The 144,179-nt window shown below is 44.6% G+C and overlaps 1 protein-coding gene across 5 annotated transcripts; it reads left to right on the top strand.

The window, feature by feature from the left end:
• Positions 1 to 68,709: 68,709 nt before the first annotated feature.
• On the top strand, positions 68,710 to 120,872 carry BTBD3 (BTB domain containing 3). 5 transcript variants are annotated; one of them, XM_025177958.3, is made up of 5 exons: positions 68,710 to 68,948; positions 110,574 to 110,850; positions 111,383 to 111,473; positions 111,960 to 112,078; positions 116,590 to 120,872. In XM_025177958.3, the coding sequence occupies exons 2-5, from the start codon at positions 110,708 to 110,710 to the stop codon at positions 117,620 to 117,622; spliced, it is 1,386 nt and encodes a 461-aa protein (XP_025033743.1). In that variant the 5' UTR covers positions 68,710 to 68,948; positions 110,574 to 110,707; the 3' UTR covers positions 117,623 to 120,872. The 5 variants fall into 5 exon arrangements, with proteins under 5 accessions (XP_025033743.1, XP_075781771.1, XP_075781772.2 ...); XM_075925656.2 differs by lacking the exon at positions 68,710 to 68,948 and adding an exon at positions 98,448 to 98,605; XM_075925657.2 differs by lacking the exon at positions 68,710 to 68,948 and adding an exon at positions 98,692 to 99,063.
• The last annotated feature ends 23,307 nt before the right edge of the window (positions 120,873 to 144,179 follow it).

Genomic DNA, 144,179 nt, shown 5'->3' with positions numbered 1-144,179 from the left:
ACTTTCGGCTGATGGGGGAGCCAGCTGGCACTTTCAGGCTGTAGCTGATGCTGACTCACGGGCTCAGCTCCCTTCTGAGCACACACAGCAGCTAATGGAGGGCACTGGCCCTTTGATTTTGTTTTCACTGCTGAAGAAGAATGAGCCAGGGGCCAGTTACTGTGAGGTGACAAATGCACCAGAGTTACTGCAAAGTAGCTAAGGGAGGGTAGCGTTGTAACCCCCCACAGACCTGCCCTCATCCTAGTTGACTTTGTGATAAATACCACAGTGCCTGGCCACCACTAAAGCTGCACAGCCAGACAGGTCACACCCAATCATGCCACAATAGCTGTCCCCCTATCTGCATGGTCAAGGCTGAGGTCTAATACTGATTTTTGTTATTGCACAACCTTACCAGAGTATCACCTTCCTGCACTGTGTGGTACAGCAGCCGTTCGGCATCAGTTTCACACTTGGCCTTCGGCTACTCCATACAACCTGGGTTACACAGACATAGCCCTTCAGCTTACATTTACAATTCTACACCTTCCAGAACCCTCACAGGCCAAAACAAGCATGAAACAACACAAACTCCTCCGTTATCTGCAGGAAATCTGCTGACCAGCCTGCTATCAGACAGTGAAGGGCCCATTTTCACTTTCTGTGCTTGCCCCTGCTGCCTGAGCTGGTCTCTTCCTCTAAAGCCCCTCTCTGAAAGCCTGGGTCCTGCCCCAGATGTCCCTGTTTAGGCTGATTGGGCCTTCATTAACTCCTTCCTGCCTTCCATGAAAAGGCTTATGTGCCCCCCACATTGAACTCTGAAGTTCAGGGACTATAGTCTCAGAGTATTTTCTAGCATCTCCTATGCCCCCACACACCACTCAGGATTCAGGGATCCCAACGCACTGAAACTAGCTCATAGCCCCTTGGGAGCAGTTGAGAACCAATCGCATTAGGTTGGAGTTAAGGGAGGAAAACATTTACCAGCACGTCACTCCAGACAGCTGCAGCTGAATTTAAACCCTGCTGAAGTTACACACGATCCTTCAGGAAGAGGAAAAATGAAGAGATAGGAGGGCAATAGTCTATAGGGTTGCCAGGTGTCCGGTTTTGAACTAGACAGTCCAGTATTTGAACTTTCTGTTCAGGAAACAAACTGAGAAAACATAAATGGGAAAATATTAATGTCTGGTATTTTCTAAATAAGATGTAATGTAGATTGTAATGTAATGTCAAGTGTGTCCAGTATCTTTGTTGAAACCTTCTGGCAACTTTAATTGTCTAAGGATATGTCTACACTAGCCCCCTACTTCGAACTAGGGTGGCTAATGTAGGCATTCGAAGTAGCAAATGAAGCCTGGGATTTAAATATCCCGGGCTTCATTTGCATCTTCCCGGGTGCCGCCATTTTTAAATGTCCCTTAGTCCGAACTCCGTGCCCGTGGCTACATGTGGCACGGAGTAGGTAGTTCGAATTAGGATCTCTAATTCGAACTACCGGTACTCCTCGTGGAACGCAGTGTACCAGTAGTTCGAATTAGAGATCCTAATGTAGCCGTGAGCACGGAATTCAGACTAAGGGACATTTAAAAATGGCGGTGCCTGGGAAGATGCAAATGAAGCCCAGGATATTTAAATCCCGGGCTTCATTTGCAACGTCAAATGTCTACATTAGCCTCCCTAGTTTGAACTAAGGGGCTAGTGTAGACATACCCTCACTGATTATGTTCAACCATGGACACGTTAACATTGTTCAAAACAGGTTTCTTGGATAATACACATGGTTGTAAGTGACTTAGCTACACAGCACATCCAATAGAATCAAAGGGGATCCCTCCACCAAAGTTATAAGTAATATTTAACAAAAACCTGTTCTTATATATTAAACATTTCTACTACTTAACCCTCTGGTTTCCTGCCGTTTAGCTCTTCTCAGTTTTTGTCCTTCAGTGCTCGAGAGGCTCTCTCAGCTCTGCAGCCATTCCTTTTGTGCTGGCAGCAGCTCTAATTATGCCCCTATTAACCTTAATTAAACCAGTTTTTGTATAAAGACACACACGGACAATTCACTGAACAAACAGCTTGACAAATATTGTCATTTAAAAGACTTAAAAACAAGTCAAATCCGTAATTGGAAAAGCCAGATTCTAAATCGCTGCCTATTACTAGCTCTTTGTCCTTACAATGATGGACAGTGCTTAGTGCCCAATCATCACCGAAGCTCCCCATACCTTAGCAGGAATTAATTAGTTCCAGCTGATCAGTCTGAAACTGATAATTCCCATAGGTAAGCAGGGTAATCAAATATACTTCATTATTGTAAGTGACAGGTTAGTGAGGCAGGCGCTGGAGTAATTGTCTTGACACTGGACTGAGACGGAAGACCTTGATTTTATGCTCTGCTCTGTGACCTCGGGCAAATCACTTCATTTGTCTATTTTCCCTCCCCTGATTCTCCTGGCCTGTGTATTTAGCCTGTAAGCTCTTTGAGCCTGGGCTGTCCCTTGCCTCACCCCCTGGGGCCCTGATCTTTTGGGGGTCTGAAAACACAACAGCAATGCAGTCATGGCAGGAGTCACCAGTGGGCGAAGTTGCCAATCGCCCCAGAGCAGGCAAACTCAGTCCAGTGTTGGAAGAAATGCGCTGGTGGTGTTCGTTCTGGGGTGCAGGATTCTTCTCAGGGAGCTGTTGTGAGCAGCAGGCGAGTTTGCGCTCTGCCTTGTCTACACTTCAGAGTTTTGTCGATGCAAGTTACGCCGGCGTGTAGCTGCCCCACTGTTGCACGTCCACACAGGGCTGCTGGTGGAGAGTGAGGAGGCAGAGGGGGCCCGGTAATTTAAAAGGGCCAGGGCTCCCTGCCACCTTCACCGCTATCTCAGAAGTGGCCAGAGCCGCAGGCCCTTTAAATTTCCACTGTGCAGTGCGTGTACAGCAGCCCCAATAAGCTGAAAGCTGAGGGAGGCAAGCCTCCACCCCGCCCCTTCTGCCTGAAGTCCCACCTCTTCTGAGCCAACTCCCCCCAGTCTCCCATCAGCCCTGTGTCCAAACTATGTTCCTTGTGTCAGCAGAGTGAATCTAGCAGCTCTGGCACCAACCTAGATAGCAGAGCAGCCAGCCTCAGGGTGCTTTGGGAAAAGTTTCCATTTGGTAATATGACCAAACTGACATTGCTGAACATTAACACACAACGCATACAGAAGTGTGGGGCAGGAAAGCGTGTGTGTGTGTTGAGTGTGTAGGGAGCATGAGTGTGAGGGAGATAAAGTGTGTGTTGGGGAGGTGTGTCGGGGGACTGAGTGTGTCGACATGCTGTCTCTTTAAGTTCAGACAGAGGGCGGAAACAATGGATCCCGAGGCAGAACCCGGTGCCCAGAGAGCTGATGACCCTCTGTCCCTCCCACCCTAGCTCAGTGGAGACAACGTCAGAGCTTGGGGAGAGATCTCTCCCTGTTGCAACCCTGAGTGGGGCTTAATGGGAAACCACACAGCTGCAGAGGTTAGGGAGCACTTAGGCCAGGCCTATACTACACCCAGAAGGTTGGCTTAGGGTATGCAACTCCAGCTATGTACATAACGCAGCTGGAGTTTACATAGCTGCAGTTGACATATCTTAAGTCAAGCTTGGTGCTGTTTCCACAGCAGGAAGTTGATGGGAACAGACCCTCCCATCATCTTCCTTTATTCTTTGAGAGGAGTAGGAGAACTTGTGCTGACTGGGGGTCCCCTCAGCATTTGATGTAGTGGGTCTTTACTAGACCCGCTAAATCCAATGCCAGAAGATCGATCTCCAGCACAACAAGTGGCCGTAGGTGATAATTCCCAATAAATGTATTCACTACATTTCCCTTTTTCTGATTATCTTAATTACTTATCACAATAATATCTTATCATCACTTTAACATATTAATCCTTGCATCACTGCTGTGAGAACGGAAAATGCTGTTATCCCCATTTTATAGATGCAAAACTGATATCCAGGGAGCTTAAGTGATTTGCCCAAGGTCACACAGGATATCTGGGGCACAGCTGGGAATTAAACTCAGATCTCTGGTTAGCACCCACTGAACCATCCTTCTTTCTGTGAATAGCATGGGGAATTCTAGAGTGTATTTGCTCTTCAGAATTATTCTTCAGCTAGTGATTTTGGGACTGCAGATCATTTGAATAAAAAACACCATGAAATATACTGTTCACAATAAAGAATGGAGGTTTTTAAGAACAGGTTGGACAAATATATGGCAGGGGTGGTCTAGATTTACTTGGGTTTACCTCAGCCAGATGTCTCTCAAGGTGCATCCTAGCCCTACATTTCTGTGATAAGGTTTTCAGTCACGCTGGCAGTGGCTTAACTCTGTTTTACCCATGACTTCAGTGGGAGCTCCTCGAAAGCTGTAACTTTTGCAATTAACAAGCTCAGCAGGAGTTACAAATGGTAGCGCTGACAGCAATCCTAGCAAAGCTGAGTTTGTGCTGTGGAAGGAACCGGAAAAAAAAAAAAAGCTAAATGACTTGTCTCACACCCTGATCCTGCAATTGAATTGAGTTCATTCAAACTCTATGTTGATATGGGGATTCACTCAGGCAGCTCTCAGAGCAGAACCAAATCTAAGCCATCAGTGCAGGGTGAATGGTAAAGCATACAACTGAGTCTACGACTCCCAAGGGGCCTCAATGGGAATTCTGTTTGTGGGATATGTGCAGGAGAGAGAGCAGAAATTTAGGAAGTGGGAAGATTGATTGGCCCTTACATCCCCTCCCCACTAGCCTCAGCACCAAATGGCCATGGCCGCAGGGAAAAGAGGACCCTCCTCGTCATCCCCAGCAGGGTGCAGGCCTGGTAAGCCCAAGCCCCAACCTCCTTCCCCACCTTGAGCCCTCCAACCCTCCTGCACCCCAAACCCCTCACCTCTGGCCCCACTCCAAAGTCCACACCCCCAGCCTGTTCCCTCCTGCACCCTAACCCCCAGCCTTGAGCCCTTCCCCAAACCTGGAACCCCCCTCTTGCATCCCAGACCCCTCATCCTCAGCCTCACCCAGGACTTTCACCCTGAGACAGAGCCCTTGCATCCCAGCCCTCTGCCCCAGGCCTGAGCCCCTCTACTCCTTCCCACCCTAGAGCCCACACCCACAGCCATTCCTGCACCCCAACCCTCTGCCCCAGCCCTGAGCAGAGGAGCCGACAGCTTTGCTTGAGCCCTGGACAGTGGTGGGGAAGGGTTGTGGCTTTGCACTCCCTGAAGAGGTGGGGTCTCAGTTGGAAGACCAGGGCTGGGGACAGCCGTCTCTCAGCACCAGACTGGCGCACATACAAAAATTCATTCTGCTCTCGGGTGGAGAATATTAGAGGGAACAGTGATTATCACCTCTCGTTTTTAATCTCCATCATCGTCTCTAATCAACCACTTGTCAGCTCTTCATTTGCATTCTCACAAGAGTTTGGTCCCTTTTCAGTCCCCATCTCGTTCGATTTTCTTGGCCAGCATATGGCACGAATTACGGTGCTCATTCTCTCTCCTCTGAGGACTTGTCTACCCAGCACCGCACAGGGGTGTGAGTTGCTAAGCACACTAATGTGCTGCACTCTCACGACCCATGTAGGTACTGCAGGTGCACTCTAAAAAGCTACCTACTTCATGTTAAAAAAGTAGACCATGTTAACCTGAACTTAGCTTCCTTTCAAAGCACCCCAGTAGGATCTACACAAGCCACTTAAACCTGGTCTACACTGTACCAGGCAGGTTGGCTTAAGGTACCCAACTAGCTACGAAAAATGCATAGCTGGATTTGGCTTACCTTAAGCTGAGCCGCGCTGCGTCTACACTGCGGGAGGCCAACGGGAGCACGTGCTCCTGTCAGCTTCCCTGACTCCTCACAGAATGAGGAGAACAGGACTCCGGTGGGGGTTGCCCCTAACGTTTGATTTGGGGTCTACACTAGATCCACTAAATCAAACATTAGAATATTGACCTCTGGAGAGTCAATCTTCTCCGTAGTGTAGACATGCCCTTCAAGTGTGGTGCTTTTCACACCACATCCCTCTAGTGCACTTTGCCAGCACTGTGTAGACAAGCCCTAAGCCTCTCAAAGGAGAATTCCTTGCACTGTCTCTCTGGGGAGAATAAGGGTTTCATTTGGAGCCTGAGGAGACTCCCTGAGCGATTTCTCTTTTCTTTTTCCAGCCTGGTGACACACATTTAACAGAGCTTTTCCAGAGCTGTGAAACATCTCACAGTGTTTCACTGAGGACAGAAGCAGGGAGAAAATGTCCTTCTTTGTGGTTCTGGGAACAGCAGAAATGACATCCAGGGCCTTCCACTGCACACTGCTTTCCATGGGATAGCCAAACATAGTCGGCTTTTCACACCACTAGGAATTCAATAGGGTTGTGATACATTAGCATGTTATGGGGTGTGTGTGTGTGTGTGTGTGTGTGTGTGTGTTTTCTTCTGCCGCGCTGCCATCTTTGCAGAAGGAGACTTTTACATTTTTGTTTAGTGTGTTGTACTTCCATTTGAAGCAAACATGCCAGTGTTTCCCCCCCACTCTGACCCTGCCCTGGGAGACTTGGCATTTTGTGTGGTGGACGTGCTGTTAGTTTGGGTTTTTTTTAAGTACAGCCTTCCTGATAATTTTACCAGTAGGATTCTTTATAACTGCATTAGCAAACAACCCCCGACTCACATGGAGATAAATGTGCAAAATGCATATAATCTCCAATTTATTTCACTATTAGACCAGCAGTTGTGCTAAGCTATAAATAAACAATATTATCCACATGCAACTCGTAGCATAGTACACAATAGTATGCTGGTGCTGTATCGCCCTTCATTAACACGCTAGGCAGGGCAGCTCTACAGTCACACATTTCCCGATACTTCTCATTTGAAATGTTATTCTACTAATTAATATACTGTAGATCAGAAATGACACATGCCAGATAAAAAAATTAGCTGTCCTATATTAATAGGGTAAGACCATGAATTAAAATCTACTGCGCTGAAAATGATTGCTTTACAAACTTACTGAGAAGCTGTCACGGTTGGTAAATCCCAGATTTGACATCCTTGGTTTTCCTGTCTCTCCTGCCAAGTCCCTGTAATTTGGTGTGACTTTGTCATCACAAAAGCTTAATTGTGCTTTAAAAACAAATCAGCAACCTGGTATTTAAGAACAACCTTATGCTATCACATCTCGGTGTGATTATGGAATGGAGGTAACCGAAAAGGTCTTTTTCCTTTTTTTAAGAGGGGAGGAGCAGGAAGTGGTTGCTAGACTATTAATTACAATTGCTTTTCCATGATTGTGCATGGTACTGCACAGAATGTGGAAAAGGGGTACTTCCTGCTTCACACTATTTACAGTCTAAATGACAGTACAGGCAGTCCCCGGGTTACGTACAAGATAGGGACTGTAGGTTTGTTCTTAAGTTGAATTTGTATGTAAGTCGGAACTGGTACATATTGTAGGGGAAACTCTAGCCACACATTTCTCCAGAGCTCAGTTTTATTCTCCCACACCTCACTTCCCTCAGTCCTTTAATCTCAAGCTGAGGTGTCTGCTGAGAAAAGCCGCTCCGCGTCTCCCTGGTCTGCTGGGGGGGGGGGGGGGGGCGCTAGCTTCACGTCTCCCTGGTCTGCTGGGGGGAAGCAGCTAGTGCAGGGTTGCCTCACCCCGTTTGTAAGTAGGGATCCGATGTAAGTCGGATCCATGTAACCTGGGGACTGCCTGTAATGGATTACAACTCCAATGTTGCATTTGCCTTAGTACGGTAGCAATCAAACACCTTCAGACTCCTGAGAAACCCCACACTTGGGACTATGGGGTGAAACAGCTAGTGCGTGGCTGCTGAAAAGACCTAAGAAATTCCCTGACTCCTCCATTAAGGTTCCTCCGCCCCTATCCATGATGGCAATAGGGTTGTGTTACCTCCTGCCATTTTGGGTTCTGATCGGGTCACCTCCTGAGGCATAGCCTCAAAAGCACACAGCTGCTGATCTAGCCCTTGCCGCCACCCCACAGCTGGGAGATGGAGACTGATTTCCTGCTGAGGACTCCAGGAGCAGCCTGTTCCAGGAGCAAGCTAGGGTGTTCAAGTTACTCCTCCCCCGGCCCAGTTCCTGAGACTGCCAAGAAGAGGCTGGACTGGGAAGAGGGTGGCGTCTGCAGTGAGGGGTTCTAGATGAAGAATGTCTGCATTATAGACAGTGCAAAGGGCTGTAGTAAAGGGTCGTTTTTTTTCCTCCAGGAGCTAGTGACTGAGTCACCGTTCTTCCTGGAGCTCCTCCAAGAGCAGTGCAGCTGCACGCAGTCTCCTCCAGAGGGCCTGGCGCAAGGGCTCAGTCTGGCCCTCCATGCTGGATGTGACAAGAGAAGAGAGACGTAGACTGTAGCAACGTGGGAGGTGCCACCTTTCCATGGCCATTCAGCGGGGACACATGCCCCTCAGCCCGTTGGGTTGGTAGGAGATGTTCCGTTGCACAATGGGATATGCCTGGTGTGGAACTGCTGCCTGCCATGTTCCTGGTGCTGGGCCCATTCTTGTAACGTCTCACCAAAGCTACGTCCCCACTGGCACTTGGCTGCGCTGCAACTGTCTGGCTCAGGGTTGTGGAAAAACAGCTCTTCCTCAAAGCACAGCAAGTTGCGGTGCTGTAAAGCACCAGCGTAAGCTAGGCTATAGCGCTAGGAGCTGGGCTCCTCGTGCTGTTAGCTACTCCCCTCATGGAGGTGGTTTACATAGGGCACTGGGAAACCTCTCTCCAGTGCTCCTGCTATGGTCACACTGCCACATTCAAGTGCTGCCATGACTGCACCGGTGTAGACAAAGCCTAACGACCGCCTCAAAACCCCCTTAGTGAAGTTCACCAAAACCTCCTAACACCAAAAATTCACTGACTGATCCTCACAGCCAACGTTGCCCCTCCCCCTTAAACCTGAGGTATTTCAAGGCCGCTGCAGTAGGCTGAATAGTGCTCATGGCAGCAGTCAAGAGGGATTGGGTCCCAAAGACAGTCACAGACCTCAAAGCCAATGGGCGTGCACCCTCCACAGGAGAAAACAACTGTAATCAATGAGACCAGGGCATGAGGCCATATTGCCAGGCCATGGCTGGTCCCTGGTCACAACTGCAGGGTGTAGGAAGGTCTAGCAGGCTATGTGTACATTGATTTGCATTTTCAAAGTTATCTATGCAAGGAGAAGTGCCAGATTCATACTTGTGGAACGGCTACACTACACAGCTTTTAGCAACACAGCTGTGTCGATACAGTCTTATCTCTAAGGGCTTGCATTCACCCTATGTGTGTGACCGTGACTGGAAGTGCTCAAGAAAGACAAGACTGATGCAGGTTTCTGTGAGTTTATTTTGTGTGTCACAATCCAGACTCATCTCTCTGGCCCCCGTGCAAGCCTGGTTTCATGGGAATGCCTTGTTCAGGATGAGCAGTGGGACGAGGCAGGGAAGCCACCTTAAAACACAGAAATGTCAATGCCCATCTCTGTCAAAATAGTTCATCAGATCCTCCCTGATATTGATGTTCACCCTAAGGGCTCCTCTGATAGCACAAGTGTCTGGCTGTTCAAACTGTGTGCCCACTGCTGTGCCTCAGTGCTCCACTCACGGTGAAGCACTTCACCCTTACTCTCACACAAATGATGTAAACAACAGCGTGCGGCCACTGTCATAAGGATATGGTCCTCCATGGGGTCCAGCCTGCCAGAGAGATACCTCCATCTCCCTTTCAACCTGCCAAAGGCTCATTCAACAACCACATGGCATAGACTTAGCCTGTTGTTGAACCGTTCCTGACCAGGTGCTCCGTGTAAGGTTTCATGTGCCAGGGCAGTAAGGGGTAAATGGGGTCACCTAGGATCACTATGGACATTTCCACATCCCCCACTGGAATTTTCTGGTTTGCAAAGAACATCCTAGTCTGCAGTTTTCTGTACAAGCCACTGTTCCTGAAGATGCATGTGTCATGCACCTTTCCAGACCAGCCTGCATTTATGTCTGTGAAACACCCACGGTGATCCACAGGCACCATGGAGAAGTACCCTGTCCGGCTGATGTACTCTAAGGGACGGTGTGAGGGGGACTAGAATGGGAATGTGTGTGCCATCAATTGCCCCACCACAGTTTGGAGAGCCCATTTCAGCAAAGCCGGCCAGGAGGCACCCACATTTCCCAGAGTCACAGTCCCACACAGCAAAATGCAATTTACCACCCTGCACACTAGCAGAAGTGCAAGTGTGCACCTCCAGGACTCATGTAGCAGGACTCCAGCCCATCTGCTAATAGCCCCTCCAGTCTTACCCCCCCTGGTGGGGAGGAGGCTTTGCTCCCAAAAGTTCCAAAATAAAAGCTAACCGAACTCGATACTGGACCATCCCCCCGGATATGTCTACACTACAGAATATTTTTGGAAAAATGTTAGTTTTTCCGAAAAAACCTCACTTACGTACACACTGTAATTATGTTCTTTCAAAAGAAAATCAAAAGAACAGAGGGGTTTTTCTGACATTGGTAATCCTCATTCTCAGGGCTTGCCGAACTGTGGCGAGCCCCGCTCGCTAGCCGTGTTGTCCGGCATTCTGTGCATGTGCAGATTGTCCAAACCCGGCTCTTCCGGGATGTAATCTACTCGCCGGCGAGTAGATTACATAGATTGTCGAGCCTTGCTCATTCTACAAGGAAGAAGACTAAAACAGCCCTTTCGGAAAAAGCGTGTGCGGATGGGGAAGAGGGAGTTCTTTTGAAAGAAGAGGAAAGAAGAAAAAGCACAGGTGTCCTGGTGGCCACTCCATCCCTAGTAATCACAGCTTACATGAGAGATAGTGTCCATTCAATTTTTCAATGCACTTTTGCCGTGTGGACACGCTCTTTCGGAAGAAGATTTTTGGGAAGAATTCTTCCGGAAAAGCTTCTTCCAAAAGAAGTCTGCAGTCTAGACACAGCACCTGGCTTTCAGGGAGGCATCCCATCCTTCTCCTGCATCGCTTGCTCCCGCATCTGGCTGCTCCTCCGCAGTAGCTGCTCCAGCTAGCTGCACAGAGGCAGAGCCCCAACCTCCTTCCTGGTCTGTCAGCCCCAACCAAGCCAGGCTGTCTCCTTTTATTCCCCCTCCAGGCTTGGTGCGTAGTGGAGGTGGGGCTAGATGGGGCAATAGGCTCTCCTGAATCCCTTCTCTTCTGATAAGAACATAAGAACGGCCATTCTGGGTCAGACCAAAGGTCCATCCAGCCCTGTATTCTGTCTGCCAACAGTGACCAATGGCAGGTGCCCCAGAGGGAGTGAACCAAACAGGTACTGATCAAGCGATCTCTCTCCTGCCATCCATCTCCACCCTCAGAGAAACAGAGGCCAGGGACACCATTCCTTACCCATCCTTGCTAATAGCCATGAATGGACTTAACCTCCATGAATTTATCTAGCTCTCTTTTAAACCCTGTTATAGTCCTAGCCTCCACAACCTCCTCAGGCAAGGAGTTCCACAGGTTGACTGTGCGCTGTGTGAAGAAGAACTTCCTTTTATTTGTTTTAAAGCTGATGCCCATTAATTTTATTTGGTGATGTGGGGACTCTGTGACCATAACAAGGAAGCGAGTGGGGAGAAATAAAATTGATGGGCCTAGTGAACATGTAATACCTTGTGACATGCAACGCTGGCCTTCCACAGCCTAATAATCCTCTTCTGTTGCAATTATAGGTCACAGGGGGAAACGTTCTGTCTGAAAGATAGTGGGAGATGAGTTCCCAACCTCTGGAGGCCCCAGCTGGTGAGAGCTGATTGCAATGCAGGCCTGCCACTGAACAGTAACAGAGACCATTTTCACGGTCTCTTAACAATTTATTCTCTGTTTACTCTCTTGCCTTCCTGTCTCTCTTTGGGCACACACAAGTGACACGGACAAGCCGCAGCAGCCGTTTCATGACAAATTGTCCCTGTTTTCCAGCTGAATGGGGAAGCACTGTTGATTTTTCTGCACCACAGAATTCTATTTTGCCCTGAGATGATGGCTAGCTCTGAAAGAGCAGGTTTCTGACATGACTTCTGTATCTCCTCTTTGCTACCTGTCTAGTTTGTCTCCCCACTAACCTTCATTAGCACACAATGACAGAGAAATGGTCATGCCCTGTATAGAGGCAGAGCCTTACACAGCTAATGAGTTTAGAGGCACCTTTGATAAATTTACATAATATTAACAGCCCACGCTAAGACCCAAGGGAGTCTTTTGGTCCCTGTGAAAGTCAAGCCCTAGCTGCATCCACCAGACTTTTTTGGCATTTTAAAACAGTCAACGCTGTGAGAGTCAACCTGTGGAACTCCTTGCCAGAGGATGTTGTGGAAGACCAGGACGTTAACAGGGTTCAAAAAAGAACTAGATAAATTCATGGAAGACAAGGCCAGCAATACTTATTAATCAGGATGGGTAGGAATGGTGTTCCTAGCCTCTGTTTGCCAGAGACTGGATATGGATGACAGGAGACGGATCACGTGATGATTACCTGTTCTGTTCACTCCCTCTGGGGCACCTGGCCTTGGCTACTGTCAGCAGACAGGATACTGGGCTAGATGGACCTTTGGTCTGACCCAATATGGCCGATCTTAGGTTCTTAATGAGTCCAGATGAGCCAATATGCCATAAATATCGACATGTGTGTAGGTATCTGGAACAGACATCTCCATCGCAGTTCGGAATAGGTTCAAACTGCTTTTACAAATTCCTTCTAGTGCATCTCTGAACCTCAATTAACTCTCAGATGAATCCCCATGCAGCAAAGGGAACATTTGGAACAAGAGAGAGACAGCCCCATTGGTAGGGTGTTGGTCATCAACGGAGCAAAACACACTACCCTGGCTAGTGCGGTGAGGAGTCCTGTGGCACCTTATAGACTAACTGAAGTGTAGGAGCATAAGCTTTCGTGGGCAAAGAGCCACTTCATCAGATGCATGTAGTGGAAATATCCAGAGGCAGGTATAAATATGCAGGCCAGAAGCAAGCTAGAGATGACGAGGTGGATCCAATCAAGGAGGATGAGGCCCACTTCTAGTAGCTGATCTGGAGGTGTGAATTCCAAGAGAGGAAAAGCTGCTTTTGTAGTTAGCAAGCCATTCACAGTCTTTGTTTAATCCAGAGTTGATTGTGTCAAACTTGAAGATGAACTGTAGCTCAGCAGTTTCTCTTTGAGGTCTGGTCCTGAAGTTTTTTTGCTGCAGGATGGCTACCTTTAGATCTGCAATTGTGTGTCCAGGAAGATTGAAGTGATCCCCTACAGGATTTTGTATGTTGCCATTCCTAATATCTGATTTGTGTCCATTGATTCTTTTACGTAGGGACTGTCCAGTTTGGCCGATGTATATTAACAGCCCACGCTAAGGCCCAAGGGAGTCTTTTGGTCCCTGTGAAAGTCAAGCCCTAGCTGCATCCACCAGCCTTTTTTGGCATTTTAAAACAGTCAGCGCTAGAATGCTACCCTGGCTAGAATGTTGTTGCCAGAGGACTGGCGTGACAGGATGACAAGGCCAAGGGACTCACCACAAACATTCTAGGAGCACCTGTTCTTCATTTGCTCCTGCGTCACCGCTTTCCTCTGGGCGTGCTGACGCTCCATATTTTGTTAGGATTTGGTATTCCTCCCTCACCGGGCTGCCAGCTGCTGCCGAGGCCTGTTTATTCACACAGGCAGGAGAAATTGGATGAGTCCTGTATCAGTCGTGTCTCTCTGGGCCAGACGTCTGCCAGTGTAAATCGGGAGTGACTTCTCTGAAGGGTATGGAGTGACGCAGGCAGAAAAGTGGTGTGAGTGAGAAGAGAATCAGCCCCCCCCCCCTGCCATCTGTCCTGGGGCGAATGGCAACAATCCTCGTTATCAACATCTCCAGCAGACTGTCAGCCATATGCACTTTGGGATGGACCACTGTAGCAGCCCCGTCTCCCATTTAATTCCCCTGCCAATTGCCGGCTGAGCCTCAGTACTATCTAAGAAGGGCAACAGAGTTGTTCTAGCTGCAGCAAAAACCCCACAACAGCCACCACCAATAATTTCAGAGACAGGTCACCTGCCTTCTGAGGGGCTGCCCTTTCCCAGCTGTAGTGTTCGCTTCAAGTGGAAGGGGAGAAAATACACTTGCAGGTCTCCTCTGCACTTCTGACAAACTGGATTTTAATGTACCAATGCATTAACTCAGCAGTGCAGGCTAATGTTAAAAAGGCATCCTGTCTGGATCCTTGTCACTATAAAGAAAGGAGTGAAACTGAAGAGCCTTTGTTCTTTGGATGATGAAGAAAATAGCATATGGGCTTTGGGAATCTGTTCAGAGGCATGGATTCAGGGTGCCCTTCATTTAATACAATTTATACTGACTAGTTTGCTGTTCCATGTGTCTTTGCTAATGGTTTGTTTCCTGTGGGGCCCCACCAGGACCAGTTCTTGGCCCTACACCATTTAACATTTTCATCCACGACCCGAAAGAAAACAAAATCATCCCTGATAAAGTTTGCAAATGAGACAAGAATGGGGGGGAGGAGTAAATCCAGGGCCAGACCGAGCCATTCTGGTGCCCTAGGCAGACAATTTAATTGCGCCCCAGGTTGGGGGAGGGTGTATGCGCGGCCCCGCCCCCGCCCGGCACGTGGGGGAGGGTGCGCGGAGCTGGCGCCGGCAGGACGCATGTGCCCGGCCCAGCCCAGCCCGGCTACTGCTGCTGGCGCACAACCCGGGGCTGGCCGAGCCTGGCCGTGCAGGGCCCCGTGGCAGAAGGGGGAAGGGCACTGCTGGCCGGTGCTGCGGGGGTTAACGCAGTCCCCACCCCGGGCAGCTGCTGCAGGGTGGCCACTAGGAGCTGCTGCAGCCCATGATCCGGGAGCCGGGCGCGCGGTGCCTGATGGCACCTATAAAGGGCACTGTGCGCTGCTTTCAGCTGCCATCAGGTGCCCCCCATAGGTTGGCACCCCGGGCAGCTGCCCAGCTAGCCCATGCCTTAATCCGGCCCTGAGTAAATCATGAAGAAGACAGGTCTCTGATTCTGAGCAATCTGGATCACTTGGTAAATCAGAGGCAAGCAAACTGCTCAATGGATAAAACTAGGCCTGAGGCCTGGAGGCCCATGGCAGCCACCCCAACTGTCCTATGGATGGGACTGGCCCCCATATCGATGGGAGCCCATGGGGTTACCTGAGGCATTACCTGAGGGCAGGCTGGCGCAAGGCGACAGCAGGGCTCGGCCTTCACACTCACGGCAATGGCAGGAGCTCAGGAAGCAGAGTGACACCTGCAGCGGCCTGCACCACTTCGCCACCATCTGCCATCCACGGCACTCCATTAGCCACTGCCCGGCCTCCCTAGGGACGGCCCTACTCCATGGCCTCTATTTTGTATAACAAAGGGTACGTCTACACTACAGCGCTAATTCGAACTAACTTAGTTCGAATTAGTTAATTCGAACTAAGCTAATTCGAACTAACACGTCTAGAACTAAAAACTAGTTCGAATTAGCGTTTTGCTAATTCGAACTAGCATGTCCACATTAAGTGGACCCTGAACTGGGCTTAAGGATGGCTGGAAGCAGTGCCGGCAGGGCATCAGAGGAGGACTTAGAGCGTGGAGATGCTGTCTCAGGCTAGCCGAGGGCTGCGCTTAAAGGGACCCGACCCCCACCCCGGACAGACAGTTCTCAGGGGTACCCTGCTTGCAAACCAGTTCTGGCTTGGAGTGCCCGGAGTGCCCACACTGGGCACATCACAGCACTCGGCCATCAGACCGGCTATACTTGCCACAGGCTGCCATCTGGGGAGACCGGGCAATTGGGGGGCTGCAGGAGAGCTTCCACCCCCAAAAGCCCGCAGAGCCAGCCCAGTCCTCCCCATCGGGGGCTTGTACCCCATTCCTCCCTCACCTCCTTCCACTTACCCTTCCCTAGCCCCTTTTCTTGATGTACAAAATAAAGGACAATTGTGTTCAAAAATGGAATCTGTCTTTATTGAACAAAACTGGGGGAGACTGGGAAAAGGAGGTGGGAGAGGGGAAGAGAGAGGCTGGGAGAGGGGAGGGCAACTACAATGATCAGGGGTTGGGAACAGGTCCCATCTGAAGAGAGGCTAAAGAGACTGGGACTGTTCAGCTTAGAAAAGAGGAGACGGAGGGGGGACAGGATAGAGGTCTATAAAAGCAGGAGTTGGGTGGAGAGGGTGCATACAGAAAAGTTCTTCATTAGTTCCCATAAAGAAGGACTAGAGGACACCAAAGGAAAGGAATGGGTAGCAGGCTTCAAACTAGTAACAGAAAGTTGTTCTTCACAAAGCAAAGAGTCAACCTGTGGAACTCCTTGCTGCAGGAGGCTGTGAAGGCTAGAACTAGAACAGAGTTTAAAGGGAAGTGAGATCAAGTCATGGTGGTTAGGTCCATGGAGTGGTATTAGCCACGGGGTAGGAGTGGTGTCCCTGCCCAAGGTTTGTGGAATGCTGGAGAGGGATGGCACGAGACAAATGGCTTGGTCACTGTCTTCGGTCCATCCCCTCCAGGGTCCCTAGGGTTGGCCGCTGTCGGCAGACAGGCTACTGGGCTAGATGGACCTTTGGTCTGACCCAGGACGGCCATTGTAAGCTCAGGCCTCAGAGTCGGAGGTCTCAGTGGACCCCCTTGATTTTCATGCACACCTGCTCCTGGGTGGCCAGGCTGGCAGCTCTCCTGTCCTAGACGGCCACTTTCCTGTGCCTAGTGCGGAGATCGTGGACGAGGTCCACGATGTCCGCACTAGCCCAGGCGGGTGCCCGCCTCTTGCGGTCCCGGGCAAGCTCCCGGGAGCCGCCAGCCTGGTCCCGGGAAGAGGGGGAGGGCTGGGGGGCATCGGGTGGCTGGCTCGAGCCATGCCAGGTGCAGGGTCTGCTGGCTGGGTGCTGGCAGGCTTGCACCTGGCACGGGCACTGTAGCCAGCCCGTGCCCATTTAAGGGGTCCGGGGCCGGGAGGGGGGCAATAGAGTTTCCCTGGTGTTGGCCAGAGTGGCCACCAGGGAAACCTGGGGAGGGCTAGCCTCCCACTAGTTCGAATTAAGGGGCTACATACCCCTTAATTCAAACTAGCTAGTTCGAACTAGGCTTAATCCTCGTAAAATGAGATTTTCCTAGTTCGAACTAAGCGCTCCGGTAGTTCGATTCAAATTCGAACTAGCGGAGCGCTAGTGTAGCGCCTATGAAAGTTAGTTCGAACTAATGTTCGTTAGTTCGAACTAACTCTGTAGTGTAGACATACCCAAAGAGAAGTTCATGCGGTGACTTGATCAAGGTCTACAAATATCTAATTAGAGAACAAATATTGCATAATGGGTCCTCAGTCTAGCAGAGAAAGGCACAATATGACCCAATGGCTGGAAGTTAAAGCTAGATACATTCAGACTGGAAGTGGTACATTTTGAACAGTGACCACTGGATCAATTAACCAAAGGCGGTGGTGGATTCTCCATCCATCACTGACCATTTCTAAATCCAGAGTGGATGTTTTCCTAAAAGACCTGCTCAAGGAATTAATTTGGGAAAGTTCAATAGCCCATCCCCCCAGGTGAAGTCTTTCAGTGCCTATGAAAGTCAGGCCCTGCTGGCAGTATTCACAAGCCTATTTTGGCATTTTAAAGTCACCCCAGTGTGACAAATGAAGATTCCAACCTGCGTAGAGATTCCTTGCCCTGCCCAGAACTCATTATTGCTTGCTGCAAGTTTGTGAAGGCCAAAATACATTGTAAAGGCCATTTTCCCTTACTTTTTCAGACCCAGAATGATATTAAAGATGACTGTGCATTTTGGAAACTTCCACTCCAGCAGCTATAATAGGAAAGCATCGGAGCAGATGCAGAAGAAGAGAGTGAGTGAAGTAGAAAACCTATTGACATAAGATTATTAGAACGTTTTAAAAATGTTTCTGAGTGGAGCAAATTGTATAATGGACACTTTTTTTTTTCACCTCACAGGTTTACTGTATCTTCAAAAATAGTTAAAATAAGAGGACTAGATATTTCAGCTGATATAAATCAGCACAACTCTTTCAAATATGTCAAGTTATGAATGCTTTTTTCCATTCTGCAATTTGTTCCTTTTTTTAGTTTTTATCTGGTCAAATTTATTTATTTATTCTTCCTTTTTCTCACAGAAGAGGGAAAAAAATGAGTATTCATTTTAAGATTTCATCAAAATTGGGCAATGGGAATTACTCATTTTTTCATGAAAATATTTACTTTTGAATAGAGGCTTTCTTGTTTTTAAGTTTTTAATTCTGGAAGTTTCAGCTCCCTCTAAATAATACTGTTTAATGTTGGGTAATGGCCAAGCCATGCTATGCATGGTTGTAACATGGGCTGTTTCCTTCCCTAGACATAGGGTATGTCTGCACTGCACGGCTATTTTAAAATAAGCTATTCCGGAATAGTTATTATGAAATAGTTTATTTCGAAATAGCATGTCTACATTTCAGGGAAGCCTCAAAATTAGTCCGAGGCAGGCTTCCCTAATGTAGACGTGCTATCTCAATTTAGAGCCCCGGGAGGTACTGGGGAGGAATAACTTAGAATGACCATGGTGAGGGGCTATTTCAAAATAGCAGCAGTGGAGCATCTACTCATGCCTTATTTCAAAATAGCTAATTTGGAATAGGCGTTATTCCTCGCAGAATGAGAATTACAGATTTTGGAAAAAGTCGTCTGTTATTTTGAAATTACTTTGAAATAACAGACTGGCTGCGTAGATGCTCACATTGTTAATTTGAAATAATGCTAATTACTTTGAAATAATGGTGCCGCGTAGACGCACCCATATTAAGGTTTTGGTGGACTTCCTCCGCCCCCTCCACTCCCCGTTTCTGAAGCATTGCATTGCAAGCAGTGCCAGTGCACAAAAGCCACAGGAGTTTTACCTATTGGCTGCGTCTAGACTAGCAAGTTTTTCCACAAAAGCGGCCACTTTTGCGCAAAAACTTTCCAGCTGTCTACACTGGCCACTTGATTTTGTGCAAAAGCACTGACGTTCTACTGTCTGAAATCAGTGCTTCTTGCACAAATGCTTTGACGTTCCCGTTCGGGCAAAAGCTCCTTTCCGGAAATGTTTTTGCGCAAGAGGGCCAGTGTAGACAGCTAAAAACTGTTTTGCGCAAAAAAGCCCCAATGGCGAAAATAGCGATTGGGGCTTTCTTGCGCAAAACCGCATCTAGATTGGCACGGACGCTTTTCCGCAAAAAGTGCTATTGCACAAAAGCGTCCGTGCCAATCTAAATGCTCTTTTCCGCAAATGCTTTTAACGGAAAAACTTTTCTGTTAAAAGCATTTGCAGAAAATCATGCCAGTCTAGACGTAGCCATTGTGTACTGTTTAGACCTGCTCTGAGCACAGTCATTGACAAAGTGGCAACTCTAGAGAAGCTGAGCTATGCGGCTGTATCCCTGCTGCCAGCCTCAATATCCGTACGATAGTCTTAGAACCCTTAGCTTAATCTTTCTACGTGATTTACTGCAGAAAGCAACTGTCTCGGATGAGCCACAAGGGCTGATTTCTGGGCCAGTCTGATTTCGCTTCTATTCTGCTTAGCCGCATACTGTGAACCCACGCTGGGAGACAGGAGCTCTCTGTGCTCGTCAAGGAGAAACAGTATTCAAGCTTCGGCAGCTAGCACTTTTTGACTGCACATGGGAGAGGCAGCATCTCCTGCCCTCAGACCAGCCCCTTAGGCAGGGAAGCTATTCGGAAGTCTGCCTGAATGTATTTGCAGACAGGAGGTTAGGAGGCCAAGAAAGCTGATGTCTCTCACCATAAATCTCGATCTCTTACCAGATACGCTGGCAGTGAGGAGAAATTCTTGCCCTCCGACGTTCTGCAACATGCAGCTGTGGGTCTTGCTTTCCCAATGCTTAATTTGTCATCGAACAAACACTGATAAAACTACACCTGAGGGATTTAACCCAGGGGATTATTTTAGCCCACTTAAAACATTTTCTTTTATGTGAATCGTGAACAGAGCACGAAGGGAAAAAGCAGAACAGGTTTGTACAAAGCAAACTTCAGAAAAGCTGGATTGAGGCAAAGCTGCTGTCTAAAGGAGCTGTCTCCACTGATACTTTAACAGGGGGGGGGAGTGATAACTCAGTGGTTTGAGCATTATCTTGCTAAACCCAGGGCTGTGAATTCAACCCTTGAGGAGGTCATTCAGGGATCTGGGGTAAATCTCAGGAATGGTACTTGGTCCTGCTGTGAAGGCAGAGGGTTGGATTCAATGACCTCTCCAGGTCCCTTCCAGCTCTATGAGATTGGGATAGCTCCATATATTATTTTTTATTATTAACCTTTGATTAATATGCCAGATGCTTTCGCCATAGCTTCCTCAACACCACAGAGCCATGCACCTGCCCCAAGATCTGCAACCACAGTAGCAACTGGAAATGCAGGGAGGAAGTTGGGATCTACCTGAGGACAGGGAGTGGCAGTGTCCTTCTGAGGATGTGTCTAGACTACAGGGTTTTGTCGACAAAAGAGGACTTTTGTCGACAAAACTATATCTGCGTTCACACTGCCTTTGAGTTATGTCGACATAACGTCGACAAAACTCAGCAGTTTTGTCGACATATGTAAACCTCATTCTATGAGGAATAACGCCTTTTATCGACAGAGTTCTGTCGACAGAAGGCATTATTGCATCTACACTGTCCTTTGCGTCCACACTGTTATGTCGACAAAGTGGCTTGCTTTGTCGACAGAACTGGACGTAGTCTAGATGCTCTTTGTCGACAGAAGCTTTGTCGACAGTATCTGTCGACAAAACTTCTGTCGACAAAACCCTGTAGTCTAGACATACCCTTACTGTGCTTAGCTTGGTCAGTTTCCTGAATTCTTCCATGGGAGCATCTGGGTGCCTCGCAGGAAAAGCAGAGGTTCAGCTGCCACGGACACTCAATCCTCCAGGGTCAGACAGCAATCAGCCTGCCTGGGGTCAGGACTTGGTTCTACAGTTCTGATGAGCAAATGTAGAAGTGTTGGGTCCCCTCCCAGTCACGCAACCGAGAGTCAATGCACAGGGTGAGGTCAGGAAAGGAGCCCAGGTGGGTGGATATTTGACACAGGCTAGTTTGGCTTTTCCCTCATCATGGAATCACTGCCAATATTCTGGGCAACCTCACTGCAGCCATGCATCTTCCTGCATCTGAAGCGAGCTGCATCTCACGAAAGCTCATGCCCAATAAGTCCCTTTGTCTTTAAGGTGCCACCGGACTCCTTGTTGTTTTTGCTAAAAGAGACGAACACAGCGACCCTTCTGAAACTTATCACAGAGACGTCATTGCTACCTTTCTCCCTACGGCCTCTTTTGTAACTGAGGCACAGGCTCACCTACTGGGGACGGCTCATTCCACAGCCGCCTTAGGGTGACTAGATAACAAGTGTGTAACATTGAAGATGAGGCGTAATAGGTGACAAGCCCCAAATATCAGGACATCAGGTCACCCTAACCCACCTGCCCTTGGGTTTCATCCCTTGGGTGTGTACTATCCCTGTTCAGGCCCACCAACGGGGGATAGGGGACAGTTGCCTCAGGTGCCTGGTGATTCAAAGAGACCTGCGACTCTGGGCTGCCACCACTAGTACAGAGGCAAAGGCAGTAGCTGAAGCCCTGAACCCTTTAAATCGCTGCTGGAGTGCCACATTGAGGGCTGGGGGGTGGGGGGTATGCTGCACTCCGGATGGCACAGAGAGCTAGAAGCCCCAGACCCACCCCTTCTGCTTCAGACCCACAACTTCTGGGAGCCCAGAGACGTCCCTCCACCCCTTGCCAAGGAGGCTGCACAGGCTGTTGGCTCTCCTGGCCCTGTCTTAACTTTCAAGCACTTAAGTCTTTACAGGTCAGTGAAGCCCCAAACCAAGAGGGGTCACCCACAAGCCCACAAGTAAACCAGTGATACTGGGTACCACTACTTGCTTATCTACAATCCTTTGTCAGACGTCATGCCTGAGGGATGCCAACAGGTTCCATTTCTTAAACCTTTGGGCTACGTCTAGACTGGCATGATTTTCCGGAAATGCTTTTAACGGAAAAGTTTTCTGTTAAAAGCATTTTCGGAAAAGAGCAGCTAGATTGGCACGCCGTTTTCGCGATCCGGGCTTTTTTGCGCAAAACAAATCTGAGCTGTGTACACTGGCCCCTTTGCGCAAAAGTTTTGCGCAAAAGGACTTTTTTGCCTGAACATGAGCAGCATAGCATTTCCGCAAGAACACTGACAATCTTACATGAGATCATCAGTGCTTTTGCGGAAATTCAAGCGGCCAGTGTAGACAGCTGGCAAGTTTTTCCGGAAAAGTGGCTGCTTTTGCAGAAAAACTGGCCAGTCTAGACACAGCCTTGGATTCTTATGACAGACTCATACCTGTCAGGCTGCTCTTGGTCTGACACACGTAACCCTATTTTTAAAAATATCTTCTTCCTTGTTAACAAGCAAATGATGCAGTAACAAGATGGAATTTTAACGAGAGAAGGCTGGGCAGCAAAGCTGACAGAACAGTGACCTTTCCTCTGCAGCGCTCACGACCAAGCTTATCCAGAGATGCTGAGCTTAATGACTTTGCGGGTTTCAGATAAAAGCTAATGGGCATTATTCATATTATAGGACTAATACATGGTGATGCACATTTCCTGTGACTGACCTCCTTGCTTCAGAGAAGCCCTGAACTGAGCTAGCATAAAGAATCATTGAATTATCGGCTCTTCCTCGCAAGCACACTCCTGAGGTCAGAGCTGGAGCAATTCATCTCACATAATTTGCCAAATAACTCATCTAAGATGACTACAGTTACTTGGCCCATTTGTGTGTATCCTTGGCATTGATGAATAACATACTTTGAATCAGTTATACTCCTCTGCTAATAGACAATAACCATTATACGTTTTCCCCAGGCACCCACACCCCTAGGCAGAGCTGGGAACACCACATATATTTAAGGTTCCTCAGCACCTCGTATTTTTCATTGCTTATATCGTTTGACACATTTTTACCATTTTGGCTGAAGTTTCCAATCGTGGGAGGCTGGCTCAGGCTGAATTCTCTAGGAAGGTTTTGGTGTTGATTAGGGAAAAAATATAATGCTACCCACATTTTATTCCAGTGGCCACCGCTGCACCCAGCATTTTTGGGTAGCCACAAATTGCTGTTCCTCCCTCTTCAAGAGGCACCAGAACTCCATCTCACTCTCCCTTTTTTATCAGGGGCTGAGCCAGGTGCCTGCATTCTCCACCACGTGACTCATCCAGTCTTCTCCAACAGCTTAACAAGCATTCACTGCCACATCCAGTCTCCTTGAAGTAGCTTTCCTTGCCCAAACATAAGCACAGAACAGGTAAAACAGTCCATTGGCCAACCAAGTGCCTATGGTTTCATGGCACTTTCATCCGAGGGGCCTCTGGTAATCCTGCTCCGTGCAGCTTCCAAGTCCTTGCACACTCTCTCCTCATAGCCAGCTCTGTTCTCCTTCTTGAACGCTGATTGCTGGGCTCCCTCCTCGAGCACCTGACTCTTATTCCCAGCATCCACCGGAGACATGCTCTCCAAGAAAACAGGCTGCCCTATTCACTTCTGCTCTCCCTGCCCTGTGACAGGGCTTTTTTTAGCCCCAAATGTCACCCTGCCCTCTTTAATTGGCTCAGTTGGGTCACCTGCTCTCACACGGGGGAGGTCTGCCTACAGGACCTGGGGTTCCCAGGTGGTCTCCTATCCAAGTGTCACCCAGAGGCACTGAGACCACTGAGAAGGGAGAGTGAAGTCTGCTTTACAGCCTTAGCTGAGGGCCACCTGGCTTTTAGCTCATGTGGTAGAGGCACATGGCTTTAGCCCCTAAGGTCACAGGTTCAATCTCAACAAACAGGGTCCGTTGGCTCTACACAAGTACTAGCCAGTTTCACTTCTGAGCTCAGACGGGATTGGGTGGCCAGGCAGGTTGGAAGAGGAGGGACCAGTCTGACTGAAATACAGAGGAACGAGGAACTGGGCCACAGAGGGTGACATAGGGGTTGACTAAACTAAGAAGAGAGGCCAAAACATGGAGGCAGGGATGAGGACAATGCTGGGGTGGGGAAAATATTGAGACTGGAATATTAAACTGACTTGGGTTGGAGGGGAATGACTAGGAGTGAAAAGTGGAGCGAAGAGAAAGTATGTGGGGGGACTGGGACTAGGACAAAGAAACACTGGAGAGGTCAGGGGTCTGTAACCACTAGAAAACACTCACCTCAAGACCTAGACTAGAACTCAGGAATGTTAAGGTTGTAAAGTCAAGTACTCCAAAGTTAGAAAAATGTCAGAAACATGGTTGCCTGCGCAACCTTAATTTAATTCAGGTCCATTGTGTGTACGCATTATGATATCGTCTTTAACGACAAGATCATACTTTTTTTTCCACAGGAACTCTGCCTCATTCGGTGCACGGGACAGCCAGTGCTCACTGAATGAGCAGCAGTTCAATATGTAGTTTTATCATCCTCATTGATTGTGTGGTTCCCATGCCTTCATACAGTGTTCTCAATACACTGCTCTCCCTCCTGGGTTTTTCTTGGCCTTATTCTCAGTTTAAAAAGCAAATGTTAATTAAATTATGAATACACCTAGGAAAAAAAGTTGTTTGACCTCAAACCTTCGATTATATATCTGATGCATGGGAAGTATAGTCCTGTCCTTGCATATGTATTTTGTACCCAGGCAAATTGTTTCACTATTTCTTAAAGGCACCAAAGTGTGTCTTGTAAACTGCTTGATGTTCTCAATAGCTAATTAACCACAAACATGATGGTTATGGGGAGAGCTATTGGAGGGACTTGACTGAGCCTGTGTGTTGTGAGGTTGTTTTTTAAACTTTTATACATTCAAAGCATCATTTAGGTGCATCAGGTCATTCCTAGAAACTGCAGTTGCCATGGCAGGAGTTTGATTCTGCATTTCGCAGAGACTAATTTGCTTCTTTGAAAAGGTAATCCTTCCATCCAAACTGCCATCAGAATCCCAGCCACCTTTCTACTACACTCTATTACCTAACTAGATACATAAATCTCGTCAGGAAAAGCCAGGTTCCAGCAGCTAAAAATGATTCATTTTTCATGCTAGCTGAGTCCACGGTTTCACTTAATAGGCCTGACATTCGACTTCAACAAGGTAACAAATTAAAGGGCACAGCTTTAGTCGATAGGACACCAGACACAAGGATTCTTAAAGTTACAGTCTATAATCTGCTTCCCCTCCACCGAGTATTTTTCAGGGCCTCAAGCTATTGTGATTGGCTGCATTAGAATCCAGATACTCACAATACTATAATTCAAGTCTCGCTGTGCTTTGGTGGAACACTTCTGTCTCAAGTACTTATAATTTAACAGAAAGGGTAACACCAAGCTGAACCTGACATAATGGACTTCAGTACTCAATTGGAATAAATTGACATGGCTGCATTGATCCTGATTTACATCCACTGAGAATATGGCCCAAGATATGAAAAACAAAATCCTTTCATCCTACAATCTAGAATGGAACAGCATAGTATATCACTCCCATGTACCTGTGGGTTCTTTTATTGTTGACACAGAACTTTCTAAAACATACGGTAGGTCCTTCTACAAAGAACATAAGTCTTCATATGATCAAGACCTAAATGTGCACTTAATTTTACTCGCTGAGTAATCCCTTGAAGCCCCTATGGTGATTCATGTGGCTAAACTAAACATTCTTTTCTCAAAGGCAAGCCGTGAGCATAGTTTATTTTAAAAAATCATAAATAATTGTGCTATTCTTAAGACATCAGCATGATTTAATGATTTGAAGCTTGCTGCTGTAATTCCTTAGGCGGTATTATAGCTCAAAGGCCTTTGTTATAGACGACTGTGAAATTGGCAAACAAAGAGTTCTCACTTGAATGTATTGGCTACTTTTAAAAATCAAATGATGGGACAATTTAATAATCAGTTTTACATGGGCTATAAAAGTTGACAACATATTTCACAAGGCTTTCTGAATTACAGTATTGATGTGACAATTAGATTCACATGGTAGCATTTTTTTTTTAATTCACTGAAATGGCAATTACAAAAATCTACTTCAAATTCTGCTTTCAAGCACATTGAAATAACTCAGGCTTTGTATATATTTGAAAATACTCTAGCTTTGCACTAGTATAGTTGAGATCATAATTTGGCTATACTTGTATAATTTGATTATGATTTTGTTAGAGTTGTCTAGACCAGTGGTTTTTAAAGTTTTTTCTTATGACCCAGTTGAAGAACATTGGTGATGCCCATGACCCAACATAATTTGACTAGAGTGGGCACCAAAGTGGGGCTGAGGATGAGAGCTTTGGAGTGTAGGAGGGGGCTCCGGCTTTGGGAGTTGTCAGGACTGGAGCAGGAGGGGCTTACCGTAAGCGGCTCCTGGTTAGCGGTGCAGCTGGGGTGCTAAGACGTCTTCCTGCTCTCCTGGCATTGCAGACCCTGCTGCGCCCCAGAAATAGCTAGCAGCAGGTTCCCAGCCAGTGGAAGTACAGAGCAATACACAGAGCCCTGTGTGTTCTCCCCCTTCCCTCCCACCTAGGAGCCAGACCTGCTGCTGTAGCTTTTGGGGTGCAGCACAGTCTGCAGTGCTAAGACAGCACCCCTGCTACATCGCTGGCTGGGAACTGCTCAAGTCAGCACATATAATATGAGCCCCCATTTAGCACAAAACTGAGATGTTGAGAACATTAATCAAGGAACCGAAAGACATGAAGAAAGGGAATTCTTGAATTGACTATGCCCAGCCCCCTAGAACTGGTGTAACAAACAAGAGGAGTTAAGAATTGCTCATTTCTGAGCATAAATTCCACCTGGTGGGATGAATCACATGACAGGAATATTAAAACTCAATGGTTACCACCTATTTAGGCAGGACCATGGGAGTGAGAGGGGGAGTCTATGCTAAAAATGGCAATACCTGCTTTCTAGTCACTGATCACTTCCAAGAAAATGACCATAAGGCACCGACTCCATGGGTGCTCCAGGGCTGGAGCACCCATGGGAAAAAATAGTAGGTGTTCAGCACCTACTGGCAGCCCCACCGATCAGTGACTCTTCCTCCCCCCTCCCAGCACCTCCTGCCTACCACGATTGGCTGTTCAGTGGTGGGCAGGCAGGCAGGGCCTGGGACAAAGCAGTGGAACACCCATAGGGAATGAGAAAGTCAGCTCCTGTGCCTATAACTCAGAGAGAGTGATTGGATGCAGCAAAATTCCCTACTGCTTACTCCTTCCATGGAGCAGTGGGGGTGGGGAATGAACACATCCGAGCCTCCATTCACTGCCACTGCCAACCGCCGTGAAGCACTCCCCCGACTGCCATCTCAACACACTCTCAGCCACAAGATCTCTAGAGGGGCAACACATTTCACTCCCCAGCCTTTGCACAATGTCACAGACTCGTCGTATCTACCTTCAAGCACCCTGGGCACAGATAACATTGCTCTCTTGTGGCTGGCCTAAGAGAAAAATAGAAGCCCCGCTAGAACAGCTGTGGAGAGACTCTATTGCTTACAATTAAACTACTTGCCTATGCCAGGACTTTTCAGGATGACAAGGAGGGGCAGAATCAGACCCAGTTAATTAAAACAACAGCAAAACAACATTAAAAAAACCCCCAGGTCCTCCTCAAACACCTCACTAGAAAGAGAGGGGAGCCTTCCACTCAGGAACACTCCCCCGGGGCACAAATTGAGCAGAATCCCAAGTTCCTGGCACAAACCGAGTCCCTGACAACTGTTCTCTTCTGTTCTCTTTGGCTGTGTCTACATTGGCACCCTTTTCTGGAAAAGGGATGCTAATGAGACCAGTCGGAATTGCAAATGCCCCGGGGATTTAAATTTTCCCCACAGCATTTGCATGAACATGGCTGCCGCTTTTTTCCGGCTCAGGGCTTTGCCAGAAGAAAGCGCCAGCCTAGACAGGGATCTTGCGGAAAATAAACCCTTTTCCGCAAGATCCCTTATTCCTGATTTTAAGTAGGAATAAGGGATCTTGCGGAAAAGGGTTTATTTTCCGCAAGATCCCTGTCTATGCTGGCGCTTTTTTCTGGCAAAGCCCCGAGCTGGAAAAAAGCGGCAGCCATGTTCATGCAAATGCCGCGGGGAAAATTTAAATCCCCGCAGCATTTGCAATTCCAAAGTGTCTCATTAGCATCCCTTTTCCGGAAAAGGGTGCCAGTGTAGACACAGCCTTTGAGTGTTTCTCAGACTTTGTGTACACTGCACCTATTTTGCTGGCATGGCTATCCCAGCAGAGGCAGCATATGCCAGCACCTTCTCTCCCAGTGACTCTGCTGACAGAAGCTCCATGTCGGCATAGCTACAATTACACTGGGGCTGCGTCTAGACTGGCATGATTTTGCAGAAATACTTTTAACGGAAAAGTTTTTCCATTAAAAGTAATTCCGCAAAAGAGCGTCTAAATTGGCACGGATGCTTTTGCGCAAAAGCATCTGTGACCAGTATAGATGCGCTTTTGTGCAAGAAAGCTCCAATGGCCATTTTAGCCATCGGGCTTTCTTGAGCAAAAAATTAAGGTGCCTGTCTACACTGGCCCTCTTGCGCAAGTATTCTTGCGCAAGAGGGCTTGTCCCTGAGCGGGAGCATCAAAGTATTTGCCCAAGAAACACTGAATTCTTACATTAGAACGTCAGTGCTCTTGCGCAAATTCAAGCAGCCAGTGTAGACAGATGGCACATTTTTGCGCAAAAGCAACTGCTTTTGCACAAAATCTTGCCAGTCTAGACGCACCCCATGTGTTTTGTCAGCATTGCTCCATGGGCAGCAGGTAATGGTGGCAAGGAAGGGCATTGCCTTTCCAAAATTGCCCATGCTCTGGCTGGCTGGGAGAGCTGAGGCCATGGCATAACTGCCTGGCCCTTCGGCTGCCCAGGAAGGATCAAGCGGGGGCACAGCTGCCCCAGTCTCTGGCCACCTGGTGTTCCAGCTGGCCAGGAAGGGTGGGGCCACGCCGCCTGTTGGGATAGGAGGAGCCTGGGAATGTTTAGTAGCATGAGGCGGGGACCAGCCATTGCGATGGGGGTTGGGCTTAGCTCCACACTAGGGGGTGTGGTTAGAGAAGGGGCGTGGCCTTGTATGGAAGGGGTAGGGCTAGGATTTGCCTTCCCCCGCTGGGTGTTCACCCACAGCCCAAGCACTGCTCTGTCGGCTGAGTGGTACGGGTTTCCCACACCCCTGGAATGGTTTCTCCACCACCATCACCACCCCGCCCATGCTGGCAAAACTTTGTTGTGTAGACCTGACTTTGAGGTTCAGCCCTACAAAAACGGATTCCTCCCAGCACTCTGGCCAACATGAATTATTTCATACATTTCACATCGGATTTACTTGTAGTTTCCTTTTATGTTCTGTGCCTCTTGGCAAAGCTGACAAACCGGTACATAAAAATGTTTATTAAGACATTTTAAAGACAGCATCATTCACACATTGCTATGGATTCCTATCAGGAGCTGCTGGAAGCCATAACAAAAAAAGGCTTTGGCTTCCCTTAGGCACATAGGCCGAGAGAGCTTTTCCATTTCACACGAAGGCTATAAAGGGAAATAAGGGACAGTGGGTCCGCAGGATTTCACAGCTTTGATTTTTATGGTTGATTATCTTATTCCTTTGTAGAGAAAGGGCATCGTACAGTTAGAGAAATCTTTTTGATGGCGTGAGACAGAAGAAAACACCCCATGGTAAGAACATCCGTGAATAGCAACGAGGCTCCCTGGAGTTTTATCAGCGTGACTTTTGGTTTTGAACATTTACTGATGCAGACGGTGGATGTTCCATGAGGGCCGGGATTCATTGGGAAGAGGGCGGAGAGCTTTGTCACGGTGGATCAGAACACTGGTGAAGCTAGTCCCGTGTCCTGCTTCGGGCATGGTCTTTTCTAGCCTGACATTTCTGTGATGATCAGTTTCCTCTCCAGTGCATGTTATTCAATGGCCTTTGTGTTAGCTTAAGCCTTAAGCAGGATCTCGGATAGGTGAAAATCACTTTACGCTCTGGCTTTGGGCAGCTGAAATTCAGAGTGTCCACAGGCTGCATTCTGCCCACAGATAGGTAGCTGAACATCATGGATAAGCTCCAAGCTCTACCTCTGCCACCCGAGACCCCACCCATGCTGCCAGTGGCCTTGTGAGAGCCAACCCCCACACTGTATGAGGCAGTCCCTGCCCCCACAGCACAGGTGGTCTGTGACCTGCCCCCAGAATATGATTAGCTAGCGGCCCATGACCCCACTCAGAGCACAGCTGGCCCACAGCCCCGCCCTCCAGCATAGCTGGCCCATCTCCCTGGCCCCAAAGCACAGAGAGGGCTGACAGTGCAGCCCCAGGAGACTGGGGGAGCCAGGCTGAATGGGGAGGGGCTTGGAGGTGGAATGGGGGTGGTGCCAGGTGGGCAGTTTGGGAAGGCATTGCCTGTCCTTGCCTCTTACACCCACAGTCGTGAGGCACAATAGCTGATTTTACAAGGTGTGTAATGAGGAGAGTTGTGTCTCCAAAGAGAAGCCTTAAGCCAACACCTGATATGCCTTCCCCCAGAGTCCATACGTACAATCAGAGGAGGCTGGCAAAGCAAACCCTCATGGTACTAGCCCTAAGTTTATAGTCTAGACTTGCATCAGGTTGCATTGTCCATGGGGTCTGATCCTTAGCTTCTCAGAAGTCCCATGACCTATAGATCAGACACAGAGACCAGCTGTTTTTTTCTTCTGTTTGAGTCCTAAAATTACAGTGCATATTCAAGATAACTACCTAAGAACTCCCTGTGTTCAGACAGAGAAACATATCCAGCTGACTACAGTTTCTCTGCTTTACTGATGTGCATCTGCACTATCCTGAATCAATAAAAAGCTCTATGTAGGAAGCTGAAAGCATAGGAAAAGACAGCAGGTGCGTAGCAAAAGGCAGAAAGATTTAAGCAGAGCAATTATGGAATTTAGAGTATTCCAGCTCTGGTTTTGTGCCTCTGATGTTAAAAGGTTCTGTGTCGGTGTTTACATTAGCCACCATTACACTAGCCACTGTTATACCGTACCTTAGTGTTTGTGTGTAGCGAGACTTGATATGCACATGGATGCTTCAGATGACTAATCTGGGGCAAATTTTCCGTATAGGAGTTGGGGGGATAAATATCCAGAAATATTGGGTTTTACCTCTTCCTGGTTAAATCCATTTGAAGAAAGACAAACCCCGCCCCACTCCTCCACTGTGCACCAAGGTACATTTTCAATCCAGTGTATGACAAGAAGCCCTATCACCCCCTTTGTAATCTGGAGCAAGGGTTGCAGGTGAGGGGGCAGATGAACGTTCACCGGACATCTTTCTTCTATTTATTTTGAGCTTTTCTTTCTTTTAGGGTTAACCAGCAACCTGGTCTGAGCTATTTACCGAAGTGAGACACAACCATATCTCCTCAAGGAGGAGCTTAGCCAAGGGTTGCAGAGAAGTTTATACACCAGAGAAGCATTTCTTTATTGAGAAGCTCTTTTTGGATCTTAGCCTGGTATTTCTATGAGCAGCAGACAAACCTTGAGCTGACTCCACAGTGGAGATGTCAGAAGGTAGTTCTTGCCCAGCGATTCTTTATCTCACTCGATGATACTTCATCCATCACCTTGTCCTGAAAGCTACAGAAAGCATCGGCCTTTCTCGTCGCCCTTTGAAGCATTCTTCAGCTCCTCCATTGGGAGTACTCAAGAGCATTCACAATTCTCCAGGTCTTTCTCTGCCTCTGCTGCTGTGAGCAAGGCAAGGTCACGCCACAGCCTGCGACAGATCCGTTAACAGCTGCAGCACAGAAAAGGTAAAGGTCACCTCAGAACTCTGGGCTGCTGAGATCAATAGTCAGACACTTCTTCCTCTATCCCTCTTCACATTGAAGTTGTAAAAATGCCCTTGGTTTATTTGTAGTTGGATAAAATAAAGCAAAAGTGTGTTCTTTGGTCTAGGTAATGTGCAATATCTGCAGTAAAACCTACTAAGGCCACGTCCACACGAGGAAATTATTTCAGAATTACTAAATTCCACATAATAACTCCCGATCTAACAAAATCAAACTACTGTGGCCACACTGTGGGGAAGCCTCAAAAGTAGTCCAAGGCAGGCTCCATTAATGTGGATGCACGACTTCCGACTTAGAGCCCCAGGAAGCACTGAGGAGTAATTAGTCTGAATTACTCTAGGGAGTAGTTATTTCAAAATAGCAGTACTGGAGCATCCACACTACATTTCAAAATAACTATTTTGGAATTAGAGTTACCCCTGATGAAAAGCAGGAGTACAGATTTCAAATTAAGCAGCTTGTTATTTCAAAATAACGGGTGCGGTAGTATGGACGCTCCGCTTATAAATGAAACAAAAAACAGGACTATGTAACACTTTAAAGACTAACAAGATGGTTATTAGGTGATGAGCTTTTGTGGGCCAGACACACTTCCTCAGATCAAATAGTGGAAGAAAATTGGCACAACCATATATACCAAAGGATACAATTAAAAAAATGAACATATATGAAAAGGACAAACCAAACTTCAGAACAGAAGGAGAATGGGGGGAAGAAAAGGTAAATGTCTGTGAGCTAATGATATTAGAGGTGATAATTGGAGAAGCTATCTTTGTAATGGGTAAGATAATTGATTTGTCCTTTTCATATGTGTTCATTTTTTTAATTGAATCCTTTGGTATATATGGCTGTGACAATTTTCTTCCACTATTTGATCTGAGGAAGTGGGTCTGGCCCACGAAAGCTCATCACCTAATAAACCATCTTGTTAGTCTTTAAAGTGCTACATAGTCCTGTTTTTTGTTTCAGCTACACCAGACTAACACGGCTACATTTCTATCCCGCTTATAAATGTCACTTAAGGGGGGTTATTTTGAAATAAAGCTCTTGTGTAGACCAGGGCTAAGGGTCTGTCCACACAACAATCAGGAAGTGTGAGTGCTAGGTATTAAGACATACCAAGCTATCTTTGATCAAACTAGCTCACTATAAAAGGCAACATGGCTCCCCAGGCTAGCTTCCTGAGTAGCCTCCTGCCTAGGCTCCTGGGTATGTATTTGATGACTAGACTGCTGGTTTGAGCACACTAGCTTGATAACTTGTGTCTGTGAAACAGGCCAGAAAGGGTTAGACAACTAGGAGGCTAGTTGACCCAGATTCAACCTTTAGAGACATATCAGTAGATAATGATTGTGTTTGGATGCATTTACATATATATTGTTAGAGGTTGACAATGTAACCAAGCAATTCTGTCTTTCTCTGTATGCTGTTCATTCAGAGATCAAAAGGAGAAATTAACATTTACATGAACGGTGAATGTAGTAATATCACCATTCTTATTTCTCATTGAAGTTCGTAGGAAACTACCTGTAACTGGCTGAAGATGGGTAATTACATTATGCTAATCAACATAGCTAATTACCAGCAATGCTTAGGAAATAGGAGGTTACTTCAAAGCCTATTGTTCAGCCAAGAACTGCACTCTGTCAAGAGGCTGCTAAAAAACTATGACAAATTCCTGGGCCCAGATCTGTTATCTCAGATCTGCTCCAGCTTCATCAGAGAAAATCTCAGTGGCAAGACTGATATCCCCATTTCTATTCTGGATCACCCTAATATTGAACATTGGACTAAACCTAATGAACTGATTCTGGAAAGGACTCTTTGCAACTCTAAAGGTCACCATTTCTACTATGAACCAACATGAAAACTCTATTCGGGTGCATCTAAACTGGCAAGATTTTGCGCAAAAGCGGCCGCTTTCTTGCGCAAAATTGCATCTAGACTGGCCACAGATGCTTTTGCGCAAAAGCACTTTTTGTGCAAAAGCATCCGTGCCAATCTAGACGCTCTTTTGCGGAAATACTTTTAACGGAAAAACTAGATGCAGCCTTCATGTTTGTATTTATAAAGGTCTTTTAACCTATACTCACTCTCTTTTCTTTTTTAATACATTTTAGCTGAATTAATGAGAATTGGCTATAAGCATGCATTTGGGTAAGATCTGAGATATTAATTAATCTGGTGGGTAATGTGTCCAATCCTTTGGGGTTGGTAAAACTTTATATATGATGAACAAGCATTTCAATAATCATCATACATGAGTTGACTGTCTGGACGGGAGCTCAAGGTTGGGTTGCTTGAAGAGAATTGTATTTCTGGCTTCTGAGTATTGTGGAAGCTGTTTTGTTGCTGGCTTGCTGAATCTAAGTGCAGTAAAACCTGCACTATCCGGAACTGAAGCATCCAGAAAACTGCAAATTTTTGATGCTGGGTAAAGCAAAAAAAAAAAAAGGAAACTCGCCTTTCAAGTGCCAGGCCGCTCCTCAGCTGTGCATGCAGCACATACCTGGGAGAGGAGCAAACAGCAGCTGAAAGAAAGCAGCAAGCATCTTGGCTCCCTCCGTGGCTTCTGGCACCCCTGACGGGCCAGCCCACCTGTGGTTCCCACCACACCCCCCGGCAGGCCACCCCCGCCATCTCCGCCTCCCGGCTCTGGCTTCCACCCCCCCTCACCAGGCTGCATCATGCTTCCCCCCCCCCCATGGCTTGTGGCCCCCTTAGCAGGCCACATCCCGGCCCCCGCACAGCTCCCATGCCCGCTTCCCCCCCCCCCCCGTAGGCCCCACATGGCTCCCCCTACCTCAAATAACCAGCACGCCCTAATCCCTGTGCATACCGGATAACACAAGTTTTACTGTATTAGAATACTTACCAATTTGAGGATATTGCTTGATCCTTTGCAGTTTGGCCCCACTAAGCGATCTCACTGTGGCCCCTTGGGACCTCAGTCATACTGTCCAAAAGAACAGGACCAAAGTTTCTATGATTTGGTTTTGTTGCAACTCAGACCTCTTGGACAACCATCCAATAACACAGAATAATTTAACTCGCGGGCATGCACCAAGGAGCGGAAATTATGTTAGGAAAGCAACAGATTTTAATATCAAGTTGACTTTGGGGGATTATAATAAACAAGGAACATCTTTTTTGAATTATTAAATACTTTTAAAATGATAGACTTTGAGGGGAGTTATGTTACATAAAATTAAAGATGGGACTGCAGTGAAAGAAGGATGGCTGAAAAGAAGAAAAATACCAATTTTCTGTCATCTTGTCCATGGTTTGAACCTCTCACTCTGCCACGCTTACTCGTGTTTATGTGGAAAGACTTCTTTGCAGAAGTGGTGTTCTGCATTGTCCTCAAACAAAAAAGGAGCTTGCGTCCCTATAGTTGGCGTTATGCGAGGCAGCTGATGTTGACACTTTTGTACCATGTGAAAAAAATGTTTCCAAGGGAGTGAAGATGGACTTTTTATACTGACCCATTGAATCTTCTCCAATAGCAGAAAGCCAAGTGTATGCTTTTTGCATCAGGATAAGCAGGTGCATCAGGGCATGCATCTTTCTTCTTGTTTCTGGAGTTGTGCAAAATATTTACTGCATAATTTGAAAGAGTCTCAGTTACCCCCATTTCTGTTTCAGAGCTTCTAGGAAAATAATTTGTGAGACAATTCTGTACAATGAAAGAAAAATTTCATCTAAGTAGAGTTCTCCCTCTCCCTCACTCACCCCCCCGACTATGTGGATGACCTACACAAATTCACCTGTAGGATATTCTGTGTTAGGTCCTGATCCTTTGCTATGGAAGACAAATGGAGTTTTCCTAAACCATAAAGTGAGAGAGTTGCGATTTTCAAACTTACTTTCTGAAACATAGCCTTAATATCACCAAAAATGTTATTATTGACATTGTGACACTATGCCCCCATATTGTTATAGAAATATGGTTTGAATATGAATAATAACTTGAATATGTTTTGTGCAAAAAGTGACATGTAACATCTCATTGAAAAGCTTGTAATCTGCTAAATGTGTATATTCTATTTGTGTGCATGTATCATTCTTATATGTGAGGTTAGAAATATTGAGTGTAAATCTGGTTATTAATCTAAATCTTCTAGTGAAATCCATTAGTGGTTCTTAAGGAACTGAATAGCCCAGTGCTCAAGACAAGGATTTGTAAATACTCTTTGTTTTTTCTAGAAGCCTACACTGTGGTTGGTCCTACAAAGACATGTGACCATTCCACCTGGTACTGGAATCCACCTTGAATTTGGTATTCTTCCAGGAGTGGGGGCAGGTATGGAACAAAGGATTCCCACACTGGAGAAACTCTACTAAAAGGAGGAGTAAACGATGATGATCTTCAGCTGCCTTCACAAATTGCTCTCCACCATAAGAGAACATGTGTGGATGCTTTTAATCTCAGGTGGATTAAGCTAACTGGGAATAAGGGACTCTTATTCTTGGCCAACCTATTGTGAAAGGACTACTAACTGAGTGAATGCAAGTATTTAACTGACAATGCGCCTTGAGTAGTACCAATCTACATCTGAGGAACTTTTCTATGAATGTTCATACCAGCATGAGAGTACTAGCATCCAAAGAGCTGAGTCACTGACACTGCAAAGAGCTGAGTCATGCATGAACAGGTGACAGATGACCCAGCCTAATAGTGGATGTATTCTAGAGACTTGATTTAAGCAAGCAGACTATTCCACCTGTGCTACCAGCCTTCACCAAGAACTTTGCAGCTGGTGTCTGTAATTTGATTCTTTAACAATTTTAACTCTCATTCTTTCTTTCTTTTTATAAATTACCCATTGGATTTTAGATTCTAAAGGATTGGCCATCAGTGTGCGCTTTTCGGGTTAGATCTGAGTTACAAATTCACCTGGGAATGAGACTGATCCTTTGGGATCAGAAGAACTTTTTTAATTTGGTGAGAGTGGTTTTTGTAATCTCTCATCTCTATAAGGAGTGGTACTGGTGGTGGCACAGGAGAATAGGAGTGTCTCTGGGAATTGCTGATATGGTTTCTTGCTAGTCAGGGGGTAAATAGAAGTGTTCTTTGTGACTGGTGTAGTATCTTAGTGTATGTCTACACTACAGCGTTATTTCAAAATAGCTAATTTCGAAATAACATGTCTACACACAAAATGCATTTTGAAATAGCGTTTTGCTATTTTGAAATAGCGCGTCCACACTGAGTTGATGCTCAATAGCATTTAAGGCCTCCCAGAACCAGGTCCGGCAGGGCATCAGGTCAGGAGTTACTTTGTGTGGCTGTTGCCTGAGGCTATCTGAGACTGGTAATTAAAGGGTCCCCCCTGGACAGCCAGTTCTCAGCTTTCCCTGCTTGCTTGCTTACCTCGATGAGGGACAGCAAAGCATTTTGTCTCTGTGTGCTCTGGTTGCCCTCACTCTGGACACCACAGTACTCTGCAACATGGAGCCAGAGCTGCCTCTGGGCACTCTGGTGCTTCTTGTGGACACGTTGCTGTAAGCCTGGCTGCACTTTCTGTCCATCGGGGGGCTGTCAGTATCCAGGAGGCCCTGTGGGAAAGCTTCTACCCTGAGGAGCACTAAGAGCCGCCTTGGTCTGCCTCACTGGGGGCTTGTGCCTCATTCCTCCCTCACATCCTTCTACTTAACCCTCCCTAACCCCCCTTCCTGATGTCAAATAAAATGCACGTGTTTTCGTGAACACAAACTCTCTTTATTTAACAAAATTGGGGGGAAAGGATGAAACTCTGGTGAGATTGGGAAAAGGAGGCGGGAGAGGGGAAGAGAGAGGGTGGGAGAGGGGTGGGAAAAACCTGGAAGGAGGGAGCTGGAAGGGGGAAGCAAGGGAAAGAATGGGAAGCGGAAGCTCATGGCTCAGGGTTGGGGGTCTCGCCAGGCCAACTGTCTCCTAGCACCGCAGATGCGGGGGCCTCGGCATCCCCAGGGGAATGGGGACAGGATGGACGGTGTGGATGAGGCGGAGGGAGAAGCGGGAGCGGGAGAAGGAGTGGGAGAAGGAGCGGTAGCTGGGGAGGCAGCAGGAGCTGGAGCGGCAAGAGGCAGCACACTCTGCACCAGGGCCTGCAGGTATTGGCAGATGGCACGGCTCAAGGCAAGCCGCTCCCGCTGGAGCTCCAGGTCTTCTTGCACCCAGTTCTTCAGGGTGCGATGCAGGGCTCACAGTGTCGCCCGGTGCTGCTGTCGGTACCCCTGCACTGCATGGGTGGTCCTGCAGAGCCCTCGGGTGCAGGAGCATGTCCTGGGTGGGGTGGTGAGCCCTGCATGAGCAGCTGGTGCAGCTGTGGAGAAACAAGAGAAGTGGTCAGTTATCCCTGGGAACACAGTGGATGAAGCCCAGTCTCGCTCTGCAAGGCGAGGATGATTGTTCCCTGCACAGAGGCCATGTTCGGAATGTCCTGCTATCCCCAGGAGTGGGAGCTGCCCCAAGACTGCACCCATGCCCCTGTGCTGTGAATAGTGCGGCTGAGGTGCGGGGGGAGATGTCCCCTGCCTCTGTGTAGAATGGCCTTGTGGAGGGAGGGCGTCTTGCTGTGTCCCACCCTGGGATCAGGAGCATGTCATGTCTCTTCACACACGCGTGTGGCTAACTGGCCCAGGCCCCTGTGTAGCAGCCAGCTGGGGTCACGTGCCCAGAGGTGGCATGGTACATGCTCGCATGTGCACAGGTTGCTACGTGATCCATGGCAAGCAAGGCCCATGCGTGCGGTCCCTGGTCTCCCTCCCTGCCCCCCAATAAGGTGACAGTGATGACACTGGTGACAGGTCTGCTGGGATGGCTTGGGGATCCTGGCTGCGTGGCATGCTCCCTCTGGGGTCCTGCGGCTCCTGGCGCTCCTCCTCCATGCCCTGGTCAGGGCCCTCTGTTCCAGGATCGACGACCCCCGGGGTGGCATGGACTGTCCCCCCCCCCCCAAGGATGCGGTCCAGGGCATCAAAATAGGGGCAGGTCTCTGCCCCGTGTGGGAGATGCCTCCTGTGGCCCTGGCATACGCCTGCTGCAGCTCCTTAATTTTCATGCGCACCTGCTCCTGGGTGCGCATGTGGCCGTTGGTGGCCAGGCTGTCAGCCATCCGCCTGAAGATGGCCACGTTCCTGCATCTAATGTGGAGATCATGGACATTGCAGGCCTCCCTGCAAACCTCAATGAGGTCCATGATTTCCACACTGGACCAGGAAGGTGCCCGACTCCTCCAGTCCCTGGCAGGCTCCTGGGATCTGAGGAACTGGGTTCGGGGAGCGGTGGAGGGCTGGCTGGCACTGGCTGCCTGGCTCATGCTGGGGCCACTGGCTCAGGGGCAGCAACTGCTGGCTCTGTGCTGGAAGGCCTGGAGCTAGCACAGGCACTGTGGCCAGAGTCTACCCCTTTAAGGGCTCCGGGGAGGGGAGGGAGAGGAGTTTTCCTGGTTGTGCCCAGAGTGGCCACCAGGGCACCCTGGGAAGGGCTGGAGGCCCCCTATTTCAAAATAAGCATCTACACAGCACTTATTTCGAATTAGCTCTTTCGAATTTAGCGTTATTCCTCGTAGAATGAGGTTTACCAAATTCAAAATAAGCGCCCCACTATTTTGAATTAATTTCGAAATAGCGGTTTGGCTGTGTAGACGATAGGAAAGTTATTTCGAAATAACTTTGCTGTGTAGACATACCCTTATAGTGGCGGACCCCCCTTCCCCAGTCTTCAGCTGTACATGGCACTGTCACTAAGCAATTTTCTCTACATTTTGATACTCTCAGCAGTGCACCCAGAGCCCCCCATATTACAGGGTTTTTCTATGGCTTGTGTTACACAGGAGGTCAGACTAGATGATCACAATGGTCCGTTCTGGCTTTGAATGATAAGAATCTGTGTTCAACTAGCACAATTTCCATCACGCCTAATTTCTTGCCTATTTCCATAGAGTGAAGCCAAATCCGTTTTAATGTGTACGGAGCCTCTGCATTGCAAGAAGAAGGGCCAAGTTTTGGTCCCCCTAAGGACTCCAGCCTGCAGTGTGAAGCGATTGGGTACCAGTTGCTAATGCTCAGAGATTTGCAGAAAAACAGGAGTTGAAGGCAAGGGTTTCCAAGCTGCAAGCATTTCAGCGTGTGCACCTATGGCTTTGTGTTGCATCTCACAGGGCAAGACAGCAGTAGACCGCTCAATCTAGCTAACTGCAGCCATGGAAGCACTGTAGCAAAACACTTCATTAGAGCGGAATTAAAGGTTCATAACCTTATTAGTTCCACCACTTGCATGCCTTTGTGATACACCTTACAGCACCGAATTCAGTGAAGGGGGAAGAAAAGCAATGGTATATAACTCATGCTCTGAGCAGGACGGTGAAGTTGGCAGGACAATCAGTTCACTCTTTTACCCTTTTTGTGTAAGCTCTGCTTTTAATTCATGCTTTCCGTCACAGGAATTAATTTTTTGTGAACTTCCAAACTGTGTTGCTTGCTGTTTTTACTTTGTGTCGCAAAGCCAGGTGGGAATAAGGCAATCATCAAAGCACAAGTTTCTTGGCAGTGGAGAAGGTTCAGAAAAGAGCAATAAAATGATTAGGGGTTTGAACGGGTGCCATATGAAGAGATTAAAAAGTCTGGACGTTTTCAGTTTAGAAAAGAGGAGATTAAGGGGGGACATGATAAAGGTCCATAAAATCATGACAGGTATGGAGAAAGTAAATAAGGAAAAGTTATTTACTTGTTCCCATAAGACAAGAACTAGGGGTCAGCAAATGAAATGAATAGGTAGCAGGTTTTAAACAAACAAGAGGAAGTTTTCCTTCATGTAGCGCAGTCAGCCTGTGGAACTCCTTGCCAGAGGATGTTGTGAAGACCAGGATTTTAACAGGGTTCAAGAAAGTACTAGATACATTTATGGAGGATAGGTCGAACAATGGCTAGTAGTCAAGATGGATAGGAATGGTGTTCCTAGACTCTATTTGTCAGGGGCTGGAAACGGATGACAGGAGAGAGATCGCTTGATGATTACCGGTTCTGGGGCACCTGGCATTGGCCACTGTCAGCAGACAGGATACTGGGCTACCTGGACCTTTGGTTTCACCCAGTCCGGCCGTTCTTATGTTCTTACATGAGTAAACAGTTAATATTCATGAATTGTGATGGTCCCTAGCTAACTGTGACTTGTTGCAGAGGAAAGACTCCACTCTTACCTTTAGTGTATGTTGTGGTAACTTACATTAATTGGGAAGCAAACAAACTAGCTTTGAGCTATGTGCTCTCAGGGAGGCTGTAGACTCTTGCTCATGTGGAGATTTTTAAGAGCAGGTTAGGCAAACACCAGGCAGGGATGGTCTAGGTAATATTTAGTCCTGCCATCACTCTTGAGGTCCTTTCAAGTCCTATGGGTCTATAACACAATCTTATGGCTAGAAGTTAAAGTGAGACAAATTCAAACTGGAAAAAAGTATCCATTTTTATCAGTGAGCATAGTTAATCATTGCAACAATTTACCAAGTGTCAGGGTGGCTTCTCTATAAAAGACCATTTTGAAATAAGGATTGGATAGTTTCCTAAAAGATCTGCTGTAGGGATTGTTTTGGGGGAATAAAGGCATGTAAAACCTTGCAAACACTACAGAAAGAATCCCTCTGTGAAGTCCCTGCTACAGGCCTCTCTCAAAATCTGCACACATGGCTCTCCTCTTCGGCTGTGCATGGCAGCTCCTATGCCTGCAATGAGCAATCGTCTCTCTTGCACTGCATAGCCAGGGTCATTCCACTCGCATGGTCGCAGCATACTCAAAAACTCACTACGTAGCTACAAAAAAAGCCCCCAAACCCAATGAATGACAATGGGATTTTAAAAACGCCTGCCCCAGAGACACAATGGCTGTGGCAGTGACAGCACAGCTTATCAAGACACTTGCATCGTAGCAGATGGGCTGTGGGTACTGGGTAGCCCTCGGAGCTTGTGTGGAGGTGTGTGAATCATTTTTATGAAGAAGGAAGTGTTCCTTCAGAAAACACAGTCTAACGATTCAATGCATAAATTCTTGCAATACAAAAAAAGCTCCTTAACAGCTGTTCCTATTTTTCTTAAACTACAAAGCTGTTTTCTCAAGGTCGCATTGCTCATTTAAGACACACACACAGACACACACACACACAGCACCAAGAGGCCTTTTAGCGAGCATAGAATGCATGTTCCCCCTCTCAGGAAGTGAGTCTGTTGTACGCACTCTGACATTGAAGTGTTGTTGAAGGACACTCAGCTGGACGACTTTTCCTGTTAAAAGGAATATGAAGCTTGAAATAATTAAGGGCCATGGCAGCTCTAGCTGACAAGATGGGGAACGGGAGGAGAGGGAGGGGGTCATGGGAAACCAACTTCCTCGCCTACGTGCAAAATAATTATAGGCACTCTAGCAAGTGAGACTTGTTCCTGCATCCGAGGCTACCGCACTTTTTGTTTAATGGACCACTGCAGCTGTTCTGGCACTGGCAGGGGGCCAGTTCTCAACCTGAGACTCTGGTAAAAGAGAGGTCAAATCTATTGACTGGACACCCAGAGTATGTCTAGACTGCATCCCTCTGTCGGCAGAGGGATGCAGATTAGGCAGGTTGACACTGCAAATGAGGCAGGGATTTAAATATCCCGTGCCTAATTTGCATAAAAATGGCCATGTTTTGCCGACTCAGCACTTTGTCGGCAAAAAGTGGCAGTCTAGAGGGGGATCTGTTGAGAAAGAAAGCCTTTTATGACAGATCCCTTATGCTTCCTGCAAGGAGGTTTACAGGATCTGTCGAAAAAGGCTTTCTTTCTCCAGATCCCCCTCTAGACTGCCACTTTTTGCCGACAAAGTGCTGAGTTGGCAAAACGTGGCAGCCATTTTTATGCAAATTAGGCGCGGGATATTTAAATCCTTGCCTCATTTGCAATGTTGACCTGCCTAATCTGCAGCCCTCTGCCGACAGAGGGATGCAGTCTAGACATACCCCCAACATCCAGTTACTGCAGGCCCCAAGGTGCCGAGTTGTCACCTGTGCAGCCCCTACTCAGGCAGGGCCACCTCCTAACGGCATTGGATGGCTGCAGCTCCTAGCCCTCACTCTGCAGATGAGTCTCTTCAGACCCAGGCAGGGATCAGCAAGGAGGGAAAGCACTGAGTGATGGAAGGAAGAGAAAGAGGAGTGAAGGGGGTGGAGACTTACAGGGAAGAGGCAAGAGTGAGGCTTTGGGGGAAGAGACAGGGCAGGGGTGAGGTTGGGGAGAGGGGGAGAATGGCAGGGGTGAGGTCTGGGGGAGGGGGAAAGGGCAGGGGTAAGGCCTGCGGGGAAGAAAAAGAGCAGGGTTGAGGTTGGGGGTGGGGGGAATGGCAGGGTTGAGGTCTGGGGGAGGGGGAAAGGGAAGGGGTGAAGTCTGAGAGAAAAAGCAGAGGTGAGGTCTGAGGGAGTAGGGGGGTGAAGTCGGGGGCGGGGGGAGGAAAAGGGCAGGATGAGGCCTCAGTAGACAGAGGCAGGGAAGAAGGGTTTCCAGCACTCCTGTTGGAGTGACTGGTCCTTAAATGTTACAAAATTGGCAACCCTTTGAGGCCCCCTATCAGAACCTGCCCATATGCACTAGAAGCCGAGGCCATTGGAGCATCTGACCCCATGCTGGGCTTCCTGGGGGGGTACCAATGGTTGTGAGACATCGTGTTCCCACCTGCTCTTAGCATCCTTTGACAAAAGCCTTGTCTGTGCCCGCCCAAGGATCAGCTTTTCAATTTCACCCGCTACAGGCAACACAAGCGCCTCTCGGCCTGCCCAGGCTTGGCTCACAGGTTAGCGATGGAGAGCTGGTCTATGCCAAACTGTCTAAGCCAGTGGTGGTCAACCGGTGGTCTAGGCCCGCATGGGCCCATCAGGGTTCTGTGTGGCGCCCAGGAGACATTTTGTTTGCTGTTCCCATGCACAGGGCTGCCAGATTCTGCTGGTGTCTGTCTGAGTAGGGTTTTTTTCCTATCGGTATTGCTAATGTGACATGCATGTAAAGCAGGAGCACATGAAGTGAGGTGCATGCTGATTGCACACAACACTGACCATGAGAGCCGTGCGCTCCCTCTGCATCCAGTTAATGCACGGCTAAGTTTCAATCAGCACACCCTGCACATTCTAGGTACACAAGCACAATTAGCAAAACTACCTTCCCTGGGAGATCATCTTTGCTATGACAACCTTGCAGCCCACAGAGATGAAGGAGAGCTACTCCTGCAGCCCACTCACTAGCTAGATTGCCCATCACTGCTCTTCGCATCTCCCAGGAGCGTCCAGTCCCTGGTCCACTGGCCACTCACAATATTCACAGATTCACTATCTCCAAAGCAGCAGTTTCCCGTTTCCATCTGAGATCACTCTCCTCCACTCAACACGCAACATCTAGCTCTATTTACTGTGAAATCAAATATAAGTTGATTTAACAAAGCCCAGAGATTCATGGAGAAGTATTGGAAACAAATGATCCAATATAAAATAAAATCATAACATGCATTCTAAAGCCTAGAGTTAATCAGCAAGGGACTCTCATGTCTCATGAAATATTGCTTACCCAAAATGCTTGTGACTTACACTCAGATTTGGCTGGGACCTGCCTACTTTGAGACATACATGCTGCCAACTTATATCTTAGGGTACGTCTAGACTACCGCATTTTGTCGACGGAAGTTTTGTCGACAGATACTGTCGACAAAACTTCCGTCGACAAAGAGAGTCCAGACACATTGAGTTCTGTCGACAAAGCAAGCTGCTTTGTCGACAGAACTCCGTAGTCTGGACGCAGTGTTACAGGCAATAACACCTTCTGTCGACAGAGTTCTGTCGACAGAAGGTGTTATGCCTCGTAAAATGAGGTATACCAGCATCGACAAAACTGCTGAGTTCTGTCGACGTTATGTCGACAGAACTCAGCGGTAGTGTAGACGTTGGTATAGTTTTGTCGACAAAAGTCCACTTTTGTCAACAAAACTAGGTAGTGTAGACACACCCTTAGGGTGCAGGAGCCTGTGTGTTTCTTTGCCTCTCCCCACAGTTTATACCAGTCCCATCATTGTCTTTAATTTTGGCCCTCACTTTTGTCTCCTACTTGTTTAATTTTGTAGAGTTCCTTTCTTGTAGATTTTGTGAATTCTTGCAATTGGCTCCCTCTGCAAACAGGCATACGATACACAATACACACAGGACCAGACTGGGAAATATTCATCTATTGCTTGAAAGGAACATTTCTAAAGTACATCACCACTTAGTGACTTGGCCTAACTCCAAAATCTTAACATAGTTTGCAGTAAAGATACATAATTCCTAATAATTGCAAAATGTATAGATGGATAATATTTATGATGACCAGAGTGATGATGGCAATCCACCCTCGTAAACTATTATGCATATATCTAACCCAAGAGATTAGGCTGTGACGTCTGATCATTGAGAGACACCAGTGGATCTCTGGGACCTATATGCCTCCTGGCCCCTTCCGCTGGAAGAACTAATCTGTTAAATTAATAGCTGTGAATGGCATATGGAATGAGGATAAGAAGGAATTTTGCTCAATTTTCTCATTTTTCTATAAACCAGGTTCCCAAAGGCAGCACTGTCATGGTATGTAAAAAAATGACCATTTTCCATGCGGCTAAAATGATCTAATCTACTGGAATTTTTTTGAACGTGTCAAGAAGACAGGAGATAAAAGAGAACTAGCTGCTATAATTTATTTGGATTTACTGAAATCCTTTGACAAAATCCCTCACAAGAGGTGATTTGGGAAGCTAAGTAGGCATGGAGCGAGAGGTAAAAATTACTGCCATAGATTAGAAACTGGCTGATAGCCAGAAAACTGAGTACAGACAAAGGATAAGATTTCAACCTGACAAGATTATGTAGGGTATCTCAAATTCGGTTCCTAATAATGAAAAGGTGGATGCCAGGACGCGACAACATTTCCAGGTTACAACTATTTTTAGTTTGCTGGAAAGGACAGCCACCTGAAAATCTTTTGGGAGACCCTGAGTGAGCTAAATGGATTGGGAGCAAAATAACAGATAAGTCAGTGTTGGAAAATGCAAGATGCAATTCCAAAAATATTGGAAAGAATAATTGGACTCGTCAAGCACACAGCTTTGCTCTAAATTAAATGTAACTGCTCAGGAAAAAACCCCACATACCATGTTCCATGCCTACTGGTGGTCTCACACACAGAACAAAGTTAGTGGGTATCACATTTGAGGTAGTATATAGTATAGTTGCATTTTAGAGAGTGAAACTACACTTTCAGCCTGGAACAATGCATTGAGTTCTGGACCTCAGACAGGAATGCAGAGGGCCCAATGATAGGGTAGAATAGAAATGTCTCTATACAAGGAGGGCCTGAAAAGGTGAAAGCTCTTGTTAGTTTAGGGAGGAGGAGAAGAAAAGGAGGCCATGGTAGGGTATATAAAATCATGACTGTACAGAGAAGGCAGGTGGAGGCACTCCTAATCAAGCTCTCCTGATACAAGAAGAGGGCAGCCAACGGACTGAAAATATAACAGATTTAATACTGACAGCTAAATGCTTCTTCCATAGCCCCGTAATTAACCTGGGAAATTCACTTCTATGGCCCTATTCAGGACAAGATCTTAGGATTTTAAAAGACTATTAGGATATGTCTACACTGCCACCCTAGTTCGAACTAGGGTGGCTAATGTAGGCATTCGAACTTGCAAATGAAGCCTGGGATTTAAATATCCCGGGCTTTATTTGCATGTTCCTGGGCGCCACCATTTTTAAATACCCCGTAGTTCGAACTACCTGCCCGCGGCTACACGCGACCCAAACTAGGTAGTTTGAATTAAAGCTCCTAATTCGAACTACCATTAAACCTCCTTGCAGGAGGAATAACGGAAGTTCGAATTAGGAGCTTTAATTTGAACTACCTAGTCCATGCCACATGTAGCCGCGGGCTGGTAGTTTGAACTACGGGGTATTTAAAAATGGCGGCGCCCGGGAACATGCAAATAAAGCCCGTGATATTTAAATCCTGGGCTTCATTTGCAAGTTCGAATGCCTACATTAGCCTCCCTAGTTCTAACTAGGGTGGCAGTGTAGACATACCCTTAGACATTTACCTGGGTATCAAGAACATCCAGTTATATTAGATGGGGGGGAAGAGAAAACTAAGCCTTCGTGCTATGAGGCATCAAGAATCCACTAATCTGGATTAGGAAGAAAGTTCCCCTATGCCAAGGGTGGGCAAATACTGGCTTGCAGGCCAGTTCTGGTCCATCCGGATTAGCCCCTGCTGGGATCCCACCACTATATTTACCTGCAGGGCTGCAGGTACAGGCGATTACGGATCTCATTGGCTGCGGTTCACCATCCCCAGACAAGGGGAGTTATGGAAAGCAGAGTCCTGGTCTGCGCTGTTTTCCGCCGCTCTCATTGGCCAGGAACAGCGATCCGCAGCCAATGGGAGCTACAATTGCCAGTACTTACAGAAGCGCTGGTAAATATAGCAGTGGTGGCCCACCAGGGGCTAACCCTGGTGAACCGTCACCATTTTATTGCCCACCCTGGCCCTATGCACAGGTGTCCCAGTGTGAATGGGGAAGCCTTTAAGGGGAATGAGGCCAGCCACACCTGTGCCATCTTCAGCCTCTGTGCTTTTGTCAGGGCAAGGATCCATTCCCCAGTGCCACAAGAATAATGAAGGGCAAATACGGGGACATTGGTCTTTTCCGTAGACTCTTTCTTCACCGCTTTGCACCTGAGGAGGTGGGTGAGGTAATATCTTTCAGTGGACCAGTGCCTGTTAGTGAGAGAGACAAGGCTTGCGCCACATATAGCTCTTTGTGGTTTTGCTCACCAACAGAATTTGGTGTCAATAAAAAAATATATTACCCCACCGCACCACTTTGTGTCTCAAACATCCTGGGATGGACTGTACAACATACTTGCCACTGAGCGGCCATTTACTCAATGAGCATGAAAGACACTAAGCCTTGAGGGCGGGGGGCTGGACTCGATGACCTCTCGAGGTCCCTTCCAGTCCTATTATTCTATTCTGTGATTCTATAAGCAGTGATTTGTGTTTTGCCACACACACTCAGTTGCCACAGGTGTAGGTGATCATGCAAGGCAAAGACCAAAGGAGAATCAGGCCTTATGAGTTTCTAGATCAGAAAGGAAAACATGGATGGAAACACAGACAAGGTCATTAGGAAAGGACCACTCTCTTCCTCTGCATGGACTGTGGTAAATTACTGCTTTATAATCTCTTCTACTACATGCGTGTTGAAAATCTTTTCATGGACCTGGCTTTTCAGCGTGAAGAGATTAGCCTCTGTCATATCCCCTCCAAGAGGGAAACTCACCCTCTGGATTACAGAAACGATGGCTCTCTGCTCATGTAGACGCATCTTTCATCATAAAGATGAGAGTTCCCTAAATTCTCCCCATGTGTCCTAAAAACTTACTAGCCTTTCGCGGTGACTGCCAAGAGCTAATCACGGGAGAAACTGCTCGGAACAATAGATTGCCAAGGTGACAACATGGGCAGCTGCGGATTCGTTCCATTAATCAAAAGACACTTCCTTGCAGTGAAGTGGGTAACTGAAATTAGCTTTTTAATTGACAACGTGCAGCCCTGTATTAGAGAAACACCTCCCAGCCAGAGGAAAGGGGCCCCGAAGAGGCGTATTGCCCATGTGTCTCTTGGTTCCATGTCCCCACGCCCGCTTCCAGAAGGGAACGATTCCAACCCTCTTGCCAGGAACAGACATTTTTCCTCTAGCTGAGCCCTTCCATGCCACATCGGATGATTTGTGGGCGTGCCCCCGGAGTTGTTTTCAATAAGGCCAGAGGACCAGACGGCATAAGCATCATTTCTAGTCCATGTATTGCTGCCGGCTGCTCTGGCTATTCTGGAAGTCAGTTCTTCCAAGATGAATTATTATTGTAGGATGGGAGGGAGGGCTTTTTTGGGTTGGGGCCACTGACCCACAGAAAAATCATTCAGGCCAGCAAGTGAGAAGAAAAAAACCAACCCTCACTGACATGGCCCCCAACTGAGAAGCAGTTCCCTTCACACACCAGAGTCTAGGGGGCCCAGACTAGTAGATTTGTGGGGGGAAAACCTCCAGGCAGCACTTTACTGCGCCAGCCAGGGGAGGGAGAGCAACAGTGCACGGAGCCAATTTCTCCCCTAACCAGCAGAACCTGTGGCTCAGCTCCGGCTCTGACTTGCCTGACTTCTGCCACGAGGCTCAGGGCCCCTCCCCTCATAAGAGGGAGCTGGCGCTGGTCCTCTATCCCCATGGTGGGAGCTGTGGAAGGTGGGTGGGGCTGGAACGCCAGCACAGGCTTCCCAATGCTGGGGGGAGCCCCATGCTTTGGGGGCAAGCCAGGGACCAGATGTGGTCCCTCAGCCTTAGGTTCTCCATCCCTGTGTAGGAAAAAAAATCTCTCTCCTCCTGCATCCTTATGTAGTTAACCTGATCTTTTTTTGTCTGGAAAAATCAGAAATCCCTTTTGATCCGGTAGCCATCAGCAATTTATCAAGGTCACAGAGAAGAGGTTGCTTTGTGGCTGTCGGTATAGTTGAATCTACAACGTGCTACATCTGCAATAACACCATCAAAAAGAGCATTTTCAATGGTGTCTTTTTAACCCTGTTTTCTTGAAAGTGTTGCCAGTTTGCAAAGTGTTAAGTGACAAACTGCAATACCGTAAGGCTGAGTGACAGCTGGGGCTCTGATTCTTCCGCTACTGACTGAACACTTCATGGCAGCCAACAGTGCTGCTTCTGTCAGTGAGCGACTCCTCTGTCAATCTTTATGCTTATTGCTTCAGTAGTTATAGCCCAGGTCAATGCTATCGGGGTTTCCAGAGCATTCTTAACCCATGAACCCCTCTCCCCTTGGCACTGCCGCTTCTATCTTGGGGTTCTTTAGTGCTACGTAAATTATCTTAAGCCACACAAGTTTGACAGGAGAAATCAACTTCCCTTACTCCTCGTAATAGTACCGGTACCGACAGGCATGCCTTCAGTGTTTGAATTAGTGGGTCTTTCCTAGAGCCACTAAATCAAATCCCAGAAGATAGATCACTAGAGCGTCAATCCTCCAGTAAGTGGAGACATGGCCTGACACTACATTTAGTGGTGACAGAGCCAAACTTAAAAGCAACCTGGAGTGATGAGAGCCATGCAGGGAAGGGCATGTGTGGGGAACAGGGAGATTTGTTTCTAAGCATGTAATCAAGTGGTCTGGGAAGAGACATGCAGTGGTCATCACTCATTGTAAATACAATTGAAACCACCCTGATTGAATTAGCTCTTGATGTAACACCCCCAACTCTGTATCCCTGCTATCTGCTTCTTTTTCTTTCACTTCCTGCATCTGATAATGTGAGTTGTAATTCACAAAAACGTACACCTTAATTAAATTGTTAGTCTTTAAGGCTACGTCTATACTACGAGTTTTCTTGGTAAAAAATATGCTAATGAGGGAGTCATTTGCATGAGTCGTAATCTCCTTTGCATATTTTCTGCCAATCCGGTTTTGTGCTAGGGGTTTTTGCACAAAAACAAGCAGTGTGGATGTTTCATTTGTGCAAATACCCCTTTTTCTGCAAGATTGGTATACCTCCTTTTTTGAAGCATAAGGATCTTGCTCAAAAAGGGGTTTTTGCACAAAAAGAAAACGTCCACACGGCTTGTTTTTGTGCAAAACCAGCTCCTAAATAATTATGCAAATGAAGTGTGGCAATATGCTAATCCGCACTTAATTTGCATAGGCTTTTGTGGAATAGGGAAGCTGTGTAGACATAGCCTAAGAGGCCACTGGAGTCAATGTTACCCCAGCATTTGTAATATTCCCAATATCATTAGCTATATGCTGGCTATTAAGGTGGACAGGAATTGTTAGAGAGAGCCTGTTATACACAGGATGGGATAATCAAAAAGTTAATGTAGTTCTGTTGGGGGATGGAGGTTTCAGAGATGGGGAGTGGCTAAATTCTAGTAAAGTGGAGTGATTTCCTTCCAGGCCAATCCAAGTCAAGGGAAGATGTAGGAGGAAAGAGCTAGCTAAGAGCTTCTTCTTCTAGCCAGCTCAGCTATACAGCTATCTTCCTACAGACTCTCTGTGGGTATGTCTACACTAGCTCATTAATTCGAGCTAGGTAGATAAATGAGGTGACTAGAGTTGCAAATGAGGCCCGGGATTTAAATACCATAAGTCCTTAGTTCAAATTAACGTTTCACTACCGCATGTAGCCACGCGGCAGTGAGTTCGGGCTAGTGAAATTTCAAAATGGCGACCGGACCGGAACATGCAAATAAAGCCCAGGATATTTAAATCCCGGGCTTCATTTGCAACTCCGGTCGCCTCATTTGCCTGCCTAGCTCAAATTAATGAGCTAGTGCAGACATACCCTGTCTGAGGTGGCTATTGGAGCTCAGTTATTCCATTAACTGAGTAAAACATTTAATAGCTCACAAAGTGACCCTCAGTCAAGATTGTGTCAGGATAGGCTAGAAGACCTACTTATGATAAAAAGAAAAAAACCCTACACATCCATGGGTCAATGCAAATTCTCTTGTGGGGATTTATTAATCCCAAATTAGAAGGACAAGGATGCACCAAATTAGGTGCTTAGGTTGTATAGGAGAACCCTCCGTTTCATATTTCTGTCTAAACATTCCTTTAATTAATCTAGATAAAGCATCTGGGACCTAAAGACAGTGGTAATTTAGGGTACGTCTACACAGCAGCTTTTTTTTAGAATAACTGACGTGTCTACACTGAAAGAGTGTGTCTATACTGAAAGCCTTTATTTCAAAATAATGTCAAGCTGGAGGACTTCTTACTCCTGTAACCTTCATTTCACATGGGCTGTGTCTAGACTGCATCCCTTTTCCGTAAAAGGGATGCAAATTAGACACAGCTCAATTGCAAATGAAGCGGGGATTTAAATCTTCCCCGCTTTATTTGCATAAACACGGCTGCCGCTTTTTTCCGGCTCGGGGCTTTGCCGGCAAAAAGCGCCAGTCTAGCTGGGGATCTTTCGGAAAATAAAGCCTTTTCTGAAAGATCCCTTATTCCTCTTAAAATCAGGAATAAGGGATCTTTCGGAAAAGGCTTTATTTTCCGAAAGATCCCTGTCCAGACTGGTGCTTTTTTCCATGTGTATGCAAATGAAGCGAGGAAGATTTAAATCCCCGTTTCATTTGCAATTGCGCTGTGTCTAATTTGCATCCCTTTTACGGAAAAGGGATGCAGTCTAGACACAGCCATGGAGTAAGGGAAGTCGAAGGAAGAGTATTCTCCCGTCAACTTTCAGCTGAACAGACAATGTCAAAAGCCAAATTAAGCTATTTTGACTTCATCTATGCAATTGACATAGCTGAAGTTGCATAGCTTAATTCTAGCCCTGCTGTGCAGACGTACCCTTAGCTTGTAAGCACTGTTGGGGATCATCTTTGCTACATGTTTGTATAATGCCAAGCAAAGATTTCTAGGTGTTACCACAACACAAAATACTGATAAAGCATTGTGGATCTATAGATGGCTACCCTACAGATTGATTGTGAAGAAGCTTTTGACATGTGGGGTTCGGTTTGGCAGAACGAACTTTTGCTCAAATAGGTAACTTGCTAAGGAGCTGGCAAGGACATAAATAGAAGCAGTGTTCCAGAAGGTCAGAATTCATGCACATTTTCAGAGCTGCGTGGGGGAGGAACGGGGGACCATCATGAGACCTGTTCACACTTGTCTGCTTCCAGCCAGAGCTATCAATTCTTTCCTTACATCTGTCTTAAAAATTCTCAGTGAGATTTTTCTGTATATTGGTGCATAACACATTACAGATTAAACTACTTGAGTCCGGTGAGCCTGTGACCTGAACAGATTAGCTGGGCTCCTTTTTCCCATGGAAAAGTAGTGATCTAAACAGAAAAGTTGTATCTTAGTCCGAATCCTATTCCCGCTAAATGTCCCATCCACTTCAGGGAGAAACAAGATCAGGCTCCTAATATTTTATGAAGCCATTTCCTTTACAAATCGCAAGTTCATGCAAATGATCAGTCAAGTTAAACAATATCTCATAGCAAATGAAGCAGCAGCACCTCACACCTTGATTGTAATAAGTGTAATTAATCACTGTGGCTGTGTCTAGACTGGCAAGTTTTTCCGGAAAACCATCTGCTTTTCCGGAAAAACTTGCCAGCTGTCTACACTGGCCACTTGAATTTCCGGAAAAGCACTGATGATCTCATGTAAAATCATCAGTGTTTTTCTGGAAAAACTATGCTGCTCCCGTTCGGGAAAAAGTCTTTTTCCAAAAGACTTTTGCCCAAAAGGGCCAGTGTAGATAGCATAGTACTGTTTTCTGCAAAAAAGCCCCAATCGCGAAAATGGCGATCGGGGCTTTTTTGCGGAAAAGCGCGTCTAGATTGGCCACGGACGCTTTTCCGCAAAAAGTGCTTTTGCGGAAAAGCATCCTGCCAATCTAGACGCGCTTTTCCGAAAATGCTTTTCACGGAAAACTTTTCCGTGAAAAGCATTTTCGGAAATTCATGCCAGTGTAGATGTAGTCCGCTAGTATGCAGAAACTCTAACCGGGCAGCTGCCTATAAGCAAAACAGGGCAACCAAAGTCAGCTTAGGAATTGAATATAAAAAATTCCCGTTAAGGTCCAAAAGCTTCTTTTGTCACTGATTTCACTGGCCATAGCTACAGCCCCTGGAATGGAAGGGCGCGTCCCTTTTGCCCAATTGCATGTGGCGAGGGAAGAGAACTGCACAGCCTTTCTGTCTTAACCCAGAGGCTCAAATCCTATCTCTTTCAGACTGCTGCCGAGCCACTTAACATGAGGAGCTGCAACTGTCACAATGTACACACGTAGCACAATCTTCCAGAAGGTTATTAACTGTCTTAACTGCGAAAGACCGAAGAAACATGTTTGCACCTGGTTTAGGGTTTCACTGCAATGTTTGGCTGCTTGCTGAAAATTCTACACCTTTTTGTGTAAAAGTTCAGCTTCTCTTTCTCCGTTGTTGATCCAAAGCCACATCTGTGGTGCGGCTCCCCTGCAGAAAGCTCTTCCAGAACAAACGACGGCAGCAGCAAATGTGAGTAGACTCAGCCTGCTTGCTAAAATAAAGCTATGCAGTCAGGCTCTTATACTGGGGTGGGGAGGGATGTGAAGGGTGCATAAGCACCCTCCTCTCATGATCCTCCAAATAAGTGTGAGGCTGGGGTGGCAAATTGCCCCAGCCTCCCTCCCCTGTGCTGTGGACAGTTGGGGGAAGGCAGGAGTGGTATGTGACTCCACCCTCTCTCCCCCAGGAGTGAAGCCTGGGATGGAGCTGGACAGTGTGTGTGGGGGGGGGCAACCACCAGCCCCTCCCACAGCTCTCACCCCCCACAGAAATTCCTGCATATGGGCCTGGCAACATTGCATTAGTCCGTTTTGGTGCTGATCATCTGAGTGTGACTGTGGTTAAAATGCTATTTGTCAGTATAAATCATTTTTTAAGCCCTTTCAGACTTTAAAGCCAGAAGGAACTAGGGATGTGAAAGGTTAACTGGAGGGGGCTGGAGCAGTTCCCTGCCTACCCCGGGCAGGACGCAGCTTCAGCACGGACCATGCATGTCGCAAGCAGAGGCTACTCTGGACTACTCGAGTAGCCCCTGTGTGTGACGGGCCTGGGGCTGCAGAGGACAAGGCCAGGCCGGAGCAGTCCCTGCCTGAAGCAGCAGGAGGGGGAGGCACTGGGACTGTTCAGACCCAGCTCTCTTTAATTAGTTAACCAGTTAAACATTATGGAATCACCCTAATCCCTAGACGGAACCACCATGATCGTCTAGTCTGACCTCCTGCACTTTGCAAGTCCCGGGACGTCACTCACCCACCTTGCCCGGTTAATGCATAACATGGGTAAGGCAGATCCTATCATGCAAAGGCCAACTTGCTTCTTTCAGAAGCCGCTGTGTAGTGCCTGGTACACACAACAAAAATCGCTTTGTCTTTGTGAAGTAAATGGATAGTGAGGCTCCAAGGATGGGATTATCCAAAGGACCTTAGTGATTTAGGAGCATAGATCCCATTCATTTTAAAGTATGGCCCTGATCCTGCAAATGGCTCCATACAGTTGAATCTTGAGTCAGCAGAGTGAATGGCATGCCACCTGCTCCCCTACGCGTGTGGGGAATATGACCGCAGTGAGCAGGGGGGCTCGGAGCGCCACACAATTAGGGTGACCAAGTGTCTGGTTTTTGAGTGGAACACCAAGTCAAAAAGGGATTGACTGTGTCACTGGGGGTGCCATGTAGTGGGGGTGGCAAGCTCCCTTCTAACCGCAGTGCTGGAAGCTCCCAGGAAGCAGCTGGCATGCCCCCTCCCCGCCATGCACACTCCAGCTCCTACGTATAGGGGCAGCCAAAAGCCTCCATACACGGCCTCTGCCCCAAGCTCCACTCTGCCTCTCCCATTGGCCAGGAACTGTGGCCAAGGGAAGCTGGGGAGGTGCGCGAGGATGGGACAGCTCACAAAATTGTGTGACCGCACCATCTCGAAGGAGCCAGACAGGGGACATGCTGGCTGCTTCCAGGAGCTTGAGGTAAGACCACACCCATTCCCTTCCCAGGCCCCACATCCCTATCCTAGCCCTGATCCCCTCTCCTAGCCTCTGAACCCATTTATCCCAGCCCGGAGTACCTTCCTGTACCCCAGCCCCACCAAAGAGCCTGCACCCTCAGTCATCACCTTCACTCCCTTCTGCACCTCAGCCCTCCGAGCCAGCCCAGTGAAAATGAGTGAGTGAGAGTGGGGAAAGTGAGCGACGGAGTGTGTGTGGGCGGGGGTGGAGTGAGTGGGGGCAGGGCCTCAGAGAAGGGGTGGGGCATGGGCGTGGCTTCAGAGGAAAGGCGGGGCAAGAGTGTTCAGTTTTGTGCAAGTAGAAAGCTGGCAACCCTGCACCCAATCCTCCCTCCCTCTGAGGTCCTTCTTAAATGACCCCAGCCAGCATAACGTAGAGCAGCCCATAAATGGCCCTATTTGCCCAGGAGGCAATTTCAGCCCCAGGCTGGACTGTGAACCAGGAAAGGCAGTTGTGTTATCTTTGCCCCTCCTCTCTGAAGATGCTCCAGAACTGCAACATCGTTCCAAACACCTCGCTCTGGTAGGGAGGAGTATCTTCACCAGTCCTCCTTTTACCCTGGTTTTTCAGGGTCGCCAGGGTACCCCACCATCCTATTATATTGATTGCCCTTTATTCTTGTAAAAAATTGCCAGCTCGGCTTCTTGAAACCAAACCCCTTTTCTTTCTCCAGAGAAGAGCGCCAGCAATAGGTACTTCCCCATGCCACCTACCCATGTGCAACCTCTATGGGTAAAAGAGAGGCCATTCTGCACAGGCAATTCTTGGCCCCTTTCTACCAATAGAGATCAGTTTTGTGCTGGGGCACCTGCCCAGAAGAAGCTGGGGCGAGTCAGGTACCCGGCCGTTTAGAGACACATCTTCTATAGGCTTTGGAGATCACTTCACTCCTGTGTCCTCAAGTTCCTGCTCTGCGGTGGATTCCCCTATAATGAAGCTGTCAAGAGCCATCTGGAAATACAACTCCTTCAGCAACAAGTAACATGACTGCATTGGAATGATTACTAACGGCTGCAGACAGTGCTATTACATCGCCCCACAGGGACTGGAGGTTGGGATGTCCGTGTTAAAAGCTGACCCAACTCTTGCCTTTTCCAAATGGCTGTTGCAGAGCAAAAGAAATAAAACACACGGGGAAGGAGAATTTTACTGGCTTACAGAGTTTTAGGTTTAATGCATAAAACAGAACCCCCACCCCGCCACAGCATTTGATCATTATGCCAGGCTAAGCCGCGATGACACATGACAACCAGGCAGCAGCTACATGACAATCAAAAGTCAGTCTGACTTTAACATCAGCTATGATCCTAAAGCTGGAATCCCAGCCGGCACCCAACTCCATTCCAGTAGCATACAAAACAGCCACATCTTACAAAGATTTGCACCCTCAAATTGAGTCAAGAATGGTTCTAACAGCTGTAGGAAATAAAGCAGAGCAAGGCTGATGTATTTTAAACCTGTGCTGGCTCCTCAGCAAGTGAGCAGGAACAAATCGGAGGAGGGAGTTGTTTGTTTAAAAGAAGATTCTCTGACTGCAAGTGCTGAAGCATATGGTCAAGCAGTGATGAGCAACCTAGGCTAGGGAGTGGGCCGCTCTTTCATCTCAGTGGGCCGCAAGATTGTCATCATCAAGACGGTCTCCCGGTGGAGGGTAGTTTTGCTAACTGCTCTTGCGTACCAAGAATGTGCAGGAGGTGCCGACTGAACGGCAGCAGCCCTTTGATTGGACGCAGAGGGCACACACGGCTCTCACAGGCAACGCTGTGCGCAATCAGCACGCACCTCCTTTCATGTGCCCGGCTTTATGTCTGTCACTTCAGTAATACCAGTAGGAAAGAAACAGAAACCAGCACAATCTGTCAACCCTGCACATGGGCAACAAGAAACAAAATGTCTTCTGGGGCCACACGCACAACCCCAATGGGCCACATGAGACCCTCAGCCTGCTCACCACCATTGTAAAGATATTATTTGCCTTGCCTCTATCACTACAGACAAAGGGAGGTTTGCCTGATCCAGGAACAGGTGACCTGTTTTTTGTCATCCTAAAAGGCAATGCTTTATATTAAGGATATATATCTTAAGCTCACTTGTCAAGGATTAATAAAGTATCAGCGTACCCCGCTTTAATAAACGGTTACTCAATTGCTAGAGAGCCAAACAAATCAGTAGGTTGCTACTGACCATTTAATACCTGCTACTGATATGATTAACATCAGGCTGCAAGAAGGGGGCTGGACTCAGGAGCACTCTCCCGTGGTGGGGTATGGCACATAGGCACACCTGCCTCAGTTTCCCCTCAGTCCAATCATTCAAAGACACACGCACAACACAGGCTTCCCCAGTGTCCACTGAGAATCTCACCATTGAGAGGAATTGATTCAGTCCACAGAGCCTGCATGGCTGCTTCCCTCCCTAAAGTAACAGCAATCTCCCAAGCTTCTCATGCAGGCCAGGAGACCACTTGGATCCTAGTTCCTTTCTACCCTCATTCCAGACTCATGCCTAGGCTTTCCCAGTGAGACTAACATGAGTCTCATACCTTCACTCCAAGACCCAGTTCAGTGACTCAGCTCTGTTCAGCTTCACCGCACTTTGTGGGGCTCTTCCCCAATTCCTCCCTCTTCCCAGGGAGGACCTGTAGAGCTTTCTGCTCTCTGAAAACTCTCTTCTGGGTGCCTCTGACCTGCCCCATTCTTTGCTCCTCCAGTCCAGGTGTGCTCTCAGGTGTCCCCTGACTCACCAGGTCTCTTCCATTTATATGGCCCAGATGCCCTCTCTTAAAACCCAAGTGGAACAAACCCATCAGTCACAAGTTCACTAGCCCTGCTCTCTCTAAAAAAGACCAATGTCACCCTGGGTCGTCCATAATTTGCTGATAGCATCAGTCAATCATTTCATAAACCTTTGTCAGCTACATTTAGAAACTGGCCCCGCTAGAAGTACAACCGCTACAAAAAAGGGTTAAATTGTGCAAAGAAAAAATAAAACCAAAGCCACTGACAATTAGCACCTGGACCCTATGAAAGCGAGCAATGGAGAAAATATTATAATTGAAAAATCTGGTGCTACATTTTTGTGCAATGCGCAATTGCTGCACTGCAAAAATAAATAAATAAATAAATAAACACATTACAATAAATAAAGGGAGGCAGAAATCCTTGTGTTGCTGCAAATATTCTCAGCTTTCAAGAAAAAACCAGGACATTTAACTATTGCCAGCCAAAGTTGCAGGTTGAAACATTTTCACAATCAAAGCATCCTCTTCCTTCTCGAAGTATTCAGGCAGGAGAGTTTTCTTAATACCAATTTTTTAATATTTCCTAGTCTCATTCACATTAAATGAATATTTCCACTCAATGCTCACGCAGTTTAGATAAAGAAACTGATGTAATTTCCTGTATTTAACACAGTACATAGGTCTGATGGAAGTTAGGCTTCTATTACAATTCCCGTTTAGATCACCTCTTAATGTCACCAAAACTAACCAATCTGCCTATATATTTCTTAGTCATAATCCTCTGCTAGAAAATCCTTTGGCAGTTGAAAGGAGAGGCTCACGGGTTAACACTCTGCAAAGATACAATAGATGCTAGCTTCAGCATGTGTTAGCTACTGCAGTTTAAACTATAAACAAAGTTTTTCAGCTTTTAGCAGAAAGATCCCTAGTGTTTTTGAAGTGTCACAGCTGACCTAGAAACTCTAATGTTTGTTATTTTGCTCTCCCCAGCAAGTGCTGATGGCAAGCTGACTAGGGAGATTTGGGTGGGTTAATCGGAGTTCTTTCCCCACCTCTATTTCTTGTCAACGTTTTGAATGAGATGGTTGAAGAGGTGATAAACTCTAGGAACTGCTGTCTCAGATCAGAGCAACGGTCCATCCCATTCAGTTTCCAGTCTAACTCAGTCAATATCGTACATTTCAGTGGAGAGTCCAAGGAGCTTTTGGTAAGCAATAAACGCACTCAGCAATTTATCTGGGACCATTCAGCATAGCATGCACCACGCTAGGTGGCAAACAGTTGTACATCGCCACTCCCTTAAACCGTCTGCCGTTTCAGACAGGAGTGACTTGCCTTTACAGTCCCGATCACACAGATGGCCCTTTACAATGAAGGCTCGGTTCTGCTTTCCTTGCACACCCCAAACTCCCCCTGAAACTGCCAGTGGTATGGATAAATGTAGGATGTAATTTAATCATTGAGTTATTGTGGACTCTTTTTCCGCAATGCAGGCCGACGTTTCTTCGGTGACCCAGTTCCATACTATATGAATGTCAGTAGAAGTACTTGCAAAAGCAAGCATTATGCTCGGTCCTATGTATTGGGGGCCCTAATTTTATTAAGGAGACAAGCCATGTTTATAAGGCTAGACATGCAGCGAGATGCCTAAGAGATCCATTCCTTTCAGACACTGAAAATGTCCCTCACTGCAGTCTATTTATGCCCGTTTAGTTTTCATTTATTCAGTCATCAAACTTATCCCTACATATTTCCTAAAACTGTGTTTCACTTTGACAGATTTGCGGGCTTTTTATGCTCAGTTCTGCTTTTTGCCTCAGGTAACCTTGTCGCGGCAAAAAATTCCAACGTAGACAGCTTTGCCACTTTGAGACTTGGCAAAGGCATAGGAGGCAATTGCATTTTATCTAGTGCATGCGATCTGCAGTGATGGCCTCATTAAATGGTGGATTTCTTTCAGTCCTTTGTGATCTGTAATTCTTTCTAGACTTTGGGTTTTCTAAATAGTCTCAGAGTGCCTTGTTGGAGCTTAACTGATTGTTTCAAGGATTCTTTGTGGTGCAAACGGGAAGCAATTTGTTTACATTTTGCTTTTCCTGCTCTCTGATTTGTCCTTGGTTTTGCTTAAGCATCTGTGATGGTTTCTCCCACTCTTCCTCTGTCTCATATTCTTAGCAAGGCAGGCCCGAGCATACAAGTGAACAAGGTGGTCAAACTAGGGTGCCAGGTTTTCAGGGGTGCCGAATAAGACAGGAATGATTTCTTTCTCTATTTAAAAATATATGAATATGTTATCTCTTATATGTGAAAGGATCCGATATCGTACTTACAAAATAGTGCACCATTGCCATGTCAGAAATCATTTCTTTCACATTGTGGTGCATGGCTGTGGATGTAAGTAAATACAGTTAAAATGTGTCCCGGCTTAGCTTCCAAAGAGCACAGCTTGGGTTTGCTGCCTCGGGGTAGGATCTGGCAGTTCAATCATTCTCAGTAGCCCAGTGTTGGATGGTCATGTAGCTGAGTCATTGTTGCTTGCCATTTAGTGAAGGCCAGTCAGTGATCAGCAACAACTGCTCAGTTGTGTTACAAGCCATGATCCCAAAGATGCTGTACCCACAAAGAATTTGTGTTGTGTTGGACTTGAAAAATGGGGTAAGAGGTTTTGACAAGATTGTAAAAAGAGAATCATCAGCACTTGTAAGATTAAGATGGTGGATTTATCATAGACTGTCACAGTTAAAGTAATAGTAAAGCCCTAATTTTCGAACACCTGACTGCTCATGTTAACAAATGCCATTTAACATATACATTCCTTTTCCATGCTAATAGCAACAATGTTCAATCATAAAAGAAATTCTGGCCTTCTGTTTCATTTTTAAAATAGTTGTAAGTGAAGGTTGAAATGTGAAAATGTATTTATTTTTATTTTTATGTGGTTCGTTTTGAATGCCAAGCAAATAAAGGTAAAATGTCATTCTAGATGTCTCGTTTTTCTATATACTGAATGGGGGGTGTGGACAAAGTCATAGTTTTCCTAGTGGGGGTGGGCAAAATACAGTTGGTGGAACAGATCCGACCCCCGAAAGCTATTTGATCCGGCCCATGGACCACCCTGTCTCACCCCACACCCAGGCCAATCAGGACTCAGGAACAGGGGAGGACATGAAGTCTTCTCCCCTCGCCAGGAGCACACGGTGCCTGGTGCCTGCAAGGAACCACCAGCTGTTCAAAACAGCTGGCGGTTCCCTTTAGGTGCCACGCACCCCGGCAGGGTGGGGGGCGAGAGACGTTGCACATTCTCTTGCCCCCCAGGCCAATTGGTGCTTGGGGGTGGGAGTGCGCACAAAGTCTCCTCCTCCCACCAGGGGCACACAGAATCAGAGGGAGACACCAGCTGTTCAAAATGGCTGGTGGTTGCCACTGGGTGCTGCATGCCCTGACACAGTGGGGGCGGGAGCTGAGAGATGTCATGTGCTCCCTCGCCCCATGGGAAAGCGGGCAAAGTCTCCTGCCTCATCTCCTCCCTTCTGCATGCAGTGCCTAGAGGGAACTGCCCCTTCTGCCTAGGCCCCACCCCTTCTGCCTAGGTCCCGCCCCTTCTGCCTACGTCCTGCCCCTTCTTCCAGATGCCCCGCCCCTTCCAGGGGCAGAGCCAGCCCAGGAACCACTATCAAGATTGGTGAAATAGCCCTCCTGCAAAAATTATTGTCCTAGGGTGGCAAAAAGCCTTGGACCAGCCCTGTTTTTCAGTATTAGCTTTGCTACGGGACATTGCACAGGGATTCAATGAGATGTATTTCTCTGTTCTGGTAAGTTCTCACACACCAATGTAATTTCAAAGGACCCCCTTGGTTAGGGGTCTTTTCCCAAAGGACACAGTACAAATCACATATCTGGTATCACGTTTGAAGGTCTTGGCGAGCCGTGTGCCGTGAAGAGGGCAATTGTTACTATGAGCCAGGGTAGCTGTGAGCCCCCTCCCTGACTCTCCAAGAGCCCTGGCTTTTACATCTGTGTTTGCCCCGACTGGAGAGATTGATCGGACACAGGTGCAGTTCTCAGACACTTTCTTTTCCGTCCTCCACACAGGCTCGTCGATGTGTCTCACAAGCAGGGTCAGTGTCGGCCTGTGTCTCACAAGCAGGGTCAGATGCGGCAGCCCTGACATCCAATTCTGACAACAGTGTTTTTCCGTGTGTAGGATCTGCTCCAAAACCCACTGAATCCATGGGAGTCGTCTCGTACACTTCAGTGGGTTTTGGCCCAGGCTCAGAGAGGCAGTTCGCATTTGCACAGCCGAAAAGCATCCCTGTTAACTTGCCTGCCCCCGTGAGCCAGACACACAGAGCTGAAAATACAGTCCGGGTTTAATCCTTTCTTTCATGTTTCGAATGAGAGATGGGCATGCGCTGCAGTTTGATTTAGAGACAGAGGTTTCATATAAAAATCAGGGAGAGTTGGAGCCAATATTCACCTAATTTTTTCCATCCATGCACAGAATAAATTTTGTTATGTGCACCAAGACATGTGCTGAAGTGCACCACTAATAAAAACACCTGCTGCCGGCTGTGGGCAACTGCGGGTGTTCTGCTAATCAGCTGAGCAGCATTTGAATCTCTCCTGGGTGCCGTCTAAGTGCACAGCTTACTGGGAACAGTGCTCAGGGCTAAACTTCATTATAAATGGTAAAGGCTACCCTATGAAATGAGGAGGAGACTCTGGGTTTAATACTGGACCCTGCCAAGTTTGCATTGTTTAGATCCAACATCCTCATACCTCATACATTTGGGAGCATGGGCAGCACTAACCCACACTCTCTCTCTCTCTCCCCCCCTTTGTGGGGATGGGCAGGGGCAATTCACGCCTCACCAGACAGACTGAAAACACAATAGCATCTCTTTATAAATAATCACATGTTTCAGAGACCAATCTTCTGATTTCCTGGGGTTTGACTCATTTATTTTTTGGATCTCTTGAAGCTGGCGATGGTCTGACTGGGACTTATGATACTGCACTTTAAAACTGCAGAGAAAAGCTACCCACGCTTGAGAAAACTATTCTGGGAAGGAGACGAGCTTATTCATTATTAACTGCTTGTCATCCCCAAATATTATTCCCATGTGCACTTCACTTTGTCAACTGAGCATGCAATTCTTAGTCCAGCATTCTTATCCTTAGCTTTAATATTTGTTTCCACTGCTGAAAATGTTCACTCTGGCACCAAAGGCACATTACGGTCTACCATTAGCTGCCATGGTTGTTTCAAGTTTAAGCCCACTAGCCTCATTCTGGATTGGCTCATGAATATTCACGAGTTCATTTGGCGACAGATAGAGTGGTGTGCCTCAAAATAATGAGGGTTATCAAGGTGCGCTGTGGCAGAAAAAAGGTTGGAAATCGATGAGTTATTGAGCTTGATGCAGGAATCACTGGGCAAAAATTGTCTAGCTTCTATTATGTTTGGACTAAGTGAATCTCTTTTAGCCACGAATAATTATAATATATGAATCCCAGGTGTGTAAGTAGATCGAGGGCTGCTTTTATATTGCCTTTAGCCTGCAGAATTTAAACCCTTCTGGTTTATCCTAGTATTCATGACTGAGCACGTCTCAAAGGAAGCTTCAGTAGCAAAGAATTGTAGCCAAAAGGAAAGGAAGCAGGAGGAAGGAAGGACAGTAATTAAACCAAACTGCTGTTTTTTCAGCTATAAGACTGAGGCATTGCATAACCTTGACGAGCCTGATGAAAGAAAGACTGTGTGAAAAATTAACATGGTCCTCCTTTGACTTCATATAGTAGCAGTATTTTATTGCAAAGATTAGTGTTCTCATAACCACTCCATGCTTTGATTCTATTGTATCGGAGGAAGAAAAACAGGTTATTTAATCTCTTCTTTCTTTATATTGTAAAAGCTCATCTATCTGCAGACCCTGTGGCTTTGCTTTACTTTCCATGTATGAGGGAAAACGCGGCTGCAGCCTGGTTTACAATAGCACAAAACCATGGAGGGATTAATTGAAGGTATTTGACATTCACACTGTGCCTAAAAGGCTGTCAGATATATGTATATTTGAATCCAGTATCCAGCTAAACCACACAAACCTGACTGCGTTGAACACAAGGGCACGGTGTGCAAGGGCTAGTGGATACCTACTTACTGTCAATAAATCACATTTGGCATTTAATTTGATGATGCAGAAGAAAGAATGTTAATGGACTAGGCTATTCCTGTCAAGACAGAGATTAAATGTTCACTTTCTCAATTCATAATTGGGATTTATTTATTTCTTTGCATCAGTGGAGCAAGACATGTTTTCCTGTACAATTGGAGAAGTGGATTTCCCTGTATTATGGTAGTTTAAAAGCAAGACTTACTGGCTGTGTCTACACTGGCATGAATTTCCGGAAATGCTTAAAACAGAATAGTTTTCGTTATAAGTATTTCCGGAAAAAGAGCATCTACATTGGCAGGCTGCTTTTCCGGAAAAGCGTCTGTGGGCAATGTAGACGCGCTTTTCCAGAAAAGAGCCCCGATCGTCATTTTCGCGATCGGGGCTTTTTTCCGGAAAAGACTACTGGGCTGTCTACACTGGCCCTTTTCCGGAACATGTTCCGGAATAAGGACTTATGCCCGAGCGGGAGCAGCGTAGCTTTTCCGGAATAGCGGCTGATTTTGTAGAGTGTCGTTGCTTTTCCGGAAATTCAAGGGCCAGTGTAGACAGCTCGCAGCTTATTCCGGAAAAGCGGCTGATTTTCCGTTATAAGTGGCCCAGTGTAGACACAGCCACTGTGTCTCGAGGGAGAGGAAGGGCAGTCTTGTATTTGAGGTACTGGCCTCAGGCGATCCAGATTCAGGTGACAGGACTGCCCCAGGACTTCCTGTGTGCCTCTGAGTAAGTCACTGAATTGCTCTGTCCTTATCTTGACATCTGTAAAATGGTGATAATCCTTTCCCACCACACTTAGTCTGGTCTTCTTAGGCTGCAAACCCGTGATGGGCAAGCTAGGCTCGTGAGTGGGCCGCGTAAGTGGTCCTCCTTCATTTCAGTGGGCCGCACGTTTATCATAACCAAAACGTTCTCCCAGGAGAAGGTAGTTTTGCTAACTGCACTTGTACACTTGAATTTGCAGGGTGCGCTGACTGAACCACCGCAGCGCTTTGATTGACTGCAGAGGGAGTGCTCGGCTCTCACAGTCCATGTTGTGTGCAATCAGCACTCACCTCACTTCCCGTCCCTTGTTTTGAGTGCGTGTCACTGTAGCAATACCAGTAGGAGAAAAAAGTCTGTGGAAAAATCTGGCAACCCTGTGCATGGGCAAAGGTAAACAAAATGTCCCATGAGCTGCACACAAAACCCTGATGGGTCTCATGTGGCCTTTGAGCTGTAGTTGCCCACCACCTAAGTTCCCTGTAAGCTGCATGGCTGCAAATGTGTCTTATGGATTGGGTACACTTATGCTGAACGCAGACAATATCATTTTGAAGTATAGAAGTACAAAATATGGGGAAAAGGATGGGTTGGTGCTTACGATTTTAGTGTTGGACTTAAGAGATTCCATTTTTGGTTCTGCCAAAAATGACTACAGTGAAAGCTTTGTTATCTGGCACTCTGTTAACCAGAAAACTTTGTTAACCGACATTGCCCTCAGCCACAATACTGTCCCATCTTCAGGCGCACAGGTCTGGCTTGGTTTACCAATATTGGCTTAATTTTTTATTTAAGAAGTACTAATCATCTTTAACTCAAAATAGAAATGTGAGACGAACTGCCTCACACTACAAAACTACCAATATTAAAAACTTGAGTTTTACTATTATTGTCCACTGGTTTTTCCTAGGTTGATGGGATCCTCATATAACCGGAAATTTAGAACCAGAGCTCCCTAATCCCCAAGCATGCTGGATAACACAGGTTTTACTGTACATTAAATTCTGAACCTACCCCAAATAACTTAGAATGACCTGTATTGCAGCTGTGATAGTAAATGACAATTTTACTTGAACTTCAAAATTTGAAAAGAAATGTAATTAACATATCCTAGGAAAGAAAGTAATTAATATAGCCTAGAAAAGAAAAAAAAACAGATGCCTTGTGGGATTTTGGGAAAGTCACTGACTGTACTCATCCTCACAGCTGTAAAAATGAAGACACATCCATGCCTCACAAGGTGTTCTGAGGGTAAAAATCCTTCTGTGAGGTGCACAGATGCTGCAGAAATACTGAACCAGTGAGATTGAGGCTCAGTGAGAAATTGCCTCAGACCCCCTCTGTCGTTCAGCAGTCCCCCACTGCAGCTGGCGCCATCTGTAAAATACTTCTGTGCCTGAGTGGAGTGCCAAAGGCAAGAGAAGAAGAGACCCCTGGGGAGAACTGTCTATAATTCCCTGTGAAAAGAATCAAGGAGCAAGCTGGGGCCAATGAGGAGCTGAGTGGAGCTCTGAGGTTTGCTAAAACCCCCCTCTGGAATTGGAAAGCAGGAGGGAACTGAACAAAGCAGCACAGACTATAATTGAATGCTGTACTGGAAAGGTAAAAGAAGTGAAAAATTCATGTGATTATGTGTCAACAATCAATAACAGGATCCAGAAAGGCTGTTAACAAATAAAACAGTGGAAAAAGGAGAGAGAAATTAGAGTCACTAAGTAGAGTAACAATGTGGATTTAAATGGCTCAGGCAACAGCTAGGTTATTTTTTAACACTATTTGTAAGAAGAGGGGAAAAAAAGAGAAATTTGGGCAATTTGGAAGTAATGGAGACCTTGTACAAATGGCTGTTGATAAAAAAGCTGGTGATGAAATACTTGTGTCCTTATGTAAACCAGCCACGCTACATAATGTGTGGGGAATTAGCCAATGAGCATACACTGGGCCACAAACAAGTTCATTTCATGATTTCTATTTTATGTCTGTGTTTTGCACATAACACTGTCTCTACCTGAATTTGATGCCTTCTAGCCTATTAAAGAAAGTTAGGCTTCATGGGATGAAATGAAATAAAGGCATATTGACAATCGTTAATTCCAAAGCCAGAAGGGACCACTGTGATGTAGTCTATATAACAGCACATGGAGTTTCCCAAAATAATTCCTAGCATAGATCTTCTAGGAAAAATCATCCACTCTTAATGTAAAAATGATCCACGATGGACAATCCACTGCAAACTTTAGTAAATTGTTCCACCATAGACTGAATACCAAGAAAAAACTTCCAGATAGTGTGATCAAACCCAGTTCAATAATCTCCCAAGGAAAGCAGTGGATGTGCCATCTCTTGGGATATTTACAATTAGAGCTCTAGAAAGTGTATCACAGGGAGTGATTCTACACTGGCGGGAGAATGGACTACAAAGCCAGATTTTAGCCATCTAAAGGGCAACAAAAATAATTAGGTTTTGAAACAGCTGCCATATGAAGAGAGATTAAAAAGAGAGATTAAAAAGCCTGGGACTTTTCATCTTAGAAAAGAGGATACTAAGGGGGGATATGATAGAGGTCTATAAAATCATGACTGGTGTGGAGAAAGTGAGTAAGGAAAAATTATTTACTAGTTCCTATAACACAAGAACTAGGGGTCACCAAATGAAATAAATAGGTAGCAGGTTTAAAACAAAGAAAAGGATGTTTTTCTTTTTGCAGTGCACAGTGAACCTGTGGAACTCCTTGCCAGAGGATGTTATGAAGACCAGGACTTTAACAGGATTCCAAAAGGAACTAGATAAATTCATGGAGGTTATGTCCATCAATACTTATTAGCCAGGATGTGTAGGAATATTGTCTCTTGCCTCTGTTTGTCAGAGACGGGAAATGGATGACAGGGGAGGGATCATTTGATGATTCCCTGTTCCGTCCACTTCCTCTGGGGTATCTGGCATTGGCCGCTGTCGGAAGACAGGATTCTGAGCTAGATGGTCTGACCCAGTCTGGCCATTTGCAGTTCAAAGCATTCTCTCTACAAAGCCCCACATGACTTGCTAAATATGAATAGCCATATGTCTGATTTCTATACAAATGTTGTATCCAGGGGTTCTCTACTGCCCTGATCTTTTGGGGGGGTGAGTTGTCCCTAAGAACAGAATTTTCCTTCCTGGCCTAAGCTCAGTCATTTCTGTGACCTGCGAAGAGGGTAATAAGCTTTCTCTTATTACACATGTTCACTGTCTCACATGGGGTACCCCTACCAACACTCTTCTTTTTCAGAAAGAATTTGTGCTCCTTCTCCTGAAGGACTTAATACGGGGCACAGAGGAGCTTTTTCTTCATGGAGGCAGAATGGTGAACAACTTGGAGTTAATGTGGCTTTTGCACTCTGGGTTGTCTAGTTACAAAACTAGGACACCTTTTGTTTTCTGCATACTGTGGCTTTAAAGTTCTATTCAGCAGCCATTGTGTTGTCATAAACCCACGCAGGCAGGCAGAGGAGCAGCACACTATACTCTCTCTCGCCTTTGTTCTTCCTTGCTATTCTTAATCGAGACAAGAAATCATATCAGCTTGGGGGCATGATTCCTAATAGGCCATGGAAGCACAATACAGCTTATCCACTGGATTATCCTGGTGACACGCTAATTGAAGGTTTCCCGGAAACCGAATCCCCAAGAACTGGTGTGGAAGTCATCTGTAAAATCTTTAGGGGCATTTCCTTTCCACTGTTCCTCAGCCAGCTACAGAAGTGAAAAATCAGGTGAGGCAAGTGATTTTTTAAAGAAGAATGCTGCTGACAATAATAATAACTATTACTTTTAAATGTTTATTCTGGAAACTTAATAATGTGTTTCAGCCAGAATGTGATGAGCAAAATGTAATTGTGCCAAATCTGGAAACTAAAGTGAGTAACAAAATTATGAAGCTGACAATTACTATTCTTTAAGTTCAAATCGCAGCACATCCTTAACTATGGAGCTATTAGTAACACCCCTCTGATATTAATGGCCAAAACGTCTACTGGAAAAAAAACCCCTGGAGGGACAAGTTTTAAAACTGCATTTTTTTACACCTTCGCTGCTTTCAGAATGAGTGGAGTGTTATAAACTCATAGGTTGTGTCTACACTGGACCCCTTTTCCGGAAAAGGGATGCAAATGAGAAGTCGGAATTGCAAATGCAGCGGGGATTTAAATTTTCCCCACTTCATTTGTATAAACATGGAACCAGGAACAAGGGACCTTTCGGAAAAGGCTTTATTTTCCGAAAGATCCCTGTCTAGACTGGCGCTTTTTTCCGGCAAAGCCCTGAGCCGGAAGAAAGCGGCAGCCATGTTCATGCAAATGGAGTGGGGAAAATTTAAATCCCCGCTGCATTTGCGATTCCGACTTATCTCATCTGCATCCCTTTTCCGGAAAAGGGGTCCAGTGTAGACACAGCCTTGCAGTTGTATCCTTAGGCTTTAAGGAAAATACCAAATATCACACTTATTATACGTCTACACAGCAGGTCTAAAGTCGAATTAAGCTAAGCAACTTCAGCTATGTCAATTGTGTAGCGGAAGTCGAAATAGCTTAATTCGGCTTTTGGCGCTGTCTACACAGCAGGAAGTCAAAGGAAGAGCACTCTTCCTTCAACTTCCCTTACTCCTCGTGAAATGAGGGTTACCAAGAGTTGGAGTAAGAAGTCCTTCAGTTCGACATTATTTCGAAATAAAGGCTTGCTGTGTAGACATGCACTATTATTTCGGAATAACGTCAATTATTCCAAAATGATGCTGCAGTGTAGATATACCCTAAGATCCTAGAGTCATGGGATTAAATGAGGAACTCAGCTTTCATTTTTTAAATAATAGGTACATTTTCTTGTAAATGTGACCCAAACATATCACGAACTTTAAAATGCCAGAGGATAAATAAAAAAAATCCCACGTTTATTTTTTTTTAAAATCTCATTATTTTCAAGCCAGTCTCATGCTCATTAGAGTCTTGAATCATGACTTTTGCATACCTGGGGTTGACAATAGTGGGCAGCATGAGCTTATTAAGAAGTCCATTTCAGGAAGTCCAGCAAACCTTCCTGTTTTAATTATTGCATATGATTTAGGTCCATACTGTAAAAGATTTTTTGGGAGCTAACTTTTTTAATGCAGTTAGGCACTTAAACACCCTGGAGGACCCATTGTTAATCATTTACCCAATTTCTTTTTATTTGTCACTTTCTCCAAAAGCAGCAGCAGCACCTTTCTATCCTCAAACAACCTGCAATTGTTTAGCTGCCCGTCCATGTCTATCCTGACAATCCAGACTGTCCTGCTACTGCAAGGCATGTCTGTGTGTCACATTTCAGAATAAAACAACTCATTAAACTCGGCATTCCCTTCATACTCAGCAGTAGAATGATTCCCATCTTTCATGGAGCTGTCCTGTCACAGAGGAAACCACCAAGATGCTGTTTTGCAAGTCTATTTTGTAGAAAACACAGCTATTTATATCCCCAGTGCTGCAGTGCAGCGTTGGGAAGTGATCATCAAAGACATTTTGATTACATGAATACGAGTCAGTTTCCAAGACATCCTTGTGATGCAAATAGTCTTCCCGTGAGAGGTACGCATGGGGTCTTTTGAGACTGAGGCAGCTGTTGGGATGAGGGCTGCACTGCTTTTCGATCATGCAAGGTAAGCAGGGTGGAGTCTGATCAGTACTTAGGTGGGAGACTTCTAAGGCAGATTGTGTGCTGCAGGGAGTAGCTTTCATGCTTCCCATCTGTGGCAGATTCTTCCCCTTGAGTCAGTACAAAATCAATGGTTCTGTCAGCTGCTCCTGCTGAGGCTGCCTTTAATAAATGATTTTGGTTTTGCTTATTAAAAATCCCAAAGCTCTTCTTGCAAGAGCTGGACTCTCAATCCCGATACCAGGTCCAGATTCCAGTCTGGGTAATTAAATTCTGCCTACCTAAATTCCTAGCACCCATTAGACAATACTCTTCTACATCCTAAGCTCAGTGTTGCAGGGGCGGATGAACAGCTGATGTGTTCTCACTCAAAGTTATAAATCACTCATCCATGGTGCAAATGATTCCTGTGCAGCCCAGTGGTTGGTGATCATTAGAAATGGCAGATGCTATATTACTGCCCTGATTATTATTATTACTCTCTCTCTCTAATAACTCCCTCTCTCACGCAAGTCCCTGTCATTAGTAGTGATCAAAACTAGGCCAGTTAGTCTTCTGGGGGCACTAGTAAAGTGGAAAACCTTATGGAAAAGAAATGCAAAGAGATCCGGTTAGCTGGTGAGGGACGTTTCTTTCCTCCCCAACCATTCATTTTCAACTTAGAGTGAATTTAGCAAACTTTGTTCTGAATTATAAATACAGGTTGAACCTCCCTGGTCTGGCATCTTTGGGACAAGTGGATTTGCTGGACCAGGGGAGGTCTCTTTCCTCATGGCCCTTGCTAGTCCACTGCCAACAGGCTAGGGCTCCAGCCTGGCCCCACTGCTGCCCCAGCCCTCTAGGGCTCTCTAGCTGCTGCCAGCCCTACTGCTGCCAGGACCAGAGTGGCACAGCCAGAGCTCCGAAGCCGGGGTCAGAGCTCCACAGCCACCCGACTCCATGTCCGGGGCTGGGGTGGAGGGCCGGGGCTGAAGATCCACAAATGGGGCCAGAGCTCCGTGGCTGCCATCGGGGATGGGGCTAAAGCTTCCCAGTTGCTGGAGCCAAAATGGGGCTGGGACTGGACCTCCCTGGTTGTCACGGGGGTCGCAGCTCCTTAGCCATGTCCGGAGCTCCACAGCTGCTGCCAGGCTGGAGCTCCCCAGCCACTGGAGCTTGAACTCCCCACCATGTCCCATCCCACCTCCCCAACACTGGGCTCCCGAATGAGTCACAGTCCCCGTTACCATGCTCCTGTCCCTCCCCCACCAGACCTCCCTGTTCCTGGGCTCTCTGGTCCAGGAACATCTGTGGTTGTGCCGGACCATGGATGGTGCCAGATCAGAGCTCTGGTTAAGGGATGTGCAACCTGTAGTACTGAGAACATTCTGCATGAAGAATCTGAGCCAGTATCCTTATTTTGCCTTTCGTCTCTGCTGCAGTTGACATGCTCTGTCCCTTTTCAGTCCTTTTGGATCAATGTAAAGGCACATTATATAGCAGGAAGGTCTTATTTTATTTCTGTACATTCCTCTAGGGTATGTGTATCATGAGGATTAGCTTGTTCCAGGATTTCAGCAATGTAACCCAAACCTCTTGTTTCACTTCCAGTTGGTGCTATGCCCTATTCAAGGTAGAAAAGATGGTGTGTGTTCATAATTTCAAAAGGCAGCATTTTACCTGACTGGTTTATCTACATTTCTCATTCAGTTTTACCTCTTCTATCTGTTCTCGCATCAATTGCTCTAAACCAGCAAATACTTAAGCACCTGCTTAGGTTTATCTCTGAAGTTAGTCTCCATTACCTTCAAGGGCCAGTAAGGTTTTCTCTGACCTAACAGTAGATATTCCCCCCTGCAGCTTGTTAGCAGATCATTGCTTTCAAAAGGGGCTACTAAGATGAATAAAATTACAGGTTTATATATGACCTATATGATGATAAATTTTTTCTCACTTCTGTCTTCCTTTTGTAAATATCTACTAAGATCTAGTGCCAGTTCCACATCCCTTCGCATACGTACAGTTTTCCTGGCCCCACAAATAAATATCCTCCACCTCTCTTTAGATTCCATATTTTCCTCTGTTTGTCACTTAATGAGTCCTTTAGTGGAGTTTCTCTGAGGTTTGCTTCCATTGATTTCGGTAGAAGCATGTTCAGGCCTTTGATTGGAATGCACCAACAAATCTAGTCAATGGCTTGCCTGGATCTAGCCCCCAGGGCTATCCTCCCCCTTCCCCAGCATTGGGGAGCCCAAACTGGTGCTCCAGCCTGCCATCTCCCTCATGCACCCCCCACCCCGGGCTGGAGCACACAAAATCTACTAGCCTGGGCCCTGCTAGGCTTTGGTGTACAAAAAGAATGTGAGGAGTGTCGTTCTCCTGTTCAGTCTGGTGCCACACCAGTGAGGGTTGGTTGGTTGGTTGGTTCTCACTTGTGTGCAGCCCCCAACTGATTTTTCTGTGGGTCAGCAGCTCCCAACCCAAAAAAGGTTCCCCACCCCTGGTGTAAACAGTGTACTCGTAGATCCAGGTGAAAGTCACCCCTGGGTGGAGAATCAACACATGGACTTTGGCTGCTAAGGTGGTATATGGTCCCTCATAGGGTACGTCTAGACTACCACGTTTTGTCGACGGACGTTTTGTCGACAGATACTGTCGACAAAACTTCCGTCGACAAAGAGCGTCCAGACACATTGAGTTCTGTCGACAAAGCAAGCTGCTTTGTCGACAGAACTCCGTAGTCTGGACGCAGTGTTACAGGCAATAAATAACACCTTCTGTCGACACGTTATGTCGACAGAACTCAGCGGTAGTGTAGACGCTGGTATAGTTTTGTCGACAAAAGTCCACTTTTGTCGACAAAACTAGGTAGTCTAGACACACCCATACTGGCCTCCTGCAAAGGGCTGAATTTCATCCACTGAGAATAAAGTCTGATACGCGAAACAAAATCTGTAGGATAACATTATCATGATGGTTTTGAAGAAAGACAAAGATCCCAGTTTGTCTTCCTGCAGCCAGTCTGGGCAAGTTCAAGAATTGTTTGGGTAGCAGGAAAGCACTTCTTGCTGAAGACAGTCTATCCTCTGTTTAGCAAAGATGGAAGTTGCATCAGGAGGGAAGAGCTGCCGATTCACTTTAGAGACTGGCATGGAGAAAGAGCTTATGCAGTATTGTATAAAAATCTTGAGATGAAGATTTTATGAAGAATTGCATTTAATGAGAAAAATAGCAGTTTGATGTCATGGGTTTTTCCTAAACTGGAGTACTGTGTGCACTATAAACTGTCCCACAAGAATAGTATGGAATTCTTTTCTTGTGAATTTCCCTGAGACCCTATACAAACTGGTAAGGAGCGTGTCTAATATCTTTGAAGCTACCTCATTTTGTCTCCCTTTCTGGTGTAATTACATTCCAGTTTTATTAAAGGACAGACAAGTCAGTAAATTTAAAGGACACAGACATGCTAAAAATCATATTTTCAAATCCCTTGCCTATGTTGTAAATAACATTAGATTATTAAATCCAAAGGATTTTTCAGAATTACTTTTCATTCTGTTATTGTGTTGGTTCACTTCTTGATTTTCTCAGATTGGACTTTGAAATAAACAAGGCAGTTTCCGTCTGTAGTTGATTTCACTTTCAGGGGTATGTAGCTGCAGGGTTTAATTTGAAAACATATGGAGGAAATGTTTGTTTAGTTTGTTATTTTTTTAAAGAAAGCCTCCTGCTGGACTTCTTTTAAACAAAGGTAACTCTTCTATCACTCTTAGAGGAAATAATGGAATTTGAAAGAACCCGTGTCCCTAGCATGGTGGTTCCCAAATGGGGTTCCGCGAAGTAAAAATAAGGGTTCTGTGAGAAAATTCCATTACAGTAACATTTTATGATTTAAAAAATAATTAATATTTAAACATTTGTGAATTTTATTGAAAACAATTTTTATTTGTGTCTGCCATGATAAGTGTCCCTGTGTAATGCCAGCTTCGTCAGAGAGTGGGGATGATGATGTCACTACTCAGCGCTGTGCGTGCAGTCAGTCAGTAGTTCGATCGTCTGTTATATACCACTGTAAATCCACGTACTCACTCTCAGGGAGCATAGATCACGTTGGCGACTGAATATGAATATACTAGCGCCGCGTCGGACAAAGTCGAAGTTTCCGCTGTCAAACCAGTTGCTTGTATGGAAGTGCGCAGGTAGTGCTCTCACGAATATTTTACTTTGGTCTAGTCGCATGATTCTTGTATTTAAAAATTTAACTGTGACAAATATAAATTGACTATGACAGATTCATCTACTTATCTACAATACAGAACAATAATACTTATTTGTGGTCTACTTTTTCAGCTCCATATATAAGACTGTTATTAGGGGCTCCTCAAAATTCTTTCGAGTTAAAAAGGGTTCCGTGACCATATCAAATTGGGAAACACTGCCCTAACAATATCCCTTAACACTTATCAAGAAAATTTACCATGGAGTTTTCTTCTCATTAATTACAGATGCAGGCCCATCTTGTTTCTTAACAGAAGATGGACCTTGGAAATATATTTTTATTGCAGCCTGATCCAACTAACTTTGTGACAGAGACAATCAATGGATACCCAAGGGAGCTCTATAGGTTTAAAAACTCCAGGTTCATCTTCCTAGGATGCTCAGGTCCTTATTATATTTAATTCTTTAGCACAACTCACACAATTTGCGCCCTGATGCGACTTCCTCTGGTCAACAGAAAGACTCCTATTGATTTTAGCGTGTGCTGGATCAAGCCATTAATCCTTTAACTGAGTGCTCATTAAGAAGTAGAACATTAGAAATAAAGCCTGAGAAAGCAAGCCTGTTTCCCTCCTACACCCATCTCACGGTTCTGACAGCTGCTGTGGCAAGGATCTTGTATTCTTTTCTTGGCTATTAGCAGATCTGTCAATCAGGGAGGGATTGGCAGCACTTTGCACTCCACTCATGGGGGTTGTAGAATGACCCATGCTACACCAAGGATTTTTCTTATTACTTGTCTCTCACTGTTTTTCTTTCAAACGTTCGCTTTTCTGACACCTTGGACCGTTGGAGCACTAGTGTGAGCACACTGGGTACAGCTTCCCTACAACAAAGAGAAGTAGCCTGAGGACGGCCTTTTAAAAAGGCCCTTATGTACCCAATTCCTTCCAGCTAATTTTTTCAATAGAAATTTGATTTCCTCTTCTGCAAACAATGTTTGCCTGCAGCTCTAAACAGAAACCCTCCTCCTGCGTAACAGCAAGATTTACTGTTCAAATTTGCAAGCCCGTTCTACTGAGATTTTAAAGCCTGTTGGAAATATTTGTACTTTCATTCATTCTGACAGTAGCTTGATTACTTGGGGCTTGAGGGCTTGGTCTGGCAACCCTTGCACACATGCTTAGGGTGATTGTGGAATCTCCATCTCTGGAGATATTTAAGAGTAGGTTAGATAAATGTCTATCAGGGATGGTCTAGACAGTACTGGGTCCTGCCATGAGGGCAGGGGACTGGACTCGATGACCTCTCGAGGTTCCTTCCAGTCCTAGTATTCTATGATTTTACGAGCAGTGGTGTTTTCAGTGGAGCCACATCAGGACGGGGTGGCAGAGAAATGGCTGCAGGACTGGACCCATGTTCAGCTCACTTGCTTTCTTCTCTCATGAATACATTAATCCCTAAGAGCCACAGGAATGGACCCTGACCCCTTCTATGCTAGGTGCTGTGCAAATACCAAACACCAGGGCTTTACTTTGTGAGCTTGGCATACTGTTTGGTAATCAAACCAGACTTATTTCAAACCCCAGCCTTTCCATATTACCTTGATGTCTATTTCGTATCCTGTTTTTTTTTTAAATGGGAGTGTACAATTAATATTCTGTATCATAGAAGGTCAATTCATGCAGATCTTACTATCGGGACCTTTTTGTCCACTATTGTACCACTCCACTAATGACAAAACTCCTGTTGACATTAGTGGTAAAGGGTCAGGTCCTGTGAGAACCTATTACACCAATTTTACCATTGTTGCCAGTTTGTGTGGTTTTCTGCGCATGGCAATAGTTAGTAGTTTTCCTCAAGTCTCAGCTCCTGGAGGCAAGTGGTTTCATGAAAATATTCCATATCAAAATTTAAAAAACCCAGTGCCTGGCCCTCCCAGTTGCAGCTAAAGATGTGAACTACATGCACTTTAAAATCTCAGAACCCCGCCAGGCAAACAGAAGGATCAAAGGCCTGGTCTACACTATAGCAGGAGGTTGACTTAAGATATGCAACTCCAGCTGCATAAATTACGTAGCCGGAGTTGACATATCTTAAATAGCATTTCCGCACCATGCACAAGGTAGGAGGTTGACAGGAGCAAACACTCCTGTAAGCTTCCCTTAATCTTCGTGAAAAGCAGGAGTACCAGCACCAACAGGAGTGCTCTCTGAGTTTGATTTAGCAGGTCTTCACTAGACCCACTAAATCAAACTCTGGAAGATTGACCACAGCAGCGTCGATCTTCTGCGTAGCGTAAATATGGCCCTAGAATGTTGATCTATATGGTGAGTCTTGTGATTGTAAGGACTTGGTTCATGATTTTTGAATTCTTGCAGTTGGTGATACTGCTTTCCTCCTACTGGGCCTATAACTGCTGCTTTCCTCTCACTGGGCCTATAATTGCTCCCATTGATGGCAAAACTCCCATTGATTTCAGGGGAAGCAATTACAGCTTCAGTACTGCTTTAGTGCCTGCTTTCAGTACTGGCTTGAGATAGCCCTATGACAATGTCCAGGTGTAGCTCACAATGCCTATAAAGTTCAGGGCTATTTGTATATGTGGGCTTGGTTCTGGCTCATTTCAAGGAATCCATCTCTAGGATGAGGATCCATGCATTTCTGCCATGAGAATCAAGCTCCATAGACAGTATTTTGAGATTACAGACCATTTGGCTTTTCCCATTATAGCATCATATCTGTTTGTAGCAATTAGCATCTGGACCCAGGGATTTGTTTTATAATGAAATGTCGGTGGCCACATGGGCGGGAGGGATTATTGTACCAGAGAGTCATATCCTATTGCTTGTGTTTCTCAGTTACCCTTTGTATTCAATTACCTTTCCTGTTTGCTGCTGTGATAGGAAGACAGCAGTGGATTATTTCTCTCTAACATGGGGAGCGTGACCTTGGGGGCCTTTGTAAAGCTCTGCGGAAGAGTGAGGTGTCGTTATACCGCTGCACCTTTCATTAACCCCTGGCTTTCCTTTCAACATCCATACGTGAAAGTCAGAATCAGATTACAACATATAGCATTTATTTCATTTGAAACCCATCACTGACAGCAGCACTTAATTAACTTTGCATCATCTCACACCATGTCATCTGCTACTTTGGAATCATCAATGTGGAATTTTTTTTAACCAGCAAGGTCTCATTAAAAAAAAGTTGGCATATAAAACGGAACACTATACATCTTCTATACCTCTATAATTTCTGTAGTAAGATGATGGCCTGAAACATAAGTCCAGGTATCACAGGCCCAGGGTGAGGCCTAAGGCCTAGACAGAAATGGTCAAGACTTTACTAATATAAAGCAAAGAGAAGCTGTGAGCAAGAGGCAGGTCCCTGATTATAGAAGTTGGCAAGAACAGGGCTGATATTACAGAAACACTTATACCTAAGAGGTACTGGACATAGGATGTAAGCACACTCCAGAGGGGTCATAACAGAGCACCTTGGTACCAATACACACCCCTCAGATAACAAGAACATACCAACCCAGGTTCAGGACAGGGTCTGAACTGACAGCATGATAGCTAATGATCGAACCCCCATGTACAAGGAAATGGGTAGTTCTAGGTAATGTCAGAGGGTGGCAACCTGATACATCAGGAGTGGTGAGTAACTTGTTTGTACCTATGTATAAAAGTGTACCCCAAAAAGTTGTCCTTGTCTGACTTAGGGGGCAGTGATGTGTTCCCATATCACCAAGTTGTTCCATTGTTAGGAGGTACATGAGCATAGTGGTTGGTAGAGTCTACAGACAACTATTATTGTACATTGTTTAACAATAAACGAATCTAGGCGCCTTCGATACTTATCTGATCTTGTGGTCTTTTGGGGCTCTCTTAGAGTCTACTGTGGTGGCTATTTGTGAAAGCCAACACAACATATAGAGGAGCACACACACACAGCCGAATGGTTATCAACAGGAGACCTGTCAGAGCACCACACCAGTGAATCCTAACTGCTACAATCTCTAATCAGTGCAGTTGACATCTTGAGTATAAATTTTTAAGTACCTTCCATTACAGTCAGTGTTTAAAAATAAACAAAACTCAGAATGGTTCTGTCCACCCTGCTAGGGTTGCCAGTTGTCCGGTTTTGAACTGGACAGTCCAGTATTTGAGCTTTCTGATAAGGAAACAAATTGAGGAAATATAAATGTCCGGTATTTTGTAAATAAGATGTAATGTAGATTATGAGGTAATGTCAAGTGTATCTGGTATTTTTGTTGAAACCATCTGACAAACCTACACCCAGTACCTGGAAGATGTTATTCCCAGCTCAGGTGGATGGACGCACACTAACTCTAAACCACAATCTAAGCTTAATATATTAAAAGAGATTGGACATGAGTAGCAAATTCTACCCCAATCATTGATTTAGGCAGTTTGCAGAAATTCTTGAGGGCACGCTGCTCTTGCTTGCTGCTTAAAATTCCAGATATTCCTTTTACAGGCAAGAAATCTCTCTAGCCTGGATTTGCCTCCTCTTCCCCCCCCACCCGATTCCTCCTCTTCCCCCCCCCCCCCCCCCCCGGTTCAATCCCTTGTTTCTCAAGTGTTTCCAGCAGTCTTTTTAGGCAGGAAGTCCATGAAGGAGAACCCAGATGATGTCACTGCCCTGCCTAAAAGACCTTTTCAGTATGTCAGGAGGCCTGAGTCTCCAATTTTAATTCCCATGCCTTTCAGTGGGAAAATAGTAATATTCTGTGATGGATTCCAGGATCAGGTGGCTTGGTCACATGTCTCTCTAGGGCCAGAGCACCCATAACTCAGAGGTAGTTTGTAGTCCTCAGAAAGGCTTCCCAGGGGGAGAGTACCATCTTCTAAGAACTATTGTTCTGCCTAATGGCCCTTCCCCATCATCCATCTACACTGATTGCATGCTGTCTAGTGGGCATTCCCCAGAGGTAAGCACATTTCTAATAGATGCATAGACAATATTGCTAACTTCTGATCCAACTATGAAATGTGCATACAAACAGGATAACCGTATTCAGTAAATCTAACCTTTTCAATGATAGCTTATATGCCTTATCTTGCATAAAATACAAAGTGATGCCATAATTATATCTTAATAATATTATGACGACGAATACGGGGTGTAATGCCGCACGTTCCATTTTCAGTCTAATTGATCTGCCGCGCCCTTTGCTTTCTGAGACAATTGAATTGACCGGTGTCTATGGTCAGTTGCTGGAGGAACAACCCCACAGAGCAGCAGGCCCTGATGTAAGACATCACGGGGGTGACTTTTTTTCTAGAGGAAACGGTGGCCAAGACACAATGTCCTTGATGCCAGCTGCAAAAGTATATTGTGTGTGGAAGAACTGAATAATGCTACAGAAAAAAAGGAGGTGGGGGAAATTTTAGGTGGAAAGACAGTCACAATGTCAAGATGCAAGCTGCCAGCCAAATTCAGGCACCTAAAAGTGCTGTGCTACAAAAAGAAAACAACAAATAAATAAGCCCTAGATTTTAATTATGGTGTTCTTTCATTCATGCACAAAATTAAAAACCTACCCGTCCTCCATTATTCTCTTTTTTTTAATTAAGAGGTTTTGCTACATTAAATGGCAGCTATTAGATGCATTAAATGCCATCAGATAGAACTAGTGCAACCAAACGATTCCTTTCTCCAGATTACTTAGGAAGGGCCAACCCCTGCCCTCTCTGTGGAGGCAAGGGATATACAGAATGACTTCCCTTCCCCCACAGCTGTAGGGCAGATTAAAAACCGAGTGCTTAGCAGAACGCAAGCAAGTTATGATCACTCTGGCCTGTTCAGCCCAGTCCTGAGGGGAACTTGGCCATCTTAGGGCATGGTCTGACTGCTGACCCCTTTCATGTGCTGCACTCAGGAACACATGCCGAGGGAGAGGTGTAACTGGTCCTCTCTGGTGGGCACTTGATGTCTGTGACATTCCATTCCATGCGCTTTCTGAAAGTGTACTTGTGATTCGAATATGATGCAACGGAGACGTTTTTTATGCAAGATAACACACGTAAGGTGTCCTGGGAAAAGTGATGATTTACTGAATACAAATAACCTGTTTCTATGCATGTATCATTTTTGTATCTGAAGTTAGGAATATTGACTAATGTAACTGTATTTCAACTATGCTACTTTGAGTGATGCCCAATGCTAACACTTCGGGTACTACCGTGAAAAAGCCAGATCCTTTACGGAGGACAATAGACAGTGAAAAGGTTTGTCTTTCCTGTGGATGCGCTATACAGCTACTGACTGATGAACTCTGTGATGCTACAGAATCAGGTGTCCTGGTCATCCGACACTAACCTCCATCTTGGACTCCTGAACTGCTCCACTGGGAGCTAGGAGAATCAAACAAAGCATTCTGCCATATGGAAACCCTATATAAGGCAGGAGAGGAAACAATCAAGGTCTTCAGTTTGATTCACTGCTGCTTCTCCCCCAAAAAGGAATACTTGAAAACACCTGCACACAAAAAGAATTGGAACTAACACAGGGCAAAGGGGGGAGGGAGAAGAAACAACTGGACCTAAACTAGAAAGACACATCTAGCCTGAAAAGGACTCTACCTAAAACTATATCTAGGTAGAAGAATTATTATTTGTAGCCAGTTTCTTTAGTGAATCAGTCTTAGTTTGTGTGCTTCCCTTTATTTTCTTAATAATAAGCTTTGTTCAGTTTTCTACTTCTTTAACCACCTAAACTACAGCTGCTGTAGTTACATTTATTTCTTGTTTATAATACAACCCAGTTTGCGTGGTTTCTATATGGCGGGGCCAGACGTTGGGCAGACTTCCCTCTACACTGAAGGAGAAGGCAAGTTTCATACAAGTTTGGGTCCGTATGCTAAGGGAGGTGGATATCTGGGTGCTGCGGCAAGTCCCTTAAGCCCTCCCAGGGCTGATCTCAGTGTCTGTATTGTTGTGCATGGCCCTGCCTGTGTGCCTGGCTGGAAGAGGCTTGTGAGTCTGGCCCAGCAAGACCAGGTAAAGCCTGACAGACTAGGATGATTCAGTGATATCTCAGCACATTCGGTAACCTCTGACAGGGTCCCTCAGAAAGCTTTAGGAATGCACCATCATGCTGCATAGCTCCCTGCACCCCTCTCCTCCTCTCTCTCCTCAGTATACCTCATACAGGTAAGAGTGTGAGGGTTAGGACTTTATTCTGCAGATATCTCCAATAATATCAGAGTCACCATGTTGTTCCCAGCAGCTGCTAATAATAAATGTGTCATTAAAGAGAGGGGGAAGAAAAGAACAGCTTATTTAAGAAGTACTGGGTCAAATCTATGGTGTTCACTTGGCTGATAATTATAACTTTCAATGCAGTAATTTTCAAGTAAGCCTGCTGTTAACATGCTGCCCTTCCTTACTGCCAATTCAATTCCTTTAAAATTTTACATCCTAGTCCTTGTTCTGCCCTGGGGTGTTGTCATAAAATGCAATAATCATCTTCCTTTCTAATTTCCTAATAAAACACCATATTACTTTGCCAATAAAGCTCCAGGTCCTGCTTAGCTGATGTGTTGTGCCCTTTGCTTAAGGCTATTGGAATCTGTTTCTGTACTTAGCTGAGTTATCTAGCAGGAATGACATGGTTAGCTAATTTTACAGGGGACTCCTATGGGACTGATTCAAAGCGCCTTGAAGACAATTGGAGCCTTTCATTGACTTCAGTGGGCTTTGAATCAGGACCTTCGAGAGCTGGGAAACCACGGTGAGTTTACAATGCGCTTCTTAAGACCTTCCCACCTAACTCAGTAGAAGCAACACACCATCTTGGGCCTATCAGTACTCACATAAATGGGTCAATACTGCATCAGCAGGACACCTCACCAGGTAAAAACGGCTGATGTAGCTAAACTCATGCAAGTGACCCTGTAGAAAAACCCTTAGTTGAATGAAGGAAAACACTTCGCATGGAACCCCCTTTCAGGATACGATAAGCTGTCTGATTTACCAAAGGATACAAACTCATGGGTTATGTCTACACTCACGGCTTCTTGCGCAAGAAATATGCAAATGAGGCTAAGCATGGAATATCACTGAGTCTCATTTGCATACCTAATGAGCCACCATTCTTGCAGAAAAGGCTCTTGCACCAGAAGGAGCTGTCTACACTGCTCTTTCTTACGCAAGAAAAACCCTCTTGTGCAATGCCGTTATTCTTGAAAATAATCAGCACAGCAGCATTGCGCAAGAGGGTTTTTCTTGCGCAAGGGGCAGTGTAGACAGCTCCTTCTGGTGCAAGAGCCTATTCTGCAAAAATGGCGGCTCATTAGGTATGCAAATGAGACTCAGTGATATTCCATGCTTAGCCTCATTTGCATATTTCTTGCACAAGAAGCCATGAGTGTAGACATAGCCATGGAGGTAAATGCTTTTGTCTTCTGCATCTCTCTTTTCTTACTAGTCTGTTGCCTGCCCTTAAGCAGCAGACCACCTTTTTCACTATCCCACATTTCAGTGGCAGGAAAGCCACTTGGCTCATGTTGTTTGTTCACAGATAGCAGCTAATGAAACACAGAACTGACCTTTTGTTTCTTTATTGGAAAGGCACTTCTCCAGGAAAGGGCTGTTAATACTCAGTTCATTTGAATGACTATACCCACAGCCTTACCCATATGCATCATACAAAAATTTGGCACACCACTGTGTCTTAATGCCCACCCACTTGCCTCTTCCTATCCCTGCTCTGCTTCCTCCAGAGAGGATCTAGTTAAAAGTGAAGAAGCCTGCCAGAGCTATTCGCAGAACTTGTGAAAGAGCCATTCAAGTGTACTGAAGCCATTTAACCGGCATCTGCCAACCCCTGCCAGCTTCTGAATTTACTGTGTTCGTCTACAGGATCTTAGTTTAAAATTAGTTTTAAGCAAGTTTCATTAGTATGCTGCTGAAGATTATAAGATCACATTAAAAAAAATCATCATCCCCCAGGCTGCCATCCGGCATAGAGGCACCCCTTTCATAGTACGGCATAGGGCCCCATAAACTCTAAGGAGGGCCCTGATTAAGCCACTGTTCTGACTGAAGGGGAAGCAGTAGGAAAATACCTCTGCACAAGGTCATTCCCTCTCCAGTCCCAGTCAGACTCGCTGCCTGGAAGACAGCAAGTACTACCTTATCAAAGACATTTCCACAGAGCAACTTTTTTGCATCTAGAATCCACCAAGTTGTATCAAATAGCAGGTAATTTGCAAACATGTCTGAAGGGAGGACACGCCTCCATCTTCTACAAAACTTCTAATTCACTCCCCAGTTCTCTAAAAGCTACTATTATAACCCAGCACCTCCTCAACACTACTCTGCTTCCATACAGAAATTAGATCGTTAAAAACCCCAGCTATACTGCTGTCTGGTTGTGAGTCAACAACACATGAGAACTCAAAAGCAAGAAGAGACAAAGGAGGCTGCTCTATCAAATAGTCACATCTCACTTCAACTTGCTGTAAGTTGCCTGGCTGCAAACTGACTCCAATTGAACCCTTTGCTACAGAGCCCTTGAGCCTAAAAACAGGATCAGCTCCCTCATCTTCCCACTCTAAGTTTAAAAGCCTGTGATGTACTGAGGCTTGTAGTGGGAACACCTCTCCCTGTAGTTTCCTTAATTAACACATTAAAACCAAATCAATCACAAGTTTAACCTGGAGGGAGTCTTGCAATTTTGCTGCAGCTGGTAATGTTTGCCAAGGAGAGGATGTATCAGCTGACCTTCTTCCTGTTGCTTATGTATCCTGGGTGGAGCTCCTCCAGCAGGAACACTCGTCTCATTGGCCTAATATGGGCTAGTTCAATTGTCTCTTAAGCCAACAAAATCTGTAACAATTGTTTAGCTCCAGGAAAAATAGAAGCATGGAAGTAGCAAAGACATTGGTCTAGGATGTGGGAGGCCTAAGTTGAATTCCCCCATCTTCTTTGTTGAGTCACCTGAATTCCCATCTGTAATAATGCCCTTAACCAATATTTTTTCACTCCTTAAACTTCAGTAAGGTCATTGGGGCTAACATTTTCAAGTGCCTAACTATTAGACCCCTCCATGAGCAGCCTCCTGTTCAAGGTGCTCAGCAGCCCTGGTTTCCCTTGATTTCCATGGGACTTGTGGATTCCCAGGAACACGGAATTTCAAGGCACTTACCTTGGTGCCCAAATGGATGCACTTGAGTTTGAAAATGTTGCTCTGTACTTTTAGGGGTTCTTGACGTAACGATTCTCACTATGGGTCATTGGTGGGCACTGAACCTTAGACCTTTAATTCAAGTGATAAAAGGCTAATCTTTCAGGTCCAGCCTCTAAGCACAATCTTCTGTGAAACTTTCCACCATCCCACACTGACAGGTTTCCTACCAGCCCCTTTTCAGGGAATGGTATTAGAGTCAGTCCTTTTTCACTTGCAAAGGAAGAAGGTGCCGATACAGGAGATTTGTGACTAGGAAAAAGCAGCAGAACTGCTGCAAGTAGGAAGAGTTCAATGGTCATGAATTAAAGACATTTCTCCCTGTAGAACCTATGTAACCAGTGTCAGAATGGATATTAAAAGCACTTAGGTGTTTTTTAAATGTAATATAACCCCCCATCCCTAATTAAGTTTCTCTGTTCTTTCAGAAGCATTTTGATGTCTGTAAATGCATACACTAACCAGTCTCAGAAGAGTAGCCGTGTAAGTCTGTAATTTTAAAAACAATGAGTAGTCCTGTAGCACTTTAGAGACTAACCAAAATATACAGAATCATGAGCGTTTGTGGGCAAAACCCACTTCATCAGATGAATTAGAGTGGAAATATCAGAAACCAAGAGATATATATAAAAACAGACGTACCTGTCAATTGTAGGACCCATGCTAATGAGGCTAATTAATAGTTTTTGAATGGTGCTCCCCAAACTTTTACATCAGGCCCCTGCCTCTCAAAGCTGCAGTCCAGGACCAGGAGAGGGCAGGGTTAGGGTTAGGGTCAGGGTCAGAGGCTGGGGCTGAGAGCCTGGGGCCAAGTCCAGGACTGCTGCAGGAGCAGGAAAGGGGCCAAGAGTTATTTTTTGTGTAAGTGACCGTTTCTCACTAAATCCAGCTTGCTTGGGTAGCAAAATAGATTAGAGAATTTAAATGGACTGTCTGTAACTTCATGGTGAAACTATTATAGTTTGCAGGAGTTCACATTTGTTATTAGCTTGGCAAGATCTAATTATAAAACACCCGTTTGGGATATCTGGCCTATTTTTGACAGCCTTCCCTGAGGTCAGCACACCCTCTCATGAGCTGTGTGACAGTATTCCTCATAGGTTCTTGCTAAATAAAGGAGTGTGCATATAAAGATCCAGTGACTTTTCTGGGTGAAATGTAGATGTTTCCAGGGTTAATGTTAATGTTTACACTCCTCCAGGGTGCAGAAGGATGGTTTTGGAGTTAAGACACTACAGACATCAAAGTTCTAACTTTGCCACACACTGGCTGTGTGACCTTGGGCAAGTCACTTAAGACCTGATCCCGGAAAGCCTTATGCTATGTCACTTCACCCACAAGAATTGTGCCTCTAGAGCCAAGTGAGGTGAACAAACATAAGCATGTGCATAAACTTTGCACGGTACATGCCTCAGTTCCCCATATATGAAATGGGAATATTTCCTTATCTTATTCAGGTGTTGTGAGGATATATCCATTAATGTTTGTGAGGTTAGCAGATACAAAGGCAATAGGAGCCAGGTAGGGATCCCTGGGCTTACTCCTGCTATCAGTTGATTTGAGTAAGTGCATGGAGTAGCATTCCTGGCTTATGTTGTCCCCCATCGCACACATAAACTCTATGGTAAGGTCTGAAGAATAAAGAGCAGCTCATTTTCCACCCTGTGCAGTCCAAAAGATTTATTCCCTCATCAGGAATGGATCTGCAGATACTGCTCACCCTCTAATGCCATGGTGTCCAACATGCTAGCCATCTGTGGCTATTTGGTCAGTTGGGTGTGGCTAGTTCGCTGTAGTAGTCACTACAGTGGCTAGTGCTTCAGAATTGGTTGGACATCACGGCTTTAGTGCCTCTTACCCCACACACCTTATTTCTTTGACAGCGAGAAGTTATATATAATGCCCCAACTTACTGGTCATATGGTCCCCAATTGGCCCTATTTCATACCCTTATAGAGACAGGCATGGAGGAAGCAAAAGGAGCTAATGTTCTTCGAGTGCAGACGTTAAATGACAGGAGGAAAAATGACCATCTCTGGAGACAGAGATTTATAGTCATTCCTTAAAGGTCCCTTTTTATCTCAAGCCTTTTCCTCAAAGCAAAATTCGGGTTGCTTTATCTTAAAGTCATCAGGTCACAAACGCACCAGTCCAAGCTAACAGGTCATATTTCACTTTGGGGCATAGTTCCATGCTACTGAATGAAACTGCCTTTCCCATTTTATAATGTCAGCAGAACCTGCCGAATGAATTATTGCCTTGTAACAGACACAAGAAGGCTACACTTTTCCGAGCAGTTAATACTAATGCAATTGAACCTGAGAGAATTGCTATGCAACCTGCTAGAAGACAAAAAATGGGGGTAAGGTTAGTCTGGACCAATCTGCACCAAAGCACTGCTCCTTTTTGCAAATCATTTGCAGCCTGGGGCTCAGGGAAAGTTGCCAATCCATGTCCCTTCTGCTGGGCCACGTTTGGATGCATACGTTCATGGCTGATTATTTCTAAACACCTGGCTTTTAACCCCCTAGGGCTTGCATGGTAGTCCATATGTGGCACTTACTTTGCCTGACAAAACAGAGATAAGAGAGCAGCAGCTGCACACGTTAATTTTACAACAGGTCAGGGGGTTGTCACAGGCAAACAACTTGTTCTGTCTGTATTACTAGACATTATTATATTATTTCTTTCATTTGCTAACTGCTCTAGGTATGGCTTCTCTTTTCAGTAAATCTCTTCTTTCTCTTCTCTCACACACACATTAAACACAGGACGATAACCTTTCCAGAGAGCCTGTGCTGTAAATGAAATTCACGGAAGCTTTAAAAAATAAAGAGGAAATAAAAAACAAACAAAAAAGATCATTGCTAGCCTATGTGTCTAATGGGATGATGCCTGACAAGAAGTCATAATTATACCCCTCAGCACTCAGAAAAACCTACCCAGCATTCAAGCTTCCTTGAAAAATCAATCAATCAATGGCTCTCGAAACTCCAAAGCCTAAGAAGAGCATCACTTACTATTACCTGAGAATAGGTCTTTTTCAAGCGGGAACAGATGTGTCAATGGGACTGTTCTATTTTTCCCTGTGCCTCAAAGCAGCAAAATCTAGCCTCAAAGAGCAGGAGCTATGCTGTGTAAAGGGGAAATATGTTTAATAATATGCAAGCCAGCTCCTCAGGTTAAGCTCAGTGCTGAGGAAGTGGCTGTATTCCAGATTTCTACTCACCCTGGCTTCGACCTGCTGGGCAGGTCAGAGGCACTGAACACCCACAGCTACAATGGAAGTGGCTACGGAAGTTCAGCACTCCTGAAAATCACGCCTCACTGTAACCTCACAGCAGCCTCCCTATCAGCCACAAAAGCTGAGAAGAGATGGGCTGCAGCGTTGAGTAAAGGTCAGATGCAGGGCTCATGGTGAATGTCTTTTATACCACTGAAAATGTGAACACAGCATTGATTCGCTGGAGTTCTGAAAATGTTATGCTAAATGTGTGCATGCAGTGTCCTTTGCTTTTGGTGTCTAATCTACTTGTTGCAATACATACTGTACTTGTGAGTAAATTACAAGAGCAGATAGTATCTTGCAACTGCATCAACTCTTTTCTGTCCCAACAGGGAAATAACCCATTCTGCTCTGAAGCAATAACATTTAAATAGTTTCAAGCACAAAGAAAAACGCATTATTATGCAAAACAAGATGAGGAAGGAAACACCCTGCCAAGCAGCAGTACACAATGCTCCTGGAGGGAAAGACAGACATTTGATTTTTTTTTGCTCACTGGACATCTGATACGCCTTTTGTTGTTGTTCAAGTGCCAGGGTGGAAAGGAATCACTTGCTGTTATCACTGCATACTCTGTACAACGGAAACTGCGTGTTACATGGGCTTCTGCATCTGTTTGTCCAGATTAGGCATTCATGAATATGTGCAAAGGATGCTCATGCATTTCCGCACTTAATATGGGTTGCAGATACAAATGGCCAGTTAGATGCATAACTAGCCACTTACACACCCAAAATAGATGCATAATTACACTATCATATGAGAGGTGGTGTAATTACATGCACCTCACTTTGAACCTTCGGGCCCTCCATCTAAAACTGTAGCCTACATTGGAGACATAAATCTGAATCATACTCTTTCTCACAAAAACATACTAAAGTGAAGGGAAAACAAATAAACTCCTGACTGCCTGAGCCAGAGGATCTGTATAGGGCCCAGCCATACGAAATGGTTGCCCTTCCACATGTACCCTTTTCCTCTCACAGAAGCATGGTTGCCCTGGGCTACTATCCAGCCATTTATTCACCAGCAATGCCTATGTGCATCTACCCCTTCAAAGTCATAAAAACAGATTGCACAATGTTATTTGTGCACAATTGTTGCTTTGACCAGAGTTAAGTTCCCTTGTCATTTCCACCAGCGACTGGATGGATTTCATACTAACGAATGGAAAGTAATGCATCCTCTTCCCAGCATTTTCACCCTCTTGCTCCCTGGCAAAATTTTGCACAGCCCCAGCCACATGTATTAGCATGTTATGGCTTCCATAGGCTCCCTGGAAGCTCATCTCCTTCCATGATGTTCAGCTACGTGTGGACAGCTTTCCAAGTTCTCATGTTCTCCACCTAGGGGCACACACCTATTGGTAGATGTTGTTTCATTAGAATACTTCAATTCATTTCAATGGCCTGGTATTAAAACAAACTGGGTGGTTTGAGGCTCTTTAAAATAAAAAGTATGCTAAACAGTTATCATCTAATAAATTAGATAGCGTGCCTTTGAGAAACAAATTATGCATGAAAAGTTGTAAGGTTCTCAGCTTTACTCCAAGAACAAAACAAGTACTAGAGAGTGTAATTCAGCTGGATTTTAATAGTATATGTTGTAAGGGTACGTCTAGACTACAGGGTTTTGTCGACAGAAGTTTTGTTGACAGATACTGTCGACAAAGCTTCTGTCGACAAAGAGCGTCTAGACTACATTCAGTTCTGTCGACAAAGCAAGCTGCTTTGTCGACATAACAGTGTGGACGCAAAGGACAGTTTAGATGCAATAATGCCTTCTGTCGACAGAACTCTGTTGACAAAAGGCGTTATTCCTCGAAAATGAGGTTTACCAGCGTCGACAAAACTGCTGAGTTCTGTCGACGTTATGTCGACAGAACTCAGCAGTAGTGTAGACGCAGGTTTAGTTTTGTGGACAAAAGTCCACTTTTGTCGACAAAACCCTGTAGTCTAGACACACCCTAAATGTTTCCTTTGTGTTTGTGAAAGGACTCGGTCTGTCCTGAAATCCACTGTTTATCTATCGAACCTGTATTGTGCAGGCATAAATCATCTCCCAAAGCACTTTAACAATGATTAAATCCCAAGGGATAGCTTAATTATAACCTATGGTCCCATCTACAGTCTAGTTGCAACCAAGTCAGGAGATGCAGTTACAGTAAGTTTCTATTTCCTAGAACAGATGAGGTCTTAACAATGTTTAATGACCAATTTAAAACCAATTACAGGTTTATCCCATGATAACGTGAGTATGCTCCCAATGCTTGCTATAAAATGGATTTGGATTGCAAATGGATTTCTATCAACTGAATTTGACTGCCACTGTTGAACCTAAATGTTTATCTAATGTATAACTTTGTTAAAAACAAAACCAACAACAATAAAATAAAAAATACCTCTTCTTTGACCACGTCTATACTACAGCTAAAGCACAGATTTTTTTTTCAACCCGGTTGTAATAGTTGTGCCCTGTCTGCAATTGCTAGGCCAATCTGTAGCATAACTTGGATAAGCCACATGTAAGTAAAAAAAATACTGCTAAAGTTCTTATTGTGTGAATGGAATTAAGCTTCCATGTACTACATCAGTCAAATACCTTAACCTGGAATATATGCCACTAGATGTGAGAGACAGTTCACTCTCCAGACTGTCTCTACTAACAAGGGTTCCAATTAATGCCAATCCTGGTGGTCTTTTTGTACAGTAGACTTCCAATAATCCGGAACCTATGGGACCTTGGTGGTGCCGGAGTATCAGATACGCCGGAGTATCAGGAGGTACTATAAAGTGGTTATGTATATACTGTATATAAAGTGTTCTTAACACTTTTTATTGTACATACTGTATACAGTATACTGTTTTAGTTTTTTTAACCCTTTTTTACCCTTTTCGCTTAGTTCAGCTGCTGCCACTGTTACTTTGTGACTCATTTTTTGCCGAAGCTCACTCACTAGGCTCTTGCCATTTTGATGCCGGACTATCAGGAGTGCCGGACTATTGGAGTTTTACTGTACTATAGATTTCTGTCCGGTAGATATCGGACTGATCCCAAACTCATTCATATAGACCATAAAATGGCCACCATATGGTGATATCTTTTAGTCAGTGTTGACCTGTACTCTGAATTAAAACCAGAAACCTAAAAATGTAAGGCTATGTACTCCTTTACCTGTCTCCCTGGCCATTAGATGGTCTTTTTAATTTACACTTTCTGTCTTTAATTCAGAGTACAGGCACAAGCAGCCGCAGTACAAACTTCCCAGTAGGTCCCAACCCTGCCCAGAATCTATATCCACAGGTAAGAAAATAGTTTAGCCTCAGTGTCTTCTCTGTTGAAACTGCCAACAGGAATGCAAACTGTGGTTTTGTACTGCAGATACCCCATCTACTATAGGAACTGGTCTAGGATTTTTCTCTTTGGCCACCACACACTCTTCAAATGTTGACAGATGTTTGGCTCGCTAATCTCAGAGCGGCCTTTGAACTAATATCCTAGGCACGGTATGTCCTAGAGTCTATATCAATTGATCAGTATCTTGAGCTGTCCAGTCTTCCCACTCAGCTTGGCTTTTATGAATTTGTAGATCGTACTCGTTCTAGAGAGGCATTTTGAAATAATTTTGGACAAGCACTTTAATCCAGTTTAAAAGATGTACACCCACATTAATAAGTAATTAAACTTTTCACTTACATCATGTAAACCATCTTTAACCAAGGATATCAGAGTACTTCCACACATGTTAATTAACCTTCACAACTTTCCTCTGAGCTACGTAAACCATAATTCGTGCAATGACTTGTACGTGTTTTTCACCGAACAGTATAATATGCCTTCTAAGAATGCATACGAGACTGCAGTCCTGCAGGTATTCCATACACCTTATTCCCACTGATATCAGTGAGAATTTTGATTGTGAAAGAAGTGCAAGATGAGTTCCATATGGAAAACATCTAATCCTATTATTTTTCATCCATTCTTCTCCACACAAAAAAACTCCCAGTAGTTTTAATGGGACATAGATACATAAGGACTATAGAACCGAGTCCTTTAAAATAAATACCCAAGCAACCACACATTGGCACATGCTAACTTAATTTAAAGTATCAGCAGGACATGTAGCCCACTGGGTAATCATGACTTCAGGTGGCAAAATAATAATTTTCTGTAAATCACAGAAGAGGGTCTCATCCCACCATTTCCCCCATCTAAATGACATTAAAGCCACAAAAGGGTCATTTACCTTCAATCAGAAAACAACTCAGAAAATCACAGTAGTTATCTACTGTAGTTAAATAAGCTGTTTAAATTTGTTTCAAGCAGTGAAAATGTTGTTACCTTCCCAAGTCCCAGTTAAATCATCATTTACAATATATCATTTAAAATGTATACTCTTCTGGTAAAGATCCAAAATAGCTCTACAACATGTGTATACTTATGACTGAGACTACTTAATGCTATTTTATATTTGAATAGATAAAATATTAAAGCAAGAAAAAGGTCCCGATTATCCACAGAGAAGCATAATTCCACATTGCTAAGATACCCATATTTCCTGTGGGTAAATGAATATTCACAGTAATCTAATATCAAATACTTTGTAGAAACAAATTCTTTTAAAAGACTCCTCAAGTAAAGGATTTTGCCATGTATATCAACAAAGTGCCAACAGCATGTTTTAATTTCCCTTGTGTTTAGATGCATGAGCATTATCAAAAATCCCTTCAGTGTCTACAAAGACATTGAATAAACTTGAGGCCATATCCTGGAAACTCTTACTCATGCAAGTTCTTGCACAGGATCAATCTCTGGTTTTATGACTTTATTACATTCAGGCTCAAAAGGAAAGGATATTTACTCTTCTACATAATGGGGAGGGATTGTTTGTTTCTGTTTTTTGGACTTCCTGCTCAGATATGTGGACTGAAAGGTCTCAGCACTTACTTGAAGGGGTGGAGCTGTTGGCACCTTTACAGAAAGGAAGAGATTCTGTGGTGAGGGGCAGGACTATGACTCAGAAGGCCTGGAGTCTGTTCCTGTCTCTGCTACTAGCTTCCTGTGTGATCCTGGACAGGTCACTTGGGGCCAGAGTTTTACAGGTATTTAGGTACCTAAAGAAGTAGATGGCAGCTAATGTGATTTTCAGACATTTTGAGAGCCTAAATTGCCTGTAGAACACTTTGCCATAGGATGCTATGAAGGCCAAGACTATAACAGGGTTCAAAACAGACCTTGATAAATTCATGGGGGCTAGGTCCTTCAATGACTATTAGCCAGGAGGGGCACAGATAGTATCCCCAGCTGTTTGCCAGAGGCTGGGAGTGGACTACAGGGATGAATCACTTTGCCTGTTCATTCCCTCTGGTGCACCTGGCATTGGCCACTTTTGGATGACAAATACACTATTCCTTTGGTCTGCCCCAGTATGAACGTTCTTATAACCTACGTTAGGTCAACTTACAATCATTGCCATAATTACTTTGATGTCCACACTACTCTCCTTCAGTAGGTTGTGCACGTCCTTATTAGGGTCAGCATGGGGATCTGAGAGACAGGGTCTCAGCTCCTCATACAGTCCCTACCAGCAGCCTGGACGCTCTGAGGCTTTTAGCTTCCCACCACAGGAGCTCAGTCATCATCCTAGTCCCTGAGATCTTGGCATACCTTCCCCCAGCTCTCCACCACCAAGAGCTCGGTTGCCCATTAGTCTCTCAACTCCTTTGCACCAGGGGTGCGTCTAGACTGGCAAGATTTTGCGCAAAAGTGGCCGCTTTTGCGCAAAAACTTGCCAGCTGCCTACACGGGCCACTTGAATTTGCGCAAGAGCACTGACGTTCTCATGTAAGAATTCAGTGCTTCTTGCACAAATACTTTGACGCTCCCACTCAAGGTTAAGCCCTCTTGCGCAAGAATACTTGTGCAAGAGGGCCAGTGTAGACAGGCACCTTAATTTTTTGCGCAAGAAAGCCCGATGGCTAAAATGGCCATCGGAGCTTTCTTGCGCAAAAGCGCATCGATACTGGGCATGGATGCTTTTGCGCAAAAGCATCCATGCCAATCTAGACGCTCTTTTGAAGAAATACTTTTAACGGAAAAAACTTTTCCATTAAAAGTATTTCCGCAAAATCATGCCAGTCTAGACCCAGCCCAGGAGTCTGGCATGCCCACTTCCTGATCTCCCAGTGCAGCAGGGCCTTGGTGCAGTCAGGCTCCCAGTGGACAGCCAGGAGCCTGTGTGTAGCAGCTGAGTCTCTGTAGGAAGAAACCCAGCACTGTCATACTCTGTGGGGAGTGTGCAGCTGGACTGGGAGCAAGGAACTGAGACATAGGTGGTAGCTGGGCTCTGAACAAGGTGGGTACAGCCCAGCTGGGAGTGGGAAGTCTGGGAGCAGCTGGATTTTAACTGATGCCTCCCACCCATTTCTGCAACAGCTCAGTTTTCTTGTCAGTTGCACAGCCCCACTTGGATGTAAGTAATGCTGTGTCTGGACTCGAACTACACCAACATAAGCCCTATGCTTCTTGTGGAGGTAGAGTTACTATAGCACTGTACTTACGCATTTACATCTGTGGGAGCAAGGCTGTAGTGTGTATACTGGCTTCATTAGATTTATGTAAGATGCCTTACATTGATCTAACTCTGCAGTGTAGGTCAAGCCCATGATTAATTTTTCTGCATGTCCACTGAAGGTGGGACAGGAAGTAAAGAACTTAATCTGCAGCAAAGGAGATTTAGATTAGACATGTGACGGCTCATATTTATATGACTAAGTCAGGGTTGCTTTAGACAAAATACCTTATGTAACCTATCCATTTTAATGTTACAATCTGCTGTATTTGTATATCCTATTTTGGTGCATGTATCATTCTTGTATGTGAAGCTAGAAACATAAATTGTGAGTCTGTTTATAATTGTCAATGTGCTAATGGGAGCCATTAGTGGTGCCCTGGAAGCCTAAAAATTTAATGATTAAGTCAACAACTTGTAAACAGCCTTGAGAGGAGGAGCCTTGAAAGGAGGCTCTTGTGCAAAAGGGGGTTTTGCGCAAAAAAGAGCAGTCTACACAGTTCTATTTTGCGCAAAAGCTTCTTCTGCAAAAGGGATCTGAAGAGGAAATGCAAACGCGAGCGCGACATGTGCAAATGAGCGTTCTATTTGCATTTCCTCTTGCAGAAAAGCCTTTCAGTATAGGCATAGCCTTAGGCTATGTCTACTCTACGTGTTTTGTCAGAAGAGGCAACGCAAATGAAGCACTGATTAGCATTTTATCACACTTCATTTGCATAATCTCTTCCAATCTGTTTTTGTGCAAGAGGTTTTTGTGCAAAAACATGCAGTGTGAACATGTCTGTTTTGCGCAAAATCCCCTTATCCCAGAGAGGCATAAGAATCTTGTGTAAAAAGGGGGTTTTGTGCTAAGCGGACATGTCCACACTGCATGTTTTTGCACAAAAACAAATCAGAATAGATTATGCAAATGAAGCACAAGAAAATGCTAATCAGTGCTTCATTTGCATTGCCTCCTCCAACAAAACAAGTAGTGTAGACATAGCCTAAGAGCAAACAAAGGGAGGGCAACTGACCCAAGTCAAAGAGTTTGAAGATTATGCCTGAAATAAGAACAGCTCTTTAGGGCAAGAATCTGCAGGCAATAAGTTTCTTAGTGAATTAGAACTATCTATGTGTTTTCTTTTCATTTTAATTTAGTAAGTTACTTTAATCGGTCTGTTTTCACTTGCATCCACTTAAATCCTGTTTGTACTTAATAAAAATACTTTTGTTTACTATCAGGTCCAGTGTAAGTAATTGCTACCTGGAGGAGCAACACTGTGCATATCTTTCATTGATAAAGGAAGTTTACCTAATGAGCTTTCACTGTGTAAACGTTTTATACAGAAAAAGATTTGGGGTTTTGATTCTTTTTGAGGGTTGACTTCCTGGGTGCTATGCCCTAAAACTGCATCCTCCCACAGCTGAAGTGGTTCAGTGTCTGCATTTCTCAGCGGGGGGGGGGGGGGGGGGGGGGGGAAGCGGGGAGAAACAGTTACCCCAACTCTATGCCTTGTCTGGGGGAGATCAGAAGATCTGGCCCAGCAGGAAAGGGTGATGGGGAGCCTCAGAGAGCAAGAAGGCAGGTGTCAGTGGCATGATCAGCACACTGGGAAAGAATCCCAAGGGGAATTCTGTGATCACCCCCGGTCACTAGACTTTAAGGAAAATTGTTCCAGCCATAGGTACCCTCCCTCCACCACAAGCCCCCACCTGAGTCTCCTCCTCCTTCCCCTACCACTCCCCCCCCCCAGACACAGAACCCCGCACTCCTCATATCTAGTATTCCCTATAAGCTCTGCACTTGTGCAGCTACTCAGGATAAATTCAAATGCCACCCAGCTGATCAGCAGAGTGCACACAGCAAGGTTTTATGTTTATACTGGTAGTGCACATTTGCACATGCCTCAGTGCACAAAAAAAATTATTCTGGACGTGGATGGAAAATTTTATTCTGGATATGGAAGGAACAATGCTCACATCTCCTTCTCCCCTCCCCCCCCCCCCCACAGCCTCTACCTCACAAGCCCTCCTTCTTCCCATTACAGTCCCTCACTTCACATCCCCCCTTCTAGTCCTCCACCCCACCACAGGATCCTTGCCTCACATCCCCATCTTTCTGCCCCTGTCCCCATAGGCTCCCCCCCACCTCACATTCCCCCTTCTACCCTGCCCAGCCCACCACAGGCTGCCCCACCTCACATTCCCCCCCCCCCAGGCCCCTCACTCTGCCCCAAAACTCCCCCACCTCCCACCCCCTCACCCCCACCTCCCTCTTCTGACCCATCCCCATGTTCCACCCCCACCTCACATCCCCCTTCTGCCCCACCCCCTCCAAACCCCCACCTCACATCCCCCTTCTACCTCCCACCCCCTCCAAACCCCCACCTCACATCCCCCTTCTACCTCCCTCCCCCCCCCAAACCCCCACCTCACATCCCCCTTCTACCTCCCACCCCCTCCAAACCCCCACCTCACATCCCCCTTCTACCTCCCACCCCCTCCGAACCCCCATCTCCCACACCCCTTCCGCCCCTCCCCCTCCAAGCCCCCACCTCACATCCCCCTTCTACCTCCCACCCCCTCCAAACCCCCACCTCACATCCCCCTTCTACCTCCCACCCCCTCCAAACCCCCCCCTCACATCCCCCTTCTACCTCCCACCCCCTCCAAACCCCCACCTCACATCCCCCTTCTGCCCCACCCCCTCCAAACCCCCACCTCACATCCCCCTTCTACCTCCCACCCCCTCCAAACCCCCACCTCACATCCCCCTTCTACCTCCCCCCACCTCACATCCCCCTTCTACCTCCCACCCCCTCCAAACCCCCACCTCACATCCCCCTTCTACCTCCCACCCCCTCCAAACCCCCACCTCACATCCCCCTTCTACCTCCCCCCACCTCACATCCCCCTTCTACCTCCCCCCACCTCACATCCCCCTTCTACCTCCCACCCCCTCCAAACCCCCACCTCACATCCCCCTTCTACCTCCCACCCCCTCCAAACCCCCATCTCACATCCCCCTTCTACCTCCCACCCCCTCAAACCCCCACCTCACATCCCCCTTCTACCTCCCACCCCCTCCAAACCCCCACCTCACATCCCCCTTCTACCTCCCACCCCCACCTCACACACCCCTTCCGCCCCTCCCCCTCCAAATCCCCATTTCACACCCCCTTTCAGCCCCTCCCCCTACACACCCCACCTTACATCCCCCTCCGCCCCTCCCCCTCCCAACCCCCATCTCACACACCCCTCCTGCCCCTCCCACCCCTTAGATGCCTTCCCCCGAGCACAACCCCGCGCCCGCCCGCTCGCTTTCCCCGGCGGCGGGGCGATCCCGGCTGGCTTACGGGCGCGCGGCCGCGTGCGTGCAGGCGGCGAGAGCGGGCGCCGGGCGCGTTCCCGGTGCCGAGGTGCCCTGGCCCCTCGCCTGCTGGGACCTGCCGCCCGGGCGAGAGAGAGAGAGAGAGAGAGAGAGAGAGGTGAGCGAGCCAGCGAGCGGGGGCGCGCGGCCACCCACGGGGGGGGGGCGCGCCGCGCGGGAGCGGGGAGGTCAGGGGGCGGGAGCCGGGGGGGGCGGGACTGCGGCCTGGAGGGACCCGAGGGGCCGGTCCCAGGGCAAAGGGCCCCTCCCTGTCAGAGTTCTCCCCTGCGGGGCTGGGCGGGATGCTGCCTCCACCGCGGCTGGGTGCTCGTGGGCACGGGTCGGAGTTGTCCCAGGCCCAGGCCGGGCAGCCTGGCCCGTGCAGGAGCAAGGCGCGTGTGGCTGAGGGCTCAGAGACGGAAGAAAAGCCCCGGTCCCTTCCAGATCGGGTCACTCCGCCGCTGCGTGTGGGTTCCAGGAGCGATTTGTGTCTCGTTCGAAGGGGAAGGAAATGGGAGCGAGCCAAAGCTCCCCAAAGAGAATCTCAGCCCTGGTCTACAAGAGAAAGTTGGGCTGGTGTGTGAACCGCTTCACTTAACACGGGTACAAACAGCTGGGGGGAAACATTGAGTTAAGTTTAGGACACTGAAAGTGTTTACAATTTGCTTTTAGAGTAACCACTGTGGGACTCTTTTAGGCAAGAATTCGTAGTGGTGTTGTCACCGGGGTGTGTGACTGAACCAAGAAACAAAAGGCTTTCATTTGTGTTTTGATCAGACAAAAAACTTTGCTGAGCAAGACAGTGCTTTTGCAGATAAATTCAGGAGAGTAAAATTACTCTTGCACGTAAATGCTTGCAAAGTTAGATCTTTGATTTGGAAAATAAACATTATTTTTAAGTTTCCAAAATGGTGATAGTGATAGAAGTGTAGCTGTGTTAGTCTGGCATAGCTGGAACAAAAAACAGGACGATGTAGCATTTTAAAGACTAACAAGATGGTTTATTAGGTGAAAGCTCATCGCCTAATAAACCATCTTGTTAGTCTTTAAAGTGCTACATAGTCCTGTTTTTTGGTCCAAAATGGTGATGTTACCTATAATAACTTAAAATAGTATTTGACCTTTGGCCATGTTCCTTTTAAAAATGCATACAGGTTGAACCTCTTTATTCTGAAACTCTCTGGTCCAGCAACATCCATGGTCCAGCATGACTTTAGTTAGATGGATATCTGTTTATCATAGATGTGGCCACATTTGCCGCCATCCCATAAAGTTTGTTGACTGCCACTAGTCCTGGCTCTCAGTGTTCTGTGCTGTTATGTAGCTCTAATTTACCCTTAAATGTTTTCTAAAGCCATATCTCCACTTACCAGAGGATCGACGCTCTGGCAAGTGATCTCCTGGACTTCTATTTAGTTGGTCTGTTGGCACCGGTATTCCTTGACCAGAACTTTATTAGGGGCAGCAGCAGCGCAAGGTAGCAGGGATCTCCCCAGGAGAGAGGCCGGGAGCACAGAGACTGCCACCCTCACCCCTGGGCACTATCTAATAGTTGTGTGACCCCCTAAAATTTGATGCAGTTACACAACTATTCAATTACATGCTATCTAACATCCCTAATTTAGGGCTTTGTAGAGAAAAAGTTATATGGTGCTGTATGTGGCCTCCTTGCATCCTTTTTTAAAATCTGAAGTTCAGAGACTCAAGGTTGTTTTAAACAGACAAGAACTGATCCCTCTATTGTATATGAAAAGTGGTGTGTTCTGTCCTGGCACGTGACATGTCTGGTTTAATTATAGAAATGAATTCTCCATATTAAATCTTTACTTTTTAAAACCTTTAACCTGTATTCATTCATTTTTACAGAGCTTGAGAAAGGTGAGCAATAGACAGCTTTGGAGAGTTAAGTCCTCTGTTTATCCTTATATCCAGGGCTCGCCTGTGGCGAGTAGATTATAACCCGGATGAGCCGGGTTCGGGCGAGCTGCGCATGCGCAGATCGCTGGATAGTGTGGCTGGCGAGCGGGGCTCACAGCGGTTCGGCGATCCCTGCTTATATCCTTATATAGCCAAATGCACTTTACATTTCTCCTCCAGTATACATACCCCCACTCTAACCTGCAGGAAGCACCTTCAGAAATGAATGTAATTCTGAATCTTCAGTGTTTGCTGATGCTGGCAGCAGAGCTACTAATTTTGATGGTAATTTTTATCATGTGAAAGTGACAAGAAGTTCTGTGGCACCTTATAGACTAACAGATGTATTGGAGCATAAGCTTTCATAGGCAAAGACCCACTTCATCAGATGCATGTTATGTGAACTCCTACCCATTAGAACCTACATTAGAGATGTTTAATCAAGTAAATGTGTAGTTGCTGAAAATGTCAGTGGTTGCACAGTTACACACGGGAGGCAGGCAACTTCATTCAAACTTATTCCTGAATATATGGGTGTAGGCAGCTTTTAAGCCAGCTCCCAGCGCATACCAGGAGCCTGTATGTAACCATGAAGGTTAACCGATGAGCCCAGGCTCATCAGTTAACCATGCTCACAGTTACATTTTCATATCCTTAACCTGCATACAACAAACTTTTCTAATAGGCCACCCAATATCTATTGATGATATTGACATGGACTGATTGCTCACCTAGATTGAATTAAAGCTGGAGCTCCAGTAATGACAGGCTCATATTCTTTTTTGTTTTGTTTTTTTTAATGAGAAATCCAGCTCCTTTCTGTTTTGTGAATCCATGTAAATAATATCAAGGGTGATCTATTCTGGACAAAATCTAGTTATTGTAGCAGGTCAGAATAACAACCCCAAACAGTCCTTGCTAAAAAAGATCCCAAACAAACATACACATTATTATTTGAATTACAAAAACATCTAAGGTTGCAACTGGAATTGAAGCCCTATTGTGGCAGGCAATGTATAAATACCTAATAAGCAACCATACCATTGAAAGTGTAAAGATGAAGCTAGATAAATTCATGTAGGTTAGGTTCATCAATGTCTGGTAGCCAGTATGGGTAGAAATGGTGTCCCCAGCCTCTGCTTATCTGGAAATGGATGATAGGAGAGGGATCACGTGATGATTACCTGTTGTGTTTACTCTCTCTGGAACATCTGGCATTGACTACAGATAGGATACTGGGCTAGATGGACCTTTGGTCTGACCAGTATGGGTGTTCTTATGAAGAAATGAAATATTATCCTTACTTTGCAAATGAGGAACCACAGTACTGATAGATTAAGGGGCTTGCCCAAGGACACACAAAAAATCCATAGCAAAGCCCAGAATTGAACCCAGATATGTGTTCTGATCCAATCCCTTAACAACAAAACCATCTTATTTTAAATCTGAGGAGAATAGTTTAAGCAAATGTACATCTATTTAAAACTCTGTTTAGGACCAATCTTCCTTTCTTTGCCCCCCATTTGCTGGAACTCTCTAGCAGAGGGAAATTACTACGAAAGAAGAACAAAGGAGGCTGGTGTCTTTGTCAGCCAAAAAGTTGTTTGTTTGTTTTTTAATCCGGGGGGAGGGGGACAGTGGATGCTTCTGACCCACAAATGGTCTTCCTGGGTCTTGTGAAGTATCCTATGCAATCCACATTCTGAAGGAAGACCTGTCCCTCGGTCAGTGGTAGAATCACCCTCCAAATCAGTAGAATTTTTAATTACTTGTTGAGCACATCCTCTAGTTTAGGCATAGGCAATAAGCAGCCCATGGGCTGGACATGGTTCTCCAGGGTTAGCCCATAGTGGAACGCCAGATGTTTCATTTACTGGTGCATCTGCAGGTACCGCTGCTTGATTAATATGATACACATGCTACTAAATTGTGAGACGGCGTGGAAAGTATTGAAATAAAAATACTGGAGCATGACTGATCTAATAAGTAAAATGTGACTGAAATGTTTAGATCATAAGAAAATAAATGTAACTTTCTAAAATAGTAATTTCAAAGGAAAATACTGCTTAGTTTTCATCTCACCTGTGGGACCCTCATTCTGAACTTGATTTAGCAAAAAATCCACATAAAATAAAGCTCTTGAAGCCAGCTTTTAAAATCATGAACAGGTAATAAGATACAAAGCCATTCACTTGTACGTCAAAGATTAATCCAGCTTTGTGCTGTATGGCCAACAGCTCTTTAAAGTTAGATTTCTAAAGCTTCAAATGTTTCAGATCCAGCTTAGGTTGACAGCGACCAGAAATGATCACCTAGATCAAAACTGTGTACAGTATTCAATAATTTTTTACAGTATCACAAATTGGCCATTTTATATACCCTGAACTTCACATTGGTGAAAAGTGAAGGTCAGTAAAACAGAATAAAAACTTCCATCATTCTTTAAGAGATTGGGAGTTGTAAACTGTCTGTTATGCCCATGAAGCAATATGCTCCTTTTTTCTTTGATTGGATTGTTTGCTTTCCTTTTCTGTCTTTTCGAAATTCATCATTAATAGCAGACATTGCCAACTTTTTTTTTTCTGTTTTTAAACCATGTCTTTCACTGAATGCTGCCAGGTATAATCTCCCATTATAAACACAAATTGCCAAGTTGCTGGTTCGATTTAGATGTTTAAACTGCACTTTTATCTGTAGTAATGTTTAAGGAACTGTAGTTTAAACCAAGATTATTATTTAGTTTACCTATTATAGAACATAATTACATTTACATCACAATACTTAGCCCAGGATTTTTTTAAGGTTCTCTTTGTTTTATTTTACCCAATGTAAGGGCTGCCATCTTGATATGCCAGGGAGTTGTCTTTAATTCACAGAACAGATACAGTGTGAGCAATGGTAATGTGAGCTTCCCCGCTACTCTGCCAGTGTGCCTTAACCCTGCTAACATGATGAAACCATAGATCTGTCTACATGAAAAATTTGCTATATTTTAGCTATACTAATAGTTAAAGTGGGAACAATCTCCTGGATGCAGTTCCATTGTTATATAGCTGCCTTATGTTTGTGTAGTTATTCCTCTAGGGAAGGGATAAAGTATATTCGTAGAAGGCAGCTTTATTAGAGATTATATACATGTAACTGTTTTGTTTTTAAAAATCATACCCTTCACTGAAATAGTTAAACCAGTATAAAATTGTTGGTAAGGCCCATCTTTAAGATAAAAAGGGAAGTTGAGTCTGCATAGACACTTAGTATTCAACCTCCCCACTGAGATTCTAGCAAGGGTGCTAATTGTAATGGTAGCATTTCTGAAGTACACTGTGATCACTGGCTCCTTTCTTGCAGGGCACTGAACAATCATTAAATGCTAATGACTTTTGATTACTAGTGACCTCTGTCAATTTAGAATGGGTGACCTAGAGATGAAAAGCTCTGTATCTCATTACCAATTTCCTGAGCCATCCAGTCTCTCTTTTATACATCAGTTTTGGTAAGAGACAGGATAGAATTAAAGTTGATCTGTTTGTCACTTGTTACAAAAAGGGTTGTGAATGTTGTCAGATCTGATCTTGGAAACAAAAATGGCAATCACTGAGAAAGAGAACTTACTTTTTGACCCAACAAGACTTTGAAGTACATTTTTATCATATGGTTGTGTAGTTGCAGGTTTACTCATTCAAAAAATTGTGTCTAAGGTTACCTGTATTCTTTTGTTTTCATTTGAATTTGGTTCCACTAAAAATAAATTAGTGTTTGTAGAGTACATTCTAAATATTATTTTTGAGATATCCCTTGCCTATGTTCCCTAGGCTGGGTGGCAGTGGAAGATGTATATCGGCCCATTGGTAAAACTTCATGGTGTAGGAAAACTAGCAATAAAACTTTGCGTGCTATTCCAGTCCAACATTCAAATGGAACAAAATATTGGTAGATTAATTAGTTTGAACAATGATTTCAATGTTATGAAGACTGCATCCCTCTAGCACATGACATCAGAAACCTTGCTCAATATAGTTATCGTCCAGGCAGACTGCATTCATGCAGCAAATTCTTTCAAAATCAGCATCAAGTATAGCTTTAAGCATTCATTTTGTAGATTTAATGTGGCTAGGTAGTTATTTTTTTGGTCTAATTCCAAGCATAATACCTATAATGGATCCAGTATGTGACTATAGCTCTTCATGTAATGGCAAAACAGCTGTTCCACTGTCTACTGGCAGTTACCAAAAACAATAAGAAAAAAGCGATGTCACGTTCTGTGCTTGATTATGCAGCTACTGATTAGGAGTAATTCCAACTGAAGTCAATATTTGCACAATCCACCCTCCATTAGTAATGGTCTTTTTTTTTTAACATGCATAGAAAGGTTTCAAAAATGTAAGCAACAACTAGCTACAGAATTTTCAATGTTTGCCAGAATCCAATATAGAAAGCATCAAGAGCGAGTGCATAATAATGTCCTGCTCCTCCTCCTGGGTGCAAGGATCCCTACCAGATTCATCGTGTTCTTTAAACCTACCGGGGTCTCCAATTTTGATGATAGCAGCTTCTCACAGTGAAGAAGCTGAGGCCAGGTCAATATCAGAAGTGCTATATTGTCACAGCTAAACATCTTGTGAAGCAGCTGATGGGAGAGCGTTCTCCTCTTAGCATGAGCAGTGGAGACCATATTGGTGGGAGACCATTTCCTGCTGACACAGCACTGGTGTGTGATTCTTGGCAGTTTCCATGGTGCCATTGAGCTGTGGAATTGGAAGTTTTTAACAATTTCAGTGGGTTGCTACTTGGCTTAGAGGTACGTCGCTCTCTTCAGATTCAAAGAGATGAAACTGTAGAAAGTACTTTCTAAACATGATCTTCACAATGAAAAGGGTAGGAAAGGTAATTGGGTAAAACTCTCAAAAGTGCCTAAGTGAATTAGGACTTAAAAATTAGATCAACCTAGGTACATCACTCGGGGCTGTGAAAAATGTTGTGCTCTGAGTGCCTTAGTTGGGTTAATTTTACCACCAGTGTGACTGCAGCTAGGTGGATAGAAAACTCTTCTGTTCATCTAACTGCTGCCCCCGGAAGAAGTGGATTAGTTACATCAATGGAAAACCCCTTTCCATCGATGTACAAAGTGTCTTCATTAGGGATGCAAAAGGTTAACTGGCAAGCATTAGTCTTAGCAGTTAACCTACGTTAACACAGAGCCAACTACCCTGTTGACCCCATGCCAGCTAGAGTGGCCCCCAGCTGCACTTTTGTCCAGAGGAGCCAGAGTAGAGCTGCGTGACCAGAATGGAGCATCCACAGACACTGGCACAGGCCTGCCTCCTGGCCAGAGCAGCCAAAGCTGAGCTTCCTGGCTGCAGCTGCCCCAGCCATGGTGACTGGTCGGCCCTTTAATCGGTTAACCATTTAAAATAAATATTTCAGTTTAAACGGTTAAAAGTTTTTAAAAGGGTATTTTCCTCCCTTTTCTTCAGTACAATTGTGAAGCTGCAGGGTAAAGACAAATTAAGTGGTCTTTAGGTTTCTAAAACACTTAGGTACTCTGGCAAATTTTTCAGTGGAAACATACATTAATGGTAGGAGTGGACAGATGTACAGATTTTGTAAATCATTGATGTTGAACATTCATGGTGTAATTTTTAATATGGGTATATGCTGTCTGTGAAGGGAAATGTAGAATTGAAACTAATAATTTTAATAATCCATAGCAATAATTACTTCACCAAATAAAAACAGGGGAGTCTATTGGTACTTTAAAGACTAACACATTTATTGAGAGTATTAGAGCATAAGTTTTCGTGAGTTACAACTCACCAAATAAGAGATACTGGGCTGCTTTATGAAAAAGAAGTATGAATTGTCTTCTATTCACTTGGCCCTGGTCTATACTAGGACTTGATTTCAAAATAACCCCCCTTCCTCAAGTCAAATTTGAGTGTTGCATCCACACTAACAAGCCTATTGTTTTAAAATAAAGGGCCGCAGAATTTGAAATCTGTAGCCCTGCTTTTCATCAGGAGTAACACTTACTTCCAAAATAATTATTTCAAAATAATGGTAGTGTGGACGTGCTGTTTTAAAATAACTACTCTCCAGAATAATTGGAACTAATTAGTCCCCAGTGCTTCCGGGGCTCTAAATCCCAAGTAGTGTGTCTACACCCGTGGTCACCAACCAGTAGATCGCGAGCTACTGGTAGATCTCAGGAGCTCTAAGAGTAGCTCTTGAGCCCTCTCTGAACTGCGCATCTGCGCAGTACGTTTACATTAGATTTCCTCATGTAATGTAGGCGGGGCTTCAAGGAAGGGGTGGGGCAGTAGATCTTCACCTGTTCTGAGACTTAAAAAGTGATCTTGGGTGTAAAAAGGTTGGAGACCACTGGTCTACAGTAATGGAGCTTGCCTCTGGCTAATTTTGAGGCTTCCCCTTAGTGTGGACACAATAGTTTGATTTTGTTAAATTGGGAGTTATTAAATCGATTTTACTAATTTTTAAATAGTTTCCTAGTGTTGACTTGGTCTTAGTTACGTTCCTGTGAATAAGATCTTGTGCTATAAAAAACTGAGATATCTGATATCTTGTTTTTATTTCTTATTCTTGGTCCTGCTTAATAAAAGAGAGATAAAACTACACCCTAATAAGAGAAGATGATTTAGAAATTTGGTTATCCCTGCTACTGCAGCCTGAGAGATTTTTCATAAAAAATACAATCAACAGTCCCTGAAAATATTTTTTATGGCCTCATAGTTGAAGTTGCATTATAATTTGCAGTCCCTCTGATATCCTTCATAATAATAATGTACTTTATCATCTTAAAAAGCTAATTAAAAGCAGCCTTGCACATTTATTACTTTAATTTGAATTTAAAATAAACTTTAGGTTTTTACTTGTGACCAACCAGTAGCTGATTTCCATAGCTACTTCTTTTAACAGTTTGTAGCGGAATTAAGTGGAATACACCATCTTAGGGTACGTGTAGACTACATGCCTCTGGCGACAGAGGCACGTAGATTAGGCTACCGGACATAGTAAAATGAAGCGGCGATTTAAATAATCGCCGCTTCATTTAAATTTACATGGCTGCCGCGCTGAGCCGACAATCAGCTGATCAGCTGTTTGTCGGCTCAGCGTGATAGTCTGGACGCTCCCTTGCCGACATCAAAGGTATTTGTCGACCACCCAGGTATGCCTCCTGGGATGAGGTTTACCTGGGTGGTCGACAAATGCCTTTGATGTCAACCCCCGCGCGTCCAGACTACCGCGCTAAGTCGACAAACAGCTGACCAGCTGTTTGTCGGCTCAGCGCGGCAGCCATGTAAATTTAAATGAAGCAGTGATTATTTAAATCGCCGCTTCATTTTCCTATGCCTGGTAGCCTAATCTATATGCCTCTGGCGACAGAGGCATGTAGTCTAGACGTACCCTGAGTTTACCAAATCTTCCTGGGTATTTTTATTCTCTTTAAGAAATGCATAATAGTTACAAGATAGGGCCACTGGAAATCTAGAAATAATTCTGAGCATAATTTCTGGATTACTTTTAGAAAATTGATTGGGGGGAGAGGGAGAAAATCCTTTATAGTGTTTTGAATAATGTTTAATACAATGGATTTTTTCACACCTAATCTCCTCTTCTAGCTCTTCATACTCCTCATGCATATTATTTTATTTTCTCCTTTTTGCCAGACTGTTATGTTGAAGACCAGATCATTGGAGTATTTGCTAGAACATTCACGTAATTGTATCTGTAAAACTTGAAGCCTTATTCCTGTGAAATGTCTTTCTTAGGGAGATTTAGAAAGAAAAGATTGCACATCCAGAAGGTTATCTTCACAACTAAAAAGGCTAGAAGATGTCTTTAAAAAAACCCCCAAAAAACCCTTCAATTTTACAAAAAAGTTGCTACCCGTTACCCCATTTTATAAATTCCCTAAATCTGATTTGTAGTGAGAAATTTCTACAGAGTGCATTTTTTTCCATTGATGACAAACATGACCTAGACTGCCAGCTTCCACCCACAATACTTTCTATTGACAATCTTCCATCTGTGGCAGACTATAACCATATTGCTAGGCTAGATCTGTCATTTGAGGTTATTTAACCTGTTTCTCAGTGTTTGTACAGATCTCTGAAGATTCAAAATACTATGTAAGTGTGAAGTAGTAGTATTATCCTACTAAAGAGAAAGACTTAGCATCTGAGAGATCATCCACGAGTATGCTCCATTCCTGCCATCTTGCTGGGATGCAATCCTGTTGATGGCCCGCCCTAAAGTAAACACAGAGCCACTCAATTAGTGCATCCTGTACTCTTTTGGGGAAGGGAGTGGCACAGGGAAAATTTCACAGTCTATAAACAACCTGCAGCTAATTCTTCCAATTAATGGGAATTAAAGACACCCTGAATTTGTGTTAGAGCCATGGTCATGACTCCAAAAATTGGCGTCGTAACCAGGTTTCATTAAATACCTTGAATGAAATCCTGGTCCCAATGGAATCATTGGCAAAACTTCCATTCCATTCAGTGGGGCCAGGATTTCACTTCGTATTTTTAGCTCCCCCTTCCAGAGCTGTATTATTGTCTTGGGAAATTGATTTGGTTTGGCCTAAAAGTCACAAGATTTAGTTTTCTAATAAACTTGAAGAAAATTGTGGAATTGTGTAGTAGGTAATTTAAAATATGAAATGGTTAATGTGAACTGGTATCTGATGATTGGGGTCCTTCTGTATTAAAAAAATTTAGTCTGCCAACTTTTGAAAAACTCAGCTCGATACATAGTTAACCCAACTCCACATTTAAGTACTTGAGCAAGTCAGTGGCCAAAAAGTACAATTCTTTCATATTAAAACTGGTTGGCTTTGGTAGGCTTAGTTATCTAATTCTTCTGTTATTTCAGAATGTTTATTCATGGAATTTGCATTTATTCATGTCTACAACTATGATTTTGACTGAAACACCTCCGAGAAGACCCACTTTTTCACCTGGAGCTTTGAAACATTGATTGCATGTATGGACTTCTGATTTGATTGAATCTCATTTGCATATCTAGGAATTTTCTTCTGATGCAGTGCAGCTATGTCTAGTGTAACCCGGCCTAATTAGTATTGCTCGGTGATTTGGGGCTGATATCAAAGACTATTATGTTAATTAAAAATGTAGTGAGTTAAAGCTAAAGCTGTGACCACATCTCTGTTCATATTGGACCAGAGTATAAATTGTACCAAAAGGCACTGTTTAACTTCAGCATTCTCTTTTATGCTATAAATTAATTTGCTTTAATTTTGTTCTCATATTAATATCCTTCTCTGGTTAACCATTGTTTTTTAATAAGGGGCTAAGAGAATTCAATAGAAATACATAGTAGAGTGACATTGAATATTCACTACTTCAGAATGTGGGTCTCTCTAATACAATAGTTTTAATTTAAATATTTCCTTGTGAGTGAAAATGTGAGTGCCCTCCAGGACCACTAGTGTGATAAAAGATGCATAGAATTGATACATTCCTGTCTAGTCATGCCCTGATGTAATTGTGCTTGCAATTTCCGTTATTATACACTCTGCACATTAAATGCTTTCCCTTTAATATTAGAGCTGTGCACATTACAATAGGTGTCACTGTGCTGCTGGGTCCAATCGTTATCGGTGACTTCAGCTATTGGCTCAAAACACTGGCTGTCTGACTCCATCTGCAGGGCTGTAATACCTACTCTGTTCAGATCTTTTCAACACACAAGTTCAGCCAGCTGAACAGACTAGCAGTGCTACAGCACATCTTGCTAGCCTAATTCAGAAAGCCAGTGCGATAGCTAAATGCATACTCTCTTTGCACAGTGTAGTACTTTGAGGTGATTCAGTTTCAGGACATTTTGGAAAAGAGCCTGCAAGTAAATAAAACTGGGAGTCATGATGGAGATGTATTTAACAAGTCAAATACTGGATCAAACTTAAAGCCAGTTTCTTACTCAGTACACTGAAAAGGTCACCTTGTCTTGCTGGAAAGGAAGCAAAATCCCAGCTTTGTTGCTTTTTTATTTAACATCTTGGCTCCCACTTTTTTTTCTTAATGTTCTTACCTAGTTAGGTTATCTAGCTGAACAGACAAGGATACTCATGGTAGATGACACGGGAAAGAACATGAAATGTCTCACCTTCTTCTTGATGCTTCCAGAGACAGTCAAGAACAGGTCTAAGAAAAGCTCTAAGAAAGGAAATAGCAGCAGCAGCAGCAGCAGCAGCAGTAGTAGCAAGTTGCCTCCAGTTTGCTATGAAATCATTACCTTGAAGACCAAAAAGAAGAAGAAGATGGCTGCTGATATTTTTCCCAGAAAGAAACCAGCCAATACTAATACAACTGCTGTCCAGCAATACCACCAACAAAACCTCAACAACAATAACACTATCCCTGCCCCCAATTGGCAAGGGCTTTATCCCACCATCAGAGAGAGGTAAGTTCTGAATACTTTATTTTTGATGTTTATATGAAGTGTTGAATTGTAGCAAAATTATGTTTGCAATGTTACATTGAGTTCAATGTGTATAAATATTAAATAAAACATGCGTTTCCCTTTCCCCAAGCAAGCATTTGTTAGTGGGAAAATGTTAGTATCTCTTTCCGGACAGTGCAGCTGTTTTCCTGAAGTAGTACAAATGTTGTTCTAAACTGCTGAATTGAACTGATCGGTTTTTGCATGCTGACTTACACGGTTGTTGTCTTAGTAATGCATGTTCTTGATTTTAATTTTTACTTTTTAAAAGTTTTCACAAGTTTTTCTTGGATCTGTTTTCTACCAGTATATTTATATGTGATAATGTGCAAAGTGGACAGAAATGTGTGACCTATTTTTTGTTTGTTTGTCTGTCTCTAGCTGGTTTGTTACAGAAATGCTACTTTAAACTTTTTAATATCTTAATCTCATGTGTCTGGGGTGGAAATGGGATGCCAGACTATATGAATTAACACATTGCCTCTGTCTGTAGAAATGCAGTGATGTTCAACAATGACTTGATGGCAGATGTTCATTTTGTGGTTGGGCCACCAGGTGGGACCCAGCGGTTGCCAGGACACAAAGTAAGCAACAGCTGCATTATCAGTTCAGACGTGGGAATAGCAAGAATTACTTCAACTCTAACATCATAGCTTAGTGTGGGAGACTCTGATTCTTTGTGACAGGCATACATATTTAAATGGCTTTCTCCAGGAAAATACTTTTACTTTTCTTTGTATTTACAATTAAATATTGTGCGTTGTGATAAAAGATGCTTTATGTACACTGGGAAAGACTGGTTTTTGTCACTTTTTTATGGTTAATGTGAAGATTTTTCTAGAGGTAATAAAGTTTGAAAGTTCACTTAAATGTTTCTTTGAACTTTGAAGATAAAACATAATTGTACAAGATAAATGGTAGGAAAATAAATGTGTAATTTTGTTAGTAAGCTTGCCTTCATTCTCACATGATAGTATCTAGCTTTTGTGCCCATAGTGGTTCTCCCACCTTGTTTTTATTGGCAATGCTTTCTGTTTATAGCATGAAGTAAGATTTCCCTTTCTCAACAGTATGTCTTAGCTGTTGGGAGCTCTGTATTCCATGCAATGTTTTACGGAGAGCTTGCTGAGGACAAAGATGAAATTCGTATACCAGATGTTGAGCCTGCTGCTTTTCTCGCTATGCTGAAGTAAGCATCATTCTTCTGCTGAAAAAGTATTTGTTTATACTGTATATGTGCAGGAATAGTCTGTTAAAATATTGGATGTTTGTGTAAACAGATAAACCTAGAAATTAAGTAATTGTTCAAAATATGTCTGCTATATTTTAATTATTTAAAACTTACTTTCACCTAAACTTTCTTTCCCCACTATTTTCTAGTCACAGAAACATTAGGCTAATGTAGGCAGTTATAAATAATGACTTTGAAAAGGGATCTTTGAGCACATTGTACATTGTAATTCCAATTGATTTGATTTGTCACTACACTTGCTATAAAAAGGAAGAGAGTTACTTAAAAGAATTGTTAGCTCTAATAAAAAAAGTGTTTTACTTTGAAAGTATAGTGAAAAATTGGATTTCTGGGTTCATACATTGTTCTAGCTCTTTTGTACCCTATGTTTTTGTCCAAAAAATCTGAATTCTTGAATGCAGCCACTGAAAAGTAAAACCTCTCTTTATTTATTTAGCATAGGGGCATTTGGAATGTGTTACTTTAAACAGCCCTTTTATTTTTAACTCATTCCCCCCACTGGATATGTGGTTTCTTTCTACAAATCTGAATTGGAACTGTGTTGCTTTTTTCACTGGATGAAGGGGATTTAATTAAATACTAATTGTTTCCCTGTTGAATTAACCTTGGACTGTGACTATGAACTTTGATTTCAAATGGAAATTATATCATGCAAACTATTATTTGGAGGGTTTTTCTCATGGTTTTTAAAACTGTCATTGGTTACTTCTGGACCTCACTGTTTCTCATTTTAATTTAGATTAATATCCAGACCCTTTTAATATGCTATTGGATTTGTTGCATGGTTTTGTGAAAATGCTTGTTGACTTTTTAAATACAATTCATAGGTTGCCTTGATTAATTTGTGAATGCAGACAATTATTCTGTTCCATTTCAGTGGTATGGTAGGTATAATTTTCAAAGTTGCATGCAGCTCCAGAGTTTTCAGTTTGTCAGCAGGAGCATCAGGAGTATTTGGGATGCATGTTGACAAATGACTTTTCATGAAAATCAAAGGTCACTCAGTAATTTTAATATGGAATTGAGACAAAGTTATGATATGACAGAAAATATGATTAAATATATTACAAATTTTTATTTTGCTCATTGCTATTTTAAACATGTTTTTCATCCAGCTAAGACTAACTACATTTCACTCTGTAAAGATAGACTCTCTCTCTTCAGGAGATGAATATAATGTACTTTGATTTTTTTTTCTTTTCTGTTACAATGTGTAGAAAGTGTCCATGTTTTATCTGCCATTTTTTAAAATGAGTTTTGAAATTTGCATGAAGAGATTTGTACAGTGGGACAGACTTGCAAACAAGGATTTTAATGCCAAAATCAAGTGCCTGACACATTCTCTTGACAATAACAAATTAGGAACATTTCTCTGAAAAGTGAGGACACATCAACTTTTTCAGAATTCAAGCTTTCACTTAAAAAAGCAACCCTGCTTATAATGGTTGTGCAGATTGCCTTCCAAATGACAACTTGATGCAGTGCTTGCTTTCTCCTTGAATTTGCAGAGTGCTCTACTACCTCTACTGATGAACAAAACATTCCCAAGCAGCAGCATGAGACTGAAGGCAGGCTGTTCAGGAAAAAGAAGAGAATTTGCACTATCCCTGCATAGCAGAAATGAGAGGACCATTTAGTAGAATCCTCTTCTCCACAGACCCCTTTCTACAATTAGGAGGAATACAGTGTAATCTTTGTAAAGAAAGAGTTTGAAATATTCACCTTTTTTCTAAACTATGAACTCTTACAATGTGACATACACAAATCTGTATTTGTGTATTAGTTAATAGTGTTTGTAGTGGACCCATGGAAGACAAATACCGACAAACCTATTATCAGATGCAGTATTCAGTAGTATCTCTTATTGGCATGTAGTAATTGATTAGCTATTTACTATAGCTTTACAAATGCAAAGAGTTCCATGTTGCTAAATACACATCCTAGTTGGCACTCAGTGTCTTTAGCACTGAAGACCAGGATTCAAATAATAAATTAAAATTAAACTCATGGTCTTATTCTAATCCAACTTGTGTGTATAACTAACCCATCACAACAATCTGTGCAGCTGTAACATACTTGGCCGAGGAATAGACTGGAATATCAGCAGTTGCAATCAGAGTAGAGATGCTTTGACAGAATGAGAAATGAAAAATGCCACAGACAGCCTATCTGTGCGATGGCTGCTTAAGAACAGTGATATTAGCTCTCCACTTCCATGAATATTACGCTTGTAATGTTTGTACTGTTTAAATTTAAAACAGATGCCACCCTACTCTTTTGTATTAACAAGCAGAGAGGGAGAAACAGAAAGAAGAAGTTGGAGGTTAAGTAGGAGACTTATAAAATGGAACAAATATGAGAGCATAAATTGCAGGCTTGGGTTCCTAAAGATCTACATATTTTCTTGTTTTTACCATCATCTCTTCAAGAGCATTTCTTACTCCTGCAAGTAGTCTCACTGAAGTCAAGCACTAAAGGTTGCAAGGTTCAGTCCTGTGTTAGTATTTCTCTTCATTACTTCCTACATTTCATTGCATCATCTTGATGGTTATATTCTCTAAACCAGGGGTGAGGAGCCTTTTTTGGGTTAGGTGCCACTGAGCCACAGAAAAATCAATCAGGGGCCACACACAAGTAAGAAGGGGAAAAAAGCAATGCTCTTCCTGATGTGGCCCCTGACAGAGAGAAGGACGCTCCCCATATTCCCCTTTCACACCAGAGCCTAAGGGGAGGACGGGGGACGTCTTAGTAGATTTTGGGTGCTCCAGCCCCATAATGGGGCATTGGGAGGCTGGAGCGCCACTACAGGCTCCCCAACGCTGGGGAGACAATGAGCCTGGGGGGCCGGATCCAGGCAAGCTGGGGGCCAGATCTGGCCTCTGGGCCTGAGGTGCCCCACCCCTGCTCTAAACAGAAATTTTCCAAGTGTCGCTTAGAATAGCATTTTTAGAGGCATATTAAAAAAATCTATCTAAATGTATTTGACCCCAGTTTCTCTACAATTCATAGTTGGTGTTGTTTTCTGCCCCATTACATGTTGTCCATTACTAATTTCCCGTCATTAACTGGAAATCTGCCCAAGTCTGCCATACCCTGATTCATGAAAACCAAACAAACAAGATGTATACGTATTTGCAGTAAAGACAAAAACAGCCATTCCGAGATCAGGGTTGATACTAATTCAGTAAATGTCATTTCATTTATTCTCCTAGGCTCTGTGTATTTTGGGAAAATGCATCATTTTAGAAAACCAGTTCACTAACACATTTTCATTGGCATGAAATGCAATTTTGCCTTCAGTGTGGAAAAGAACTTTCATCAGCCACAACCAACACACATATTTTTAAACATAACTCCTTTGTTCACTCTAAAGGCAAAATTATGTTTAACATTGTTTCTGATAGAATGAATTTACCCAGCATAGATTGGGCCTAATGTCTGAGATAGTAAAAACAAAGTGCCTAATTCATTATTTCCCCAGCAGTAGTGGACCTCAGAATTTAATCATGTAAACAAAAGATAGCTGAATCTTTTCTCTTTTGACATGGCAGTAGAGCTTGATGTTTTTTTCTCTGGGAAAAGTGTGAGGATACATTTTTTGGGGGGAAGCTAGCATATTGTAGCATTAATAAACACATGACATACTTCTTTATAATCTGAAGTTATTTGTCTAAGATTTCATCAATGTATTGCAAATCTTAGCGGCTGTGGCATGATGATACATGGTGTGTGATGTATTTTGATAGTGTTACACTTCTAAGAGCCTAGATATTAAACCAGTTTGTCTTGGCACCCGTATCTGATGTGAAGTGTTTATTATTGCTGGAAAAACTCACTTTTTTCTTTTCCTTTGCACATAAAGTCACCATATAGTACCTCAAAGGAAATCTCAGTTTTTCCACTTGAAGGTCATGTCCTAGACAGTATTAACTATTGCTATAAGCCATGTAAGCCAACCCTTCAAGAACCTTGATTGACATGAACTCTTTTGGGGGGGGGTGACAAATCTTCCTTAATCAAGTCACTAGTTTGGAATTGCCCCTCCCAGATTTGCTAGGATATAAATACATCACACTCACTACCATATTGCCATTGCTGATTGACCACTTAAAGTACATTCTCTACCTCATTATTGAAAGTAATAATTCTTGAATTTGGAAGAAATGGGACTGAATGGGGTAGTATTTTTTTATCAGTTTCTTTGTGTAGTATGAAAATCCAATAAAAGATCCAATTCACCATTGGTGTAAGCCCATTGACTTTGATGAACTTAGTCCATGGATGAGTTGGGCCTGTAGTTCCTTTATTTGATTGTTCCAGAAGATATTTCTTAGTTTTAATACTGCTTTGCACCACTCAAGTGCCCTGTGCTTCCAGTTTTCATGCGTTACTGACAGTCATTGTTGTTTTACTAAACAGCAGTGTTACATGTGCATATTTCATTTCAGATACATATATTGTGATGAAATTGACTTAGCTGCTGATACCGTGCTGGCCACTCTTTACGCCGCCAAGAAGTACATCGTTCCTCATCTTGCCCGAGCTTGTGTCAACTTCCTAGAGACGAGCCTAAGTGCAAAGAATGCCTGCGTGCTTCTCTCCCAGAGCTGCTTATTTGAGGAACCTGACCTGACCCAGCGCTGCTGGGAAGTGATTGACGCCCAGGCAGAGCTGGCGTTGAAATCGGAGGGGTTCTGCGATATTGATTTTCAGACGCTTGAAAGCATCCTCCAAAGGGAGACTCTGAATGCCAAAGAAATTGTTGTTTTTGAAGCTGCTCTGAACTGGGCTGAAGTCGAGTGTCAACGGCAGGACTTACCTGTTAGCATAGAAAATAAACGCAAGGTTCTAGGGAAGGCTCTCTACTTGATTCGCATCCCTACCATGGCGCTCGATGACTTTGCAAACGGCGCTGCTCAGTCCGGGGTGCTGACTCTCAATGAAACCAACGACATCTTCCTTTGGTACACAGCTGCCAAAAAGCCAGAGCTAGAGTTTGTGAGCAACGCCCGGAAGGGCCTGGTCCCCCAGCGTTGCCACCGTTTCCAGTCTTGCGCCTACCGCAGCAACCAGTGGCGGTACAGGGGCCGGTGCGACAGCATCCAGTTTGCTGTTGATAAGAGAGTTTTCATTGCTGGCTTTGGGCTGTATGGCTCTAGCTGTGGATCGGCAGAATACAGTGCAAAGATTGAACTCAAACGCCAAGGTGTTATCCTAGGTCAGAACTTAAGCAAGTATTTCTCAGATGGTTCTAGCAACACTTTCCCAGTGTGGTTTGAGTATCCGGTGCAGATTGAGCCCGATACCTTTTATACAGCTAGTGTGATTCTGGATGGCAATGAACTAAGCTATTTTGGACAAGAAGGAATGACTGAAGTTCAGTGTGGGAAGGTAACTGTTCAGTTCCAGTGCTCTTCAGACAGTACCAATGGCACTGGAGTGCAGGGAGGGCAGATTCCAGAACTCATATTCTATGCCTGAGCAGAAGTTATTTCCAGAGAAAGTTTGACCTGAAGTACACATCTGGTTCAGGCCTACTGATGCTTAGCTTCTTGTCTCCAGATGTGATCAGCACAGATAATATGTAACTAAAAGCTGTGAGCAGTCACTGCTTGCGGTACTGGTAGCCTTTTGGGGGATGAAATGTAAATGTAACATTCAACCTTAACTGGAAGCTCTTAAGAGCAAGGAAATTCCTAAAGCTTTGTTTGAGACAGATGTACCTAAGCCCACAGCCTGTCTTGTTGACATGCCCCTACTTGCAATGGATCGGCAGATTTATGCCCTCCCACATAGCCCCACATGCACTGGATACTGCCTCGTCTGGTCCATTTTCTTTTTCCATCTCAATTCTTTTTTCCTTCTTATCTTTTTGCTCTCTGATTCTCATGACTTTTTGTCTCTTGTTTGGTGCTCCCCAATCCTCCAGAAGGCTACACGCTGCTCAGAGTCAGAGAAGGGGCTCCACATGGTGGGTTGCTTTTGTTCTAACAACCGAGCCAAGTATTATGGGGGCAGATAAAAAAAAGCTTGTGTGTGAACATGTAGCAGCCCCCTTAGAGGTAACCCAGTCCCATATGTGACCAGCTGTATTGGGGATGGCTGCAAGAGAAGAGGGGGAGAGAAGGTTGGCAGGCAGCATTCAAGCCACATACTGCTTTATCCACAGATGCAGAATCATGTTTGCAGCCAGAATGAGCTGGGCTCATGCACCTTTTCCCACCAGCACCCCCCTTGGGCTCCCCTTCTGAGTCATTCCTTAAAGACTGGGAAATACATGTGTGTACTCAAACTGTGTAGGTGGCTTTGAAGCATTTACCCATTTTACCAAATGCTACAATATTATACTGTGATGCTTTTAAAACTGCTGTCCTTGGCCCTCTGCTAAATAGCAGGATGGTGATATCTCGCATAGGCAAAGGATTGGTTAATTACAGTTATTTTTCCGAAATAGTTCTAGAGCATTTGGAAGGGGATTTTTCCCCTGTAAAAATAAATATTGTAGAGTAACTATAGAACAAAACAGTCCTGAGCTACATTTTCCTTCTCTTTAATGGGAGCTTTATTATATTATTGCTACAAACTAACTCAAGATAATTAATCCACTCTTGGGAATTTTCTTGCTATAGTCTATGTCTGGTGGTGAGCACCAAATGTAATACAATGCAGGGAAATTTGTCTAATTTCTTGCAATTAGCTTTTGAACCACACAATCCTCCATTCCACATTTAAGTTAAAACTATTTCTTCTCCCTCCCCCAATTACTTTTCAAGCTTTCTGTAGTCCTGTTTGTAATCCCTTTATATAAACTCATTACTGTTTAAGAGGGAAGGAAATCAGTATAAATAAAAGATCCGAGTACCGTTTTAACTTCCTAAAATAAAATTCACACTTTGAAAAGAAAATACTTAATCACTAGATTGTGAAAATTGTTTATAGAGGATACTACCAAGGTAATGTCTCACCTTTGTAATACCTCTGAAGTGGTTATATTTGCTTTCCATATTTTAAAGTAAAATAGAGGACCAAATGATTCTTTGGCCAGGCTAAGGACAAATGTCTGTGCTACATTAAATTTAATTATTAGTTTTACTCTGGAACTACTTTCCTCGTATGATTTCTTATTAATATTATTACTCTAAGCACTTCTTGACTGCTGGAATCTTGGCCACCAGCCATTTCAAAGTGCCAGCATGCTTCCTGCAGTGTCCAAAACATGACCTGGAGTAATGGAAACAGGATTGAAGTAGGCATCAAAAACCCCAAAGGCCAAAGTCAGGCCCTTCCATGCTCGGTGGATGATGAAGAGTGAGGGGAAGACTGTTTTGCAATAACCACATTCTTTAAAACTGTAACCATTACAGTGAATAAGTATGTGAGCATATGCATTCTCTCTGAACTATTTAAATACCCTCCAGATATATAGAAAATGCTGTTTTATAACAGATGTACCTACACCAGCCTCCTTGTGAGATCTGAACCGGATGCTCCCTGAAAAACTGACTTTAAAAAAAAAAAGCTTCAGATCTAAATATTTAGATCTCTCAGCAACCAAAAACATACATGCAGTATAATTTTGTGGATTGGGAAATATTTATTGAAGAGATGATAAAGGAATGTAAGATTGTCAGGGGATAAGAGTCATCTACTTTTAGAGATCTGAGCGGTAGGTGGACTTAAAATAAACTTTGAAGCAAAGACTGGCCAAGTTACTGTGGTCAAAATGGTTGACAGATATAACGGTTCTGTCTGAATGATGCTTACAGGGTAGAGTGATAGTTATTTGCTGTAACATTGTTAAATAGCTGCACTCTGATTCAATTCATTTATAACAGAGTTATGTGCCTCACAGTGGGACGAAATTGTACTCTACTAGTATGGATAGGCCAGTCTTTGATTGGCTCTAGTTTTATGGTGTTTTTAACTTATCTTCAAATAAAGGTTTAGCATCTATTAAACTGACTGGCAGGAACAGATGGTTAAGGGATCAAAATAACATATTCCTACGATATGTAGAAAGTTAGGTCTTTTTAATTGTTATCCTTGAATATTTTTGACAATGTAGGATGAAAGCTCAGATTCTTGCTTAATTCCTCTGAATCTGTTCCCGCTTCTGGACAAAATAAGCTTCAATAAATAAATAGACACCTAAGTAAGTGACATCAGAAAGCCCGTTGCAGTAAATGGAATCTGCTGTTACCAAATAGTTTTGTATATCAGGCCATTTAATTGGGTGCCTAAATATGACTGTAGATCTGGTCAACTAATTTTACTTGTCCATGCTTGAAAATGTCAGTTTATATTTTGAAAGCACCCGATGTACAAGCTTGAATATAAATACGACTCCAGCAAAAAGAACATTATGTAGATGATATTTTATGGCAATCTTTACTACTTGTATATTGATTTTGCTGGTAAGGGGAACTAAGGGCATTGTAATGTAATATGCTGTAAGCATATCAGAAAATATTTAAATGTTCTAATTTCTACATACTTATTGCACTGAACTTTTTTTTTATTGTTGTGATAAACTCAGCTGATGTCAGGTCATGGCACCCACTTATGCTTGACCTTAGGCTTACAACATTATTTATGAAGGACAGACATATAAATATGAAGTACCTCATGTTGAATGTTATTGTACTGTATCTTTAATGTAACAGTGCAGATCTTGTTAGACACATGAATGTGTATAATCACGTTAAATATATAAATAAATCTGGTTCTTATATAGCTTTTTCCTGTGGTACTTTTGAAGCTTCCATGGAATACAGTGAAATCCTTACAATGTTTAGTGGTTTCCATTGTTCTACATAATTGTGCAGGAGAACTTGTTAAGCATAGGTATTCTGAGATGTTTTTTGAACCCAAAAGAAGTAAAAGTCTAAAGGCAAAACCAAGGAAGAACAATGAATATGTTAATCAGTTACATTGTTAAGTCTGCTGATTATGCTAACGAGATGGAGTGAATGAATGCATTTATATGCTTTATGAAATTTCTTTGTCTACTAGCATTTTAATATTTTCAATTATTACTAAGCTTGGGGTGGCGGGGGGAGGAAATGTAGTTATTCTAAAAGACAGATGGCTCCAGAAGTGACCATAGCTTTCAGTCTTTGATATTCTGGACTAGGGTACAGCTGATAGAATTCAGGAAGCATGCTTACTGGAAAGAGGTTGTTCTCTGTTAGAATGAGAACAAACAGACTCACACTTTCACCATTTCTTTCCCAACAGAGTTGAATATCAGTTCACCATATCTCGTTTCCGAAAAAGATGAATCTACTCTTCTTTGATCCATTCTGAGGATTTTGGATCCTAGAACAAACCATCTAAAGAGAGGGTTAGGAAAGCCTCAATAAAGGGGCATTCCAAGAAAACTGGAGAGGCCCACCCTCATGGAAGAAAGAGAATTCATTCTTTATTTGATCTTCCAGTACAAACTAGAATACACTTGAAACGCTCCAACTAGTATAACTTGTGATGGTTTTTTACTGTTATTGCACACGGAGATGCAAAACCACAAAAAACCTACAGTATTTCAAATTAATACCTCTGCTGGTGTTCCCCATTGCATGCCAGTAGCTATTTTATACGCTCCTCAAGGAGGCTTTGTCTATGCCTTTTAACTAGACTTGTCCCTAATTTCAACTTTCTGTAGTTGAGAGACACATACCATTAGGTATGTGTTCAGTACTGATGGAGTTAGCACAGATTAAAGTCAAACTGCCTGCTTCAGAAAGCCAGCACCTTCATCCTCTCTGTTGAGACTCAGCACTGCATCAGGGTGGAGAAACAGCCTAGCTTCTTGTCCAAAGACGTGTTCTCAGCTTGTATTGTTGATGCTTAAGATGGTAAAAGCAGGTCCAAAACTTCCCTCTATAAATACATTGTGCGAAATCCCAGTCAAGGGGAGTTTTGCCAGTGAGGCCAAGCTTTCACTCTCAGGCTATGTCTAGACTGTTATGATTTACCGCAAATGCTTCTAACGGAAAAGTTTTCCGTTAAAAGCATTTGCGGAAAAGAGCGTCTGGATTGGCACGGATGCTTTTCCGCAAAAGCACTTTTTGCAGAAAAGCATCCGTGCCAATCTAGACGCGCTTATCTGCAAAAAAAGCCCCAATCGCCATTTTCGCGATCGGGGCTTTTTTGTGCAAAACAAATCTGAGCTGTCTACACTGGCCCTTTTGCGCAAAAGCTTTTGCCCGAACAGGAACAGCATAGTATTTCCACAAGAAGCACTGATTTCAGACAGTAGGAAGTCAGTGTTCTTGTGGAAATTCAAGCGATCAGTGTAGACAGCTGCAAACGGAGCTGCTTTTGCGGAAAAACTTGCCAGCCTAGACGCAGCCACACTGTTCGGTTAGTATTAATAATCCCCAAACATACCATTGTGGAAGAAAGGGATTCTGTGAGTTTTTAATAGACTTTTAGATAATTCATTTGCCATGTGAATTTTAAAAATGATTTCTAAGGCCAAAAGGTGCCACTGTGATCATCTAGTTTGACCCTCTGTATTACAAGAGCCACAGGCTAGAAGCCCTTCTAACACATTTTAAAATAACCCTGCAGGGCAAATAACAAACCAAACATTAACACAAAGTAATTCATCCTAAATCACAATGATATTTGCATATGTCTTTATGTGCATTTTACAAGTGGTACTTAGAATTCAGAGCACACAAGGTACAGCATGGGTGTACTGTAGTAATTTTTACATTAGAAGGTGTTTAAATTGCAGCGCTGCTTATGCTCAGAAGAGCTATTCAAAATGAAAGAAAAACATAGACTTTAACTGCTTTGCCCCCTCTCCCTCTTGGGGAACTGAGGTAAATGCATGGTAAAGAGAGAGTACCCAGTGGACAATGGAACCAGGACGGAGGCTTGGAGCAAAGACTTGGCTTCTCCTCCCCTGGCAAGAAAGAAGCTGGAAAGATGGCCAGTCTCTTAGGCAGTTCCTGGGGACTTAGCCCTATAGGCTTAATCCATCAGTCTCTGTCCCTCTTCTTGGGGCATGCTGTTTTGGGAGCCTGTGGCTGTCTCCTCCTTGGCTGGAATGCCTGTTCCCTGTCCCTTCCTGTGGTAAATTTCTTCATTTGAGCTCCTATCTGGGCTGAGCAAGTCTTGCAGATGTATCTCATTAGGGGTGAACAGGCCAGAAAAGCTTATTAGTCTTTTCCTTCACACTAGTAGGGCATGTTCCTTCACACCATCCCATGGTTAATTTTAGCTGCAGGCTGAAAGTCACATAAATTGGTACAGCAGTAGACTGGGGGAGTGTTAAGAGGCTTAAGCAGCAGAAAGATAGGTCCTAAATGAAGGTAACGAAAACCTAGCGAGAGAGGCCTTGCAGATTGTCACCCCAGGCAAAGACGACAGGCATGGCAGATTCCCCTGAACAGTCCCGTGGAAGGGAAAGGATCCTCACAGCTGTTAACATTCCTCTACTGTACAAACAAAGAAAATAAGCCTCACGCGAGTAAATGTCTTTTCTGGAGCTTCTGTCAGGATTTTTTCTGCGCAAGCTGGCTAATCTCCTACAGCGCTCTTTTGCATTTATTTTCCTATGCAAATGAGACAGGGAACTAATTTCTTCAGGCTCCAGCCAACCACATATGAGGGCTGCTATCTAAGTCAGTTTTAGGGATTTACTCATCTCACTTTCGCAGAGCCTGGCCTGTACATGCATGCAGAGTCCCTGCTGTTTGTTTGAAAGATGCGACCGTCCTCAATAGACTAGCTCTGCTTTGTATACTTAGGCACAAGGCCAAGTCCTCAGCTGGTGCTTTAAAAAAAAAAAGGTAGCATAGCGCTGTTGGGATCAGTTTCTATCAGCAGAGGAACTGATCCAATCTTCCAATACTGCCCAGGACAGAAGATTTATAGGGCACAAGGTTCTGATCCTCCAAAGACTTACTCGTGTGCTTAACATGACAGCACACTGTAATGGTCTATGACTCCTTATTGCAGCATCTCCTGGTCACTCCAGGACTTAGCTGAGTCCAGCCTCAGAGTGCCCTCTCCTGGCAGCGTCTCTCCCGCTATTACCCTTTTTGTCCATTCTCCCACGCTTGTCAGGACCCATCTCCCCCTCTTTCCTCAGGGTACTGACTCACAGCAGTGCCCCCCCACACTGGGGTTGTCCCCTCCCAGGGAACCCCACTCACCTAGTGACCCACTGCCAGTCATCATCTGGCCCTTGCCTCAGGGTAAAACTGCAGTCTGAAGTGGCTGCTCGTCATTGGCAAGGGCCCAGTGACAGTGGCCAAGGGAAGTACTAGGGCTGCCTTCTCCTCCCCTGGCTACTCTTTGCAGCCCTAATACTTCCCTGGGCCCCTATCACTGGGTTGGGTGTTTTTCAGGCCTGAGCTCCTCAGGCTCATGGTCCCTCTCCCTTCATAGATGCAGCAAGGCTGTGCTCTTCCTGAGCTGGGCTCTGATTGATTGCCTCAAGCCCTCTCGTGATTGGCTCCCGGCCACGTCCCTCCCGCACAGCTGTTTTAACCTCTTTCATGCCACTGAGGGGCAGCTGTCTCGTCACAACGTGAACAAACCCAGTCTATTCAACAGGGTGGTGTATGTGTGTGCCTTCTCAAGGTCTGCTCCTGCCTCATGTCACTGAAGCGTTCAAGGCCAATTTTAGCAGCTGGAGTCCTGTGTACTCTGCTGGTTCCTTTCCCTTTTCTGGCAGCCAAGAAATAATACAGTTTGCTCTTCCTGGCATGGGTGTTACATTCACACTCATGGCATCTGTATTCTCAGCCCGGCTTGGCCATGGGCATCCGAGTTCAGTATTGAGAGAGATGCTGGCCATTGCTTGCGTTCTGTGGTCATAATAAGCACTGATGCTACCAGCGCCGATGTATTGTGACCAGAATATGTGGCTTTAGAAAGCTGCTTGGAGTGTGCTTAATAATCAGCTGCGAGAATGTTTTAATGGGATATTTAAGCCTCTGTAGTGCTTAGCATTGATGTGTTCTGTAGCTTCAGACATCCAATTGTTTGGTGAATATTGATTTCCATTAATGTGGTATAAGAAGAAATCCTGAATGCCAGAATCACTGTGGTTAATAACACCTACCTACTACCTTCCATCAAAAGAAAAGCTAGCTCAAACAGTCATCACTCCGGTTACGTCTACACTGGCAGCTTCTTACACAAAAACTTTTTTGCGGAAGAGTTCTTGTGCAAAAACTTTTCCAGAAGAGAACAGCTACACTGGCATGCACTTTTGCTCAAGAGCATCCATGACAGTGTAGATGCTCTCTTGCACAAGAAAGCTCTGATGGCCGTTTTAACCATAGGGCTTTCTTGTGCAAGAAATTCATGTTGCCTGTCTACACTGGCCTCTTGTGCAAGAACAGTTGCGCAAAGGCCTTATTCCTGAGCGGGAGCATCAGAGTTCTGGCACAAGAAGCCCTGATTTCATACGGTAGAACGTCAGTTTACTTGCGCAAGAACACATGGCCAGTGTAGACAGGCAGCAACTTTTTGCGCAAGAGTGGCCGCTTTTGCGCAAGATCGCGCCAGTGTAGACACGGCCTCCAAGTTTTTGTTTCCCTGGTAAGAGAAAGGAGTGGATCGGAAGGGATCCTTAATTTATCAACAGTGCATCTGCAGCATTCTTATTCAGCGGTAATTCAGTCCAATTTTCAGGGTTTTTTTTAAATGAGATTAATTGAAATAAAGTTTTGAATGAAATGGTGACATAAGCATGGGTTGATCTGGTAGTCTTGAAGTAATAATACCTAGAGAACTAAAATTAAAGACAGAGTAGGGAACAACTATGCATGTACCTAGCTCGTTAAGAGTGGGAGATATGTACAGAAAAAGCAACACCATGTGGCCAGGACCTGATACAGACTCTTTAAAATAAATCAATAAAAAGGACTTGGACAGTGGGAAGTGGAGGGAAACCAGGTCCAGTCTGCTGGTCTTGCAGCATCATGTGAAAGAAGACGGGAAACGTGTTCCCTGTGCTCCAGCTAAGGCACCCTCGTTTGAAAGACCTCTTGTTCTGGTCTTCTGAGGTAATTTGTTTTTCAAAGGTCACTCTCAGAAATGGTTTCTTGTCCATACAGAACTTGATTTGAGAAAAGTCACAAAATTGCAAGGCGTTTAGCCGCTTCCTGCCGTTCAGTCATTTTGCGCTAACCTCAGATAACCAGTGAAACTGAGGTAATGTTTCCAATGCCCTGCCTCTTCTCTAGTTAACATGGGAACATTTGCACATGGTAAGAATCAAAGCGGCTAACAGGAAATTATAAAGACAATAAAAAATTCCAGGCTTTTACTTAGGGAAAAAAATGGTGGTACCTTTCTCGCTGACACTTCACAAAAAGCAATTACAAAGTCACCCTCTTTGAGAACAAGGCAAAGATCCTAATAGCATAAGTCCAAGAGTCTGTTAAGGGATGAGTTGTTTGATCCTAGCATCTAGACAACCTGATTTTTTTGGCTGATAGCTGGTGTCTCCTGATTGTCTTAAAGACAATGAAGAACTGGCACTCCAGCAATGCAATTACTAATGAGTGCTGGTCCATTTGTGGCTTTGGGTAGAATACCATAAATATTAGCATGGAGGGTACCGTCACAGTGCAAAACACAAGGACCAAGTTCTCAGGACGGTAACAAAGCAAAGGAGTTTTTTATCCCTACCAGTGAGATGCTGTTGTCTCTTTGGCCTGAGTAATCCTGCAGGGCTGTACCCATCAGAATAAGTCAGGTATACTCTTGAGGTAATTTTGTTTTAGTTACATGTAACAAACACCAACTCCTGATCCCTTGCACAGAAATCTCCCAGTGTGCCTCCCCCAGCAAACTCAGCATTTGGACTCTCTGCTTCCTCCTCTGGGGATATTGCTCACAACTTCTCCAGGCTTTCTTCATCAACACACAGGATCAAATAGCCGAGCCCCTGGGTGGGTAACCAAGGAAACTCATCAGTCCACCCAGCTTAACTCTGGCCTGTCTAGTCTTCCTGTGCAGCCTCCTTTGTGTAGTCAAGTCAGCTGTAAACAAAGGAGCTTGATTGCTCTTTCTTTTGAGCCTGAAAGGGAGGGGAGGGGGGATAACCCGACAGGTAAGAGTTCTATCCCGAGATCACAGAGTGAGACTTAATTGTACTTAGAATTCTTTGCACTCCTCAAACCGGGGGGCGGCGCGGGAGAGGGTGAGGAGAAGAAAGGGGATGCAGAGGGATCCCATCTCCCAGGCTATCCGGGGAACCCTAGCCATCTGAAACTGACAGGGATTTCTAAGAGGAGCAGAGGTGAAGTGGGCAGGCTGCAGGGGGACTGACGTGAGGAGGATGTGGGGGCTATATTGATGGTGGGTTGTGAGTCAATGAGTGAGTGGCCAACACTATGTCACATGCCCACATGCTGGGAAGGGATAGGGAGAGGTAAAAAAGAGAAATCAAGAGACTGACCTAAATACATATTTTTTAAACAATATCACAATTTTGGGGTCAATCGCATGATTTTTGATCACTTGACATTGGCAGTACTGTAGATGGCACAAAACCTAGGAAATTAACCCTCCTGAAAATCAGGATGAAAGTGAATTTAGGTGGAAATCGTTTCTAAAAATCTTTGTAACCCTTAATTACCTTCATTCAATTTGTTTTACATAAGAATGACTGGCCTGCCCAAAAGTAAATATAAAATGAAAAATATTCACTAAGCAAATACATGACTGCTTTTTACAATGATGTGAAAATATATAAAAATAGAAATCTCCCAAGGTTTATGTTTAAAGAGGAATCAATGCAAACATCACAGTTTTATCCGTCAGTGCTTCCCCAGTGACTCCTCTGAAGGGAGCAAAATTGTTTCTTTTTAACTAAGACAAGACGCTTTGAAATTGGTGAGTTGTCTGTCTCGGCCAGCATCCTGTTTAATCTTGGGGGAAAGGTATCAAAGCTAAGCTTGCACAAGTTGTTAACTACTTGTGAACCTTTGCATTATTTACAGCTTTGGTAGGGAAAGATCTCCAGAGAACCACCAAGCCCTGGTGGAAAGAACAGTCATCTATGGAATGTGATGGTCAGCTGTTCATGATGCTTACTATAAGAAGTGTCATTGTGCAATACTATCCCATAAGTATATTTCTTCTTAATCTACCCAGTGATCAGTTTATACCCTGAAGTAAGGAGAGTTTTGTGTACACTGAAATGTGGAAGCCACAGACTTTGTTATAGGGCCCATTTATGTAACACAACTTAGCTCCAGAAATTATTAGACCCACTAAATCAACTCCTAGGGGATTGATCCCTGCAGCACCAATCTCCCAGTAAGTGTAGACAAGACCTAACATACCAGTGAGCAGGGCTGATTGCTAAGAATGGACAAATTCATTGCTGGCAAATGTCTATGGCGTTGGCCAAGACACATTGTCAGCTCTGGCCAGTTCCATTTTCATTCCAAAGGAAACCTTCCAAAAATGACCAGAGCGCAAAGCCATGCAGTGTGGTTAACCTGTGTTTGGAATGGCCTGGGAACAATAGTCTGAGAGGAAGTGTAAATTACCTTTGTTTATTTCAATGGAATGTTCACTCTGGAGTCTAATTAAGTGATTTTTCATTGTCCATGCTTCACTGTTGATCATTTTAGCATCCAAGGGTTTCTCTAGTGAATGGTTCATTTTCTTATTTGATTCGACAGAATGTTCTTCTGTAGTTGCTGTTGCCATAGTAACTTTAACCTTGTGAGGTCAGGAAGGATTATCCCCATTTTACAGATGGGAGAATAAAGCCCACAGAACGTCTGAAGTGAAGCAGGCAACCATTTCTGAGTCCTAGGCCAGCCCTGGACCATCCTTCCTCTGAAGGCAATCACCTTTTGTATTTTGTCTGCAGCAGCTGAAGGATCAACAATTTGCTGCACTGGGGTGACAAAGAATGCAGAGAATTTAGGTCAAGCTGTCTGCAGGGCCCAGGTGGCGTTGCTTAGAATACATAGGACCGGGGCTGCTCAGGAGGGAAGACTGTGGTGTTCCTGTTTCAGAAGATGTCACTCTGGTTCTGGTGCAGAGTGACAAGCTGTCAGGGCTGATCCCCACTTTGGCACTCCCAAAGTAGAAGGGAGGGCCTGCAAGAGATCTTAAAAATACTTTGCCTCTACAGGCTCTGCTTACAGAATCTCTCCAGAGTCACAGATTTACTGACTTTGTGGGGTAGCTGCCACCATCAAGTGATTTAACCCTGAAATAAACAGGAAGGAACACTTGAATTCCTTCCCCAGGGGTACCCCAAGCTCTTTTGCCCCTAAAGAGCTTGAAAAAAGAAAAGAGGAAAACAAGCTGCAGTCTCTGATAGCTGACCGCTCAGTCTGGTCTGGTAGCTGACCGCTTAGTCTAGGCAGGCAGGCAGGTGAGTGGGCAGGCGCACGCACGCACGCACGCACACACCCACCGTGATCCTTCCCAGGACATAGGAATCAAACCATCACCTTAAAAACAGTGATTTTTATTAACAAAACAAAAGATATACTTGATAAAGCATACTTGATTGATAGGTGTTGCAGAGCAACTAAGTAAAACAAATTAAAACAGAGAAAATCTCTGGGAACAACTCTTAGATAGTGAATGGGCGAGGGGAGGTATAGATTCACACAGAGCAGTTCACACCAAACCACAAAAGTAAAGAAAAAATACCCTGCTCAAAACTAGATACACGTTTTTCCCTTTATTTACTCATGATCTTTCCTGGTTCAGTCCACTTCCATGCCCTGAATTCCTTGGAGGCATGATAGTCCTGCCTAGGTTTAAATCATTCTGTCTCTCAACTCCTGGTTTAACTTCCCCCACACAGAGAAAGCAGGCAAGGGATCTTATACAATTCAAATTTCAGCACTGTATTCCCATTGGTTCTTCAGACTCCCTGCCAACGCCCTTGCTAGCTACCTGAGTTTAACCCCTTAGTCACTGTGTGCTGGCCATCACTCCTCCTATCCATCACACAAGCCCTTCGCTAGGTTAATGGCTTCTGCCAATGCATCATAAAGCCAGTTTCTATAATAGCTTGGAATTTATATCCTGGTTCATGAAACACAGGAGTTGGTGATTATTTTAATGATTTCCCCACTGCCTTGCTGGCATAAATAATATACTAGGTCAAATTCCTTCCTCTGATAGTCCTCACAAATTCTAGGGAACTCTGTGCTTTGGGTAGCTATCTGAGGTCAGAATTTAGTCCGTGGACAGGTGATACACTGGTATTATTTCTTTTGGGAATAAGACTGGGAAAACAGATCAGTATTGAGTCTATTTGATTAGCTGGAAGACAGCTATACCAAGCAGGAGCTGGCTACAGACTAGCTACTTTAGGAGAGCCCTTGTTTGCCCGTCAGATGTAAAGGCCCAGCTCACAGAAAAACAGCCTGAAAAAAAGCTCTTACAAAGGGCAACACTGTAGTAAGGAGTGTTGTTAGAGTCATGGTTGTTATAAAAGGTAGCAGCTCCCAGTGTGTGTTATTACTGTGTATCACTCTCATACAGATATGGTGATTCAATACAAAGAGAGTCTGATGAGCAGATGGCACAAATACTGATATTACTGTAAAGAAATAGGTACAGAAAAAAGTGAGGAAAATTATAGTAATCCCAATATTTGTGTATTTCTCTATTATTGGAATCAGGAAGCAAAAGCGAATAATATTTATCAAAAATCTGTTATACAGCTTGGAAGGAAAACAGCACTTTGTTCATACCAGTATGATTTTTGTCACTTTTTAAAGCCAGTGCTGCTGTCTAAGATTTATGGTCTATCTAAGCATCCAACATAATACAAGCACAATCAGTTTAAACTTTGACTTTTGCTCCTTCTGTAATATGCAGCTTTCAGCATTGCTGCAAGCAGAGCTGCTGGATTCCTGACCAGTTAGCGGGCAAAAGTGGATTTCTTCACGGGTTTCTAAAATGGATTTGCAAGGGAAAAGGGGAATTTAAACATTACACTTTTTGTGTGCACAGCATAAATGAAAATAAGGACAACCTCTATTTATTTCATCTAATTTCAATGAAGAAAATCACCTGCAAAGAGCATCAAAGTTTAAGCTAATTATACTACAGGTAATCACACACACAAAAACAGAGGTACAAAAGTTATGGTCCATGGTCCATTCTGATCAATTTCACAGTTCTAGGATTTTTTAAATTGTTAATTTCATGATTTCACCTATTTAAATCCAAAATGTCACAGTGCTGTAATTGTAGAAGTTGTGGGGGTGTTGCAAGGTTATTGTGTGTGTGTGCGGGTGGGAGGGGGAGGGGGTCTATGGTGCCGCTACCCTTCTGTGCTGCTTCTGGTGGCATTGCCTTCAGAGCTGGGCAGCTGGAAAGATGGGATCCCAGCTTTGAAAGCAGCACCACTGTTGGCAGCAGCACAGAAATAAGGATGGCATGATATAGTTTTGCTACCCTGACACCACCAGAACTGGATGAGTGTCCAACAGCCACCACTTTTGGCCACCCAGCTCTGAAAGGCAGAGTAGAAGTAAAGGTGGCAATCCTGCAATCATCCCTGCAACTCCCTTTTGGGTCAGGACCAACAATATGAGGAAAGCTGGTCTCCCCTATGAAAGCTGTATAATATAGGGTAAAAGCACACAAAAGGCCAGGTTTCACAGTTCGTGATGCAGTGTTCCCTGTAAGATGTATGCTTGAGGGATTCAAATGCTACCCAGCTGATTAGCAGAGTGCCCACAGCTAGGTTTTATTTCTGGTTGTGGTGCACATTCACACATGCCTTGGTGCATATAAAAATTATTCCACACATGGATGGAAAAGCTCCACACATGGATGGAAAAGATTAGATGGAACATTTCAGTGATACATTTTTCATGGCCATGACTTTGGTAGGGCTCCAAATATAGACATCATTAGAAATTATAGAGCACCAGGAGGGCCGGAGGACTGAAAAAGCATTAATGGAGCCTTAAACCAAGGACTCAAATACAAACACGGTCATTAGTGATGACAAGAGCTGACACTGTCCCATGCCTGGTGATTTATGTGGTGTGAATTGAGTCATTCCCACTCAAAGGCACATAAAAAATCTGCCATCCTGATGCTATCATAGCCCTAAAACAAATGGTAGAAAATATTGAACCTAACACACAGTTAGCCTGTGGAACTGGACTGACAGGATCGTGAACACAGTCCCACACACACCCCGTAGTCTGTTAGCCATTCATGGCAAGAGGGCAGGCTCCAAATATCTGTCAGATGGCAATAAACAAAAGGCCAAGGCAGACGAGTGAGCTGTAAGCTAGGAGACCGTTAAACTTTTCTGGAAATTCACCCTGAGCCTGAGACATTTTAATTTCAAGTTAACGAAAGTTTATGAAAGACGCTTCCATCCATCCGATCATCTTAATTTACAATCTAGCACTTTCGAGCACCTGTCAGAAGGACGGTGTCGCTGAGGCATCGAAATATCGCTGCACTTCCAGAACTCGAACGGTGTGTTCACACTGCTCCTTGCGCCAATAAATCAAAATTTCCAGAGCCGCAGTTTCCCCCAATAAAAACAACTTTGGGAGCAAATGGCTGCTGTTTATGCATTTTTGCAGCCGTAAATGTACTGGACGGCATTCCTGCTGACTGGAATGCCTTGCAGCAGTTATCTAATGGCAAGTCAAATTTTCACTGGTTTGCTAAATTACTGAGGCAGAAAGGTTTGTTTGCTTAAAAAAAAAGGCGGGGAGGTGAAATAGGAAGGAAAAAAATCAAGGCAGGAGGCTGTATAAATTGTTGGAGTGTGATCAGCATTTTGATCACTTTCAGGGATTTTTTTCTTAAATAAAAAGGTTGTATTGTGAGCTGAGTGAATACCACCACATAATGTACCCGGTGAAAATAAAACATTCCTTCCCTGAGAGGATACATGTTTTACATGTGTGTTTTGAGGATAAATGCATCAGTGTTCATGAGGCACACTGGTATTATGGTGGTAGGCGGCCACAGAAATACTGGGATAGTAAATCCAGTATCGTAGCCAGAAGCAGGATGCATTGGGGTGGAGCAATCAGGAAAATAAAGAAAAGGACAAAAAGGATCTCTGTGAAGTAAAGGGGGTTGTAGAGGTAGGGACCGAGGGTTATTTTGAGTGTGAGCATCTCCACTGCAAAGCCCTTCCCATGGTGTTGTGTCCCCACTATGTCTACACTCTCCCTGGTGCATCTGGGGACATGGCCCATGATTCATTGTGCTCCGATATGCACAGATTGTTTCTGCCGATTGTGGGAGAATGTGTCTGTCCTTTGTGCGGAATTGTGGGCAGGGCTCTGGAGGACTGGCGATTTTGCTCAAGTTCCAGTCCACGTGAAAGAAGAGCTCAGACTGTAATTTACAGCCCCAGTCATGTAACGTGACCCAGGATTACACCATCATCAAACCAGGGTCAGTGATTTTACTGTGGATGCTAGATCGGCTGGCATAAGAGTTGGGTTAACTGCGACGATTGGCCAATTAGCAGCCAGTGTAGAGCAGGGTTCCCTGTATGCTGTGCACTTGAGTGATTGCTCAGGAGAGATTCACATGCCACCCAGCTGATTAGCACAGCACCCGTAGCTGTGTTTTGTTTGTACTGGTGATACACAATTGCACATGCCTTGTTGCACATAAAAATTAATCCGCACATGGCTGGAAAAGATTAGAGTGAACATTGGTACAGAGCCAGGTTCTCCCCTAACATACACCTTGGGAAACCACACTGAGTCCAAATCAGGGCAGGAATTGGTGCCACATATATTTTCCAAATACACAAAATAGTCATCTTATTAATATTACTATTTAAAACTCACCAAATCATAGAAGATTAGGGTTCAAAGAGCCCTGAGCAGATCATCTAGTCCAACCCCCTGCTAAAAGCAGGACCAGTCCCAACTAAATCATTTCAGCCACAGTTTTGTCAAGCCTGGCCTTACAAATCTCTAAGGGTAGAGATTCAACCACCTGCCTAGGTAACCCATTCCAGTGCTTCACCACCCTGCTAGAGAAATAGCTTTTTCTTTATATCCAACCTAGACCTCCCCCATTGTAACTTGAAACCATTGCTCCTCGGTCTGTCATTTGTCACCACTGAGAACAGCCCTGCTCCTTTCTCTTTGGAACCTCCCTTCAGGTAGTGGAAGGCCGCTATCAACTCCTCCCTCGCTCTTCTCTTCTGCAGACTAAATCAGCCCTATTCTTTCAGTCTCTCCTTATAAGTCATGTGCCAACCACCTAATTATTTTTGTTGTCCTCCACTGGACTCTCTCCAGTGCATCCACATTCTTTCTGTAGTGTGAGGCCCCAAACAAGATGCAGTACTCCAGCTACGTCTACACTGGCACCCTTTTCCGGAAATGCTTAAAACGGAACAGTTTTCCATTTTAATTATTTCCGGAAAAAGCACGTCTACATTGGCAGGATGCTTTTCCAGAAAAGCACTTTTTCCAGAAAAGCGTCCATGGCCAATCTAGACGCGCTTTTCCGCAAAAAAGCCCCGATCGTCATTTTCACGATCGGGGCTTTTTTGCGGAAAACACTACTGTGCTGTCTACACTGGCCCTTTTCCGAACAGTTTTCCGGAAAAAGGACTTTTGCCTGAACGGGAGCAGCATAGTATTTCTGGAAAAGCAACTGATTTCTTACAGTAGATCATCAGTGCTTTTCCGGAAATTCAAGGGGCCAGTGTAGACAGCTGGCAAGTTATTCCGGAAAAGCGGCTGATTTTCCAGAATAAGTGGCCAGTGTAGACACAGCCCAGATGTGGCCTCACCAGTGCTGAATAAAGGGGAATAATCACTTCTCTTGATCTGCTGGCAATGCTCCTACTTAGGCAGCCCAGTATACTGTTAGCCTTCTTGGCTACAAGGGCACACTATTGACTCAGATCCAGCTTCTCATCCACTGTAATCCCCAGGTCTTTTTCTGCAGAACTGCTGCTTAGCCAGTCGGTCCCCAGCCTGTAACAGTGCTTGGGATTCTTCTGTTCCAAGCATGGGACTCTGCATTTGTCCTTGTTGAACCTCATGAGATGTCAAGGGGTCTACGGTGCCTTTGAACCCCATGGTTCATTTAGGTGACTGAAGTGCAGAAGCTCCCTTTTGTGATTTGATCCTTCCCCCTTTGTCCCATCCATCCACACTCGAGGTTAAGAATCTCTCTTCTAAGGGGAATATCACCTGGCCTTTTACGGCTGTGTTCTCTTTGGAAAAGTCCCAAGAAAGATTGCATACAAGCACCTGCACACTTCTCCACCCTCCTCCTCCTTTCTGCCTGCAGTCAGAGATCTGAGAGCATCCATGATTTCTGCAGCACTTTGTGTTCTTAGCTGATGCCCATGCTCATGACCTTGTGTCCTGTTGGCATTTGAGTGGAAGTTTCCAGTCAGAAAGTAGCCGTGCTAAGTCACTGGGCCCAAGTTTGGAGAACTTTGCGCGAAGAAGGCCAGGTCATTGATGAAGAAAATAAAGTAATTGAGCTGGGAAGCAGCAGAGCCCATTATTCTTGATATTGAAAGGCGCAGTGGCTTTTAATAACTCTTTAAACCTCCGCTTTTTCACTCCCTCCTAAGAACCCTCAGAATGCCCACTGAGGCTCTCTCAGGGAATGATTGGTGACTGTGTTGTGTACGGTAGCAGGGAAAGCAAAACTGCCTGACTGGAGAAAGCTCTCCCTGTGCTCTTTAAAAATGAGTAATCCTGGGGCACCTCAGAGACTAACAAATATATATATATAGTATCCTGAGCTTTTGTGGGCAAAACCCACTTCTTCAGATGAGCTTGAAAGGAGAAAAAAAGGGGAGGGGGGGCAGAATTTATAACAGGAAAAGAAGGGAGAAGGGAAAAAAAGCACCTGTCAATTGTAGTGCTGGTGCTAATGAGGCTAATTGAGTGGACTGGAAATGCCCCATGCTTACATTTAATACCTCATTGACATCAAAAGCTAAGGAAGGCTGGCTTTGTAAACTGCCTCCATGAGAGGAATAGCTAACAGCTTTGGGGGTATGTCTAGACTACATGCCTCTGTCGCCAGAGGCATGTAAATTAGACTACCCAACATAGTCTACGTCGTGTAGTCTAATTTAAGTTAAATTAGACTAAATTAAATTAGATTTAAATATCCCCAGCTTCACTGAAATAAAAATGGCCACCATGCTGTGCTGGCTCAGCTGATCGTCGGCACAGCGCGGCAGTCAAGACGCAGATTGGACGACGAGAAACCTTTGTCGACCTCTCCCGTATGCCTTGTGAAATGAGGTTTACGGGAGCAGTCGACAAAGGCGTTACCTGTCGACCCATCTGCATCTTGATAGCCACGCTGTGCCGACGATCAGCTGAGCCGGCACAGAGCGGCAGCCATTTTTATTTTAATGAAGCCGGGGATATTTAAATCCCGGCTTCTTTGACTATGTTGGGTAGTCTAATTTACATGCCTCTGGCGACAGAGGCATGTAGTCTAGACATATCCTGGGAGTGCATTTCCCTGCATTATAACCTGGTTCACACTGGTCCTTTACAGTACTGTCACTGGCTGTGCTCGGGATTGGGGGGGGATGTTTTTTCACACCCCTGAGCCAGAAAGCTACAGCGCTGGAAAGTGCCAGTGTACATGTGGCCTCAGGTTTACTCATAGGGAACAATTGAAGGATTTAAAACCAAACCAAACCAAACCAAAACAAATCAGCATCGTAAGAGATGGCGCTCTTGATATGTTATGATTATTCACACGACCATGTTAGAGGAGAGAGCGAGTCAGTGAAATTGGGTATGTTGGCGGCCAATAACCACTTCTGATCATCATTAAGTGACAGATCATGCACCTGCTCTTTAGGGTATCCAGAGGGAGTTCTCTGCTTGGAGCAGATGAAACAGAAGCTCAATGTTGCTGAAGGCTTTAGTGCCAGGGAAATACAGCTGCGGATAATTTTTCTAGCTATAAATAAAGTGATCCTTAAAGACGGAGGCTGAGAAACAGCAGCTTAGAGGTGGCCTGGCTCATCTGTTCTCTCTATTCTTCATGAATATCTAGTTCACTACTTTTGCACTTGGTCACTTGCCAGCCCATAAGCCTCCTTGACATAGCGAAGGGAACAGCCACAGGAGCCCAGAGGTGGAAAAGAAATAAGCAGATGGGTAACGTATCAAACCGGCACCTACATTATATAGATAAGGTCACTATATCTCAGGTCACTGCACGTGAAGTAATTGTGCCTGCAGTTGCAACCAAAGAAAAGACAGCGAGAGTGCAAATTGCCCATTTTGTTCCTGGCTGCTTGTTACGTGTGTGCAATAGAGGCGCACAACTGGGCATATTCCTGCTCCGATCCATTCACCTGACCTCTGCAGACAGAAGGGAATTAAAACCTCTCCATAGCTGCCTGTCACTTCTCTGGATCTTGAGTGTTGTTTCAGTCCATTTACTCCTCTGGCTTGTGTTGTAGTAGGGGAATTATAATTTGAACATGATTAACACACATAAAAACACTGCCTCATACTTAACCAGATGGGAACCCTTCTCAGATTATGATCATTGATTAGGCACATCAATGATAATATAAATGTCCCCCCTCCTTTTCCTCTCACTGACTTCTCTCTCCTCCCCCCCCCCCCCCCCAATATCTTTCTCCAGCAGGGAAGATGGGGAGGGGGAGGGAAATACAGTCTAGAAAGAAAAGGCTATAAATATAAATGGAATCATTCAAACATGATGCATTTCTGATTGTGTTGCATAGTAATAGGTTTTGCATGTTGATGAGATGTTGTCACCTGCTTTGCTCATGATGCTTCTGCAGTTTCTGAAGGACTGAATAATAGTAACGACATGCAAAACCATGCTCTGAAATGCCCCTAACCTCTGTCTGTCAGAAGCTGGGAATAGGCAACAGAGAATGGATCACTTGATGATTACCTGTTCTGTTCACCCTCTCTGATAGATCTGGAATTGGGCAATGGCAGAAGACAGGATACTGGACTAGATGGCCCTTTGGTCTGAATCTACAAATGTCACACTGTTACCCTGGGCTTGAATAGACATTAACTGATTAATGCACTACAAAGCCAATTTCCCCTTCTTTTGATATCCACATTTTCACATCAAAATCTATGAATGGGACACATCCAACCCACTTAATTAGCTTCATTAACACAGACCCCACAATTGACAAGTATTTCTTTTGCTTTTATCTTGGATTCTGTTATTTTTACTTCAACTCATAGAAGGGTTGGAATCACAGGGTTGGAAGAGACCTCAGGAGGTCATCGAGTCCAACCCCCTACCCAAAGCAGGCCCAATCCCAACTAAATCATCCCAGCCAGGGATTTGTCAAGCTGAGACTTAAAAACTTCTTGGGGTAGGGATTCCACCACCTTCCTAGGTAACCCATTGCAGTGCTTCACCATGCTCCTAGTAAAATAGTTTTTCCTAAAAACTCATCTGAGGAAGTGGGTCTTACCCACAGAAGCTCATGATACTATATGTTTTTGTTATTCTCTAAGGTGCCACAGGACTATTCGTTGCTCTTTATCCTGAAAAATCTAAAATTGCTGTCATAATTAAGCCTCATGTTGCCACTTGGCCTATGCAGTTAGCTAATATTCAGGGCATTACAGCAGTGTTTCTACAGGCCTGGCCAAAGGGTTGGTAGGGCCCAAGGCAGGATCCTGGGAGCAGGGCCCCGGGCCCAGCTGTGGTTGGTGAATACTCATCAGCATGGGGCCCCAAAAGCATGGGGCCTAAGGCATTTGCCTTGCTCGCCTTGCCCTAGAGCAGGGCCTGTGTTTCCATGAGAAGGAGCAATTAAAGGGTCAAATCAGGTCTATATTTGGTGTAACTGTTTACAAAAAGTGTGCACAAAGTCCTGTTTTCCTGCACATCAGAAACAAACAACAGCAGGCAGTTGTATTGCTTGCTCAGAAATTCCCCCCGTGAGTTCTGTGCCCAAGTAGCACTGCATCTCTACTTCCTTTCAAGTACATACTCATGCCTCCTCCTGCCACCAATACCCTGCCCTTGTGTTTGCCACCCAGGTTAGTCTGCCTGGTTTAGTTTCTGAGGCCTGGGCATGCAATTTAGTGCTTTGGATGGTAGCTTCCACTGTACGCATTTGTTGCACTCCATAAAGGGATTAATTGCTATATATGGCATGCCAGTTGGGTCCAAAAGTAACCATAAGCCTCAATAAACCCAGCCCCTCTTGATATTAGTCATTAGCACCTTTCAGCATAACATAGTGTAGATAACTTCACTTGACCTTTGAAGAAACAGAGTTGAAGTGGCTTGTGGCAAGTGACACAGTGGCTCAGTCCCAATGATGGGAGATTCCCAGTTCTCTACTGATCACCTCTGCTTGATACCTAAACAGTTCTTGGTCCTGCTGTGAGGGCGGGAGACTGGACTTGATAACCTCTCGAGGTCCCTTCCAGTTCTAGTGTTCTATGATTCCAAACGTTCTGTTTCACTGTTAAAAACTATATCAACTCTCAGGGTACGTCTAGACTACATGCCTCTGTCGCCAGAGGCATGTAGATTAGGCTACCAGACATAGGAAAATGAAGCTTTAAATTTACATGGCTGCCGCGCTGAGCCGACAAACAGCTGATCAGCTGTTTGTTGGCTCAGCACGATAGTCTGGACGCGCGGGTGTCGACATCAAAGGCATTTGTCAACCACCCAGGTATGCCTCCTGGGATGAGGTATACCTGGGTGGTCGACAAATGCCTTTGATGTCGACACCCGCGCGTCCAGACTATCGCGCTGAGCCGACAAACAGCTGATCAGCTGTTTGTCGGCTCAGCGCGGCAGCCATGTAAATTTAAACGAAGCGGTGATTATTTAAATAATTTTCCTATGTCTGGTAGCCTAATCTACATGCCTCTGGCGACAGAGGCATGTAGTCTAGACGTACCCTAAGGCACCAACAATGTAGGCAAATTTGCAAAGAACTACATACCTCTGAGCATTGGAGTGCCCACTGACAACAGGGCTGACTGCTTCTGCAGGCAGGACTCTGTGCCCCGGAAGGGGCAGAGCCGAGGGAGAAAGGGGTGGAGCCATGAGCAGTCAGCCCTTAGCGCCGCCTAGAGCACAGCACTGTGCCCTCTTCCACCCCAGACCTCAGAGCCCTGCGAAGCGGTGCCCCCGCGGTGGTGCCTGGGAGGTCCGATCCTTTTGAAATGCCGGGCTCCTGTGCAGTTACCCTCTTTGCCCCCTCTTGTTGGCAAGCCTGGCCACTGATTGCTGAATCAGATAGCCACTGCTCACCCTCAGAGCCCGGAGTGATGGGGAAGGCCGGGGGGGGGTGGGGGGGGGGGAGAGATGGGCAGAATTGTGTTGATATGGGGTGAGAGAGTAATTTTTCAACAGGTGAGAGTCAGTAGTGGGCTATTGTCTTCACGCACAAAGTGCAGAGGGAGAGGAATGGGCAGAGAGGAATTGTGCTACTCTGAGGCAAAGATCTTTCCATGATGTACCCCAGGTGTGATGCAACTGGTCCGGCACCATCCCCTGTGCAAGATAAACACAGAAACCACAACGCAGTCCTTGGCGTATGAATGCTTCAGGCCAGGGGCTTTCCTCAGACCCGTTGGCAAAGCCCAGAGCGGATGCTGTTGGTGCTATACAGCTAAGCCATAATTGTAAATGGGTAAAGAATGATCTTGCAACATCTGCAGTTACATGAAGGCGCTTATTGCTTTGTGCCTCCACTTGGCCATGGGGAAAGTTGGTGATGCTCAAATCACATTGTAGAGCTAGAAACACCCGGAGGCTCCAGATGCTGCTTCCCCCCAGAGGAGCATCACATTTGGGAGGGGGGAGGCTTACAGCTGGGAAAGTGTGCTGGTACAGGGGTGAAGCAGTGTGCAAAAAACACAGGCCAGCAGCTGCTCCTGCTGCTGCTTTATTCACACATCTGTATTATAAAACGTCATATGATTAAATGGTTCCCCAAGGTAGCCATATCTGAGTTATAAAAGGTCCCATAAACACTCCAAATGGCAGCTAGAGAATTGTAAAGCAAAGGCTGAGGGTCAAATGGGTTGTCTAATCAATTTTCAGCATTAATGTTTTAATGCGTTTAGACTTACAAGAGCTGAGCCAGAAGCTGAGCCTGCTCCAAATGCCCTCACCTTTTGCAAACATCCCCATTTTTTATCATGGACTGGCCCGAACCCTTCATTCTAAGCGGCACAGAACTTTGGGGTGGCTGACAGTGAGATCAAGAACACATCGGGACCTTACCGCTTGAAGCCATCTCTGATCACAGAATGGAAAGGGACCTCGAGAGGTCACCGAGTCCAGTCTCCTGCCCTCCTGGTGGGACTAAAGACAGAACTAAGCCAGTAAAACTCTCTCTTCACATGACTGTGCTCTTTTTTATCTCTCTAACACATCATAAGAAAACCTCTGGAGCAACAGCTGAAATTGGATCTTTTGTTCTAAGCTTCTGTTTTCAGTCAAAGGGAATTTTCTCTGACTGCTCCTCTGGTCATGACTGATTTGTAAATGTGTGTTTCTACAGATGCATGCCTTGGATATTCACCAGTTGGACAGGGTAGGCTACTAAGCCCTGCTTCATTCAGAGAGAAACTGTGCCTTTAAGTACTCCTTGAGTTAAGGAGTACGAAGCTGCACTGACTTAGGGGGACCTGAGGCAGGAATGTGTCTCCATGCATAAGGAGGAACAGGGCATAGGATTTGGCAGAGTGAATTAGACTCATGGTCCATCTAGTCCTGTCTCCTGTCATGGTTAACTGCTTTAGAGGATGGTTCAAGAAATATTGAAGTGGCTATGGAATAACGTGCCTATGGGGGGAAATTTCTTTCTAATGCCCACTAGTTAGAGGTTGGTTTATGCTTTTCAATCTCCTCCATTTTATAAATCCTTAACACTATAACCCGGGACAGTTTTGTTATTCATATAAGGGTGGGTCTACACTGCACCCCAAACTCGAAATAAGATACACAAATTGAGTGTCCTATTTTGAATCTATTTTGAAATTTGGTGCATCTACACAGCACCAACTTTTGAAATAACGTACTATTTCGAGCCAGCCCTTATCCCTCAAACGATGAGGTTTACCGGGATGGTGAAATAGCGCACCGGTTATTTCGAAAAATATTTCAAAATAATGGGCGGGTTGTATAGATGCAGGGTAGCTATTTTGGGGTACCTCCAGTATCCCGAAATAGCTGTGCTGTGTAAACATACCGTTTATGTCCATTCTTTTTTGGAATTACTGTCGAACTGTTGGTCTCAACAATACCTTGTGACAGTGAGATCCACAGGCTTTAAAAGTACGTCCTTTTATCAGTGTCAAATCTGCTGACATTCAATTATGCTGAATGTCCCCTTGTTCATGTATTAGAAAGAACATGAGTAGAAATATCTAACTGACCTTCATTCATTTGCATACCTTTATCAGTAGCAATATTATTTTAAGATATATTTGACATTGCATTATATAACTAAACTGTTGAAATTTTCCTTTCAGCCACACTATTTAAAAAAAAATTATTTTACTGAAATAAACAAACTGACCTTGGCTGTGGATGAAGGGAATGAGTTTCTTTTCAGAGACCCATCTTCAGACTTATTTCTGATTATTTCAGAAATTCAGATGAACAGTCCTGGACTGGAATGTTTTATGTCAATCACAAAGGAGAGTTAAGTGTTCAACAGTTTTGTCTAAACTGCTAGGCTTTCCTGGAAATAGCACTAGGTTTTCATAAGCCCGGAGACATGTCTGTCATTTCAACCTCATTCGGTTTATTACATCCTGTCAGCCATGTCCAGATAAACTGCAGTGAAGGCTGCTACCACCATCATAAGCCTACTTTTGCTCGATCAACAAGCCTTCAGCACCGCAACCATTATAAGAGACCTAACATTTGAGCTGCCATTGATGATAGGCAAGTTTCAATTTGTGCTTGAGAGCGTGCAAAAACGATCTACAAATGGTGTGTTTGAGGCTGGTAGTTTGTAACCTGCAGGCTGGTTGGAAAGTTCTGTCTATTCCTGTCAGTGGGAAGGTCATCTCTCCAGATCAGAAATTACAGTCACGCCAGGAGTGACCTGCAACCATAACATGAAGCTTAATTGAAAAATAAATACAGCCAATAGCGTCGTGCTGTGTGTCCATTCAGTCTCTGTTATTTGCTAAGATATTCATTTATTCCTGTGCAGAAGGTCAAGATAAATGTTTAAGGAAACAGTTCATTAGAAGTATGAATATCTTTTTAAACTGGCCAACTTGATGGTGTATTCCCCCAAATGACTCCCATTTTATTTTTAGTATTAACCTCTCCACCTGCACTTTATTTTTTAAGACTGTGACACTTTTCCTCACCACATGCTTTCATAGGGTATGTGTACACTGCAGAGCTATTTCTGGATACTGGAAATGTCCCAAAATAGCTATTTCACGTCTATGGAAGCAGCCCATTATTTCGAAATAGATTTCAAAATAACAGGCAGGTTATTTCAACATTCCACGAGGTTTAAGGGGCATTTCGAATTGGGCGTTATTTCAAAATTTGGCACTGTGTAGACAGTGCCAAATTATGAAATAAATTATTTTGAAACACACACGAAATAAGCTATGCAATTTACAGCTGTTCATTTTATAGAACTTCCTTGAGACAAAATCCATCCTGTATTACAAATCTATGTCTCCATATGTGATTGACGCTGTTTCCTAAAAAACATGAGTACTGATGATTGACTGTGTTTAGCCATTTGACATAAGCAGACACAACCATTGTTATCTATAGGGTGTGAAACAAAATTGCATTTTAATAGGTATCTGTTTAAGTTTAATTAAAAGGTATCTGTAAACAATATCTTATAAATTAGTGCTGTGTGTGGGTGTGCGAGTGTGTGCCCTTTTGAATCAATACAGATTGGATTTTGGCTTACACTGTACTTGCATACAAGTAGCACAATATCAATTTATCTGATGCAGAAAATTCAGTGAATAGGAATCGTTTGCATTTCTAGTTAAGCAGCCTTGAGACAAATATAATGAAATGAATAGCCTTTTAATTTAAT

Source organism: Pelodiscus sinensis, chromosome 3 (assembly GCF_052426305.1).
Source record: "Pelodiscus sinensis isolate ZL-2025 chromosome 3, ASM5242630v1, whole genome shotgun sequence".
NCBI lineage: Eukaryota > Metazoa > Chordata > Testudines > Trionychidae > Pelodiscus > Pelodiscus sinensis.
The sequence above is the reverse complement of the archived record's forward strand: the minus strand, read 5'-3'. Positions and strand labels throughout refer to the sequence as shown.

Coding starts and splice junctions, on each gene's coding strand:
- BTBD3 (XM_075925657.2), top strand. CDS start 98,790: ATGCTGCCTCCACCGCGGCTGGGTGCTCGTGGGCACGGGTCGGAGTTG. Junction 111,474..111,959: donor AGCGGTTGCCAGGACACAAA/GTAAGCAACAGC, acceptor CTTTCTCAACAG/TATGTCTTAGCTGTTGGGAG. Junction 112,079..116,589: donor GCTTTTCTCGCTATGCTGAA/GTAAGCATCATT, acceptor ATTTCATTTCAG/ATACATATATTGTGATGAAA.